Source organism: Strongylocentrotus purpuratus, unplaced genomic scaffold (genome assembly GCF_000002235.5).
Source record: "Strongylocentrotus purpuratus isolate Spur 01 unplaced genomic scaffold, Spur_5.0 spur5_scaffold_5, whole genome shotgun sequence".
Lineage (NCBI taxonomy): Eukaryota > Metazoa > Echinodermata > Echinoidea > Camarodonta > Strongylocentrotidae > Strongylocentrotus > Strongylocentrotus purpuratus.
Window position 1 is genome coordinate 1,671,756 of NW_022145611.1, and position 144,179 is coordinate 1,815,934.

The 144,179-nt window shown below is 37.8% G+C and overlaps 4 protein-coding genes and 2 long non-coding RNA genes across 17 annotated transcripts in view; 3 read left to right on the forward strand and 3 right to left on the reverse strand.

Annotated features, from left to right (window-relative positions):
* The first annotated feature begins 2,476 nt into the window (after positions 1–2,476).
* LOC105440173 (transmembrane protein 145-like) lies at positions 2,477–47,683 on the forward strand. The gene is made up of 11 exons (XM_030998419.1): positions 2,477–2,542; positions 40,975–41,052; positions 41,866–41,946; positions 42,476–42,580; positions 43,025–43,199; positions 44,528–44,606; positions 44,866–45,035; positions 45,742–45,898; positions 46,377–46,497; positions 47,114–47,380; positions 47,678–47,683. The coding sequence occupies exons 1-11, from the start codon at positions 2,477–2,479 to the stop codon at positions 47,681–47,683; spliced, it is 1,305 nt and encodes a 434-aa protein (XP_030854279.1).
* A 3,563-nt stretch (positions 47,684–51,246) lies between these two features.
* On the forward strand, positions 51,247–51,897 carry LOC105440170. Its single transcript, XR_004066627.1, has 3 exons — positions 51,247–51,341; positions 51,523–51,624; positions 51,805–51,897. It is a non-coding gene; the product is annotated as an uncharacterized LOC105440170 (long non-coding RNA).
* Positions 51,898–59,314: 7,417 nt separating this feature from the next.
* LOC115929560 lies at positions 59,315–59,991 on the reverse strand. Its single transcript, XR_004066545.1, has 2 exons — positions 59,786–59,991; positions 59,315–59,736 (listed from the first exon to the last, which is right to left on the reverse strand). It is a non-coding gene; the product is annotated as an uncharacterized LOC115929560 (long non-coding RNA).
* Positions 59,992–61,311: 1,320 nt separating this feature from the next.
* LOC574782 (pyruvate carboxylase, mitochondrial) lies at positions 61,312–106,337 on the reverse strand. Of its 11 annotated transcripts, none has more exons than XM_030998905.1 (20): positions 106,163–106,337; positions 103,511–103,749; positions 102,809–102,993; positions 97,801–97,966; positions 96,244–96,389; positions 92,091–92,208; positions 91,431–91,701; positions 90,143–90,305; positions 88,561–88,743; positions 87,359–87,596; positions 85,965–85,994; positions 79,404–79,628; positions 78,748–78,904; positions 77,846–78,086; positions 75,944–76,193; positions 75,128–75,372; positions 68,483–68,662; positions 67,685–67,933; positions 66,608–66,751; positions 61,312–66,076 (listed from the first exon to the last, which is right to left on the reverse strand). In XM_030998905.1, the coding sequence occupies exons 2-20, from the start codon at positions 103,716–103,718 to the stop codon at positions 65,828–65,830; spliced, it is 3,648 nt and encodes a 1,215-aa protein (XP_030854765.1). In that variant the 5' UTR covers positions 103,719–103,749; positions 106,163–106,337; the 3' UTR covers positions 61,312–65,827. The 11 variants fall into 11 exon arrangements, with proteins under 11 accessions (XP_030854765.1, XP_030854764.1, XP_030854766.1 ...); XM_030998904.1 differs by having other exon boundaries at positions 106,159–106,337; XM_030998906.1 differs by lacking the exon at positions 85,965–85,994 and having other exon boundaries at positions 106,159–106,336.
* A 4,839-nt stretch (positions 106,338–111,176) lies between these two features.
* LOC105444130 (proteoglycan 4-like) lies at positions 111,177–118,733 on the reverse strand. 2 transcript variants are annotated; one of them, XM_030998313.1, is made up of 5 exons: positions 118,658–118,733; positions 116,570–117,286; positions 116,226–116,327; positions 112,524–112,625; positions 111,177–111,976 (listed from the first exon to the last, which is right to left on the reverse strand). In XM_030998313.1, the coding sequence occupies exons 2-5, from the start codon at positions 116,786–116,788 to the stop codon at positions 111,875–111,877; spliced, it is 525 nt and encodes a 174-aa protein (XP_030854173.1). In that variant the 5' UTR covers positions 116,789–117,286; positions 118,658–118,733; the 3' UTR covers positions 111,177–111,874. The 2 variants fall into 2 exon arrangements, with proteins under 2 accessions (XP_030854173.1, XP_030854174.1); XM_030998314.1 differs by lacking the exon at positions 118,658–118,733 and having other exon boundaries at positions 116,570–117,829.
* A 21,684-nt stretch (positions 118,734–140,417) lies between these two features.
* LOC752302 overlaps positions 140,418–144,179 on the forward strand; it is a 10,211-nt gene continuing 6,449 nt past the window's right edge. Inside the window, exons 1-2 of the mRNA XM_001178205.4 lie at positions 140,418–140,762; positions 143,799–143,805. Of these exons, the coding sequence (XP_001178205.4) occupies positions 140,696–140,762; positions 143,799–143,805 (74 nt within the window). The 5' untranslated portion in view covers positions 140,418–140,695. The remainder of the gene's footprint in view (positions 140,763–143,798; positions 143,806–144,179) is intronic.

Genomic DNA, 144,179 nt, shown 5'->3' on the forward strand with positions numbered 1-144,179 from the left:
GCGTGACTGCTGAATCATGTGTATGCTGCTATGTTTATCAACTAGGGGACCTACGTCCTTAAGTCATAACTGAAAGTAATGAGGATTAATGCCTCACAAAAACTGTACGGTATCGTCTGCATATTCAATAATGCTGCACTCTCTTACGTTTGCATATGCAGTCGCTTGTTAACAGGGAGAAGAGCGCAGGAGAGATGACACCATGGGTGTCGATCCCGGGGGGGGGGGGGTGGGGGGATTTATCCCCCAATATTTCAGGTGGGGGGGGGGTGGCCTGTACAATCATCCCCCCCAATAATTCACCATCAGAAAAATAAAAAAAATTAAGAGAAAAATTAATGATGAGAGCCCGATGAGAGTAGTTAATATACACATTTTGCTATCTCATTATATACGAAGTAAATAAGACAACCGTATATGAGACAAGAATAAATTGAATTCTTGCTCGTACGGCTTCATCATGCATGCAGGAATTGATGAATTTATTCAATTTGTTTAATCAACAGCATCATAGAAATGCAGTGCGCCAAATGCAAAGACGAAGCGTCAAAAAGCAACGAGCTAAATGTTAAGCGCGAAGCGCAAAAGTAGCAATCTGCAATGCACATCAGGCAATCCTGGACAGTGTAAACATAAATGAACTCTGTGACGATTTCGTGATGAAATCGGAGACTAGGAGAAAGATTTTCGGACATTAGTATGACTTATAAAACAGTTCACTAGTTGTTATGTTGTTTCCGTTCACCCTTTTTAAAATTCACGTCATTGTATCTTTATTTTTATTTTTTTCACTCATTTTATTTCCTGATATTTCCTATTTTTGTTTTCATTTTTGGAGAAAGATTATTATGTCACAACTTATTTGTGACATAACTTATTTTCATTGGGAAACTAAATTCAGACAAGGATTAATATAGAGAACAGTACAACCAATCGTCTTCTTTCTCTAATAATTTGGTGAAAAGGGCAAAGCTGTTAGGGGGCAACTGAATTCAGACGTGGATTAAGAGTAATAATCAAATGAAACGTCAAAGTACACGATACAACTAATCGTCTTCTTTTAATAATAATTTAATGAACCGTGAAAGCTTCCGCGCTTCGCGCGGAATGGGCGAAAATGAATACAGACAAGGATTAAGAGTAATCATTTATTGAAACGTTAAAGCTTCCGGGGGTAAACTGAATTCATGAAGGACACGATACAACAATCGTCTTCTTTCTCTAATAATGTAATAAAATGTGAAAGCTTCCGCGCTTCGCGCAGGAATGGGCGAAAATGAATTCAGACAAGGATTAAGAGTCGAGAATGGTACATAGAATCGTCTTCTTTCTTTAATAATCTAATGAAACATCAGAGCTTCCGCGCTACGCGCAGGGGAAAGGGAAACTTGATTAAAACATTAATGATTAAGAGTCGAAAATGGTTCATCGAATCGTCTTCTTTCTTAAATAATCTAATGAAACGTCAGAGCTTCCACGCTACGCAGGGAGAAAGGGGAACTTGATTAAAACAAGGATTAAGAGTCGAGAACGGTCCAACGAATCGTCTTCTTTCTCTAATAATTTAGTGAAACGTCAAAGCTTCCGCGCTTCGCGGGGGACGGGGGACGGGACGGACTCCCCCTCCCTGCATCCAACCCCCTAGGGACCGCGCTTCGCGTGCTCACTACCGCCCCCTAAAATGAAATCCTGGCTACGCGCTTGGGAGGGGTACAACTTGCCACACGCTTCTACCTCTTGGTTGCTTTGATCCATTGCCGAAAATATTTTGGCACCTATCATCCCCCCAACCACGGATACAAATCGACACCCTTGGATGACACAGCCCTGGGGTGTCCTTGTATTCAAAACTCTGGCACAGGACAAAATGTGACCCAACACGACTCTTTGTGGTCCGTCACGTAAACAACTCTGGATCCACAGAATTATACAACGCAGGTCTAACCCTTGTCCAAATGAGCATATACTTTTTAATATGCAGGTATGATAACATTGCGTATCAACTCCTGTCTTTCATCTGCACATCGTCTTCAGAGATACAACTTACATTTCAGTTCCTCTACATACATGTAGTCCTGTGTAATGTCAGATCACAGAGTCTTTGTTTTGTGTTCATACACACGGATCACCTTCATTGCCTTCAAAGCAGCAACATGTTTGTCAGCTCAGAAGTTATTTTTGAGTTTTTTTTATAAGAGAGTTTACAAGAGCCAAATGAGCGATTAAATTTCCTTATACCTCTTTTGGACACGTTTTGTTATTGTCCGTAATCGTGTAAGTCTTTACCTTCAAGCACATTCTGATGAGATCCCTCATGTTTCTCACGTTGTGATCAAGGTCTGATACGTTTGTTCACGTTCTGTCAAGGCTTTCTACGGATGAAACGTGGACGCCGGGTAGCTTTAAAGCACGTTTGTGCCCACGGTATAAAAAAGGCCTCCCAAGCAATCGCAATCATTGAGTGATTTCAAGTACGATGTTAGGTGTTGTTGTTGGTGTTGAGAACGTGGAAAGGCTGCTGAACCGAGCTCTAACACCGAAGGTCAGTTTAGAAGGACGATACCAGCCTCAACACCGAGTGACATCCTACTCTACAGGCGAAAACTCAGAAGTTCCAATAAATTACATCATATTGAATATAAAATGTTAAGTCATATTAAAAATCAAATAGAAAAAGAAAAAGAAATTCTCTTGAAAAACAGATATAGTTCCCACGATTTAGTTGTTTTGACTGGAAAATTGATTTTACCTTGGCCTGATCATGAGATTTGTGACAGATGTCCGCATAGTTACCTGCAGTATACTGCAATGCCAACACCAAAACCGAACTTGAAATCATGAGTTTCCCAATCCCTAGGGGCTGGTGTTGGTGAATGGGAAAATTACACGTAAATCGTCAACACCAACCGCGATACTCGGTTCAGCAGACGACAATAAACACCATCCCTCAACACAGACTACCGGAAATGCATCATATTTTTCGACGTCAACCTCAACACCAGCATGACTTCAAGTTCGGTGTTGTAGCTGGTGTTGGTGTTCTCGCAACACCAACCAGGGGCGGCGATCCCGGGGGGGGGGGGCACGTTCCCCCTCAATATTTTTTGGGGATCATCCCCCGGAAAATTTGAAAAAGTGCAAAAAAATGTATAGCAAATACTGACTAAAGATTGCAACTCACTTTTAGGCCCAGGAGGGCCCAAGAGTACAGCGTTTAGACAAATCAAAAATGCAAAAATTTTCTCGCCCGAAAGCTACGCTCACTCGCATAATTATCCTTTAAAATGTACAAGTAAATATAGTAGAAATGTAAAGAGTGAAAAAAGTATATTGCTCGCTCTATACTATAGTTTTGTAATGTAATTTTTTATACAACAAAAGTTCAAAGACCTGTCAGGGGGTAGTCACTTCCGTCACCGTCACCCCTCTCGTTCACTATGCTCCCTCGCATTGGCGTACTGATATGGGGGGGGGGGGGTGTTGGGGGCAGCGATACCAGGGATTTACAAATGCTGCTGAAATGGCATGATTTTCCCACCAAGGGCCCTAAGGCTGTCCCTGGATGCTCATCTGACCGTAATTAAATGCCGAAAATCCCTGGACCCCACCAGGGGTCAAATCAGTGACTTGCATGACAGTGTCACAAATAAGGTATCAAAATATGCTCATCTAACGTTACCGTAATGAAATGCCTAAAACCCATGACCTCCATGGGGCTCTGCCTCTTGAACCCGCCGGGCCCTGGACCTCACGCCAATTTACGCTCATCTTACTTCGCTCGCTTTGCTCTACCTGATCGTAAACACTTTAGCCCCCCCCCCCACTTTGAAAAGCGTTGCGCAGGGCCTGCATGTAAAATGTAGAGTGGTGGTGATGCGGATTTTTTTCTACCCCCCCCCCCCCCCGAACGTTTTTTATCATTACGCCACTGCTCCCTCGTCCCTCGCATTTCTTCCCCCCCGGTCATGAAAAGAAATTGCCGCTCCTGACACCAACACCAGCTTTTAACACCGAACTTGAAATCACTCATTGTATCCTGAGACCAGCGCTTCGTGTCAGACCGTAGTGGAACGCAACGTGCCTAAGCGCGCCGGACCCGTAACCGTCTCACTACGGACTGTCCCCAAGTTGTGTTATGGCCTATTACGTACTGTCACGTTTTGTTGTGTTCACCCCGTTTCTCACCGCCGGGAACAAAGTGTAAACGTAGCATAAACGTAGCATAAATATCTGGCCCGGCATCATAGGCTATTACGGTATGTCTCGTTTGCCCATTCCGTCCCCCGCGTTGTCTCACGTCCATTCCGTTATGTCCACGGTGGCCTGAAACGTGATTACTGTGGTCGCCGGGAACACAATGTAACCTAGCGTTAGTTCCTTTGCACCCCATGGCTTATTGTTGGCTTATTGTTGACACAGTACTTGACAAAAATTGTAACAGCATCAGTAGCTTCTTCTAAAGAGTTCGAACGCTGAATGGAACAACAGATCCCAGTTCATGCAGTTAAAATCAATGTTCAGACGGGGGCTTGCTAGTTGGCGTAAGCTTATCCCTGCAGCAGTAAATATCTCATGTATATTTCACTTACACCATTAGTTGTCCACACCCTCTGACTCGGTCCAACTTGCCAGTAAGCGGTGGCGCCCGCACTAGTCGACCTCAACACACCTTCCGCTGCTTCCGCATCTAAACCGTGCGAAATTTAATTTTCATTTTCGATTGTAAACAAACAACCCTCGTGAAAGGTCACAGATACTCCCAAGTGCAAGTGAGAGTATCCACACGGTCAACTTACGCTACTCTCTAGTCGTGTTAGTGAGTTACTTCCCGATAAATCCAGGAGTTAATCGGTCGGGTAAAGGTAGGCGTAGCTTACACGACCATTGTTCAGACGGTCAGAGACCACTACTCCGACCTTTACACCGAATTCACTATATTTACCCCAACTAGCTCTTAAAACGACCTTTATCCAGGGGTAAATTGCCATCGTCTGAACAAGACTATTGGCGGGGTCGTCTGTCCACGTGTACCGTTACTATGGCAATAGAATTTCGACGATGCGTTGTGCTGGACTACACGGCTGCTAAAAATAATTGTGTTCAATTAAAAAAATTACAGTTCTGAAAATAAATAGTACTGATGGGTCCCAGACAAAATAAAATATGAACAAGTTGAACTCACGAGTCATTGTCAGGGGTAGTACTTCGTTTTATTTAAGAAATATTATTATCTCATGTACAAAGCATTGTTTGATTTAACGAAAATTGTAAAAAGTATGTATATATATATATATATATATATATATATATATATTTATTTTTTTGTATGTTGTTTTGGAAGAACAAAAAGGTATAAATTTGATTTTATTATTATTATTATCAGTATTATGAATATTATTATCATATTATGATATTATTGTAAATATCATTTTTATTATTATTACCATCATTAGGGTAATACCTGTTTGGTTTTATTGGTTATGGTGATATCCCAATAATTTAGATGAATTTGTAACTTATCAAGGGTCCTTAAGATATCGTTATCACTTTAGAAGAGACTTTGCCTTTATAGGAGCATCTCTGATTTAATCTTCGTACTCGAGAAAAAGATATAGAATGAAAGAAGAGAGAGAGAGAGAGAGAGAGAGAGAGCGAGAGAGAGAAAAAAAAAAGAGAGAGGGCGGAGAGCGAGTATTACAATGAAATAAAACATAGGCAATTTAAATACAAATGATTCTCTCATCCTATAAATCATTCCAAATTAACATTTTTACTCTCATTCAAAACTATTGGGTCTGAATAGTAATAATATTTGATTTCTACGAACTCGTTTAGATATTTGTAATGAGAATTCGGCAAACAATTATATTGTTTGCTTTAAAGATGAATCAAGTACCCATTATCAATTCTAGCATTAAAAAAAAACATTTTAAAGAGGATGCAATTAGCATATTCAAGAGCATATATTTAAGTGAAGAGGAAGAAGAAAAAACAACCGTATGAAATACAAAATATACGAATCTTTGGCTTTGAGCCTTTGTCAAGTAATGAGAAACAATGTATGTATTTATGTATTCAATTTGCTTTTAAATTTTATGAAATGTAGTGCATGTTCTATTTAAGTTAGATTACATTGAAATCAAAGAGAACTAGATGGACCTTCGACTGCGCGCAGTCAAAAATGATGCCTCCGCCATGGTATAACAAACCAAAACAGAAGTAAATTTTAAGATTCAAGTTTGATTGTAATCCATTAAAAGGTTCTCAGAATATCTTGATTACAAGCTATTTTTTATACACATTTGTTATCCTTTGATCTTTGACCTCATGTCTCTAAACTCTAATCACGTCATTGGCCTTACAAGATACATATATGTCTTGGGTTTGAAAGTAATCCATCCATCGGTTCTATCGATAATACGTTCAAAAGCTATTTCTGCACACATAATGAGCCCCATGACCTTTGAACTTTGAACTCATGGCCCTAAAATCTAAGCAGTTCGTAGGCTCTGCAAGTTACATACATATCTTGAGTTTGATGGTAATTCGTCTATTGGTTCTAATGATAGTGTAATCAAAAATTATTTTTGTAAACATAATGAGCCTTGTGACCTTTAACCTTGTGACCTCAAAATCTAATCAGTTCATTGGCTCTGCAAGATATATACATGACCCAAGTTTGGCGAAAATCCATCAATGGGTTCTTGAGATAACGCGATCACAAGCTATTTTTGCATACATCATGAGACCTGTGACCTTTGACCTTGGATCTCGTGAATTCAAAACCTAATCAGTTCATTTCCTCTGCGAGATACATACATAACCCACGTTTGGCGGGAATCCATCAATTGGTTCTTGAGATAACGCGATCACGAGAACGGGACGTACGGACGGACGGACAACCCGAAAACATAATGCCCCCGGCTACTTTGTAGCGGAGGTATAAAAATAGTGCGATGAAAGATAAAAAATGGGCCAAATCCTTGGAAAGAGTTAATTTTTAGACAACACACATGAGGGGAGTATGTTTTACTGTTACTGTTTTTTTTCGCTGCTACTTCTATTCAAAATTTAAACCTAAAAATAAATAGATACATACAAGTATATCAAGTGTGCTTCTAGTCCATTCGTACCACCATGAGGTAAAGACATTTTTTTTGTAAAGTTCATTTTGTAATTGTTTGCAGATTCCTAATTGTATTATCTTTTTCCTCTCACGTGTACGTGACTTTTCCTGTTATAATGAGGATTGTTTTTTCCGGCCCAATAACATCAGACTCCGTGACGATATGAAGCGCGGAATTATAATGAGAAATTTTTTGAATGACGTTATCAGAAAGTATGGGGATAATTAGCAAATGGATTGACGGGTAATAAAAGCTTTTGACTAGTTCGGACGATTAATTGTGTGATCAAAATTTGCAAAGGCAAGTCTATATAACCAACCGACTTCTAAACAGTTCCATTAACCTAATGACTGGTACCTCTAGGCAAAGGTCAATGATAATATGATAATCATTTATGTATGGTATAGGCTATCAACTGCAAATTGTCTCCCCACTGTAAAAGAAACCCTGACCTCGTTTCGCCTTTTGCTTGCTTAATGTTGTATTCAACAGTATACTATATTTATTAAAGACAGTTTAATTACAATTTGAAATTTGAAAATTTGCTAATTTTAAAAATGATAACTTTAATGATTATTTCAATTATCAAAATAATATAAAAACAGGAATGGAAAATGAATAGTCACCCTTGGAAAATATCCGAAAATTGCAAAGTGGTGAAATTGGGTAAAGGTGATGAGTGAGGCTAAAGGAAAGAGGATAAACCGACTTGCCATTCAAATAATTTAATATCCCCGATACAATAACGGCTGCAGTGATCGACCCACTAATATCTTGGTAGTGAGTGAGATGAAAGCTTGAAAATCTATCATAATTACCTACTTTTCATTATTGCTAAATTAAATATTAACGTGACCAAATGCACTCAAAGCATTCAAGAAATTTCTTGTTACCAGATAATCATTTACTACACCTGGATTGAGAGTGGCAAATGTAAATAAATGTCATGCCACAGAATATCAGGGACGTAGCGGGACTTGAACCTCGAACCATGTGATTCACGTTCCGTTGACTTATCCACGAAAAACACGACCCGTGGGCCTCCAAAATTGACACCCCCTATGTTCTAGGCGCCACAGTCTTCTGAGTCGTTTTATCGTCTAAGTCCTTTTTGGCCTAATAAAATGTGAGGCCGTTCATTCTGCTATTCACATTAACATTGTGAGTGTTGAAATTGTTCGATTTAAACATTTAAAAGCTTGCACGTAAAGGCTCTGTCATTCACACATTCCCTGTGTTTAGGCTACTCTCCCCACTGATCTGAAGACTACTGTCAAAGTCTCACCTCCCTGGTCAAATCTTAAAGAGCAAGTTCTCAGTGTAAGTTAAAACCTGTAGTCCTGTTTCTAATTGGCAATGCAGGATCATGACATATGTGTCTTTTTCATAATTTCATGATTTGTCATTATTAGGCTTATAGTCTCTGTATATCTCCAGTCAGCATTCTTTACTGTTATGAACATAAACCCTTATTGTTGTTTTTTCTTTTTCAACTCGATGAAATCTGATCAACATCCTAAAAGGGTCTAAACTACGGGTGGCCAACCTTTTAAAGCTCGCGGGCCACATCTAACGATTGACATAACTTGGCGGGCCGTACTAGGTAGTCTTCTCCCCCCCCCCCACACACACACTCTATATTTCTTACTTCAGGGATAAATTATGATTAGTATTTTGTGTAATGTCTTAAAACTCATTCGGGATGTCGGGGTTGCCCAAACCCCAAACTATGTGTGGCTGATCTCTTCGAATGGGCCATTTGAATAAAACATACCGAGCTTACCTACCGATCCAAAGATTGGTTTTACCCCTACATAGAGAAAACTAGTGGGTGTGTTAGGGTGTGGTTGTGTGTACATGTGGTGCATGCGTGTGTGCGTGGATGTGTGTTTGTGTGTTGTTGACGGGAGTGGATAAGACAATGCAATACGTTAATCAATTTCTCTATTTTACTTCGCATAGAAGTATTAATGTTCATGCATGCAGGTCATGCATGCAACAAAAAAGACATATCAAGCCTTTCAATAATTAATCCCATAACGTTCCATCTATTCTATTAGTGATGAGTTTTGATGATGAGGACCGGCGTCCTACGACGGTCCGTTACACATGCTAATGTACTAATGATGAAGTACACAATGAATCGGCCCTATCGAGTAATACGCACGAGTGATGACATTACACTTTTTAATAACTAGAAAAGCTCTCTTAAAAATTTTGAGTTTGAATAGCCAGTACAAGTTTCCTTTTGAATAATTAATGCTCATACAAATTTTTCGCAATAACATGGACAATGAAAATTCATCACAGTTTCCGAATTTGTTGCCAGCTTTTCAAACACTCCAACTGGTGTAGATGAAAACAACGACAATCCATATACAAATGCCTTGGCAAAGGATATTAGTGACGCGGCAGGACCCTGTTGAGGAGGCGCGATATCTCAGTTGGTAGAGCAGTGGTCTCGTAATCCGGTGACCCGGATTCGAAACCAAGTCGATGCGCTAGTGGCCTTTGGTAAGGCATTAATCCTCATTACCAGGTCTCTAACAAGCATTTATGCTTTCTTAGCAGCCAGGTAAAATAACCACCACCACCATGGTCATAAAATGAAATAATTCTATTCAAGGTCCCGCAAGGTATATCCGTTAATCTACGAAAACTCTACATAGCCTCATATGTACATTTCCCCCCTTTATTTTTCTGGAAGTTACAACACGATTATATTAAACAAGTTCCAAGATTCTAGCCTATTTCTAGCTGAAACGGGGATTTCCTGTTCTAAAGGAAGATGTTGTACCGAGTCTGGAGTAGAAAGACTAATCCTCATTATCATTGTCGTTTAAGGGATTACATGGCGCCTCAGTATTATTAATTTTAATTATAAATTTTAATTGTAAATAATGAAAGTCCATTAAGCATGACAGACAAACTATAGCTACGGCGCCCGTAATATACAATGTTGTTACATCGCGAAGAGTGACAAGTGAGATTAATAATGTCGGGAGTGGCATTTATTAAAACAAGTAATGCGTATGCAGAAAACTACCCCAAAGGCTCACATTAGAGCTTCCTAACCTCGTTTATCAAGATGATTTGGGCCCGCATGTTTGAGTTTTCTTTTAAATCAGCATATCTTAATAATCCGACTTAAGATTTGTAAAACGGGTAATGGCTCTGTGTGAGATATGAAAGAGGAATTATAAATTTGGTTTAATAGTTTGATTGCTCTTTATATTTGACTTGATGAACAGAAGAAGGGTGAAGTAAACCAGGATGAAGATTGTTCCAGAAAGATGGACCAGTATACACAATTGTTTTTGAGAACATGTTGTACGTAAACGGGGGATGTGAAAATCATTCGTTTTCCTGGTAGGGTATGAATAAATATTCCAGTTCTTTGTGAAAAGAGAAGCAATAGAATCCTTCTTCAATCACACACAAATTCAAAGTTTAAAAATTACCCAAAACCTGTTTTGCTCTCGATGTAAGGGGTTCCATTTCGATATATTGAATTTAAAATGTGATCTTCGAATATTACTCCATTCAAATAGGTTCTTATTGAATGTTGTAGACATGGAGGGATCACTAGACCTATTGAGTGGACGAATACACAAGGCATTTAATTCCCCGTACAATATTACTCAATTTACCAAGGCGGAGAGTTTATACATTTTCTGTTGTTTGATCTACATGGTATTCATTTGGTATTTAAGTAAAGGCATACATTCTTAGGAAACATGCAGGTAAGTCGAAACGCACTCCGTCAAAAGAAAAAGTAGGGAAAAAATATCCTCTGATATGATTTTTATATTCCCAAATTCACCTACAATATAAATATCAAATGCGACCAAAGCTTATCTCTTGATAATCCCTAATAATTAGCAAACATTTTGACTTGATGGTTCTAAAATTAAGTTGGAGCCACCAACATAAAGGCCCGAATTCACAAAGCAAGGTTTGAGCTCAGACCAAGGTTTGAGCTCAAACCTCCTTTTGTTTCGCCAAACCTCCTTTTGTTCTTTACAAACCAGGTTTGTAAAAAACGCGTAAAACGCGTCATATGACGTACGAAAACCAAGGTTTGTCGACAAACCTCCTTTGTGAATTCGGGCCAAAGTGTACAATCATTATTCATCAAACGCATCCTCTCAGAGAGGTTAATGGGCGAAAAGAAAAGACCTAATTAGTAAAAGTGACCATTACGGTCCGTGTTTACATCCATCGAAAGGTGCTTTCCTTGTTGCTGTGGGGATAACCGCTACTATGAAGTCCTGATGTGGTCTAATTGCCCTTAAAATTCTTTAGTCGGAGATGTAAGGCATATTATTGGTATAGATTTTTCTAAAAGCACCACACTTTTCCCATATAACGACCATAACATAGTATCTCGATTTTTGACGTTCGTCATACGGGGCGCCCCTGGGGCAGCCATTTTGGTCAAATGCAATCTTCGCCAGATGAGCTGGAGTTCAATAGTATTTTCAAATAAAAAGGGGCTAGAATAATTATATTTTCTACAGGTATCGGGTGTACAGGGATAGAGAATCTGATTCTGATTTCATTTTTTATCTTGTTGGTGATCCTCTTTGGTCGCCATTTTGGTAAATGCCAATGAGGTCACCGTCTGAGCTAAAAGTACTTTTGAATAAATAATAGGTGAAATCTTGTGTTTTAATAAGGTTTTCAGGGTCAATAAACCTGATTATGATGCTATCTAATTAAACAGATGTTTGGACCTTACCCAAAAGATAACTACAAGTGCCATTTAATGACCATAACTGGTATTTCTGAGATGTCCTACATCTTGCCTATTTCTGTACCTAATTTCATATAAATTGAGCGCCTTTAGAGGCCGCCGTGGATATTGTTGAAATTCATCTTGGTTATAAAGCAATGTAGTTAAAAATTTAAGACTAAAATAATATACTAAATGCTATGTCATGGATTTCGAGGTCAGATAATATAATGATAAATTTCTTTCACAAAATTGATGTCATCATCACTTCTGAGATGATATCCTAAAATATACATGTAGCTCCTTCTATGAAGGAGAGTCCCGTCCTATTCAGGTTCATAAAAAGCCCGAAGAAGCGAAGTATCCCTGCTGGAAAGAACACACTCATTCACACTCATTCACACTCATTCACAATCATTTAAATTGGGCGCGTTTTCACTTTGCGGTTCACAGTGTGGATAACCGGAAAAGGAAAGAACACACTCATTCACACTCATTCACAGTGTGAATCACACTGTGTTTCACACTGTGCATCACAGTGTGCTCCACAATGTTAAATTGGGCGCGTTTTCACATTGTGGTTCACAGTGTGGATAACCGGAAAAGGAAAGAACACACTCATTCACAATCATTCACAGTGTGAATCACAGTGTGCTCCACAATGTTAAATTGGGCGCGTTTTCACATTGTGGTTCACAGTGTGGATAACCGGAAAAGGAAAGAACACACTCATTGACAGTGTGAATCATACTGTGTTTCAACACTGTGTTCACAGTGTGAACTGTGATTTCACACTGTGATTCACACTGTGATTCACATTGTGAATGAGTGTGAATGAGTGTGTTCTTTCCAGCAGGGATCCTCCGTTTTCGCCTCCAATAATACCTTTAATTCAGACCTACTATATTTTGTTACTCAGTACGGGAGCCTATTCACATACAAGCTATGCTTTTTATTTAGGCTCCCCACATTTTGCATTGTATTACCTTGCCTTTCATATCTACATATTTCGAAACTTCGTACCTATTTTCCGTACAATATTCTTGATTTGAAATCTTTAAATTATTTTGTAATCTACGCTTATACGCTTGTAAAAGAAAAGAAAAGGTTTTTTTGATGTATATCAAATATACTTCAAACTTCAATTTAATCTAAATAAATACGAGACTTGTTGCTATGGCTCCGTTGCTGCTCAAATATGGTGCACACGTACTAATTCAATCCATAGCCGACACATTTGACCAGGCACCAACAAACCAGATTAGATATGGTATTGTCATACTGTTGCAGAAGCCAGAAAAGCCTCAAGATCCCTTGTTAAGGCCCATAATTGTTTTTTTTTAGTGACGACACTGAACAAAGCATCCTGTTTGTTGGTTATGAACCGCATATACAAAAAGGACCAGTTATTAGGGCCTGGCTTGACAAATTAGTTGCTACAGAGGCCAGGGAACGGCATATAATGCGTTCAGCTACCGCTGGGTGTGTGCCAACGGTGCAAACAGAGAACAGAAATCCTCGGACTGGATATGAATCAGGATTTTGACAGGCCTCCAATCAGAACAGACAGGTTACTAGACAAATGGGAACTTTAAGCAACACCTCCATTCTTTTAGCTGAAACATCTCTCGAACCAAAGGCGCAGAAAGGAATGAGTGACCCCTTGAACACCCTTATCGGCGCCCTACAAGGAGACAGTCTTAATCCTCCGGTACTACAGTACTCATCGAATCAGTGATTCGATCATTATCTCGGCATAAATTGCCAACTAGAAACATCAGAGATAATGGAATTCTTATGGATGTAAAGTACGGATGATGCCGGCTTTGTGAGCTTGTCTAGACAATGGAGGACACAGCCCGAAAAAAACTGTTCCCCAATGTCAACCCAATTAAAACTGAACTTACATTGGTGATACTACAACAAGGTCACAGAGAGGAGGGAGATTGGCAAAATGACGAAAATGTGGTTTGATACTTTGAGATGTTAAGATTGTTGCCCTCAGTTAGTTAACCAATAAGTATTTCATCAGATGAGGACGTTGTGGCTGCATCGTCAACACTGCAAGAACTCCATATTTGTCTCTTTAATGCGATTGTTTCTCATCCCCAATAAAACAGACGAATCGGAATATTTCAACCGAAAGCAATAACGGCATCTCCTTGGAATTAGATGGCCACATGGTATCCCCAACAAAGGTCATTTAGATCACTCAACTTCTGCATTATAGACACTGACGAGGAGAATCATTAGGAAGTAAAAATTTAATTGAACGTCAACAACGCGAAAAGTGATTCACACACACATATACACAAACAATAGGCGGAGTGTATAACATTTATATATCATTATTATTATTCAAATATCATACATCTGAAAGGAAGAAAGAGAAGATAACATAGAGAGAGAAACATATACATCAGGAAGAATAAGAGCAGATGAACACCATCAAATACACAGTAAAAACGCTGCTTAAAAAGTGATGTTCACTTATAGTTGTACACTATCTTAAACAACAGTTGAACAAATTGTAAACAATGTTGCTCGAAACGAAAGTAGTTTTGTTAAACATTCGCTGTTTGAAATTTAATGACTGCTAAATTAACTATACGAGAGCTTTTAGACAGTGTTGTTTACATGTGACGTCATGTGTAACATGCCAGTAAAGTGCACTTTGGCTAAAAGCTTTATTTCACATCATGGCCGACCAAGCTACCGATGCGTTTCTAAGTGACTGGGGATTGAATGGCTTAATTGAAATCACTTTTCTATTAACCAATTTTAAGTTTTTAACTTAAAGCGTAATATAAGTTCACAGTTAAAATATTCAGTATCTGTACGCAAATGTCAGAATAAAGGTAGACTTAAAATCATCGCGTCATGCAGTGCGGCACTGATCGCGCACTTGGTTATAACGTGTGCTAAATTCCTTGCCATAGAGATTGCATGTATCCCTATATATGAAGTTTATGCGTGGGTGCATGCGCGCTCATGCAAAATGGGCACTGTTTTGGCGCTAATTCATAAATTGCAGAATTACCCTACCATATTGTTAGTCTTCTTATACCTATATAGAGAACCAGAAGTAGTGGTGCACTTATTCAGAGTATCAAACCCAAATTGTACCCCATTATACAAACCTTTTGTTGTAAAAAAAAAACCCACTGAACAACAGTTCCTTTTTAAACAACTTTCTTTAAACAACCCAGTTGGTGTAACAACCCCCACTGAACAACAGCTCCTTTTTAAACAACCGTCTTCAAACAACACCGGTTGTTTAAATTATGATTTTAAACAAGTTGTTCAAAATGTTGATCAAAGTGTTTAAACCTTAAACAACTCGAGATGCTTAACATTTTAAACAACTCTCAGATCAGGTCACCCGTTAATCCGAGGTTGTTTAAACTTTTAAACAACTTGTTCACAAAAATTTTAACTGTGTAGAGAGTGAAAGAGGAAACGCTTAGAAGAAAATAGATAGAAACAATAAACACATGAAACAAAATGGTGCATGTCTTAGTGCACGTACAATGTAGCATGCCGATAAAAATGGAACATTCGTGGTACGTGCTACATAAATGGCCCTGATCAAAGTTTTTGAATACTTGTCCCAAAAAGATCTTCAATAATTATATAGACCACGATCGCAACTATTTTCGACTAATCAACTCAAAGATAATTCCAATACAAGTAACAAAATGGTAACCATAGAAACCATGTTCCGATTACGTAATACGTTGTAAACGTTTACTTAAAAAGTAGAACATACATAAGTAGGAGTTTTAATTAATGTTATGTAAAAGATGTTACATTCGTACGCCACATACAGTAGGCAAAGCAGACGTTACCGTATGCTGTATATAAAAAGCATGTGTGTCCTTTATATAAAACTGTCTTGGACTCATCGAAAAGACTTTTGAGAGTCAAAGAATACAAATATATAACGCGGTCGAAAGCGAGTTGTTGATTTGAACATGAGTTTACTCATAGAACATCCAACATATAACGTTACAGCGCTTTCATTCATATTGACAAGACACTGGCGGTACATGGTAAAAATGATTCCTCATTTGACATTCGAATGAATGCCTTTAATTCAAAGTGTAAACGACCACCATGTTAACGCTCATCAAAGGAGTTTACTACCCTTTGCATCCGATGTGATAATATCACCATTGCAGTTTGAACAAGCGAATATCATTATTCTAAAACTGCAAAAAGTATGAGATTGTTTTATTGGTTCTCTAAGTAAGTCAGCCTAACATAATATTAATATCTAAAAATCCTGATTATAAGTAAGCTCACACACACAATGTTTCGTTATCCATGATTCTATACTGAGATTTAAGTTTTAAAATAGATGATTGACACGTACTGGTGAAAGTCATGGGTTGTATTGAAATTAAATTAATGAATAACGTTGCATTACATTATCAAGCTTTGGCATTGCTGCTATCCCGCAACTATGTAAGCAGCTGAGGTTTAAGATAATAACTCACATTTTTATCCCCTCCTTTTATTAATACAATGCATCAATTTCTTCGAAAGCAAGTGACAGAAAGCCATGCCAATTAGAAGCAAACTATTTACATTTCTTAGGTCTATATTCATAATATGCAAGAGTCAAACGACCTCTTAAAGCATGAAACTTGGACCAAGTTTCAGGATAATCTGATCAACAGCAAATGCAAGAAATAAAAGAATGTAATATCGAAAAAAGTCCGTCCTTCATATATTTTAAAGAGGTTAGGAAATATTTCGTATCGACCCTTTGCCTAATGAAACCACGCAGTCTTTGTATCAATACCTGTGAAAAGGAGAGAATTTAGAATTCAAAGGGTTCATTTCACTAAATTATTAATTTTTCATTTCAACACAACTCTGGGGAAAGTTAATTACTGTTGCGCGTCAATCTATACAATACCGGTTTCAGCGGTCGAAACCGACCAATTCTTTTAAGGATTAAATTGTTAACATCACTGTGTGATGTTAAAAAAATATTACCTCAAGATAATAGTTAAAACATGAGGTTATCAATGTCAGTCAGAATTATTGATGGACATTATAACTGGTACCTCGTGACCAAGTGGAGAGTAGTGGGCTAGTTGCCTTTACTGAGGGAGAAATATCCTTATAATTTATCTGAACAGGCCAAAGTAGAAACTATTGAACGTCTTTCATCTCAGAAAACCTATTTAGAGTTGGTGTGATGTGTGCATTTCTAATTTTGAGAATGTTATATAGAATTAGTTATCTCATAACCAGGGCTCAAATTAATTTTTTGTCCACGGGGGCTCTATCCAAAAAAGAGCCCCCGTGAGCCTTCTTACGGGGGCTCTTTTAGTGCTGACGGTGGCTCTTATTTAAATACAAATGTCCATAGAATTGGTACCCATAAAACTCCTAAATTCCTTGTTTTTTATCATTATCATTTATCGTCCACGAGCCGCGTAGTGGCGAGGCGATTTTTGTTTTTGCTATTTTGAACCCTTGTAAGACAGTGATGTTTTCCTGACATCTATTAACATGCGGAGCCTCGTCCACGAGCCGCGAAGCGCCAAGGCGATTTTTTTAGGTGCCATTTTGAACCCCCGTAAGTGACGCTTTCCTGGCATCTACTGACATCTACTACTACATGATAGCATTTTTCTATGCACATCACATTTTCACTTGGCAACCCAAGGGGGAGGGTTAAACCCCCTAGATCCGCCCTGCAACATCTTTGGTCTTGTTCTTCTTCTCGATATTGATTTACTGGTCGAGGTACATAATTTGCTGGTCTTTTAGAATCACCAGATTTCAGGGGATTCACACTTTTCACAACGAAAAACATATTTCAGTCTTTGCGTGATCGTCTCCAGCTCCAGCAGATATTGGGCGTCAGCGTGCAAACCTGTAATACCGGCGCAGTTTAGCCACTGCTGACGGCCGCACAATATAGTACGAGCTTCCGTTTTTTTTGTATCGGTAATACTCATAGAGATGGGAGAGATAGCGCCATCTAAGTTCCATTTCATTGGTTTAAGGTTTGAAAATTGATACTCAATATTGTGTTAAAGTTATATCAGAAAAGAAAATCTTTATTTTATAATTCCACGGGGGCGATTTTTAATTTTGCAAACGCCCCCGTGAACAACCTGACGGGGGCGATTACGGAGCTCACGGGGCGAATCGCCCACCGCCCCCGTGTATTTTGAGCGTTGCTCATAACGTAACTACCACCCCCCCCCCCCGAAAGTTGATTTATGTATTCAATTTGGTGCCAAATGCCAGCGGACATAGACAAATAAAAAAAAAAATATTAAAAACAAATACCTTTTGACAGGGAACCACAAAGGATTATGACAATAACAGATCTTCATGAACAGGCCGAGCTCCACCACAAAGGTGGGAAATGCCTTCAGTTAACACACACAACACACGCTCTCACTCACCCACGCATGTTCCCCCACACGCACAGCAAAGTCATATGAATGTCTAATAATCAAAACACAATTGATGTTACACTCACACGAGGTCATATTGCGTAACATTGCGCTTTTGATATAAAAACAGTTTATAGACAAAACAGATTTTAAATTCATCGAGTAATTTGATTAGGTTATTATCTTTTGAGACCACTGGTAGAAGGTATAAGTGTTTCATGATATAGTAACAATGCCACTTTTGCATCATTGAAACTACACACACAACCAGGGTAATTAAGATTTCCATGGATTAAGGGATGGGGTAATAGTGTAAATGTAATAACCGCTATGAGAGGGATAGTTGTTTTATAATCTCAAGAAGACTTGTCATCCTGCTATCAACCCTCGGCACGCCTCGGGGTGAAAGCAGGATGTAACGTCCCCTTGAGCCTATAAAAACAACTATGCCTCGAATATTAAAGCAGTCTTTATATTTTTTATATACCGAATTCACAAACAAAACTACAAAGAATTCTTACATTATCTTTTTCTTGAGTAAAGAAGAATGGTTAAAGCATCACAGAAAATCTGAGACACTGTCTGTAAATCTTCGCTGGAAAGTTGCCTGAATGTTACAATCATTCGGGAATCGCGCACACACTGCACATCCGCGCTTGCACAAAGAAACTTTGAAATGTAAACCATTGGGGATCTCACCAAAAATTATTTATGTGGCCCGTCTACCGGGGCGCGTCTTATTTTTTCGTACCCTAGCGAGCCCAGATTGAGCTCGCGAAGGAAACATGCGCATGCGTACTCGCGAAGGAAACCAGCGCATGCGCACATGGAATCAGGTAGGGTTGTTAATAGGGTGATAATAATTATACAACTCAACCTTTCATTAACTCATCGTTAGCTTAATCGGTAAAGACGGTGTAATACTAATAATACTTTGGAATTAACTTGAGGGTTCGAATCTTAGTATTTATTCAGTTGTTTTGCCTTTATAAATAGTGGGGCAAACTAATAAGTAATCAAAGTCTAATTGTTTGTGACCTCTTTTCAAGCTTTCGTAGCTTGTTATGTATAAAAATGAGTTCATACTGGAAACTGGGCTCGTTGGGGTACGAACAAATAAGACGCAACCGGGGCATGCGGGCATCTTTTAAAAGACTCTTGACAGGTAGGCGGGCATGGCTAAAATCATGACTCCAATTTCGACCAATCAGATGGCTAGATTTCTAAAGAGAGGTATATAATAATTGATATTAGTTGGTAAGTAATTCAAATTTTGGTTTCAATTTCAAATTGGTCTAATTGTGTGTTTCAATTCAGTTACTTTTGTTAAAAACAATGCCCTGACCACTAACTTCAGCGAAATATCTCTTTATGAAGCATTAACCATTACACGACAATGTTTTTTAAATTATTTCCCATGATCTACTTCAAACACAATAGCAACTACTTTTGAAGAAAAAAAATCAACCTAACGCAATTTCAATAGGTTCGTGCGTCACATATTGAAATGTGGGAACATAACAATCACACATTATGTAATGATTTCTATGGGATGTACAATAGAGCCCTTGAGTTGATTTTTCGAAAACAGTTGCTATCATATTTCTAATACTTTTCATAGTATATAATAATAATAATAATATTTAATTTTTATATAACTTTTTATATAACGGTTAGAGTGGATGTTCAAATTGAAGTTTTGTATGTAATTCATTCTTCATGAAGGATTTTACATATTAGGACCACTACTTCCAGCCTAGGGGACAACTACCCCGGCCCGGACAACTTTTGATATTTTGCTTCGTGCAAATCGTAAAAGTCTGCGTGACTGCCATTATACCGTTTGAGGTTCAAGTTTCAAACTTTATATAATAGCGAAGTAACGGTTCAGGATTTTATTTTTGGATTGGGGGGGGGGGGGGGGGAGGAGGGGAGATGATATGTAGAAGATGCAGGCATAGCATGAATATGTAAAACCCTGCAGTACTCCCTCCACCATAAAAATCTTCCAGTCTCTTTGTTGAATGATACTTTCGTCTCTCTATAGGTGGTAAATCCGATCAAGCGGTTCCACTACTCTCTGTCTTTAATCTCCTCCATTATTTTTATCTTCTGGCCTTTTACTCCTCTCTCTTCAAGCCATTTCTTCATGCTATTCATCCAAAGTATTCTTTTTATTTCTCTACTTCCCCTTGATATTGCTCATCAGCCATTAATCTCACAAGACTGTGCCTGATCCTTATAAAACAAAAGGATGTCTGCAAACATCCTATTTCAAATCACATTTAAGCAAATTGCTAAAATGTCTTGTTAAACAACAGCTCCAAAACAGATCAAGACAAATTTCACAAAGTGGCTTCACACGAATGAAATGTGAGGCAAATATTTATATTAAATTGTAATAATAACATGCAAATTGTAATAAAAATGCTTACTAACAACTGCATTGGTTATTGTTATTGAAGTAGGATATGACGAAATCTTGTTAACCCGTCAAGCTCATTTCTTCACTTCTTGAGCCGTTAAATCGACCGCTGTTCTAGCTTGAAGGGCAAGAAAATCGTTGGGATATTTTCTCACTCCGAGCATCTGTTTTTTCCTCTTTCATTTGCTCGTTCATAACATGGGGAATAAATATTCATAATATTGATTGTTATTTTGCTCGACGAAAATATGGTGTATATATTATGTAAATCGAATTTTCAAGTCACATGTTATATATCTTTACGTATCATGTAAATCAGCCATTCCGCGTAAGGGTCATCATCTAACTCAAAATTTGGAATTGAGATATATGATATCTACATGTATATCAATTATTTAGCAAAAAGAATTGTTAATTTGAATACATCCACAACTCCATGCATATCCCCCTTCTCATTTTCTTTATTTACAGCCTGTACAAAATGATTCAATAAACATCATTCAAAAATAGGTCAGGAAAAGTCCAAAGAGACCCAAGGTTTGTCACAGGCAAGTGCCTTCTGGCACTGCCTACACTACCTTTGTATCCAAGTTAAAGCCTTTATTGTGGTTGGGTATTGAGCAGGTAATCAAATTTAGTTAACCTTTTCTGATTTTTACAAAACTCAAAAGTCTTCCAAGGAAATGTCTTGTTTGTGCGAGTCACGCAAAACATGCATTTTCAATTTTGCCAGAAATAAAGAACGTGTTTGAAATACTTCATAAGTATACACGACGGTTCAGAAAAGAAAAAAATATTTCCATCTGGCTTTTTAGATTTGAAAAAGATGGGCACTTCATGAGTATATTCACGCTATAATAGTCACATTGATAGTTGAGGTGAAGCTCACAATCTTATATTGGCATTATCATTAAAACATTATGGACCAACAAATCTGAAGTCTTTATGTGAATCCATAGATCATTACTGATTGATGTGATGGTTTAACAGCTTGAGACTGTAGTATATACTGTTGATATTCTAAAGAAAGGATTTTTACAACATTTTAAAATCAAATTAAATTTTGTAACATTACCCTTATCATGTTTTCTATATCTTACAGATTACCTGATACAAGTTATGCCTGTGAATTGAAAAGAAGAGGCTGATATTTGTTATTGGGTCAATATTATTCAAAGCCAATTAGGAAGCCAGAGGAGGCGCGATGGCTGAGAGGTAGAGCAGTGGCCTCGTAACTGGGAGATACTGGGTTCGTTACCAAGTCAATACGCCAGTTCCCCTTTGGTAAGGCATTAAACCTCATTACCAAGTCCCTCGGAGAGGACTTAAGCCGTCGATCCCTTGCTTTTTTAGTTAAAAGCATAAATATGCCTTCTTAGCATTCAGGTAAGATAATAATCATCAAACAAACAAACAAACAGTTTGCCAGTAAAATGCAGACAGATATCAACTTTACAATTCTAAAATATGATTTTGAACTCACTTTTACTTCAATATGAAAGGAGGTCAATATAGTGTTGTCGAGAAACATTATTTTCAACCGGCCACGGGAGTCACTACAATAAAATAATGTTTTCACTTAAAATATATTTGTCAAGACTTGTTTCTATGTTAAAATATTTTGTTTACTATAACCCTCCCAAATTAATGTATAGTAGACAATAAATTGATATGCTGTTGATATGCTTTTTCCGGAACAGTTTAGATGCATTTTTTTTCAAATATCACGCGAGTGACGCTTGAATGGCTGAAGTTGTAAATATATACTTAGTTAAAAATGGAAAATAGATATTCATAGTTTTTCATAATAAATGATTGCATCCAACTTATGTTTTGTGCTAATTATCTCTTCAGGTGAACATCTGAAGCTAACATATTTCAAAATTGAATTGCTCTTTTTCACTTTCCATGACTAGGCTTGAGAATGAATGAAAAGAATGTAAAGATTGCATCCAACTTATGTTTTGTGCTAATTATCTCTTCAGGTGAACATCTGAAGCTAACATATTTCAAAATTGAATTGCTCTTTTTCACTTTCCATGACTAGGCTTGAGAATGAATGAAAAGAATGTAAAGATTGCATCCAACTTATGTTTTGTGCTAATTATCTCTTCAGGTGAACATCTGAAGCTAACATATTTCAAAATTGAATTGCTCTTTTTCACTTTCCATGACTAGGCTTGAGAATGAATGAAAAGAATGTAAAGAGAATTACGAGAAACAAACTTTACTGGAAATAAGTTGTTTATTTTATTAAAAATAAAAAGACGCACCTATATACGCAATGTTTTCTACCGGATGCAAACGGATTTTGTGGAAAGGCATTGATAAGCTAAAAATAAGCAATTGTGGCATTACAGAAATAACGGTAATGCAAGCATATATTAAAAGGGTTTGAGTTAAGAATAGAGAGTCCCTTCATTTGACACTTGCAATGAGTCAGTTTGTTCAGCATCTCAAATTAGTTGCTTCGAAACATGATGATAATGATGATAATGTCAAATGTATCATTAGAATTTAACAAGTTGATTATCGTGATGTATTGTACTAACCATTTACGCCGTGTAAAATATTAAGTAGGTACAGCGCGTAATTAGCAAAACCCCGCAATCGAATATAAGTACCAACAAAATATTCAGAGAAAAAACCCAAAACAAACAACAAACAAACAAAAGATTAATGTACAAATAAAATTCGGTTGACTTACCCAGCAACACATGAATCAGGTAGAGTGTGAAGATCGTGTTCTTTTTCATTGTGAAGAACATTTTAACTTTCTTTCTCCATCAGCAAACAATAAACAAGACAAACAGCATACTTTGAGACGCTTATTTCCAAAATGCTTAACAAAAATAAAGTTGATGAATGGCGCCAAACTGTTTCCGAGTTCTTCTCCCCTCTCCTCACTACGTATCTGTAGAGAAAAATACCTAGTTCATCCGATGCTCGTGGCTAAATGATTGTCTGGAATGATTACATGGATTCTAATAAATGGCCATACAGGAGACAGTCATCTCGCAATGAACAATTACATACAAATACGACCGTGTTCTACCAGCTCCGCTCTTCGCTGATAGGCTGATAATGAATAGACGCACTAATTCTTTGCCGCGCCTCGCAGTGCACTTTTAATTACGGTATACCGCTAACGCTTGGATTACCATCATATTGAAGTTTTGTTTGCATCAAACCTGAACCCATTAAGCATCTTTATTAATGCATACAAATGTAAAATTATATGGCAAAGAAGGTCAATACATCTTTTGTTGTAGCAACATTTATTGGCGTCGAGACCCAGTCTTTATATTTAACTTCGAATCCTCACATAACACTTGATATAAACACATTCTGTAAAACCCGGCACAAGTGTGGAATTGATAGTAATGATGTTACGCCTAACATTAACATCATGAAAAGGAACAGTGGCACGTTCGTGGGAGGACACCTCGCGCATTGGTGTTTTGTTGAACAAAGAGTAGGCAAGCAATTTTTCGAATTGTAACCAAATCATAATGTATACGTCATTGTGAAGTACCTCGTTATGATTTATTGAATTCTTTCCTTAACGCGTTTACGAATAATTGTTTTTCATTATACCGAATTCAGATTGCACATTTTACGGTTTGTTGGGCAGGGCAAGCCATAATGACCCGTCGACAACCTAGCAACATCCTAGCAACAAATGTATGCAATTTCACATTCTCTATTGAGATACGATAATTCGTGATCGGTGATTGAAATGTTTCGTAGCGTGGCACTTCATAAAGGCGTCAAGCATTACATTAAACAAATAATAACGAAATTGGCCTATTGCTTGTAAGTTCAATTCCATGATAAGGCTCGTTCCGATATAACGCTATACATAAACACGACAAAAATGCAGCGTTCTTTGTTTGATGACGTAAAAATAAGCTTCATAACACAAAGCACATCAAATACGCGCAAGTTCCTTGTTGCGCGCAGTTGCCATTGATTTACACGTACAAAGCCGCTGCGGACAGGGAATGGCATTCAAGGACGAGGAGAGGATGGGCTGGGGGGGGGGGGGGGGGGGGCCGTACCCCGCTTTTATAAACATCATTTCACATAATGAACAAATGATTGACAGGTAAACGCAAGGTCTGTGGTTTTGATGCAATGGCGCACTGGGTACAGGTAAATAAATGGGAATCATATTTCGAATGAATGTATGATTGAAATTTTCTTAAAGGCACACTGTCCTACTTGTAGCTACTTGCTCCCTCTATATAGAAAACTTACCAAATCGGTGCCTGTTGGTCCCCCATGATCCTCTTTTTCTTATGTTAAATGATAGCTGAGTTAATGAGATGGCCACCTGTCACAGTGACCTCGCTGGCTCGCTGGGTGGTCTAATCCCTTCTGGCTGAAGTAGTAAAGCCTCCCTTTAAGGGAAAATATATTTTTGAATTTGTTTAGTACACGGCAAAACACATCACAGAGTTTCCAATTTGTGTTTGATTGATTGCACCTCCAATCATTTATGACTTTCTTATTTTTAATCGGTTTGTGCTCAAACTTCACTGACCTGTTTTTCTCATTTTCTGCTACCTTTAAAACAAACTTGATATCAGGGTGGAATTCCCCTTTGATGGATGCAATCTACAATGTACTTATAAAGTAGATTCAAAAGCAAATTCAAAATATTAGAAATCGCAATCAAAGGGGAAAATACCAAACCATTACACCCTATATGTGGTTTGTTTGTTCTTGTCCTAGATCGAGGCTCGGTGAAGCACTCAGGGATGAAATGCGAAGTGATATTTCGCTTTGATGCATTGTTAACTCTGTAAATATTGAACTCCCTAATGGCTGGAACCTCGGAGACATGATGCGGAAAATCATTATCGCAATAGATAAATATGTTTTTCTGATCATAACATTGGGCGGAAATTCGCAGGCGGCATTATCAGAAGTGCAAGAAATTTTATTCAAATTGATTTTTAGAATCATTTTCTACCATTCATTCAAAAGTATATTTACATGTTTCTTTATCCTTTTTTCTTTCCATTTTGCGTGAATCACAACAAAGCAATATGTTCTCATCAACTGTTGAATGAAATTAATTACGCCTGTAAAACATCCCGTGTGCATGATTTAGAAGTGAACAAGACTAGATCGATGTAGAGGGAAAGGGAACAAATGTCATTCATTTTAGGGGTATTAATACCCTCCTAAATAACTCCCAGACAATAATTATCGATCTAATAATTAAATTAAAGGGTAGTTCATCGGGGTAAATGCTTCAGAGTATTCTCGAGAAGGTACTGTCTTAATTATTGGGTAGTTCTCCACGGGTACTTCTGCCATGCAGTTCTTCTTGGTCGCTATCCTAGAGGTAGTCTCTAGGGATAATATGCATAGTGGTTTCCGTAGAACTGTATTATTTGCTGAATTGAAAAAAATATACATCACTACATCACACTATCAATTCAATTCAATTCTATAACTGCTTTGAATGATAATGCTTTGCAGCCAAATGCTGATTGCGCGTGTTTACAGCACTTCAATGATAATAAATGAATAATAATAATGATAACTACACAACAACACGAACCAGTGAAGATCAAAGATGAAAACATCGAAAATGTTCCAAAATACAAATATATGGGCACAACAATCGATAATAAACTTTTAAAAAAATGATGAGTGTACGTCCATTGTGGCGAGGGCTCAAACGATAATGTTCTATTTTAGGAAACTGAGCTCTCTACATGTTGATAGACCTATCTTAAGTCTTTTTATCAAATCCATTGTCGAGAGTATTTTTCTTTTCAATTGTGTTGTTTGGTTTGGGGCATGTAGGAAGGATGACTTTAGGAAAATGGAAAGTGTAGTTAAGAGGGCGAGTAAAATAACAGGAAAAAAAGAAACTTGGCAGAAGAATGCAACCCATGAATTCCCCAAAAGCTAAACAGATCATTGCAAATGAGAATCACAATCTAAATTACTTATATGAATTATTACGGTCAGGAAGAAGAATGCGCTCATTGAAATGTCGCACAGGTCGATATTTGGGCTCATAATTATGTTCCATATTCCGTTCGTTTGTACAGTCAAATGGAGTGAGGAGCATGTGGGCCCAAGAATCGGCTTGGCATGGTTTTCTTTCATTCCTTCCTTCACACTGCTGTTCTATCATTTTCATCATTTTCAATGTGTAATACTAGAATATAAGAATATTTCTATCTTGTCTATCTTTTATCTTGATGGTTCTTCTATGATTATAAACACAACGATATAGTTTCTCAAATATTTGTACAATGTGTGACTAAAACAAATTTCCATGTATTCTTTTGAATTTGGATGAATAAAAAGAATTGAATTGAATTGAACCGAATAATGATAATAACTGGGTGTTTTTTCCCAGTGTAACCACACGAGTTTTAATACTGCTTGTCATGCGAGCATCAGCATTTGCCAGGTACCTATTTACATCTGGTAGGAGAGTGATAACTGTGGATTAATTTCTTGCCAACATAAAATTACATTAGTAAGGGGCTGGAACACGTCCACGATTTAACTGGAGCCGTTTTTTTTCTCATTATTTTTGTATATTTTCATAATCTCATAAAATCGTTATTTTCGGATGTTAGAGGCGATCACACCTCCAGAAAAAAGGTGAGGTTTTATGTTACGTTGACACTATGTTCCCGGCGGCCACATATAGCTCCGTTTAGTCTCATTTCACAACGCCCCATATCGTCAGAGTCAGCAGCCATATTTGATTTCTGAGGATTTTGTACGAAGAGAATTGCACTCTATTCAGATTAATAAGGCAACTGGCCTAGAAGGGCTTAGTGTGCACACGTCCCCTGAAGTTGGCCACACCCGTTATTTGTACACCTATTACTCACCTGTTTAATCTTTCTCTGCAAACCAGCCAAATTCCAGCTGACTGGAAGCAGGCACGAGTTACCCCAATTCACAAGGGTGGGGATAGGGACGATGTTAGCAACTATCGTCCCATATCTGTTATATCGTTGATTATGAAAATATTAGAAAAGGCAGTTAACGTGCAACTTCGAGACTATCTATCAGATAATAATCTCCTAACGCCCCACCAATCTGGATTTAGGAAAGGTTATTCAACCAACACCGTTCTTGCATTTTTGAGCAATTATTTGTTGACTAACATGGATAAAGGTAGAATAACTGGAATAGTCTTTCTTGACATACGAAAGGCATTTGACTCTGTTAATCATAGATTATTACTAGATAAGTTAAAACTGTATGGCATTACGAGACAAGCATTGTCATGGTTCGAATCATATCTTGTACACCGAGCACAATGTACCTCCTTGCTAGGTAAAAAATCTGACGTGCTAAAGTTAAAGTCTGGAGTCCCCCAGGGATCCATATTGGGGCCCCTCCTTTTCACTCTTTTCATGAACGATCTTCCATCAGTCATCGAGCACGGTAAAGTGATTATGTATGCAGATGACACTGCCCTTATGTACAGTTCTTCAAATCCAAGGGAAATCGAAACATGTCTTAATCATGATTTGGATTGTGTGAAAAAGTGGTTGGAAAGAAACCAACTTACCCTGAATACGGACAAGACATGCTTCATGATTTTTGGAACACCGCAGAAATTGCTGAACTTGCAATACACATCAATCGCAATAAAAGTTTCTAATGTACCAATCACGCAAGTTCAAAGTGTAAAATATCTTGGAGTTTGTCTAGACCAGCACATGACGTGGCAGGATCATGTGAAATACATTTCAAATAAAATTGCATCTAGATTGGCCCTACTTCGTAGAGTCAGGAAATATCTCACAATTGATAGTGCCAAACTACTTGCCAATTCTCTTATCCTTCCTTACTATGAATATTGTAGTGTCTCATGGAGTACTTGTAATAAAAGAACAAAAGATATCTTGATTAAGCAACACAAGCAGATGGCAAGAATTATCCTGAAAATAAATACTTTGATTCCCACATCCGAAATGTTTACTACCCTAAGATGGATTGACAGGGAAAAAAGATGGGAGTTCAATAAAAGTAAATTAATGTATGATGTTATGAATAATAGTGCCCCATTATATTTATATGATATGTTTACCCTGTCCGCCAAAACTCATAGATACTCAACAAGGAATGCTGACAATTTGGGCGTCATTATTCCAAGAATTAAAACAGAATGTGGAAAACGTGCCTTCTCAGTTGATGGTGCTCTTCAGTGGAATAGCCTACCCCACTCAGTTCGAAATGCCCCGACCAAGAATACTTTTTGTTCTCTCTATTTTAAGCAGCGATGTTAAAGATAAATTTGCCTTCTTTACTTATTTCTTTCATGAATATTTACATAAATTTCTCAATATAATAATTTGTTCAAATCTAAACAGATCATTGATAATAATCAGAGTATATTGTTATCGATTTACAATTGCTCATTGAAATTTATCATTCTTACTACGGCTTTGTTTCATTATTCACTCTTATTCTTTACTCTTTTTTTCTATTATATGTTACTATGTATTGATGTTTCCGTGATGTTTATATTGTTCAAGTAGTTTGTTTCTTCATACATGTATATGTTGCATTTGTGTACAGGGCCACCTGGAAAACAGTACTGCGATTACTGACGGGGCCACCCTGTTTAAATAAAACGAAATAAATAAATAGATAATAAAAAAATAAATACATGTTAGCCTATGGACGTTTTTTTTTATAAATTGTTAAAAATTCATTTTTTGCTTAAACGAAAAGCACATCCACCCCGACGTACGTTATCACTAGCTCTTTCATTGGAGCCCTCATGTCTCATTGACTTTTGAAATTTTTGATTGAAAGTAACAAAACATGGAGGCGGTCCGTAGTTGGACGGGAAGCCTGTGTATTCCTGGCATATCACGGTCATTTCAAGTTTTGTCACGTTCTGTTACGTTTAGTCCCGGTTGCTTCACGGCTCATGAATATTAGGGCTGATGTTTTAATTGACTTGTGCAACTTTCTGGATGAGTGAGAAATGCTTTCAGTAAGAATCCTGGTGTGATCGTTTCATCAAACATATTAAAAGTATTAACAAGGTTAAACACAGCGTCTGATTGAAAACAAAAGTACACTACAGTATCAAGTATTGAAGGCCGCTCCAGGAGGGAATTAGAGGGTGTCAGATTATACATAATTTCATTTTTGTTAGACTTTCTGTCTCTTACATATTTGTTATCACAAATGAGTTTAGACGACAAGTTGAACAACTGAAATGGCTTTTGACAGTCAAGGCCAATTTACCAATTATACCAAGTGTGTAGCTTTCTGAAATCGAGTAATGTTTCATCGGTTTTAACAATCGAACCCATCAACTCGCAATCCATTCAAATAATATGAGCCTGAAAATGTTCAAATGTTGAGCATAATGATTGATAGACACGATCTTCGGATCATCGTGTCCGGTCGGATGAAAGCGTTACACGACCTTTTGTGAAACCAAAACGGAAGATCATGCCGCCTTTCGTAAATTTGCCGTAATGTTTTCACAAAGTGTCGGTTACATTTATGACGCTCAGTGTTATTTGATGCATACATTTCATTTAATCCATAGGCAAAAGGGATAGTTACATTTTCGATAAGCGTCGGGACCCCCCCCCCCATTATACTAATTAGCATTACATAACAAACAAATATAAAAATATAATGTTATTATATTGAAATATAATTTGTAGTGTGACTTTATGCAACTTTGATTGTTTCTTTTTATAAACATGTATGAATTTATCAATGTTTTGTTTTTAAAAGTGATTTTTGTATTGCTGAATAAGTTATTGTTATTCTTGTTTTTACTTTTACTTTTACAGGGGGGGGGGGGGGGGCTTACACCCTACAAGCTCTGCCTTTTAGTCGGCCTTCCTTCCCTTTCAATTTCACGTTTATTTTGTTAATGTATTGTATTGTGCAAATTGATTTATATGTATATGAATATGTGAAAATGTACCATCATTGTAAATATGAACAATTTAAGGAGGAAAAATAAATAAATTGAATTGAATTGAATTGAATTGAACAATACTTAGTCCATTCTTCCTATACACAAATTTCATATTTTCTTAACATCTCCCCATGTTTATACACATATACTGACTTTCTAACACAATCACATTTATTTCAACTAATATAATTTGTATACATCTTAATAGAATAACATATTAAACAAATAACAATTCAGAAATTATTCTCGCTTGTCTGAGCGATGACGAAAGTAGAGTGAAGGTCAGTGGTAATGAGGACTGCCACCAACGCTAAATATAAGCAAAACCTTGAACGTATATGTAACAAACAAAACTAGATGTACTCATAATTCTACCATCACTATCTAACTGGCATCATTAACTTGTAAACCTACTGTTATCAATATAGGGTAGGTGTAGGGAATTGGAGACCCTTAAGGACATTTGCATAATTTACATAAACATGGAAATTTTTACACATACAGAAAGTTTTGTATTCTCTTCAGTAACTTCTTCTCTTTATTTGGTAACAAAATTGTGGTCATGATGTAACTGATTAATAAGATAACAATGATTAATGACGTCATCACCAAAGGTCTCTCATTACCTACATGTGAAGGTAATAAGGTACAGTTACAAAATCAAGACATTTTAAATATACATTTTGAATGAAAATGGGATTGTTATAGTTAGTACAAACACTTTTTGAAAGAGATTCATGCAGCCAATGAACTTATAATGTACTGTAATTTTGAAACGATTTTAAAACTATGTGGCCCAAAATATCTCTGTACATGTTATTTTACAGTGCCATTGATTTCATCAATTTGCTTTCTCTTCTTCTTCTGCCTCTTCTTCTTCCAATTCTTTTTCGTCTTCCTCTTCTTCTTCTTTCTTCCCTTATTCACCTTCTCCTAATTATCATTGTTATATTATTTTCTCTATTATTTATTTTATTTTTCTTTTCTTCTCAAATTCACTCTCCTTGTACGTCTCTAGAATCTCATACTATACTACTCCTTTTTCGCCTCCTATAATACCTTTTAAATTCAGACCTACTATATTGTGTTACTCAGTTCGGGAGCCTATTCACATACAAGCTATGCTTTTTATTTAGGTTCCCCACATTTTAATTTTTTTTTTACCTTGCCTGTCTTATCTATATATTTCAAAATTTCGTATTTATTTTCCGTACATTATACTTGATTTGAATTATTTTTTTATATTTTTTTTTGTTTGTGTGAAATCTACTTTTATACGCCTGTATAAAAAAGAAAAAGAATTTAAACTTTTTTTTATGTAAAATGTGGAATAAATAAACTTCAATGAACCAACCAGCATCGGTTCATTGACTGTTCTCGGCATACTCGACATTCACAACCAACGACCCCATCTTGGACCTGGTTTCCCCTATTGCCTACACACATTTCTGATCAGACACCATTCATAATGTGCATTGCAACACCCATTCACAATGGCCATAAGTTTTCTGTGATGGTTGGCACACTTCATAAACTTACTTTTAGAACTAATTTTTAAGAGCCACCCCTAAATATCTACATTCTCAACAACATTCAGTGAAAATTGTGTTTTTATATCAGAGCCAAATTTTACGATCAAAATTGGTTATCTTGGTCAATTTTGCCAATTTTCTCGGAGAAAGAACGCATTGTAGTCTTCGAAATGAATTGGATATATGCAGTAGTGTTGTTACAGGCCACAAATGGCGCTATAGCAATATTGGAGCCAACACGGACAGACAGTGATGGGTTCAAGCTTGGTGGTCTCCAATTCCCTACGGATGTGATTAATGTTTTGTTGAGTAAAACGGCCTTTTTGTATTTTTTATTTTCCGTTTTTGCAGGTCACTCTCTTCTTATATTTTCAATTTTTTTAAACTGAAAGCTCCATGCGCAGATTTTCATATCATTATTTGGCTCAACAAACTGTAATATTAACATAATTTTGTAATATTAACATGATTTATTCGCATAACTACGACTAAATCAATATTTTCAAGTTGGCATTAGAGTAGAATTAGGTTAGTGATATATGATTATTTTACAAACAAGTATTCGGTTGTGCCACGTTTATTATTGATGTGTTATATCTTTCTAATTGTACCATGGAATTTTATTTTAACTGTTTTGTGTAAACGTTATGCTTTTTGATGCAAATAATGTTCATGTTTATTCAGGGCCCCATGGAAGACCACTACTCATTGGTGAGTGGGTCACCCTGACAAAAGATTAGAAATAAATTAATAAACTGAAACAACCACAAATTTGATAGGTATATGAGTAAACAATAGCCGGAAGAAAGAATAATTTTGTTTTTGTTCTCCCTTTCATTTTGATGCTGTAATTCATTATCACAATAATAAGGATGTCAAAAGCTCCTCAACTGCACTATCAACCTCACGTTCCGTTTAGGCCTAATAGCTTTCCATTTGTACTAAAAGCCTTTCCTACAGATGTGATTTTCGATAATGATTATCCATTTTCGCATAGATAACATAATAATCTATATTAAGCGCACACGTCAGTGGCAACACTAATGCATACATGGGACATAATGACAAGCTACATGGAGTCCGCGTTGATATTATTAAAGAAAGATCGTCAGGATAACTATCATTGATATTATCTCATTTTGTGGAATGAAACGAAGGTTTGGATTTTAATTTCCCGTAGAGTTCGTGACAGATCATGATGAGCCAAGTGTAAATAACAATTGTTTTTCATGGTACAGTGCTAATTAATCATCTATTTTAAAGATAGAGGGGAAGGATGTTTCCTGCCTTCATCAGGGTGGTTTTGTCCTCAACGTTAGACATTTACTAATCAAAAAAAATTAAAAATGGGGCTCTCAAAATGCGTTTTAAAGGTGCTATGTCCCATTTGCAGGCAAATAAATGACAAGGTTAAATTCCAAAGGCATTGGAAATATAATACTTATTTAGAACTCCCCTCTAAACGAAAGGGCTTAAAAATGTCTTAAAAATGGAAAATAACGAGCATTAGTTGTCGAATAGACTTTAGTGAATGCAATTAATTTAATAATAGTCAGATTTTCAGACCCTTGTACCGAATGGTCGCACGTTTTGTGGTGCGCAAAGATTCAACCAGTTTAATTTTGGCCAGTGAGATATTGATGTTGACCAATGCTAATGTACCCTTTTCAGCTATGTTATTACCAAAGAAAACAAAAGAAGTCAGTCAGTCAGTCAGTCAATAGTGTCTGACAGTGAAATATATCAAGTAAACGGGTTTCCTTGCATAATTTGAATAATAGGACACAGCTAACGTTTACATTTCGCAGATGGGACATACGTGAGATATTAATAATTCCTGCAAAGTTCTACAGAATTTGATGTTGGTTGCAAATGGGACATAGTACCTTTAACATAAAACTCTGCATCAGATAAGGATTTATTATTTTATGAATATCTCTTGGAAGTCAAGGAATGGCACTGTTCTTTTTCTAACCAACCTGTAGACTATAATTTGGTTCCAAATGGGTGGCTTTCATTACAAATATAAGTATCGTGTCATTCCTTATTTATTATAGTTGATTTGATTAATATTATGCATGACTGCTTTAGTTTGACCTTTCATAAACGTAGTAGTTAATTGAGATAATGACGTCATCTGATAATGAATTGAGAGGTTAACTAGATGCATTATAGTACAGCCTTTTTGATGGGGGGGGGGGGGGATTTGCCCCCTCATAAACAAGAATAGGTATACAACTTTAATAACAAATTGTGACTTTTTGAAAGTGCATGTTGCAAGTTAGAAATCATCAAATTGCTTTTTAGAAACTCTTAATTTGTCTCAAAATAGTACTTTTCTTATCAAAATAGGGCTTACTTCGAGTCATAGGGCCACCGCGTCCGGTCGGGTGGTCGCGTTACACGACCTTTCAGGAAACGAAACCGGAAATTCATGCGACCTTTCGTAGATTTGCCGTATGGTTTCACAAAGTATCTGGTAAATTGGACGAGACAAATAGATGTAAGGGGTTTATTTCAGAAACATTACCTCCGATATTTTGTGAATATGTTTTCACAAAAGGTCAGGTAGTGCGACCACCAGATGATTTGAAGTAAGTCAACAAAACACTGAGGCCACGAAACCAAACTTCAAATTCGAACAGAAGGGAAAAATTAGTCATATAAAATCATCTCCTAACAGTCTAATGAGTAAACGCCAAATACAAAATTAAACGTTGCCATGGTCGCTGTGTTTTGAGCTGAAATCTAATATCCTTAAGCAAACAATATATTAGGCATCCATTATCAGCTAACACATTTCAGAATACTGTGAAATTAAGAGTGAAGTGGCCTGGATTTTCTCGTCGGTATTGCCCACTCTCAAACAGCTATACAAATTGATTGAATAGGGCCTAATGCTATTATTTATGATACTCTAATACTCGGTTCACTAATGACCCAAAAGAGGTAGATGAGGAACATCATTCAAATGCCCGTCCATGAAAATGAGGGCACAGGAATACATTTTTCATGCTCCCGTACATAGGGTAGTATCGAATTCTAATGCAATTATTTGTCAGTGCTTGTATACCAAAATACATGCAGGATTGATAAAAACTAGCTTATTTTGCTGAAAAAAATAATATACTCGATTTCAAATTATATTTTGAAGTTCTGTAAAGGCATTGTTGATTAGAGTACGTTTTGTGTCTAAGTGTATGATATTTTCATATGAAAAGAAGCAGTCTACACAGTACTTTAAACTATGGTCATTATTATTTTGAATCTACAAAATAAAGTGTTCAAAGACACGTCCATTATGTACTTCAGCTCATAAGATTAGTGTTAACACTGTTCCTTATGTTTTTTTTTCTTCAGATTAAATACATAACAAATAAAAAAATGATGATCATTAACTCGCGAACTTATAGACCAATTATACGCCCTCTGCAATAAACATAAGCATCTGTCTCGTTATAATATTATTTTTAGCATGATTTCAGGCTTGACCAACCAATCAGATGAATTTACTCAGGTTTCTTTCCCTAACTGTTGCGAATGAGGAGTCCTTTGTTTGACGTAAGACTGCGTCGATGGTTTATGTGGCCTTTCATCTGAGAGTGTTTTCGCACGTGAAGTGAATCAAGAGTGAACGGTGCAAACTGTTGATTAATTGATTGATTAATTAACCTTACAGGCTTGACTAGCGGTCGAAATGATGCCTCGTGTGCATGGAGCTCAACAACCAGGTATAGCATACACAAGGTAAATGACCTAGCCCATCTATGTGTACACTCTCTGCTATATCTCAAGGAAATTGTAACAAAATGGTTGCTCCGGTTTTTTTCTCGAAAGTCTCTCTTTTGCTGGCAAACTCGTTTTCAACCCCAAAACAAGGAAAAGATGAATTAAAAATAACCCTTTATAAAGTATTTCCGAGATAACTTCTTGATAAGATTATTTAAAAGAAAACAAATTAGGCCTATACGGACCTCATTGAAGAACGGCCTTTTGTTTTTAAGAAAAGAGTGATATAAACTATACGTTTACAAAGAATTTGCGCCTGTTTGGTAAACTCGTTTTGAACGAAAAAAAGTTACAATTTAGATTGTGTTCGGGGCTAGCATTGAAAAGCACGTTAAGCACACACAAGGAAGATACAATTTCACTGTATCAATTATAAATAGCAAGCTTTATAAATTGTTATTTATTCACAAGGTCATTTATGCCACGGTAGCAGCGTTATGACATGCATATAATTATTTTGTAATTGACAAGGCTTGATGTACATAAAGGCAACATATAGCAGTAGTGGTAGAAGAGGTATAAACAGTATTGGTATGGTAGTAGAAGTACTGCCACTCTACAACTACTTATACTACTAATTATACCTCTGCTGCTGCTGCTACTACTACTACTACTACTACAGTACAGGCGCGTAGCCAGAGTTTGATGTTTGGGGGGGCACATACATGTAATCGATCGAGGTCAAAAAAAGGGGTCTACAAAATTTCAACCGATCCTGGAAATTTTAGGGGGGGCACGTGCCCCCCCGTGCCCCCCGTGGCTACGCGCCTGCTACAGTAGTACTACTACTACTACTACTACTTCTACTATTATTATTATTATTAGGCTATTATTATTATTATTATTAAGCCCTTCTACTAGGTCTACTACTACCAGTATCATCTTCATCACCCCCAGTATCGTCTTGCATCCCAAAGAGGAAAAAGGAGAGATGGAAATGCAACGTGAGAAGAATCATAAGATCCCTTCCTACACATTTCTTTCTTATGGGTAGGTTACTCTCTAGCATTTAAAGGTAATACAAAGTTTTGGGAAATTTGGGATGGGATGGATAGTAATTCTTTAAAATTTTGATATATTTGGATGCCTCTGTGGATGTATTATAAGCACTAGAAAATTAGCCCCTAAAACACTTCTGCTTTCGAGAAATTGAATAATAAAAATTTACCGGTGCTCCCGGTAAATTTCAAATAGCGCCTAAGGCCATATTAGCTGCGACCATAAAAATCTGATAAATAATTTCCAAACGGGAATAGCAAATCGGTCGATTGTAGTCAATAAACATTTTTTAAAGTTAAAGTAATATCAGTCTTGAGAGGGGGCTATACAACATAACAGAGTTGATTAGACTCGATTTCACCTCGATAATGACGATTGAATATTTTAAAATCGCATATGCTTCCAATATGTTCATTTGGACCAAATTCAAGACCCCATACCAAAACTTTGTACTACCTTTAATCCATCAATTAAAACCAGCCCCGACGAGTCGCTCATGCGCACTTCTCACAAACAAAATCAGTAAGAGCAATTTTCTGTTGTTCCTACTATTTAAAGATAATCCTGCGTTTCAGTAAAATACCCTAATTATAGATTGCCTTTAAGGCAACAAAAACAAAAATACATGTAAAAATAATTCTGTTCTCGCTCTAAATACCCACATACTTTGAAAATGAGGGCTATTATATACTTTTAATTACCTTTAATTTACTTTCAACCAAGTACCAGATATTCTATTCATTAAATATGTCATCACAGTCAACAAATTCGCATGTATCGTTGCGGAGTTTTTTTCATGACAAGATACTGCCCCATGCATATCAAAACGTTTGGAGCTAAATGGACCCTATTGGAATTGAAGAAAATGCATCAGTCATGCTCGGTGCACACAAGAGATAACATATCCGGTATCTCTGTGCAGCCGGTATCCGTACCCACTGTGCGTGGACCGTGACAGGGACTGTAGACGTCCTAAAACTGAATCATCTCAACAAAAACTGTCGCTCGGCAAAGATGTGATGGTCTTACATCTCGGATACGCGGAGGATAACATTGATCAATCTAAACGAGTCTTATATGGTTTGAAACAAAAAAATAAAAAAATTGACAAAACCGCTTTCTCAAACTAGAAATTAGAAGTAGGTGGTATGCCAAATTGTGACATGGTAATAAATCTCTGTCGCCCGACCCAATGATTTTACAAAGAAAACGAGCTGAAAATAACATTAAATTGACTACTTTAACAAATAAAATGCGATAGTAAATCAAAATGAAATTCTAATTTGTTTGCTTTACCCAAAGAACATAGTCTGTGTCGTATTATGTTTTTTTTCACCTTATTCTCCCAGTGGCGGATCCGGGAATTTCTTACCGGGGGGGGGGGGGGGGGCACAAAATTGCATGGGGTGAAATATATGAAAAACGATGGAGCGAGGCGTCAGCGGCGAGGGAGCGGAGCGACTAAGCGGGGGTGGGTCTGGGAGGGGGTCAGAACCCCCTCTGTGAGTAAGAAGCATTTGCAATTTTAGAACCACATTAGGTGCATTTTCAGGCACTTCCTGGAGTAATATGGCGTAAAATTGCTTTTTCCTACCCCCTCAAAGAGTAGGGATCCAGGGGCGGATGATGGGATCTGGCTTTCTGCTAAGGGGGGGGGGGGGGGGTGACCCAATGACGACACGGAGCATCGTCCACGAGCCGCGTAGCGGCGAGGCTATTTTTTTGTTGTTGCTATTTTGAACCCCCGTAAGTGATGTTTTCCTGGCATCTACTGACACAAAAGAGACCATAAAAAGCAGTGCATGATAATTACGACTTTTTAAATCAAATAACAGTTTAAGGGGGATCGACCCAAAGACGATGCAGAGCATTGTCCACGAGCCGCGTAGCGGCGAGGCGATTTTTTGGGGTGCTATTTTGAACCCCCGTAAGTGATGTTTTCCTGGCATCTACTAACACAATGGTGACCATAAACGCATTTCATGATAACGTCTTTTTAAATAAAGTAACAGTTTGAGGTGGGTTTGATCCAATGACGATGCAGAGCATGGTCCACGAGCCTCAAAGTCCGAGCCGCGTAGCGGCGAGGCGATTTTTGTTGTTGCTATTTTGAACCCCCGTAAGGGATGTTTTCCTGGCATCTACTGACACAATGGAGACCATAAAAAGCAGTGCATGATAATTACGTCTTTTTAAATCAAGTAACAGTTTAAGGGGGGTCGACCCAAAGACGAAGCAGAGCATTGTCCACGAGCCGCGTAGCGGCGAGGCGATTTTTTGGGGTGCTATTTTGAACCCCCGTAAGTGATGTTTTCCTGGCATCTATATACTAACACAATGGAGACCATAAAAGCAGTGCATGATAACGTCTTTTTAAATCAAGTAACAGTTTAAGGGGGGTTTGACCCATGACGGTGCGGAGCATCGTCCACGAGCCGCGTAGCGACGAGGCGATTTTTGGGGGGCTTTTTTTAACCCCAGTAAGTGATATTTTCCTGGCATCTACTAACACAATGGAGACCATAAACAGCATTTCATGATAACGTCTTTTTAAATCAAGTAACAGTTTGAGGGGGGTTCGACCCAAAAACGATGCAGAGCATTGTCCAAGAGCCGCGTAGCGGCGAGGCGATTATAGGTTATAAGTTAGAAGTTATAAAGGAGATAAAAATCTTTGGTATTAGTCATGTTCGACTTAAAATTGCATCCCCCCCGCCCCTTACCCGGTAAAAAAAAAAAACACCTTCTTATAGTAATATCATACCCCTTTCTTTCTTTTCCCTTCTCATTATTCTCCTTTTTCCCCTTTTCTCTCCTCCGTCTTTCCGCCTTTCTTCTTTTTCCACCTTTTCTCTCCTCTCTCTTTCCCTTTCCCCTCCTTTTTCTCCTCTCCCCTTTTATTTCCTCCCTCTTTTCTTCTTCTTTCTCTCTTCCCTTTTTTTCTTTTTCCTCTCCTTTTCTTTCCCCCTCCTTTTTCTCCTTTTCTTTTTTTTATGGCCGGGGGGGGGGGGCACGTGCCCCCTGTGCCCCCCTGGATCCGCCACTGTCTCCATAGAACATTATTTTGATAATAAAACAAGCACTTCATAATTCAGTGACCAAAACGTTTTCATACGCCCCTTACGTCATTAAGGTTTCCTGATGCGCATGTATTGTTGCGTCACAACCTGCGCGCACCCATCGTCACAGCTGAATCATTAGTGGTAGCGCGTTACTATCAACTAATCATAATATTGTCAAGCTTCTCATTGATCGGAACAAACTTTGATAACAGCATGTAATTCACTTGGAAATCAAGTGAATACAGCTGATTAACCCAAAAATCGACTATGGAACTTGGAAACTCTTTCGTGCTAGTTTTGGCCTGCATTTTGCTTGTTTCAGGCAATGCAGATGCCAAATTCAAGCGCGGGGAAATCAATACGGAACAGGTGAGCTTTCAAGGCATTAAGATAGAGAGAGAGAGGGAGAGAGAGAGAGAGAGAGAGAGAGAGAAAGAGAGAAAGAAAAAAAAGGGGGAGGGGTGGGGATGGCGGTTGTTTAATGAGAAACAGAAAAAGAAAATGGTTTGCGAGACATACTTTTAAAAAGCCTAGAGGCTTGTGGGCATGTAAGAATAGCGCACTTTATTAAACACATAATATTACTCTTTAGCCTAATAGGTTGTGATATTAAATTCCAAATATTTCGCAGACTGTATTTCCCGATTGCAAGACAGTGTTCCCAAGCCGGAGTAAAAGTTGAATAATTGCGACAACGGTTGTTAAGTTTAGATTTATTTATTTATTTATTTTTTATTTTTTATTATTTTTTTGGGGGGGGGGGATTTAAAAAAAATGTTGGTTTCTTATTTTTCTTTTGTTTTGTTGGTTTGCATATTGGTTTGAGTTTGTCTGTTTGTTTGTTGTTTCTTTTATAGATATGCAGTTAGCCGTTTGTCGCTGTTTTTGTTCTTAATTCTACATTATTTGATTCCTCTCTATCTCCCAGGATATGGCATTCATGGACACCTTCTACTTTACCAACACGGAGGATAATGTCCTTGAGTACAATATCAGATACCCTTCTGTAAGTTGAAGTTTCCTATAATCGTAGACCAACATGTATTTCGTTCGGCGATTACGTTCCGCTGAGACTCCGTCTGGCTTCACCGAATGGGGGCGCGCGTCAAAAGAATAAATATGTTTGTTTTTTAAACCTCCTTAAAGCAGACGGATTTTTCCATCTTATCTTCACGATGATATAAGTAGTTGTCTTGGCTTTTCCAAAATGCTCTTGCTAGTAGAAAAAAAAAAACGCTGAGGAAGTCTGTGGTTTGTTATTTTTGATGCTGCTCTTGTCGTATGGGCAGCAGTGGAGCTGAAGTGGTAAAAACTTTTCAATGATATTTCACATTATTCTCAAGGCATTTGCAGTCGTATCATAAGAAAAGAAATTCGAAGTAGTAATATTTTTAATAATTGCAGTAGTTATAGTAGTATTAGTAGAAGTAATAGTACTATCACTAGTAGTAGCAGTAGTAGTAGTAGTAGTAGTAGTAGTAGTAGTAGTAGTAGTAGTAGTAATACTAGTATAGTAGTAGTAGTAGTAGTAGTAGAAGTAGTAGTAGTAGTAATAGTAGTGATAGTAGTATAGAAGTAGTAGTAGAAGTAGTAGTAGTAGTAGTAGTAGTAATAGTAGTAGTAGTAGTAGTAGTAGTAGTAGTAGTAGTAGAAGTAGTAGTAGTAGAAGTAGTAGTAGTAGTAATAGTAGTATAGTAGTAGTAGTAGTAGTAGTAGTAGTAGTAGTAGTAGTAGTAGTAGTAGTAGCAACATCAGTATAGAAGTGACAGTGACAGTATAAATGTCATTTTGTAACAGTATTATATTATTTTTCTTTCAGGACCAGTGTTGCTATCGTCTTGTTATCTTTGACGAAAGCTATGGGCAGTGGGGAGGCATACGACCGAATGAAGATAGACTGGTAATATATTGAATAATATTCACTTGGTCTGTAGAAAAATTGCTATTATGTTAAGTAAACTTGTTTTTAATGTAAATCATCTCACTTTTCAATTAACGTTATGAATATTTGGTTTATTATTACATTAAGATACTAAGCTTTGTAACTAAGATTATGTGCAAAGATCATTATGGAATATTTGGACGGTCAGACACGTAATTCGTTTATTCGTTTCGAATTACAACATTTATTTTAACGGCACCTTGACATTTTTAATGGTGAAGCCGTTTATACACAAAATAAGGGAGAAAAATGAAAAGCGAAAAAAGAACAACATAGAAGTTTTATTTTATCTTCAAAGTTCATGAAATAAATTATATGCTCGGCGAGGATTAATGTAAAATAGCAAAGAAATACATAAAATACTGTTTTTAGCTGAACAGGATACCTTTATGTTCCATAGCATGATTGTGTTTATTTGTCTAAGCCGTATGGGGATGTTGTTTTTAATGACATTACAAAAAATGAAATATATAACCTTTCACGATAGACCTGTCGGGATAAGATAGATCGTGTATATAACCCGGACTACAGAATCATACTGACTGATCTTGATCCGGTTTGTCACGTGAAGACCGATGCTGCTGGCTTTAAAGTGAGTATGAAGTCAACAAGGCATGAGGATGGAAGTGATGGATGTTAGAGGTGATAAAAGAGCGATTATAGTTTCAGCTGTCAATAAGATTATTCTTTCTAAGAGTAAGTAAAACAAGAGAATATATATCTAGGATGTGACATAATGTGCTCATTTCGTGCCTATTAACCCAATCAATTGAATAAACTCAGGAACAAAATATAGGAAAATGAGAAAGACAGAAAAGAGAGAGAGAGAGAGAGAGAGAGAGAGAGAGAGATGGGGGGGGGGGGGAGGGGAGAAAACAGAAAACAGGAAAAGAAATTTCTTGTTTGATGACTGTTGTCGTTATATAAGTGCTGAGGAAATAAAGCAGTCTTGAAACCCTCTTCATAGAAATATATAACATTAATTTGGGATACTAACTTAAAATTAATGTTTTCTAAATTGTAACCACATTTTCAGTGGCTGGTTTGTCATGGTCGCTTCAACTTCGCATCCCGACAGCGCCCACAGTCTTACTTCGTTCATCTTACTAACTGCCGAAGCAACCGAAAAGGACTAAGGAACGTCACGTATTCACTTCATATGACTAATGGAAACAACGGTCTCATGAAAGAATTTGCCGAGAATCAGAAGTGTATGAATGAGTCATCATGATTTTAGATTTTTACATTATTCATTGATTGATTGTAAACATTAAACTTATTGATGATTGATGATCGGTTCACTTGTTCTGTGGGATAACTGATTGATTTATTGGCTACTTTCTCCATCTGTATCTATTATTTTATTATATGCTTGATTTCTTCATTGTATTCTACAGTTAAATGGTTCGTTTGATTGCTTGTTTTCTTAAAAAAGAATATTCTAAAAATTAGAAAAAGTAATGTATCTGTAATTTTTTTTTTTACATATAATCATTCAAGGGGCGGCGTGATCGAAAACTTTCTTGACACTAGTTTATAATAATCTAATTTATTTTCATTAATCATATAGTCATGATGGAAACTGACTTGGCTTTCTTTCTTGGATACCTGGCGATGATAATTGTTGCTACCCGATTCAGATGTAAGTATTTCTAATGGCATTATATAAATTTATAATAATATTCATAGTCGTTATTTACTCATAAAATTGTATATATTTTGTTGTAATAATCATCCATTCATTTCATCATCCATGCCTTGTATTTTTCATTCTTTGTGGTTGAGTCGAAGTTTAAGATCATGTAGTCACGTGTTAATATATTGTCTGTGATTTCAATATTTGTTTCTAAGACATTTGCATTTCATTTTATTATTTAGGTTAATTACATTATTCATAATATACAGTAGGCTTGCAGGTGCACCATGTGAGAGAGAGGGAGGATTGAGGAGTCCTAAGAAGGACTCTCGGTAATATTTCTTCATAATATTATAACAATTGATATCAGATACGTACAATGATTGATTAAACAAACAAAATAAAGCTCCATATTGATCACTTTCATTTAATGGTCTGTTCTTTTTTCATTACTTTATTTGTTAATACCAATGTATATTTCTCTTTTATTATTATTCTAGACGTCTTGTCTAAGAAGAAAATGCTCCACCTAACCTATCGGTTGTTCTACAGCAGTCTCTTCTTTAAGACAGTGTGTCTCCTACTCCTAAACATCGAGTTATCGAGGTTTGCAAGAACTGGACTTGAAATGACTAAGATGCAAGACACGGGTAGGTTATAGCTTATCTTAAACTTAAGATTTGCTCCCAAATCGCCTTAAACGGTTTTGTTTTGCTGGTTTGTTTATTGATGTTGTGTTCTGTTTAGGGTTGCAGTATTGGAACCAGTATTGTAGTGTAAATGGGTAAATCTAAAAGGTAATTAATTATACAGAGGAGAAACGAAAATGTACAGACAGAGCTAGAGCCGTATATTATTTTAACGTTGACTTGTATTATTAGAATGTTTTATTTCTCCCTATAGCTGAGATTTTCTCGTGCCTGTCTACGATTCTCTTTGTGTCTGTTCTGCTGCTTGTATCGAAGGGGTTCACAATCACCCGGTAAGTACCTAATATCAATACATGTCTGTAATCATCTCTTTTGCCCAATCGACGTAATACAATGACAATGGAGATGAGATGATGATGATAATGATGATGATGATGATGATGATGATGATGATGATGACGATGATGATGATGATGGAGATGATGATGATGATGAACATGACGTTGTTAATGTAGGCGATGATGATGACGTTGATGGTGATGATGATGCTGGTGGAGATTGTTCATAATGATATTTCCTTCCTCTCTACAGAGCTCAGGTGAGTCTTTTTGGAACATTGAAGATGATAGTGTTTGGTTTGGTATACGGAGCATCCTACACTGTAGTCTTCTTTGATCAACGAGTGCTGCTTGACCCCCAAGACATCATCGCTAGTGTGACGTCAATGTCTGCAGGTGGCTTGATCGGTATTAAGTTCGGCGGTAAGGGAAAGGAAATAAATGATAAAATGAAAGAAGATCGGGGGCGTTGTCTGAACAATTATCAGCAAACGAAACATAAGCATAAAGATAAGCAAATGTAAACACAAATATAAACAAAACAAACGGTTTTCGAATTCTGGCGATTACCGAAAGGCTTTGAATTTTTTTAATTTGTCCATAGTTTTTTTTAATGGGAGCATATTTCACACTACACTCTATGGCGACGCCCCTGTATAAGACAAAGATTGTACTGATCATACTGTTTTGTATGTGGAAATCGCCCCCAAGCTGGCTGTATAATTATGTCACTTATACCACAATAGATGCATTTCAAAAATCTTGATTGATATCATTTTTTTTAAACAATCTATTACAATCCATTTAATACAAAAGAGTTCAAAGGTATTTTGCTTTCAAAAATGGATTTGCACAGATAGGATCTTTTGTTTCCGTCTAAGTAGATTAATTATTATGCTTGTTCAACAGGCTATAATAGGGACAATACTAAATTAAGAATTTATATTGAGATAAATTTTATCCATAGAAACATAGATCTTTATCTTAGCACGGTCGTATCTGTTCTTAATTAATGGCATGATAAAAGGTGACGAAAGACAAATAGGATTATTCTAATTAATCATTGTTTCTTTTAAAATGACAAACACAAAATTTGTGACTACTTATTATCTCCTTTCTCTCTCCGCAGGCTGCATTGTGTTCGTGTACGGATGCTTCTTTACGATTAAGAACTACCCGAAAAAGGCGCTCTTCTATTTACCATTCACTTTATTCTTTAGTGTTTGGTTTATGACTGAGCCCACCTATCGACTGCTGTCCATCTACGTCTACCCAGTTCTGCAAAGGTATTTTATATTTATGAATTAATCCCTTTCATTTGTTAACCCTTTCATATTTATAACCTGGAATATGCGTCAGGTAAAAGCCAGAAGGGCGATAACACTGTGTTAAGGTTGAGTTAACGTCCTTTTAGTTCTAATTAGAAAACAGTGAAGCATGGGTTAAACAAAAAGACCTTGATCTTTTTATCCAACACGATTGCGAATTCTTGAATTAACAGGTACAGGGTTCCTCCTTTTTCTCACGCGAATATACATTGAACTGAACCATCAAGTAAAAAACTATCCTATTCCTGGCTGTATATACATTTGTCATTTTGCCGAAGTGTTGAAAGTATAATGATTACCAAAGAGGTACATTTTTAAGCTCGAACTCTAAATCACTCAAATTACTTGACATAATTCATATCTATTGCAGTATGATATTTTATAGTTCGTTTCTTATGAATAATATCTGCACAACACTTCTATTCTTTCTTCACAGTCCGAATATCTGGAACGGAATCGACCTGGTGTTGTCTTTTGCTGGACACGCCTATTTCTTGTGCATAACGCGACCTGACCTTCTTAATAAACGGTTCCCTTTCCATCTACAAGCAGGCAAGGTAATAATCATGGGCATTATTTCTCTTCATTTTCCTTTCCTTATTTAGTTTTCATCCAAATGTCTATGAATGGTAAACATGATAGAGACATAAATATCATGCTCTCTTGATACGATTTTAAACAGAGGAACAGAGATTTGTTTCGATAACTAATTTACCTTGAGATTATTTTTTTTTCGAGGCCGACATCATAGTCAAGCTTCGCTTATGATTGCGGTCTCCTGCACTTTTTCAACTGATAGTTTGGATCATACTTTAAATTTATAATAATATATTATAGAAATATCAAGTTCCGTCATCATATGTACATATGTAAAAAAGAAAAAAACTACATGAAGTTATCATTGTTTGCTTGTTTTGTATTATACCTTACGTAACGTTTATATGTTCTTTGTTAATCTGTTATTATATTTGGAAAATGCAGAAATCAAATTTAAAAAAAAAAAAAAAACTAATTTAATTGTAAAAATGAATCCTAATTAGATTACGAACAAAAAGATAAGAATGCTGAAAATATTGAACAAAATAATAAAAGGGGAACAAATTAAAAGATAGGTACAAAATACAAAATATAATAACCAGCGAGTATTCATTCTTACTCTGATCTCTGTTTTAGATTTCGTTCCGGGATATCGATGATGACGTGGAGAATATCTACCAGGCCTCTCCTGATTACTCGGTCTTCCAGACTGGAAAGAATCCTACTGGAACTGGCACGACTTTGAGCATTCACGATGCACCTGACACGGCTTTGACCATTCACGATGCACCTGACACGGCTTTGACCATTCACGATGCACCTGATACGGCTTTGAGCATTCCCGGTGCACCTGACACGACTTTGAGCATTCACAATGAACCTGAGCACTTCTTTACTCCGGTGGTATGTTCTGTTTTCATTATCATTATTTTCAATGATTCTTTAGAAAATAAAAGTCATACCTATAAAGAGAGAAAAAAGAACCCTGAGAAAATGAATTGAAATTATTAAATAGATAGATACATTGACTCAATTAAATAAATTACTTAGAACATCGATCTTGGGAATAATTTAATAAAACAGATACAGATATTATAAGAAGATCTTTAACAAGAAAACTAAGAAGAAATAAGGTGAGCGGTACTTAGAAATGTCATAAAAATTATGGATGAAAAAGAAAAATAATTTTTTCTAGAGCAGATCTAAAATAATTTCATTTATTTTATTGAAATTTATGAAGTATAAATCTGTCATTTTCATAGTTGCCTTTCAACGCAAACTCGGACGAATCCTTGGTTATCCCTCGGCCAACCTTACCAATATCAACGGTGTCTGCATCTGTAGCTGATCAGAACTACAGTGTACCACCAACAGATTGGCAATTATCACCCTCTTTGACCGAGATGATGGAACTCGAAGACGACGAATGTCGCGTGCCTCCAACCAGGCGTCAACGAAAAGCACTCCCTCTTTTCTCTGCTGCCGCCATGCAAGAGACACAGCCAATTTTTACACCTAAAGGATTTGTTGCCATGCCCCGTGTTGTTCCTCATGATTCCATGAAGATAAAACCACTACTATACATGGATGACATCCCGAAAACAAACCGATCTACGGTACGTCAAAAAGTAGTTGCTGAAATATACACCATGGCGCCAAATATCTGCATGACCTGTTGATTAATCCTATCATCTAAAACATTTTCTTTCAATCTCATTAATATAGATGTGATGATATGGACAATCTATACTGATCAATTAAATCATTAAATACTTTGTACAGATAGTTTTTATTTAAAAAAAACCCACATCAACGACAAAGAAGTAATGATGGTAGAGAGGTTTCAATGCTAGCAGACATTCTAAAATTATTGTTCTAATGGTTGCATCTTTTTTCTCGCTCCCCCGGAATCCTGCGTTCTTTATCTTCTAAAGGTTGCTATTCCAAAAGGAGGTTTTTCCATCTTCTCTGTGCAGAAACAACCGGTATGTTCTTTCAGTATATATGAATAGTATGACAGAAAACATTCGGAATATACGTAATGGAACGTGTTATCACAGTATAATAATCAAATTAATTGGTGCTCGTACTACTTATGTTGGTACATTAGTTTATTCTTGTTTGTTGTCTTTTTAGAAGAAGAAAAAGGAAAAGACAAAGACATAAAAGAAGAAGAAGCAGGAGAAGAAAAAGATGGAGCTGAAGATGAAGAAGAAGACGACAACAATGACGAAGAAAAAGAACAAGAAAACTAAATTTGAATGTGCAAAATCGTGTCATACATTTCATGTCACATTCACTTCTGGCAATTGCATCATGTGAAAACAACTATCAATGATATTTTGACATTATATTTACATTGTATACTTTTAACAGGACGCTGTGACTTCTCCAAAGTGTCCTGATTCCATACCAGAACAAATGGAGAAATGTTACTCCGGCGAAAAGGTATAACTTTGCAATTATCTTTAAAGATATCCGTTTGTAAAATTTAGTACTGTATAATTATCTATTCATAATAAACATAATCCTAATGGTGTTCAGTGAAAAACTCGACGATTTGATAACACTTGTTTTAGTGCTCTGGCTTTAAGGGCAAAGAAACATTGCTATCTTTAAAATAATGGTTTTATGGTTTTAAAGGACAGATGAAAAGAAAATATATTATAGCTCAATTGGCCTGTACTAATTCAGGGATTATGTACAGTTTATAACCAGACATTTATTAAAAGTTTCTTCGCCTCTTAACTAACATTCTATCTTCTAGATGTACACATTGAGAAAAAGATCTGGATTTTCTTAAGATTTAAAAAGTTTTAATTTTGTAATAATATGTTCCATCATTCTCCAAAGAGTGCATCACATGACATTACAGCCAATTACAATTCTGGTACTGATAATGATGTTGTTTCAAACTTCACACTCTCGACTTGCACCTCATCTTATTTTCAATCAAATCGATTTTTTCAATATCATGGTTTCAATACTGGTTAAGCGAATCAATAAACAACGAAGTAGTAATGGTGTTAGAGAGGTTTTAATGCTAGCAGACATTCTAAGAGTACTTTACTAATGTTTGCATCTTTTTTCTCGCTCCTTCGGAATCCTGCGTTCTTTATCTTCTAAAGGTTGCTGATCCAAAGGGAGGTTTGTCCATCTTCTCTGTGCAGAAACAACCGGTATGTACTTTCAGGATGTATGAATAGCATTACTGAAAAAAAATCGGAATTTAAATAATGGAATCGCTTATCATACTTTGAATTTTATCTGTGTTCTTTTAAATCATGATACAAATTGTTTGTAAGTAAACAGATATGACTAGATTTGTCGAAATAAAACTGAAACCACAACAACAATCCTTTCCTGTATAAATGTCTGTACATTGATTAATGCAATAATATTTTATGTATTTAATTTCATTACATAAGGACGTCCCGACTTCCCCTAAGGTCTCTGATACGGATGTGACAGATCATAAGCAGAAGAAGACTAACCCTGTGCACCAGGTCCTTTAATATAAATCTAATATTATATTTCAAATGAAGCAAAATCTATTTATTTCATGTTTCTTGAGTACTTATATATAAGATAATTATTTTTTGATTAAATACTTTAGCTTTATATTCTCTTTTGCTGTTCTTGCTTTGAAATTCATAATTTAAATTAAACTTCTGTATACCTTCAACACATTCGTGTGATTCTTAGCTAGCCTACTAAAAATCGATGTGACAATGTGAGAGAAAGGAGAGAGATTAATGACTTGAACATTGCCTAATAAAATCTACAACTTTTTCATTCTTGTTATAGGAACGACCGAATGGTTACAGCTTCCTGCCATCGATCACACCATCGAGCGAATCTAGTGAGCCGTCTCTGATCAAGAGCATCGAAAGACCCGAACCTGCTTTTCTGCTGGCCAAGTCCGCTTCGTCTGTCGGATCTGATGCTATGATACCTGAAAGCAAGGGCTTCGGGAATCTGGGGCAAATAACTGTCCGACCAGCTGATGATTCTTATATGCAAATCAAGGCCGCTGGGGAATCTGGATCAGATATAGTGGTGCATGATCGCAAATGCCTGAATCATGGTATCCCAAAAGTGCGACTCATTAACATTCAACCAGCTAATGATCCGTATTTGAAGATGAAGACCACTGGGGCATCAGGATCTGATGCAGCGGTGCCTGACCACAAAAGCATGAACACCGGCACTCCGAACGTTCGAGTCATCAACGTTCGACCGGCTGATGATCCGTTCGAGACCAAGACCATTGGGGAATCCCGGTTTCCTACCCAGGACTTCAAGAGCGAGGGTCTGGCCAAACCATCCGACCATGACGAGCCTTTGCAAACCAAGGGTAACAAGGGGTCTGGATCTGATGCACAACTCCCCCAAAACCTCCAGGTTCTAGGATCACATGGACCACCAACTGCTCCAACTGACCAGACCATTGGTCCAAGATCTGAAGACGAGGATTGGCTACCTGCCACTGATGGAGGGGACTTTGCAAAGGTGAATTTCTACCAAATGTTTTTAAAATACTTATCATTGTTCCATGGCTGAATTGTGGAAATGGAATACCTACTTTTATATTCTATATACTCTCTTCTAATAAAATATAATTAAGACATAATATTTTAATTCTTTGACATTGATTATTTTGAAAACGTAGGCCTATGTGACGTGTTCGGATGCATTAACAGATTTCAAGATTCTTGAATATATTCATTTAATTGATATTCTTCTTGCCATACTTCTATAGCGTGCTAGAAAGACCCAGAAAGAGCCATCATCTAGGAGGTTCTCCAAACCGACCAACCCGGCATTGAACCCTGATACCACTGCTCCTGATGAGCCTCAAAAGGTAAGCCTGCTCTATCTATCTATCTTCTAATATTAAATGAATAATTGAGACATGATATTTTATTTCTTTGACATTGATTATTTTGAAAACGTAGGCCTATGCAACGTGTATAAATGCATTTGCAGATTTCAAGATTGTTTAATTGATTTTAATTGATATTCTTCTTGCCATACTTCTATAGCGTGCTAGAAAGACCCAGAAGGAACCATCATCTAGGAGGTTCTCCAAACCGACCAACCCGGCATTGAACCCTGATACCACTGCTCCTGATGAGCCTCAAAAGGTAAGCCTGCTCTATCTATCTATCTACTAATAATAAATAATTAAGAAATTATATGTTATTTCTTTGACATTGATTATTTTGAAAACGTAGGACTATGCATCGTGTTTGGATGCATTTGCAGATTTTAAGATTCTTGAATATATTTATTTAATTGATATTATTCTTGCCTTACTTCTATAGCGTGCTAGCAAGACCCAGAAGGAGCCATCATCTAGGAGGTTCTCCAAACCGACCAACCCGGCATTGAACCATGATACCACTGCTCCTGATGAGCCTCAAAAGGTAAACCTGCTCTATCTGACAGTGTTATTTCATCCTTACTATTTTTCAGTAAATGTTTTTTTCTTCAAATTGTTATTTTGAAGTTACTTTTTTTCTTCACATGATTTTGTGGCTGAATCATTACAGAAAGAGCTAGTTTGTTTCAGAAACAAAAATACAAGACTAACGATACTGATCGCTATTGGACCGCTTTTGCAACGGTTAAAAAAAACTGTACGTTTACCATGGGAATTTACCACGTTCATGTAAAAAATATTAATAATTACCTTCATGGCTGAGATCCTAACATAAATCACAAATTACAAATGTTTGAACATTTCAAAGGTATATACACACATTGTAATAATCGATAACAATGTTGAGGTTATCATGCCAGACAGATAAAACGTAAAGGTGAATATCTTCGCCTTCAATTTTTATCATTCAATCTTTAACTACCTTTTATCATTGTCTTCTTTCCTTCATTATATTATGGTTCTTTCATCATTTTTTCCAACAATCCTTTTTTTGTTAAATTCCATCTTCATTTCTTTCTCCCCTTCTCCCTCTCTCTCTCCCTGACTTTAGGCTATGGATCCCAAGACCAAGAAGAAGCGCCTGAGAAAGTTCCTCAAGCGTGCTAGAAAGCTCAAGCCTAAGCACAAGCCTGCTAAGGCTGACGAGGAATAAACAGATCGATTCAACTAAGATAAACTTAAAAACAACCGGATACTTTTGGATCATAAACAAACCTTCAACTAAGATTATCATTTCAATGCTTAGAAAAAACACAAATTATATATATATATATATATTTAACAACAAAAAAAAATTATTATAAAATTTACCTGAAATATGAATGTCTATGTATACTACAAATATGTATTTGTTTGGTATGTCACATCAGTGATATATTCAAATTGATCATATATTTATTGCTGTATCGAAATACAGGGCATTGTATTAAGTTTATGTAATTTTTTTCGAAGAGCGATCTTTGCCAAAACAATCATTAGATAGGATGAACGTTTACTGTAATGGTAGACACAAGTATGGAATATTATCATCATGCACTGAAACAAGATATGATGTCTCTATCGTAAAATGTGCATACTGCAAATTACACATAACCTACATTGTGGTAGAATATCACAATCAGTCAATCAAAACGACTTAAAAATGATTGAAATAGGAAATAACTGAAATTAGGAAAACAAATTATGAAATGTATACTCATGAAAACTATCAAATATACATGAGTAAACTGAAGACTTAAGACTCTTGCATTGTGTTTAAGATGCAAGTGAACTAGATAAGAAATTGTAACTATAAAAATCATATAAGTACTTCATCCTTATGTGACTCTCAATAAATTATTACAAATAATCTCACGTTTCAATCGTTCTTATTGATGTGTGTTTGTGTGTTTTGGGTAGGTGCTTTCAATCTAGATTCATTCAGTATGATAAATCTTGATATCATATCTAAAAAACAACTTTTTCCTAAGTGTGCTTATGAAGCAATGTTCTTTTCCTTGCTAACGTCAGATGCCCCATTGTCATTTTGTATTTGCAGAGCCAACTATACACAGAGTATGGACAACTTGGTTTCAGTTGGTCACATATTTAGTGACAGTGCCTGCCGAAGAAGGCAGTATCCACCATTATAGCGTGCCAAACTCCTATCAAATCATTGGGACTGTGTATTCATATAAACTTACTTCAATACATTAAAAGGTTATGAACATGCACATGGATGGTGTTACATTAGGGCTAGTCTTACAAACTCTCTAAAGTTATCAGAGGGTTCATAGACAAATAGCCTATAGATCAACATAATGTTCTTGAATGCATTCAGACAACTTTTTCTGTTCATTGTCAGGATGACAATGTAGAATTTTTCTTAAATGATAACTCGGACTGATTGGTCTTGCGTCACCGATTGTGCTGATGCTAATTCGATGGCTGAGCAATTGCAACGACTACTGACCTGTCAACATGAACTTTTCTTTGAACTTGTCACGACTAAGCGTCGTCCAAGCGACAAAACTTGGATTACGAACAATCTCCGCAGATTAATTTTGCGACGTGACAAAGCGTTCAAGACTAACTGCGTCTCCTATAAACGATTACGTAACGCCGTGCAAAGGGAGATCAAAGTTGCCAATTGAGTCTTTCTACGAACGGAAAAGAAAGAAACGCTGAACCAGGCAAATGGCATCAGCAAATTCGACACATGGCTGGCCTTCGTAAGCAATCACTGCGTCTCCCTGAAGACGAGAAATCTACTGTAAAAATTGCCAACGAACTGAATCAACATTTCGCCCAGATCTGCACTACACTCCCTCCTTTGAACACACATCAACTTCCTGCTTATCTGCCAGCCGCTTCTTGCCCGCCAATCATCGACCGTCGGCAGGTATTTGAGCGGCTTCGTCGGTTGAATGTGTCGAAGGCATGTCATCCTAGGGATCTACCGCCTCGGTTGATTAAGGAGTTCGCTTATGAGATTTCAGAACCCCTTACATTCTTTTCAACTTATGTCTGAGATCTTGATGCTTTCCTGATGCCTGGAAAGATTCTTCTGTCTGTCCTATTCCAAAGGGCAGTCGTGTTACCGGATATGACCAATTGCGACCAATATCCATCACACCCATTCTGGCTCGCCTCTTCGAGGGATTTCTTGCTGACTGGGTATTATGGAGGACATTAAGCCCTTTGTGGATTCTCACCAATTTGGAAACATGAAGGGTTCTTCGGTCGATCACTACCTTGTTGGAATGCTTGATCATATTCACAAAGGCCTTGACCGGCCAGGCTTTGTCACCAATGTCTGTGCCATCGACTTTTGTAAAGCTTTCGACAAGATCAATCACACTATTGCCATCAAGAAAATGATCAATCTCGGTGTTGATAGGTCCATTCTGCCAACCATCTGCAGTTTTCTTTCGCGGAGAACGCAGTCTGTTCGCTTCAAGGGTGTATCGTCTGAATCTCGACAGCTCTCTTGCGGTGTTCCACAAGGGACGAAACTTGGCCCTATCACATTCCTTGTTATGATCAACGATGCTGCTGAAAATTGTGACTACTGGAAGTATGTCGATGATTTGTCACTTGTGGAAGTTGTTCATCACTCGCGGCCGTCAGAAATGCAGTCGAATCTCGATTCCTTAAGTCGCTGGTGTGATGACAACGATATGGCTCCTAAACCGGAAAAGTGTCAAGTGTTGCAAGTGTCTTTTGTTCGTCATGCTCCTCTCCCTGTTCATTTGTCCATTCGTGATGTACCCTTGCAATCCTGCTCATCTTTTAAACTTCTTGGTGTTATCGTTCAGGATGATCTTAAATGGAAAGAGCAGGTGAAACGCATGGTTGGCCTCTTCATTCTATGTAAACTCAAGAAGTTTGGTGTCAAACCGGAGGATCTCGTGTTCATATACTCTGTGTACATACGACCAATACTATAGTATGCAGTACCTGTTTGGGGAACAAGTTTAACCCTGCGCCAGTCTGCTGAAATTGAACGAGTACAGAAGAGAGCTCTTCACATGATTTTTTACCCGACTGACTCTCACTATGATGACCTTCTTCCAGGCGCGGATCCAGGGGGGCCGAGCGGGCCTTGCCCCCCCCCCCGCCAAAAAAAAAAGAAAAAAAAAGGAGAGAGAGAGAGAAGGAAAAGAAGGGAAAAGGAAAGAGGAGAGAAAGGGAAAAAAAGAGGGAAGAGGGAGAACGGGGGGGGGGGAAAGGACTTGCCTCCCAAGCTGTTGCCTCCCCCCCCCCCCCCCCCATCAAAACATAAAAGAGAAGGAAGGAAAGGGAAAGAAAAAAGGAAAAAAGGAGATAAAGGGAAGGAAAAAAGAGGAAGAAGAAAAGAAAAGAAGGGGGATATCAGTTGCAATTTTCCGCCAACAAGTTGTGGATCGGGGGGGGGGGCAAAAGGCCCTTGCTCTCCCCCCCCCCCCCCCGTCCCCGCTAAAAAAAAGAGAAGGAATGAAAAGGAAAAGAGGAGAGCTAAAAGGGAACAAAAAAGAGGAAGAAGAAAAGAAAAGGGAGAAAAGAAGGGGAGATCAGTTGCGGTTAATCCCGCCAACAATGTGTGGAGCAGGGTGGGAGGTCAAAATTACCTTCCCCCCCCCCCAACAAACCTAAAAGAGAGAGAGAGAGAAGGAAGAGAAGGGAAAGGGAAAGAGGAGAGAAAGGGAAAGAAGAAAACAAAAGAGAATGAAGAAAGGTAAGGGATATCAGTTGCAATTTTCCCGCCAACAAGGTGTAGATCGGGGGGGGGGGGGGGCTTTGGGGAAATAAAATTCAAACGTGGTTTATTTCTAATTCCATAACGGTGGTTTACAAATAATGCTGAAATGACATAATTTTCCGAGATTTTTCCTCACTTTTAAGTAATTATACTTTTTTATGCGTTTGTTGGAAAATTCCTAAATTTACAGTCAGGCAAGAAAATGCTTCTTGAGATGCCTACATGTCAGGGCCCGCGGAACGGCGGGGATCGGGATCCTCGAGGCCCCCCTCCCCACTTTTTTGAAAAACATATAAGAGAAATAGAAAGAAAGAGAGCAAGAAAGAAAAAAATAATTAACTGCCAGTGTCACATTATAATGAGGTATCAAAATATGCTCATCTGACCATGATTAAATACCTAAAACCCCGAGGGCTCTGCCCCCTGGATTCCACATAGGGCCCTAAGGCGGGCCCTTAGATGCTCATCTGACGGTAATTTAATGCCTAAAACCCCTGATTTCTCGGGGCTCTGCCCCCTGGACCCCACGACAAATATTGTCCTGCCAGTGTCACAAAATAATAAGGTATCAAAAAATGCTCATCTGACTGTGATTAAACGCCTAAAACCCGTGAGCTTCCGGGGGCTTTGCCCCTGGACCCAACCAAGAGCCCTAAGACGGCCCCTTGATACTCATCTGACCGTAATTGAGTGCCTAAAACCCTTGAGCTTCCGGGGGCTCTGCCCCCTGAACCCCACGCCAATTAGTGACCTGCCAGTGTCACAATTAGGTATCAAAATAATGGTCATCTGACCGTAATTAAATACCTAAAATTCCTAAACTTCCGGGCCTCTGCCCCCTGGACCCCACCTAGGGCCCTGAGGTGGACCCCTGAATGCTAATATTACCGTAAATTATTGCCTTAAACCCCTGAGCTTCCGAGGGCGGACAAGGTATCAACATATGTTCATCTGACCGCAGCCGCGTAGCCGGGGGGGGGGGGGGGTGAGGTGGTCCCCCCAAAAAAGAGAGGAGTGAAAAGGAAGAGGACCTAGGAAGAAAAGGGAGTAGACAAAGAACATTTTTGAAATTCAGACAGAATTAAGAGTCGAGAACGGTACAATGAATCGTCTTCTTTCTCTAATAATTTAATAAAACGTCAAAGCTTCCGCGCTTCACGCAGGAGGTGGGGGGAGGAACTGAGTTTCGACGAGGATTAAAAGTCATAACGGTACAACGAATTGTCTTCTTTCTCTAATAATTTATTAAAACGTAAAAGTTTCGCGCGGGAGGGGGAAACTGAATTTAGACGAGGATTTAAAATCATAACGGTACAACGAATCGTCTTCTTTCGTTAATGTTTTAATAAAACGTAAAAGCTTCCGCGCTTTGCGCGGGGGGGGGGGGGATAAATTCAGACGGGATTATTTTCGTGAGCCCTACAATGAATCGTCTTCTTTCTCTAATAATTTAATGAGACGTGGAAGCTTTCGCGCTTCGCGTGGGAGGGGAGGGAATTGAATTTAGACAAGGATTAAGAGTCGAGAACGGTACACCGAATCGTCTTCTTTCTCTAATGATTTAATGAAACGTAAAAGCTTCCGCGCTTCGCGCGGGAGGGGGGAAACTGAAGTTAGACGGAGATTAAGAGACGATAACGACACAACGAATCGTCTTCTTTCTCTAATGATTTAATGAAAGGTAAAAGCTTTCGCGCTTCGCACGGGAGGGGGGGGGCATTATTCAGACGAGGGTTATTTGGGGGGAACGGTACAACGAATCGCCTTCTTTCTTTAATAATTTATTGAAATGTCGAAGCTTCCGTGCTTCGCGGAGGAGGTAGGGCAAAATCTCGCCCCTCCCTGCACCCACCCCCCCCCCATTACGTCACTGCTGGTCACCATTACGTACCAATATTTGGCTCGCATAATTTCAAATTTGGGCCTCCCCCTAAGAAATCCTGGATCCGCGCCTGCCTTCTTCACCAATTTGACATTTCATCTCTTGATAGCCGACGTGTTGAGATCCTCACGCGATTTGCGAAATCACTTCTGGGTTCTCTAAGACACCGCCATCTCCTGCCACAACCGCGCCATATGACTACTTGCCGCAGTTTAAGAAACTCCGATCATTTGTCCCTACCACGTTGCAGAACCCAGCGCTACAAACAATCGACAGTTCCCTCTCTTGTTCGTTTGCTAAATTCAGTCAACTGAAATTTTGTTAGATCTTTTTTTATGTATTTGTCATTTTTCGAACCCTCTCCCTCTCTCCGTCTCTCTCTCTCTCTCTCTCTCTTCCTCCCTTTCTCTAGCTCTTTCTCTCTCCTTCTCCTTTCCCTCCTCCCCTCTCCCACTGTTTCTCTATTTCTGTCTTGTATTTCCTCTTTTCAATTTTCTGACGATGTGATAATTACTCATTAATAATGTTCACCAATATGTATACGTCATTGACATTCACCAATTTTAAACAGTATAATAACAATTCCATAATGGCATTCGTATTAATGTATCATTGACATTTCCGTATTATGTGCATTTTACTTTTACAATGCTTCATTAAGCTGAATCAACTCAATTCTCGTTTATCTGCTTACTTTTTGTTGTTGTCATGAATTGAACTCTCTTTTTTCTCATTATCCTTTCCCTCTCCCTCTCTTCCACTTTTCACTCTTTATTTCTTCTTTCTTCTCAATTCACTGACAAACTGATTATCACCATTTTGTAACTTACAATTTTTTTTTTCTTTTTCTTCATACTTTAAGTTATTACTGAATTTTTAATTCAACTGTTTTTAATGCATTTTTATATAATACAATGAGAGCAATGTACTTTTTAACTTATTACTGAATTTTTAAATCTACTGTTTTTAATGCATTTTTATATGATACATTGTAAGCCAATTATTGTTAGTCTTTGGACTTTTTATTTGGTATATTTGTAATAAAACCGAAATTGAAGTGAATTGAATTGAATTGAAATTGAAATGCTAAGTTGAAAAATATTGATAGTTTTAAAAAGGGGCATTTGTCATTTGACTTTAACTGTTTGATGTCAAGAGTTTCATGATTTTCATCATCTTTATTAACATTCAAGCTTCATACTAACTGCAATTTTTAATGAATGTTATCAAGAAAATAGAGAATTTAGTTGTACTGTATTCATGTACAAATAATACAAAAGGGCAATGTCAAATCGCTGAAATATTCAATTCATTTATTGCTCACAAGAATATCACCAACAAAAATATACTGTCAAATAATCTCCGACAGATTTTTAACATAGCAACATTATGCTTACCATACTGTAATAGTTACTCCATCATACGTTTACCATAGCAACATTATATCACACTGTAGTCACTCCATCACATGTTTAACATTGCAGCAACATTATGCTTGCAATACTGTAATAGTTATAGTAATAGTCACTCCATTTGAAATAGTCATATTATACTTGGCAAATGGTTAACGATAGAACATTACAATTCCAAGAACATATCTACGACATAGTAAATAGCGTTACTCAAAATATACATACATCAAATCTCATTTTTAATTTGAACATAATCTAGTACATGTATTTTTTCATTTATGGAGTGGGAGTGCTAATTACCTCTGTATATGAAGTACAGGGGCAACATCAACCCATGTAATATTATTACCTCTGTATATGAAGTACAGGGGCAACATGAACCCATGTAATATTATTTTTGGGGAGGGGGAAACATTCCAACTCTCTTTACCATCAATTTGAGTTGCTTGAGTTTTTTTACTTTGGAAATAAATACTTCTGACTTTCATCCATTTTGCAATCATAAGTTGATATTGTAACCTATTTACAATATTGTATGATCGTTTGGAAAACTTACCCCCCCCCCCCCCCCCCCCCCCCCCCCCCCCCCCGGAGTACTGACAGTCTTACATTTAAGTCCACATGTATATTCCATTACCTACAGAGGTTGAATAATTATATAATATTGACTGGCCTTGAGGGGTATATCAGAAATATTGACCAAGCTCAGATCATATTGCCCCGAGTCGAAAGACGAGGGCAATATGGTCTTAGCGCGGTCAATATTTCTGATATCCCCCGAAAGTAAAGCCAGTCAATATTTTTATTGTTATCCAAATCAGACATCTAGAGCAAATACAGACATCCACCATGACAATCTCAAGAACTGAAGAAACTTTGTCAAACCAACACTGTGCATCCAGTGCTTGACAAAATTTTCGATACACTGCAAACAGTGTGTATTTGGTGTGATTATTACGTCACAATAGAGTGCGCGCAAAGTGCGCAGGTTCTCGTACGCATAATAGATGCGCAATGAAAATGCGACGCGGTCATTACAAGATGCCGGGATGCGAGACCGTGGAAAATACCAAGGTATATTTTCACTCGTCTCTACACGCAAAGTCAATACGCGCAGGGAGACCAAGGAAAATACAAAGAATATACCCCTCCGTTCCCACTGCTAGTGAAAACTAGGGCAATACGGTTTTGTAAATGACCAGCTCAGATGTCTGATACGGGTAATAATATACAATATTTAAAGGAACATTTTCAGCTGGGAAGACATAACATATACCAAAACATTTGGCAAATTTTATCCACAGAAAATAATTTATGGTGATAATGTGTCAAATAGGCATCACAAACACTGAACATACAAAGTTGATTGAACAGGATATTTTCTTTATCTTTCTCAAAACAATACCAATGAATTGATCAATGAAATACTGTTGTATTGTTCAATATACCTCTCAATGCATATATGTGATCACGAGAATAAGCATGTTCTCATATTTCAGGGAAGATGGCCCCTACAGCCTAAGGCCCAAAATCTGAATCTCCATTAGTAAAACAGTAAGAGAGTTCAAGTACGGTGTTTGGTGTTGGTGTTGGTGTTGAGAGCGTGGAAAGGCTGCTGAACCGAGCTCCAACACCGAAGCTCAGTTTAGAAGGACGATACCAGCCTCAACACCGAGTGACATCCTACTCTACAGCCGAAAACTCAGAAATTCCAATAAATTACATCATATTGAATATCAAATGTTAAGTCATATTAAAAATGAATAGAGAAAACATAATTTCTCTTGAAAAACAGATATAGTTCCCATGATTTAGTTGTTTTGACTTGAAAATTGATTTTACCTTGGCTTGATCATGAGATTTGTGACAGATGCATGCATAGTTACCTGCGGTATACTGCAATGCCAACACCAACACCAAACTCGAAATCATGAATTTTTTAATCCCAAGGGGCTGGTGTTGGTGAATGGGAAAATAACACGTAAATCGTCAACACCAACCTCCCTACTCGGTTCAGCAGCGACATTCAACACCAGCCCTCAACACAGACTACAGAAAATACGTCATATTTCCCAAGGTCAATCCCGACACCAGCCTGATTTCAAGTTCGGTGTTGTGGCTGGTGTTGGTGCACAACACCAACACCAGCTTTCAACACCAAACTTGAAATCCCTCAATGCAGTTGGATAAAATAGTATGTTATACTGTCAAAATCCCTTCTTTTAAATAAACCCCTTGGAAATATCCTTCAACTGTAGGTACTGTTCATCTGGAAAAGACATAATTCATTATCTCATAAGACATAATACTGGTACATTTTGATAGAATACTCTCATATATAATTAATATTGTTTACTTCTTTGTTTTCGCAGTATCCCTAAAAACAATATATCCATTTATTACTCATTATAGGCTGCTCTACTAGTAAATAATGCTCAATCATAAATATATCCACCTCATTTAATATATCAATGCTATTCAAACCTACCACACAACCTTACACCTTACAGGTCTTACACAAAAAAAATTCTATTAGCTATGCAATATATCTCTGGAGCTTGTGTCTTCTTTTAATATACTTCCATGCTATATTAAATCATTCAAATTGAAAACTAAAAATGCTTATTTATTCTCTGAATTTGAATTGACAACGTTAAAATATATTGCAAATATTGTTATCATAAGTAAAATCTAGAATGGCAAACTACATCCCACAAGAATAATCATGGAGTACAGTTCAGTCCAAGTAAGGGAAAATATTTCAAATGAAATAGTACTACATTCAACTAGAACCTCTTCAGCCAACTGACTACCTACAAAATTGTACAAAAATTATAAAAAATATTGAAATGAGAGAGATGTCAAAAAACCTAGAGAGACTTAGCAAAGTAAAATAATCAGTGTCCTGTTGAAAGGGACTGTCATACATTGACATCCAATTGAAATGTGTATTAATGATTAGCAAACATTTCAGCTGGTTGTCCAAGAAAGTATTATGGTTTGTATCAATAGCCCACAGCTGTCTCACAGATTAGTTTGATATCTTCAACATTTCATTCAGAATGCATTTCCAAGGTTATCATGAACACACACATGTAACTATTTGATTAGTTTGAAATTACAAGAATGTCGGAACAAATGACAGTTATCTAATTTAAGAATAAAGATAGAAAATCCTGAAAAATAATATTACAATCAATATCAAAGTATTTCCCTTCCTACATAATATGTAGTCACACACCAATTTCAATGATTCATAATTATAACAACAATCTTGGAGTAATACTGAAGTAAGCACACATTGCCACTGCCTTCCTTTAGATAAATGTACATCAGTAGATTTGTTAATGATTTGTAAGTCACAATAGATTGAGCACCATAATCCAGTTATCAAAATAAAGATAAATAGTTGAATTTGTGCGCATCAAGCCCTCATTAAAACATGATGCAACCTGCACTGTATACCTCATGGCTAAATATCAATATTAAAGGTAATACAAAGTTTTGGTATGGGGTCATGAATTTGGTTCAAATGAACATATTGGAAGCATATGCGATCCTACAATAATTCGGTGATCGTTGTTGTGGTTGAAATCGAGTCTAAAGTGATGAAATTGTAAATAATAAACTGTTTAAATTGTATGGCCGTAGGCGCTATTTTAGATTCATCAAGATTTACCCGGAGCATCAGTAAATTTTTTTTAATCCATTTTTTTTCAAAACCAGAAGTGTTTTAGGGGCTAAATTTTCTAGCGCTTACAATACATCCACAGGGGCATCCAAATATATCAATGTTGTAAAGAATGACTATCCAGCCAATTTTCAAAATTTCCCAAAACTTTGTAATACCTTTAAACACAAGACCAATGTAGGTCCACATAATTGATGTTAAATGGCAAATGGTAGTACCATGTACCACTATATATTGCTATGAAGGTACATAACTGCTATTACTATGGTTAATGCAATGAAACAATACAAAACAAAGACGCCTGGCTAGAATGCTCCCCAGGGAGTGGAGAATGTGCATACATTGTGTGCGGGTAAGCCTGAATCCTATGACCGGGGCAATAATATAACTATCTGTAAAGCGCTTTGAGAGGGCCTTCGGTCCTGAAAAGCGCTATATAAGAACTAGCTATTATTATTATTATTAAAATCCAAGGATTACTTTTTAAACTATTCTCATCTCACATAAATGGTACTACAGTTTTTCATGGAAGGTAAAAAAAGGTTCACAAAAAAAAAAGTAGTTTCATAAAGTGCCCACAATGCACAACACAAAGAGCCCCCACAACTTATCAATGCAACGAGGTTCATACCAAATCAATACTGATAATAAATTCAAATCATCACACAATTCCACCAAACAAATAAGATATCAACAACCTACAAACCTTACATATTGCATAACATCTTTTCTAAACGTTTCTGCATTCCATAAGCAATACAATGGGTACTTTTTTTACAATAAGTGAAATGCATGGATGTTGCACACATTGATTACTTGGGTAGCTCTCATGTATGACTGCCCATTGCATGCCTGACATAGCAACATCTGTTTCAATGTATGCAAGTAGAGCATGTACTATAAATGGCCAAGTCCAAGGCATTTGATTTCATCTCCCATAAGTTTTCAAATAGTGTGTAATTCTGACGATAAAGTGGCATCAAATATGTTATTTCAATTCCGATCTGGTCTGATCGAAACCTTAGAAGCCATGAATACAATGATCATATTTACAGGTGTACTGAACTCTTTGACATGCCCAGTAACATATGGGACAAAATAGCTTGGACCTGTCTACATACAATGTTATTGATACATACACACAATACTAATGTTTTTCAATCTGTAAAAGATAAGCATGCATGGATTATAAAGTACAAATAGCTTAGGCATCTATATGATTTAACAACATATAGGGCTAATGACAATAAGACAGGTAAAAGGTCAATTCTTCATTGACTGTTTAAACGAGCGTAAATACCCAGCTTAAGCCAAGGTTTCCATCTTACACTAACATCAAAGGATAACACAATATATCTAGTACTTCAATTACATTGATTCAATCACAATTTTATCTTTCATGATAAAGAAAACCCTGATATCGATATGTACTTTCATTACACATATTTGTTGAATTGAGTGTTGGGTTGGACAAGCCCACACCTAACCCTGCAATGTAAGATTGTAACTATGTGTTTGTTACACAACAAATCAGTTACACCTAAAATGAACAATGACCATCAATGAAAAGATACAATGCATTGACATTGACTGCATTCAAGAAGTATACAAATATTAGGATTGACATATATTTATACACCCAACACCAAATCGTTTATGGAAAGAATGTTATTGTGCATTAAGCACAGATGATACACCTACAACTAATCATCAACACTGTAATCAAATGGAATGGAACATGCACAAATACTTGCCCTGAAGAACTGAATGTAATGCAAATGAATGTCATGCTTGAGATAATAAACCTGGACCATGTATTTAAAGTGTAATGGTACAACATACAAGTATGCTCTGATGACCTTTCCTCTGTGCTCAATATCCTATACTAAACAATTTCTTAACTTAAATTAATCATTACCTTATCAAGTCTTGTAATTTGTAGTATGAGAAAAATTGATTTTCCTGATTCATGTTTCCTCCAGAATGTGACAAAACAAAGCCCGGAGCAAATGTTGGAGAACCAATATGACATAACAAACTGGCCCAGACACTAGTATGAGAAACAAAGGACAACTTCTTGCAGGATAGCAAACAAGGTAAAATATATCCTTTCATTTAGAATTAGGAGAGACAAAACATTGTTCGACCGACAAATCTTTTCAGACCCCTAATTGTCACATCCGAAGTACATTACTATTCATCACACATTGATATCATATGAAAAAATTGTGCACAAAATAAACACTCAATTATTACAATCCATTTGGCATGATGAGTTCTTGTTCTATGATACTACTGCTTAAAAAATACATTCAGTTTATCAAACATGAATAAAGAATTATGCTATTTTGGGTTCGATGATGGTACTGTGCATGATTTAGCTTTGATTGTTTCCTCTTAATATAAACTACAAGAGCTTTAACATGATTATTATGTAGTTCAAAACAAACCAAAGTACATTACACTCTTTCTGTAACGCAGTTTAACAGACTGCAGAGTAGTAAATCATTTATAATGCCACACAATCTAACCAATACCAGTTAATATAGTCTGAACATCCTGGGTTAGGTGTAAGTACTTCCTGTACAAGCCCAATCACTTCCTGTTCTCAAAGCAAGGTTCACTTTGACCAATCACCATTACTATTGGGAGATTTGAAAGAAAACTATGACCACTATGATCCATTTCATGTGTCTGTCATTACTCAATGTCCACTAGAAGGTCTGCTCCTTCCACCGGTGACCCTTTCTTGACCGATACAGATTTGACCACTCCTGACATGGGTGCACTGACCACCATCTCCATCTTCATGGCACTCAAGACAACCAATGGTGCACCCTTCTCAACCTTGTCACCGACCTGGACACGGACATCGATGACCTCGCCTGGCATGGGGGCACCTACAGAACCCTTCACTGACTTCTGGGCTTTTGGATGTACATGCATTTCCTGTGTGTCAAAATAAGGAGGAGATTGAATAGTTGACAGTTTAGCTCTTATATTTCACTAATAATACCACTGCACATACACTTATATTTTGTGACTTGATAGTCATAAGTATGAAACTGTTGACAAAAAAAAAAAATACAATTCAAAATGTATTCTGTAACAGCACAAGTAGCTTCGGAATGCCAGAATATCTTAAAATACAAATTCACTCATATTACTAGAAATGATTGGAAACCAGATGGGCAACTTAATGGCTCTGAATAACAAGTGAAACAAAGTTATTCCAATAATGTTGTTACTTATTATTCTTTTAATGCATCAGCTAACTCATCTTCACAACAAATGTGTGCTCACTGTTAATACAAAGCAGTACGATACATGTGCCTTATTCAAATAGAGTCAAACTTGTATATTGATGCCACCCAAGGGAAACAGAGAAAGTGGCCACTTTACCGAAATCAATCATATTCAACTGGTTAAAAGATTGATTAAGATCTCTAATAATTGGTTGGATCATAGTGTCTTGATTACCTTCATGGCAGCATTATCTTTGATGAGAACTGATCTGAGTTGACCATTGAGCTCAAAGAAGACCTCCCTTTCTCCGGTCTTTTTGTTGAGGTCACCCATGGCTAGGAGTGTGATGTGAAGCGTCTTGCCTTTCTCAATCTCAACCTATAGACACGAGAACGAGAATGAGATACTATCCTCACAAATGTTTTATGCTAACTAACTTATATCATGATCATAACCATAATGAAATGAAATGAGAACTATGTTACATTAATATGTATCATTAGTCTATTAGTATTAAACATTAAACAGTCTATTACATACATTAAAGATAAGCTTGAGTTCTGGTAATGATAGAAAATATATTCTGACATAATCCAACATAACTTTCACTGAATGTTCAAGATTACAAAAAAATGACTTGCGCCAAACGATTTTGGTAAGAAACTTATAGGGGCTGAGTATAGAAGGATGAGGAAATCAAGGTAAGTAGGCCTGACACCATGTGCTTATACATGGGTCACTATGTGCAAATGAGAGTTATGGTTTTTATTGAAGAGGATTTTCAGCAAATTTTTGTGAGGTTCTTTTTATTTTACTGGTTCAAACAATTAATCTACTGCAGGATAAACAATCCAGAATGAATTATAGTCATGTTCTCTTGACATACGAATTCCATGCCAGAGCTGAAAATTAGCTTTAAAGATGTTCCTGTTTGTATTGTTAATGGAATGAAAATAGATAAAAGATGTTCATATTCGTACTGATAATGGAATGTAAATAGATTAAAGATGTTCATGTTTGTACTGATAATGGAATGTAAACTGATTAAAGATGTTCACGTTTGTACTGATAATGGAATGTAAATAGATTAAAGATGTTCATGTTTGTATAGATAATGAAATGGAAATGCTAGTAGTATGACACTTGAATGTGATGGTAATAATGATGATTGATGATGATGAGGAGGTTGGTTGAGGTGGTTGATGATGGTGATGATGATGATGATGATGATGATGATGATGAAGATGATAATGATGATGATGATGATGATGCTTATAATGACAATGCTATTAATATCTCACACATCCTTACATTGAATTCCTCTGCAATGTTTGGCCCAACCAAGAATATCTTGGTATCAAGCGTGTTCACAGGTCCAAAATCCTTCTTAAAGTTTGCAAAGTCTTCAAAGACCTTTGGATAGAGGGCTGAGCTAACGACGTCACTGTCTCGTATCCATTTGCCATGCTGTGCCACGAGTTCAGTCTTCAAAGCATCAAAGTCAAGAGGTGCTAGAGATTCACCTGGTCTGCCGTCAACAATGGATAGTCCTTTTGTAACCTAGGAGGAGATAAAAAAAAGAGAATTTTATACAATGCTTCTATAATCTCAACAAACTCCAACATTTGCAGTTCAAGATGCCCAAATTAGTATACCGTATCTCCTATATTAATTTTGTCCAAATAAAAGGTTGTCATTCTATGTAGCTGTCATTCTATGCAAACCTCAAAGAGGTTTATATATTGTAAGGTTGAATAATATGAAACAATGCATTTTTCAAAGTTAATTAAAAAAAGCAAGAATGTATGTAAAATGAACTTAGAAAACAGAAAATGTATGAAAGGATAATATGCACAAAATAAAAAATACTCCAACAAAATGAATGTACTGCCTCCCATATCCATAGCTCTATCTCAGGTACCGTTTATGGAATCCACAGCTGCAAGGAATATTTATATCAAATACACGTTCATAGAAAAGGCAACTCTGCATATAAATGAAAGGAGGAACTGAATAATTTCCTGATCTGGGGTATCTGCTGACAAAAAGAAATTGCAAAGTACTTATGAAGACTGTATGAAGTCTAAAACCTTCACATCAAACTCTTACCTTTGACCGGAGAGGTTCGGGGAATCCCCCATATGGTTGTCCAATATGGCCTTGCAGGAACTCCACTACAGACTTGGGGAAGGAGAGTTCATCAGCCTTCTCCTCAATCTGCTCTGGGGTGAGTTTGTTCTGAACCATGAACTGAGCAAGGTCTCCAACTACCTTAGATGATGGTGTCACCTGAAGCAAAAATATAACATTAGTGAGTGCATGGTTTGTACTAAGAAAATCTTTTAATTCACTATTGTATTGCAAAAAGATTGGTTTTACTATTTTCAAAAAGAAAAAAAAAATGGATTTGCTTTCTTATAGCTAAATGACTGACATGTTTATGCATGATAGCATCTTACAGAGGAAATCCACCTTGCATGCAATACACTACATGTTGCTATAATCGACAAGCCTCAACAATCTTTATATTGATCACAAGTCATTTTGCTCTGACTGATCTTCAGCAAATTTGTACACATTATCAGTTAGGGGAGCCTTCCAAAGTTGCGACTGTGCCGCGACGCGTCGGGGCGCAGAGCAGGATATGAGAACAAAGGAGGCGTCTTTTTGCGCCCTTTTGCGCGTTTGGCGTCGGATACGAGAGGACTCCAGTTGGTTCCTAGCTCATTAAAATCTGGCTATTGTTTGGAGTCTCATTGTTACGAAATTACCCCGCCGGGGCGCGCCCCAGCGAAGCACTTGACATTTGTGAATGGGAGCTCAAACTTTGAATAGCTTTCGCGCTCTTTCGCGCCCAGTCCGGCGCATTAGTTATTCATGTCGTCTTGCGATTTGACTCTGAAAAGCATTACTTTGGCTACTGATTTGTTTTAATATTATTTTACGTACATGACATTGGTTACAATGTTTGTTCTGATTGTTTATTTCCCTCTCAACATCGGAGTTCTGTAGGCGTTAACGTTGGCATGATTGTTCATTATTTCATCTCCTCCTGTTCTGTTCATGATTGTGTTCAATATACACATGTATCAATTTTAATACAAATTGATTTGTTTACGAAAAAACAACTTTATTTATTCTTACCCCACTCTCTCTGGCATTGTTTTCCTCTTGCATGTTTTGACACTTTATTTGTTTCATATTACATTAAATTTGTGTATATTTCCTTATACTTAGCGATGTTATCGCGCGTTTCGGTTTTCTTGTTTTGTTTTCTTTAATTTTCCTTGTATCTTGTAAAAAGTTCTGTCGTATGATCATTATAAATCATATAATTATATCATCAGTCTGTTATTTCAATACAAAGGTCCTTCAAATCTTCTTAAAATTAGAGAATGTATTTTTAAATCCGTGATGTTGAAAATGATACTTGATCAAGAACGTCGTAGTTTCTCCTTGAAATGGATTTAAAAAGCGTTTATCTGTCTTACGATTTTTTGTTAATGCAAATGATATCCGTATTGTCGGGAACATCATCAATATGTTTCATTAGAATGAAGACGCTCATTTTCGGAATCTTCTTTCTTTGCAAAACACTAATGTTACGAACAAAATTAAATACACTGTACCCGTATCATCGGGGATATCGCATAACTCCCAGGGAGATTATCAATTGCAAATCAACATAGTAAATTATGCCTAAATCGTAAGAATAGAGCATGCATTAAAAAATAAGAGCATTACCAGGAAATAATGTTTAAAATTTCACCTTGAACATATCTCAAGAAGAAATTAGTTTATCATTCTGTTCCAAAGAATTTTATCGAATATTTCTTTGCGAAGAAGGGGGGGGGGGGGGGGTTACAGCCGCGGCCAGTTTTAGATCTAGGTCATTGTTGAGAAGAACTAAAATACGTATATATTGTGCTGCCACGTGGTATCGAAAGAGCGTAGTGCGTTCTAGAACAAATACAAGCCATGGCAATTCGTTAGAATTACTTCTCGTAACAGAACTGTCTCACTAGCTGTCTAATTAAGGATCCATCCAGGAGATCCATCATGCACGTGTTCGTATCGAGTAGTAGACGGAATTCATAATGATTGCGTTGTTTTGGGCCATTTTTTTTAAATTTTTTTTAGGGGGGGGGGGGGGGGGGCTAGCACTTATTCTTCTTCTACTGGGTCATCAAGAAACACAAATAGTGTTGAAATTTTCTGCAATCCCTGTATTAGCGCCGAGGGTAGAAAATCCAATAGAAAAGTCAGCTGGACAATAGCAATTTAATGTTTGTCGAACAATCAGGGAGAAATACTGGGCACACAGGTACACGATATTGGCCCACATCTTCAATAATCCCGATATGACTATTTAAGCACATGCTCACAATATGAATATCAAATCTGGTTATTGTTTGGAGACTCATTGTTATAAAGGGGTACTTTTCACACACCAAAGTCCGCCTCGTCGAGTACACAAGAGTCTGGCCCGTATTGACTTTACACACCGGACTTAGGGGGTTGTTTTCAAATGGAAGGAACATGCATATGCGTACCCTACATAACACTCAGTGGGGAGGGGGGGGGGCGGTGCGCTTAACGGCGAAGCACTTTTTGTGAATTGTGAATTTGTGAATGGGAGTTTAAATTTTGAAAAGCTTTCGCGCCCGTTCCGACGCATTAGTTATTCATGTAATCCCCGCGTGTGTGTCCGCTCTCGTCTTGAAAGATTTGACTCTAAAATTTTCACTTTGGCTACTGATTGTTTATTTCCCTCCCAACATCGAAGTTTTGTAGGCATTGACGTTGGCATGATTGTTCATTTCTGTTTATTAATGTGTTCAATACTTGCATTATATTAATTTGTTCACGAACAAAACAGAAACGATATGTATAATTATATTCCTTCTGTATGTTTTGACTCATTATTGTTTCATATTACATTATTTTGTTCTGTCATCCGATCAAAATAGCCTATATCTATATCATCAATCTGTTCTTTCTCATGCAAGATCGATTTAAAGAATAGAAACGTAAGGTTCTCTAAATCTTCGCAAAATCAGCTATTGTATTTCAAAACCGTGATTTAAAAATGAAACTTATAATCAAAGACATTGTAAGATTCTGCTTGAAATTAGATTATAGGGCGTTTATAAATATGTCATACGAAATGAACAAACATCTGCAAATTAAAGATATTACAAAAATTATAAAACTAATTTTACGAAAAAAGGAATATCTGCATCATTGGGGAAATCGATATACTCCCAGAGAGATTATTATTTGCAAATCAACATTGTAAATTATGTTTAAATCGTATGGGACCTTGAATGAACACAGAATACTGATTTAAGAAGAAAGAAGGAGTGTTTATCGGACACGATGTTCGTTATTTTCACCTCGAACTATTCAAAATCGCTTATCTGTTCCAAACATGAAATTCGATCGAATATTTCTTCGCGAAGAAACTGTATTGGTGGTGGCATTTGACGTATAACAATTTGTTGTCATCAATTGCTCGTGAGGTTTTGACGTTTCATATTTGTTAGCTAGCGCTAGTAAATTATTTTGTTTTAACGTTCACTGTGTAAGGCCTGAACACGTCATGTTCACATTGGGTGTTATATAGCATACGGATATTACAGTACATGTAACTTTTACAAGCACATTGTTATTGCAACGCAATGACAAAAGACAGCTCTTTGAGCAGCTAATAGTTGTTGCGCCCATTGTTCCGCTCATAGGCGGCCATTACCAATTACCGGGCAATATTTGTTATTGTATCATTAGTTTAGTTTATTAATCTATTCATGTTTTCTATTTATTTATTTAGTTTTGGGGAGGGGGAATGTGGTATTACGAATTCATGACCCTTATACATAATGACCATGTTCTCAAATTACGAATAGTGGTCTTCATGAATAGTTGTCCAATGAATAGCGGTCCTTATAACTAGCGAGCGGAGCCCTCCTGATGGGCCTCTGCCATTTTTGTCCGGCCGTTCACTTCGCAACCACCCCCCCCCCCTCCCTCACACACACACACATAATACGCAGCTTTAATGTGTACCTAAACAAGAATCTATAGCAAGTCAGACAATTATAGCGATCAAACAATAGCCTTGCTCGGCCGCGTGAAATCCTGCCACGGCATTCTATGTTTTTTCCTTTAGAGCTAACTTTTCTTTTGTATTCGCTCCATGGAACTCTACTTTATCTTACAGCGAGGTGAAATGAAAAGAGCGTCATCATGAGTTTGATGTTATCCTTCTTCTCCCTAGTTAAGTCAAACCTTCAATTTAGGCCTATCCATAAAAGGTAGCTTCCTGTACCATTTGCTTTTTTTTTTTTTTTTTTTTTTTTTTTTACCCGACTGCTATATGAAGCATGACTGTGTATGCTCTGAATTAGGCAAACAGGGGACCGGCGGCTTTAGGACCTCTCCGAACGAAATGTAATGTTGAGTTATGCCTTACCAAAGGGCACTAGCATATCGACTTGGTTTGTAACCAGGGAGCTCCCGGGTTACGAGCTGCTCTGCTCTACCACTGGGCTAAAGCGCCTCCCTCCTTTTAAAAAGATCTTTTAAAATTTGCCGTTTTTTTTTAGAATAAGAATCGAAACATGTTTGGTATGTTTTTGTATCTGTGCATTATGATTTCAAAATTTCACTTTCGCCACTTAATTAAACAAATCTACGAATAAATGATTCGAAAGTTAGAGCAGAAATCGATGTTTGTATTTGTGTTCCTGCCCGTTTTGCGATCATTTAGTACATATAGCGCAAAGTAGAAGTCGAATGATAAATTATCACCATGAACTGATTAATGTTTTGTATTGCATTTCGAATTGCTGCTCAACTTTATCCCCATCAGGCTACGCTTTTTTTTTACATCTTCATGACACACATGTTTTATAATCTCGATATAGTTCCAAGACTCTTTTTTCTATTTATTCCACTTTTAAAAAGAGCTATGGAATTATTATGATTTAAAACGCCTTTTGGACGGGCAATTTTCGAAGGCAAATCTCGGGCGTGAAATCCTGCCACGGCATTTTATGTTTTTTTCCTTTAGAGCGAACTTTTCTTTTGTATTCGCCCCATAGAACTCTACTTTATCAAACAGCTAGATGAAATGAAAAGAGCGTCATCTTGAGTAGATCTTTTGTTTGATGTTATCCTTCTTATCCCTAATAAGCAAACCTTCAATTTATTGGAACCAAGTCAAGGGAGGAAAAGAAAAAAGAAGAAGAGGATTTTACTGACAAAATATAAATTCTTCCTAGCTCAGGCTGTGACGATGTGCAACGCGTAGCTTGAATATGAATGATGAGAGAGAAAGATAATTCCTTTGTCCATTATTACGACACTAGAATAATATCGTGTTGTGGGAATTATACAAATATGTTGATAATCATTCAAATTACAAACATACACAAGCGTCCTAAACAGTAATCAATTTGCCGACTATAACCGCATTCATGTATTCATTCACATCATTCGTCTTTTATTTTTTTGTTGTTGGGGACAATCAAGCTCACAATTAAACAGCCATTAATCGTACATAGTCATCTTTATTTCACATTTCATACAGTCGTCACAAAAATTAAAAGGAGGCGTATTAAACCCAACAAAAATAAATCATAATTTATTCTGATCAAGATGAACGAGTGTGTTGATTGCCCCCCAAAACAGATACGCTCCTACCAGAAAGTTCATGCTGTGCTGTAGCAATGTACATCGCAAAGCTTCGACAATGATTGGAAAGATAATACCCCGCCTGTTACGACGCAAAACGGCGCGAGAAGAATAGATCGCGACGCGAGAAGAATACATCAAGTTTTTACAAACAATGGAATGTTTATCAGAACGAGAACCGGAGGGGAAGACAGGCTTCGGCCGACAAATACTTTCTGTATATCAAGTTTAAGCTGTACCGCACATCACGAGCGAGAACAATAACGGGAGAGATAATCTTCCATCGCCTGGTAGGGCGCAAAGGGGCACAAGAAGAATAGAGCGGGTTTATACCAACAATAGACAGTTTCTTTTCATATGCAAAAATCAGGTGAGGGTGACTATGGCGCCCCTTCGCGCCCCTTTGCGCCTCAATGCGTCTCTTGAGACGCGACTGTTCTATTCATCGCGCCCCGACGTGTCCGGGCACAGTCGCAACTTTGGAAGGCTCCCCTTATTATAAAACACATACATATCCATATACATATATATCCATGATCTTACATACAGAGATGCCTTAATGCTTTACCATATAAAGAGGCAATACTTTAACTATATCTCACTGTCATACTGATAGGGGGAGAGAGGGTGGGGGGGGGGGCAGTGTGGGCAGCTGCCCCCCCCCCCTCCAATAAAAATCAAAACATGGTTTATTTCTAATTTGATATCAGTGATTTACAAATGTTGCTGAAAAGACATGATTTTCCAGGTTTTTTTTCTCACTTTCGCCCATTATGCCACCTGGTGGTGATGCAGATATTTTTTCTGCCCCCATAAGTTTTTGCTCATTACACTACTGCTATTTCTACCCCATATTGTAGGTAAAAATTGCTCCACCAATTGTAGGTAAATATTTTACTAGACTGCTAGGGACACCGTTAGTCCTACAAGTATGTTCAAGATCTTACAGCCGGTTGAGAATCAATACCTTAACTGAGGATTCTAGGACATTGACCTTTTACAAGGACAATGTCTCTTATCTACACCACCTTCTTTGATTTTGACCTCTGACCTACTCACCTTGATCAGGTCCCCGAGGAGTTGATTGGCTTGTACATAGGCCTTCTTCACCTCATCAAACTGACTTCCTAGACCAAGACTGAAAGCCTGAAACTGAAGATTGGTGTACTGTCCGCCTGGGATCTCATTACGATAGATGTCAGCATTGCCACTCTTCATGGTGACTGTGCATTCAAAGGGAGCGTAGAGTTGACGAGTCACCTCCCAGTATGAGCTGTATTTGAAGACCTCTTCCAACGCCACACCTGATACGTGTTATAAAGTAAATAAACAATTACTTGCCTACATGATTACAACAGATTAAGCTAGGATTTGTTTCCTAGATATTAAATATCAAACAAGTGATAACATTGAAATCTTACAGTTCCTAGATAAATTTTCCCCATGGTAAATTTTGATAAATTTCAAATGGCGCTTACGGCCGTACAATGGTAGCTGCAACCATGAAAATCTCAGAATATTTAGTTGTGATATATCATTTCCAAGCAGGAATAGCTAATTGGTCGGTTTTAGTCAAGAAACATTGTTTTATAGCTTAATTAATATCTCGACCTTGAGAGGGAGCTTTACAACATAAAGAGTGTATTATTTACAATTTCATAACTTTAGACTCGATTTCAACCGCGACAACGATCACTGAATATTGTAGGATCGCATATGCTTCCAATATATTCATTTGAACCAAATTCATGACCCCATACCAAAACTTTGTATTACCTGTAACAGGTTCCAATTTACAAGTGTGAAAACTGAATTCCATCCTATTCCTCCAATATCTCTACTCAATGCAAATAATAAAAGGCATTTCTTTCTAACCCGTGTCCATGCCGGTGTTCTCTAATGCTGCTACAATGGCTCCCATGCTAGGTTGTGATGTCATCCCTGATACAGAGTCTGCCGCCACATCCACAACATCCGCTCCTGCCTCTGCAGCGGCCAACATGGCAGCCACGCCCGCACCAGAGGTATCATGAGTATGGATGTGGATTGGCATGTCAGGGAACCGATCTCGTAGCTCAGACACAAGAATGGTAGCAGCCCTCGGCTTCAGTAGACCAGCCATGTCCTGTGAAATACAATTGTACATTTAAGATGCTGTTTATTTTAAACTCAGTCTTGATTTATTCAAAATAATAGTACATTTTCATTTCATGCCATGTATCTAGAAGTCTATTCAAAGATGTATTAAAATCAAACATTCATGGTTCTCAACCTAGCTTTACCTTAATGATGTTCATGCGTGGGTATATAGTCGTTCACGAAGTAGGCAACTTGACGATCACTACATAACACTGAACCAATGGGTATTATGCTCCCTTGCATAAGTTCATATGCTGCCCTCTATATACCCATGCTTGAGCAACTTTAAAAGAGCACTCACAGAATTTCTTCTTACGAATGATTTGTTCTGAAGTCCATACTTATCCAAAAAACCTTCATAGGTTTGTTTGTTCGTAGTTTGAACAACCTATTTTCTCAATATCTTACTCCAATACCTGCTGACAAAGAAAAATATGTTTTTCTTTTGTAATATTGACAGGGGCTTATGGATTGTATATTCTTATATGATGGAAAAGTGTTTCTTACATAATTAAATATAGAAAAATCAAACCATGAACAAATATTTGTCTGTTGAAGCCATACTTCACAAAGTGCACTTTTTAAATAACCTATACAGGTCCCTCATTTTGGAATAGCTTGGACATAAAAATAACTGAATCAACCTCGCTATATTCCCTCAGGCATAATCTCGAAGATTCCTACTTAAATGCATTTGTTAAACAATTTTTCATTCCTCTCTCTCTCTCTCTCTCTCTTTTATCAGACTTACAAGTTATAGACTTAAATTGTTTCCTTTGGGTAATCACGGCTACATGCATATATTCTTTATTTACTAATTCTTTGTTTACATGTTATTCATAATGCTGTGTCAGTGACTCTAACTTTGTTTTTCTTTAATGCAATCAAATTCAGTTACATATTTTGTATTTCATTTGGGAGCCTACAATTTACAAGCTTTGCTTCTTAAAGGTACAATGTCCCATTTGCAGGCCCAACTAATGAAAAGGGTAAATTCCAATGGCATTTGAAAGACAATACTAAGGGCTTGAAAATGGATTTTTGTGGGAAAATAACGACCATTAGTTGTCGAATCGACCTAAGTGATTGCAATCACCTAAGCAATAGTCTGATTTTCAGAGCCTTTTACCAAATGGTTGTATGTTTTGTGCTGTACAAAGATTCAATCAGTTTAATTTGGCCATTACAAGTAGTGGGTTATTGATGTAGACAAATGCTCATGTACCTGTTACAGCTCACTTTATGTATGTTATAACCAAAGAAAAAAAGGTTGTCAGTCAATCACTCAATAGTGTCTGACAATGAAGTCTAGAAGGTAAAAAAGTTTTCTTGCATAATTTGAATACTAGGACACTGCTTATGTTTAAATTTCACAGATATGACATATTCATTATTCCTGCAAAGTTCTACAAAATTTGATGTTGGCTGCAAAAGGGACATAGTACCTTTAGTAGGTTCCCTATATTTCACATTATTATTTCTCTATGTTACATGTTTATCATTGTTTTATCACGTGTTTTCTTGTCAAATCTTCTGTATCAGACAAATTTGTTAGATGGAATGTGGAACAATAAAACTAGCAAGTTCTGAAAAATACTTCTATAATGGGTAACATGTTTGAAATAATCCGATGCTCACCTTAATGCACAGGATGTGAGTACCTGCTTTCACAAGCTCTGTTGCTAGGTCAGTATAATAGTCCATGGTATATTTAGTCTTTGATGGATCTGATACATCTCCACTGTAAGAGATAGCAGCTTCCACTACACCACCTGATGCTCCTGCGGCTTCCATGCCAAGGATCAGGTTCGGCAGGTAGTTCAGACAGTCAAACACACGGAAGATATCCATTCCACTCTTATGAGCCTGTTCACAGAACCTTACGAGAAATCAGGAAAACAGTTAGAATCTGTAAAGGATGTGTCAAAAACATGGGAAATATCCATTCCACTCTTATGAGCAATTTTAAGAAGCCTTACAAGAGTTCCTTAAGACAGTGAGTATCAAACGTTGAAAAGAACAGGTTGAAAGGTATTGTAGTTGAGAAAGTCAAAGATAAATAAAAAAGACTTGGAAGAAATTAATTCAACTCTTAAAAGAGGATTGATCAAAACAGGAGATCATGAGGAGAGTAACGAGCGTCAATGGTTGTTCCATACTATGTCAATTACAACTTGCAAATGAATGTCTATAATGCCGGTAACAGTGCAAACAAAAAACAGAAGAACTTCAATACCATAGTCTTCATTGAACACAAAAAGCTGATGCATTGAACTAATATAACCCTCTCCCCCCCCCCCCCCTGAGTTTAGAAAATATGATGAATTTGTTGTGTGAGTAAGACTAATTGAACAGTTGAACAGTTGTTTGTTTTTCTAATAAGTCCCCTCAAAGTATGTTATAAATAGCTTATGCTAATGTTTCAATGATTCAGCTCATGCTGATGTTTCAGTGACAGATTAGACATTACATATAATTATATTATACAATATGCTTCAAGGTTAGGGTTATACTGGAATATACATAAAATGTATGCTTACTTGTACACTACATTATCAGGATATGAAGTATATCCCACAGCGTTAGCCCCTCTGAGAAGCATTTGGAACGGAATATTGGGGATGATTTCTCTAAGCGTCTCCAGCCTCTCCCAAGGACATTCATGCAGGAAGCGCAAAGCAACATCAAATGTAGCACCTATCAGAAGAGCACATGAAGCACATCGATTATCAGAGTGACAAATATCAAGGTGTGTTGTTCATTTAAAGTCACTTAAATGTAATAATCTATGAAGTTCCTTCCTGGAAATATTTACACGATTTGATAAATAAGGACCATCAACAACAATGAAAGACGACATACTTTGTTGAAAGCACATGAAATATTATCCCCTTAGGCATATTTGCCATACTATGCATTATGCTCCTGTCTTTGATTTTGATAAAATGTTATATACATTGTTATAAGTTCTGTAGTCTCAAATTTTGATGTTATTACAAGAAACTCTGCAATAGACCATGATCTTCATACAAAGTAAGAATTTATCTTGATATTTTATAACGAAAGTAGGCTTAGGATTTATCAAAGGAATTTGCAACAAAATGGCTCTGCTTTATGTATACAAAAAAACGCTTTAAACATAATTGAGTTAAATTGAGCCACGCTTGAAAGATGAGAAGAATGATTAATTGATTACCTCCCCAGTTTTCTAAACTGAACAAGTTCTGGAAGTTGTGAGCTACAAACGGTGAGATGTTCTTGAGATCATAGGTCCTAACACGGGTTGCAAGCAGCGACTGATGTGCATCCCTGTACGTGGTGTCGGTCAGCATGAGACCAGGGTTGTTCCGAACTGCTTTAGCAAACGCTTCAGGTCCTTCCCGTAGCAAGATATCTCTCTTACCCAAAGGAATGGCCTTGTCTGTTGGGATTCAAGCATGGAGAATCAAGGTCGGTTAGTGCTTGTAAGTGCTCTTGGCAGTATGTGTAGCAGTATGTGTAGCAGTTATACAGACAAATATTTGATTTCTACACCTGGGCGAGTTTAAGATAATTTATTCAATACATTACAGATATTATCAATTATGGTATACCTGATGATTGTATCAAGTGACTTGAATCAGAAATAAAATGACAAATTTTTATGCTAATCTTGTTAAAAAAAAAAAAATCAGTCTTGGTGATGTGCGGGACAGATACGACCAAGTACTTGTAAAAGGTTAGTGTTTGACTTGCCTAAATTGAAGCTTTGATTGTTTCCATTTTAAAATTACAGAATAGATGCATAAAAGTGCAATATAAACATAACTACTTTCTTAAAATGCAAACTCTGTGTTAACTGTTTTCAAAGTAAACGGGATAAAGACATACATGTATGTATGCAGTTACTAAGACACACCACATATATTAAGAATGAAAATGGACTTTGGTTTGAATTTCATTTTTTTGAAAACCACACAAAAAATGCCATCAAAAAAATTATCTTAGTCTGAGGGTTATTGATCTGTAATATAATATTTACTTGTATTCTACATTCAAAATTTTCCAATGAAGATCATATTATTTCTGAACTCAATCTTTGGTACAAGAAGATAACAGAAAAGAAACATGAGAAGGTTTTCACATGAATACACTCACCCGTCCATTCAATGGCAATGAATGGACAGTAAGCCTGGTATTGTGCTACTCTAATTAAGTATTGGATATCACACTACTTTATTATTTAGGTTTATAAGGTGGGTTCAAGAATGCAGCCTATGGCAAACCAATATTCCATTCACATGTTTATGCTTTAATATTATCCATCGCACTTGGCTAACAATTATTGTGCAGCAGCTATGCAAGCTCCATGCAACACTCTTGATCAACGCATCTTGATGAGTTCAAAGTTAAGACGCAATGTATAATCAATTTCATATGACATCGAGACGCGCATTGTGCATGTGTTTGGCTGGGCAAGCACTGCATGATGTGACATCACCCAATAAAGCAAATAGCAACCTCCACGATCGTGCAACTCTTGGCTTCTTGATCAGGTTTATAGTCAATTTTATGACTTTATACTCATCTTGTAGACTCATCTTATAACAAAATTCAGTTTGTCAACATTCTTGATATAAAAGACATGGAAATATATGAACTGCAATGACTTTACAAGAGGGTCAAACTACCTGCACCAATATCTACAGATAAATATTTAAATGAGAACATATTATTCACAAGTGAACTATAGATGTCACATACAGAATTAATTTGAAAGAGTTCTTGAAACCTGATATGTAGTTGGTTTTAAGAAAAAAATATATTAAGTACAGAAATGAGAAATAATGGGTTTCTATTTTTAGTATTTAGTGATGTACATGTAAGTACATGTATATCTAGACAAGATTGAGAGAATAGTAACACAGAGACAAAATATTAATAGTAGAGAAAGATATTATTGATTGCATTAAAATGGCTCGGTATATACAGTACACGCCGAAAATCTCCGCAACACGATTACACGATTTATTTTTAGGATTACACGGTTTACACGATTCACCTGAATCGTGTAACTGTGTAATCGTGTAAATTTACACGATTGAAGAATGTCGCTCTGAATCGTGTAATCGTGTAAATAGTTAAGTGCATTGGTCGGATGATTCGACCAGATGTAACAATCGTGTAACTGTGTAATCGTGTAAACTTACACGATTGAAGAATGTCGCTCTGAATCGTGTAATCGTGTAAATAGTTATTAGGGTTATAAGGGCATTGGTAGAACGATGCGACAAGCTGCAGCAATCGTTAAATCTTATCCTGCTTACACCAATTGCTTTATACACAACTTACCTTCAGTGTACATCAGTTAATTACTGTACTTTATATTCGTGTATAAACCTCAGCACTTTCCACTAACATGTATCGTATACTAATCCGTGAGACAAGGTAGGAAAACGTCAGAAACAGGAAGACATGATAGATGAAATAGTAAAGGAAAAAAGATAGCTACGAGGAGAAGGGAACATATAAAAGGAAAATGAGGGTTGAAAGGCACGATAAAGATAAACAGAAAAAAAAGAGAGAAAAAAGGGAAAACTAAAAAGTTGACCGGAAGAAAAGAAAGAGTGAAATAGAGTGATAAAAAAAAGAAGGGCGAAACCTAGTAAAATTAACAGAAATGAGAAGGCTATGAAACGGAGAGGAAAAGAGACAAATTAATAAGGTAAGAGGGGAACAAAATGAGGGAAAGAGAGGCGAGAAAGATATGGGGGGAATGGAAAGATATTGAAAGAAAGAGAGAGAGTGAGAGAGAGAGAGAGAGAGAGAGAGATAAAAAAAAAAAGCTTTAGTTGAAAGAAAAGGGGCACCGATCAGATTTTAATAGGGGCATTTATCGGAGTTGATGGGGGCATTTATCAAAAGTGAAGAGGGGCACTTCTCGTACTTAAAGAGGGATACTTACTAGAGATTAAAAGGACACTAATGAGAATGGAAAATGGACACTTATTGTAAAGGAAAATAGGAACTCGTCGAAGGAAAAGGGGTGTGTGTCAAAAGAAAAGGAGCACTTATCAGAGTTGAAAAGGGGAAGGGGCACTTTTACAAATTAATAGGGACACTTGTCAAAGTCAAAATAGGTACTTTTCCTATATACAAAGGGGCACTTTGGGGGAACTTGAAAAAGTGGGGGGACACTGTGCCGCTAGCTAAACGTAACTCAAAGACAGTTGGCCATTCACTTATTCTATTCATTCTCGGCTTGCAACTGTTCCCTACACTCTGTAGCCAGTGGCTTACATACTTACGTACATGTAATACCTATTGTTCAGGGGGATCCTATGTTCAAGGGGAACCCCCTGAACAATAGGTATTATGTAAGGATCTCTGCCTGTAGCTAGGGCAACGGCCTTTGTCCCCGGCGAGGGTCAATGGCAGGCCACATTCAGAGTAAGCTTCTTTTGTATGTGACAGGAAGTGTGCCCTTAAGCCTTGACCGTAGCTCTTTATACATATAGCTGAATAATGCAATGTTGTAAAAGGTAATTTACGAAAATGAGGAACGCTAAAAAAGCAATAAGTGATCAAAGTCTAAGGCCCGAATTCACAAAGGAGGTTTGTCGACAAACCTTGGTTTTCGTGCGTCATATGACGCGTTTTTACAAACCAGGTTTGTAAAATGGATAATGATTGAATAAAAAAAAGTATAACGATATTCATAGCAACGAATGAGCTGGTGAACCGTAATTCTAATTTGTACAGCCTTGTAATGTAAGAGTATCACAACATACTTAATTATGTTAGCCCTCCTTTACATTTTGTAATCATTTTTACTTATTTACAACTTAGGAATAACAAAATTCCCCCCTTCCTTCGTCGTTCATCGCTTTTTTCTTTTTTCTCACCGAGGGTTAAATCCGAGAGTGCTTTTCGGGAAGTGGACTAATTTTTTTAACTTTCAAACATTCTATAATAAAACTAGAGACAAGACACTGCAATTAAAAATATATACAAGAGAAAGAAAGCGTAATCTTCGCTATCCCCTCATATCGTCCACGTTGTCCTCGTTCAACCAAGAAGTAACTTCTTGCTTTTACTGAACTAGACGTCCTTAACCTGCTCACCATCACCACTGAAAATAAATTGTAACACAATTCCAGCGAGCAATCGAATCGTGTAAATTTTGAATCGTGTAATCGTGTTGCGGAGATTTTCGGCGGGCAGATTACACGATTACACGATTCGACCTGAATTGAGGAATCGTGTAATTTTACACGATTACACGTTTACACGATTCAAATTTCGCTTCATTGGCAAAAAACGAATCGTGTAAAAATAAATGGTTACACGATTCCCGCGAGCAGTCGAATCGTGTAAATTTTGAATCGTGTAAATCGTGTTGCGGAGATTTTCGGCGTGTACTGTAATCAGACATTTTCATAAATTGCAACTTCCTACTACTATCATCTGCCATCATTCATTATAAAATGGGTTCAAGAATGTAAGAATGAGAAGCGTCAAAATGGACCACATGTGTGTGCATTATAATTAACCATACGCGCATGGGAGTGCATTTTTGTGATAACAGCCGTGCAAAAAAGGTGCAAAAAAAAAGGCATAATGCACGCTGCGTGTAATTCAATGCATGTTTACGAGAAGTCGCACCATGCACTGCACAGTCTGTTTACAAGGCCACTGCTGCCGCAATCGTCTGTGTGCACACGTTATTTTTTTTATGAAGGTTGCAGTTTTACAATGTTATCACCTTGCTAAGTAAAATTGTTGACCCATTTTATAAAACAAATAATACAAAGGTTTTCGTTCGTGACGTTATGGCGATGCAGCGCTATTCGGGGATTCATAATGGCACAAAATCCACTCGGCTACGCCTCATGAATTTTATTACACCATAGTGAAAACCCTCATGCGCTGCATTGACCATAATGACTCACACCTGTGTATTATTTGTATAATAACAATAATACTTGAAAGACAACACATTTGAAGGAAGAAAAAAAAAATTCATGACATGTATTACTGTATTGACTTGCATTGAAATATATTTTGCACGATAGAAATATATGCAATCAAAACAATTATACTTGTTTCAATTAATTAAACAAATGTGCTAAATCCCCATACATGTAACGTACCCGTTTCTTTTAACAGAGATTTGGATTTGTTCAAAATGAATATCAATTAATAATAAAATGAACATCAATTAATGATAATAAAATGAACATCAATTAATAATAATAAAAAAATTATCCAAGAGAAATATGGCAAAAATATGAAGAATAATTTATGAGAGCACAAAAAATTTCTAGTTATATTTTAACAGAGTATTTTATTACAAGTTCATGTGATAGAAGCATGAGACACAGAGGAAACCATTCACCAGTGTGCAGCTAAAGAGGAAATGAGCCCACCCTTGCAACCCGCCATTGATACACAAGTCATAAGCACCGCCACCATTACTGTGTGCCCTGTTAACCTATAGCTGCTCTTCAAGGCCTCTGGTATTTTGATCTTTTGATCAAGAATGCTAGGACTTACAAATTATACAAATAGTACATGAGCAGAAAGTGCAAATATCACCAGAAAATATGAGTTTAGTTCTGTATGCAATCATCACTAAAGTCTCTTAATTGGCAATGCAGGGTGAAATTTAAAATCATTATTTTGTGTGTACAAATTGGAAATTCATTATCATTACTTGTTGTTGTTCTTATAATTTTCATTACATTCGTTCATTTAAATTATGAAAGAGTTAATTTTAAAGGTAGTGTATCTCTTTTGCAGCCAACATCAAATTCTGAAGAACTTTGCAGGAATTATGAATATGTCACGTATGTCCTATCTGTGAAATTTAAACGTTAGCAGTGTCCTAGTATTCAAATTATGCAAGGAAACCCAACTTTTTTCTGGACTTCACTGTCAGACACTATTGGGTGACTGACTGACTTCTTTTTTCTTTGTTAATAACACACATGTACATATAATATGAGCTGTAAAGGGTACATGAGCATTTGTCTACATCAATAACCCACTTCTTGTAATTGCCAAAATTAAACTGATTGAATCTTCGGTACCAGGGTCTGAAAATCAGACTATTTAATAAAAATTACTGCAATATCTAAATTTGATTCGGCAACTAAAGTTCGTTATTTTCCCTAAAAAGACATTTTTCAAGCCCTTTTGTTTAGAGGGAAGTTCTTAATTAGTATTAGCTTTCAAATGCCATGAGTTTAACCTTTTCATTTTTTTTGGCCTGCAAATGGGACATAGTACCTATAAACTATGAAAGAGTGGAAAATACAAATAACTGGTGCTAATTTGTAGAGAAACTTGTGGAGAAAACTGTGGGTTTAAAAAGCCACAATGATGCACTGCTCAAGGCTGTCTCCTGCTCTCAAAAACATCACTGGAACATTTTGTTAGCTCCCTACAAGAATTGTCAATGGCAGTAGGGGCCTTCTTGCTGGCATTGGTAATAAATACACATATATATATATATACATATAACACAAAGGATATGTCAATTGAAATCACCAATATTGATGAATGAAAATATTGATAATATAAAGATATTAGAATGTCAAAGGTTACAGCTATATTCTTTAACATGGTTAGAATTATAGACACATAGAAAAGCATGCTTTCAACACTGTTAGTAGGATCCAATTCTGCAGACTATTTCATGCATTTGTACGGAAAGAATGCAATCCCAAAAAGATTTGGAATGCAGGTCCCTGAGTTTGCACATGTTTGAACTTACCATTGGAATGATAGCTTCCATTTGCTCCTCCTATAATAAGCCCAGAGCATTACATTTAACATCAACTCAATTTGGAAACAATCTTTACAACAATATTCTTGAAACAGTTATCTTACTTTAGCAAGACCATCAACTTTCAATTCCCCTGATGGAGTCTTGAAGAAATTGTAGATTATTGCATCAAGACAGTTTTCCTCAGGAACTCATTATCTAAACTCTTCAAATTTGCAACTCATAAACATCTATTCCACAGTTACATTAAGGTAATACAAAGTTTTGATGTGGGGTCATGAATTTGGTTAAAATGAACATCTTGGAAGCATATATGCAATCCTTTAACATTCAGTGGTCGTTGTCGAGGTTGAAATCGAGTCTAATGTGATGAAATTGTAAATAATAAAGTCTTTATGTTGTATAGTTCCCTCTCAAGGTCAAGATATTAATTTAGTTTTGAAACAATGTTTCTTGACTACAATCGACCATTTTGCTATTCCCGTTTGGAAATTATATATCACAACTACATATTCTGAGATTTTCAGGGTCGCAGCTACCATTGTACGGCCGTAAGCGCCATTTGAAATATATCAAAATTTACCATGGGGAAAATTTATCTAGGAACTGTAAGATTTCAATGTTATCACTTGTTTGATATTTAATATCTAGGAAACAAATCCTAGCTCAATCTGTTGTAATCATGTAGGCAAGTAATTGTTTATTTACTTTATAACACGTATCAGGTGTGGCATTGGAAGAGGTCTTCAAATACAGCTCATACTGGGAGGTGACTCGTCAACTCTACGCTCCCTTTGAATGCACAGTCACCATGAAGAGTGGCAATGCTGACATCTATCGTAATGAGATCCCAGGCGGACAGTACACCAAGTGCTTATAATACATCCTCAGGGGCATCCAAATATATTAACATTTTAAAGAATCGCTATCAAGCCATTTTCAAAATTTCCCAAAACTTTGTATTACTGTTAAGTACATCTTGACAATGAACATATTCACGAGACAGGGATGAGAACACTAAACTATATATACATAGGGCTTGAGACAAACAGGTGCCAGGGACACAAGCCCCCCCCCCCCCCCCCCCCTCCCCATCACATGTTGACACTTTTACACAGGGCTCATGCAGACAGACTGTAAAAAGCTCAATCTGGACCCATTCTAATAAAGTTAGTGTGACGCCCTGTTATACAAATCATAATTTGCATGAGAGGTTGTAAGCTCTTTCTGGGGCAAAATTTCCTAGATGACCATGCCATGCAGTTATACATATATATGTGGGTTTTTACGTGCAAAAAAGTAAGTTCAGTTTGTGTGTAATGCCTTAGCAATATTTATGATATCTGCTAGTAACTCTTTTCAAAGCAATGTGCTCTACTTACCATAGGGTACTTCTGGGATGGGCGGGGTGACGTTAGCTGGCCTTAGTCCGGTAGCAAGGGGCGTGGCAGGACCATTGACGAGTAGATTACTGAAGTAGTAGAGTAGCTTCTGCGCTCTGTTCTGACTGGGTTTGAATTCTCTTGTTAGATATGGGTTCTCATCAATAAACGATGTATTCACCTGACCGGATACAAACTCCTCGTGTCGTAACACATTCTCAAGAAATGGTATATTGGTCTGTAAAGAGATAAGGTATTGATTGTATATCTCAGTATTAAAACAGATCATGTCAGTTGATGCTTCCCCACCCTACTCCCCCAATCTAATTTTGATTGTCTTCAGTATAAAAGAAAAAGATAATAGAGATAAAGAACAGAACAAAAAGGACAAGGAAACAAGGAGGTACAAATCCAATTTACAAAGCTAGAAACAAGCACAATTCAGACAAGTGTAAAATAGTTGTTACCAAAAAATAATGCAGGACATCACTTTAGAAAAAGAAGAATAAAGAGAGAGAGAGAAAGAACTGACAAAGCAAAATTACATGAGATAATATTTTATAGTGAGCTTTAATATTCTTTTTGTTTTGCTTACAACACCTAGATTATTGAGAATGAATACTGGTCACTTATGCACGCAGGTGTGTGCTTACCCTCCCCCCTCCATATTTTCTCTTGCCATTTCTTTAAACACAAATTATACTAGGCAGTTTTATTTAAAGGCATCGTTTAACAATGTTAAATCTGAGATACACGGCCCTATGTGTTATCAGTGTCTGTCATATGGTGTTATATTGAAGCCCTAAAGAAATTGCGCTTGAAAATGATCAAGAAGTGCCTCATAAAAGTAAAAACCTTTGAGTGACCGGTTTTACCATACTCGTGTTTCCCAATAGACTGCAGTGTTATTTCCAATCATAAATATCTTGATAATCAGACAGGCGATCGCCTTGTAAAAGTCATGGTTTTCCTGACTGACCTAAAGGTTTATAATTATCATTGCAGCATGGGCTAAATCAGGATTTTGTTTCAGAATCAGAGACAAATCAGAGCCAATCCCTTTAAGGTGAATTACTGTACATTTATAAACATGCTATAAAATGAAAACAACTGGCATAGCATCAAACCCTATTCACCATACATTTTAATATATTTCCACTACCAAACCTCATAATTAGTTTGAAGTCTAAGTTGTGTTTTACCTTGACTCCTCTTATCCTGAACTCAGCCAAGGCTCTGAGCATCTTCCTGACGGAGCTTTCATGGTCTCTAGATCGAGAGATGAGCTTCACTAGTAACGAGTCATAGTGAGGAGACACAATAGCACCTGCAAAGGCTAGGGCACTGTCAATACGGATACCCATTCCTTCTCCACTCCGGAATACCTGTAAAGGATCAACCCCAAACAGATATTCATAGTTTGAACTATTTTGGTAATGACTCCCAACCAACTCTATATGAGACCAATTCTTCAAAGTGCCATTGGGTTTTGTTTGTTCATTTGAAGGTTTGGGTCAGTCTCGTTGGTGTGGCTAAGTGTTACATCTGATTAAAGGGACTTGGTAACATTGTTCCGATGAGAAAAAGTGGTGCTAAAGTAGTAAATTCAATGCTACAAATTCGGAAAAACTGATCCGATCGATTCCTTAATTCTCCCAACCATAATGTTACAATTTAATTATTTTTTAGGTGAATGTAAATCGTCACAAAGCAATAAATTGGCTCTATATACCATTCCAGACATTTAAGTGTTGACAGATTTTTAATAGCTTGTCTTATGTCTTTTTTTCAGGGAAAATTCAAAATTTACTGTTAATCACTGTTAGAGGGTGTTGCACAGTGACGCCTTCAAAGAAAACCATAGATATCTTTGTGGTTTGAGAAATTTTCCCATATTTTTCGCATGTCAGAGGGTTAGTACAGTAAATGGAATATAATAAGTAACATTTCATACAAAAATTAGGCAATATTTTCATCAACCCTCAACAATTTTACCGAGTCACTTTAAAATCAAGTCAGTGAACTAGTACCTTCGGGGTCAATTAATTAGTTCATAAGAATTATTTATACTATATTCTTGTTTTCCATCACATACAGTGTACATGCAATTAAGAATGTGTGTCTCCATGAGCCACCTTCCCTATAAATGTTCATATTCAATTTGGATACATTTGAGCAGTGGCATAATGCAATAAAAATGAACTAGAAGTATTTTCTACAGATCTTGTATGACCTGAATTACTAGGTTTCAATTTCATGCTAGTTTTGTCTCCTTACAAACTCTCCTTAAAGGGACTTTGTAACATTGTTCAGATGAGAGAAAATGGTGCTAAGGTAGTGACTTCAATGCTTGATGTACAATTAAAGATAATCTGAAAGTTTGAGTGAAAATGGACCATTATTAATGATAAAAATTGGGAAAACTGATCTGATTCTTTAATTCTCCGAACAATATTATTACAATTGACATGTAATTACATTTTAAGTGAATGTAAATTGTCACAAAGCTATGCATTGGCTCTGTATACCATCCCAGACATTTAAGTGTTGAAAGATGTGTTAAAGCCTGTCAGCCCTGTCTTTGGTCTTATTTTCATGGAAAAACGGTTGGAATGATTAAAAAATGGTTGGGAGAATTTACTGTTAGAGGGTGTTGACCAGTGACGCCTTCAAAGAAAACCATAAATACCTTTGTGGTTTGAGAATTTTTTGCCTGCTTTTTTCATCAACCATCAAAATATTACCGAGTCACTTTAAGCGGAAGGAGAGTTTGTGATATCTTACCTCAATTCTGCCTGTATCAGGTTGGAAGTTCTTTGCAGGGTCTTCTGTAGTGATCCTACATTGCATGGCACTCCCTTGTATGTGAATGTCATCCTGTGAGAGATTAAGCTCCGGGAGACTATAACCCTCAGCAACCTTGATCTGAGACTGAACAAGGTCAACCCTACCGGTAGCAAAGAGCAAAAGCATTAACTAGTTGACTACTGAATGTTCTCATTCCCATAGGCTTTAATACAGGAGCCAACCGGTTCCAGTAGGCAATGGGTTTACATCAAAATACATGCAGTAAATCTCAAGCAAATTTTATCCACCAAAACAGATTGTACAATTACGCAATTATATATTTGTATAACCCATCCAGAACCAAGACTTTTTTCTTTATGGATCGAATTTGGGTGAAGCTTTTTAGCATATGAACAACTGCATCTAATGATAGTTAATGACCGTACATAAGTGGCTATGTACATTCAACGCATCTGAACAAACCCCATTGACAAGTTGGAATTGAACATTTGATGTGACAAAAACAAAAATCATGATCTATTCTCTACGACAGAGGTAAACATTTTTTTAGAATATCACATCACCCAAGATATCTATCACTACACAAAAGAGAAGCCATGTAATATTTATATAAAATTTGCACAAAAGAAATAAAGTACATGCCCGACATATCATGATCAATTTAACGTAGCTTAGCAAAATGTAGTGGCACAGAAAGACGTGTCCAAAATGCAAAAGCCGTAACAGTTGGTGAGGGTTGTGAATTAAAAGTTCCTCTTTGACATATCTCAATTAAAGTTTAGGTAAACATTAAGCCTATATCGAGATGGCAAATGTATTTACCAGCTCCATAGCTTGATAACATGCTTCTACCTCTGCGTGATATTATGATTTCCAACAAATAAGCATTTTGCCTTTTATACAGATGCATCTTTTCATGCCACTAAGCAACCCAAATCAGAGATCTAGTGAGTGTTTCACAAAAACTAATATCAACTTTAAGTTGGACTTAAATATGGCAGGTCGTTCATGCCAGTGTTTGCTCTCACTGTTAAGATCTTTAATAGATACTTCCTTCAATAATGAATTATCACAAAATATAAATTTGGTAGATTTGTGACCTTGATTTTTACGTCCCTTGAGAAACCAATGCCAGTAAATGGTGAAAGCAAACAGTGGCATGAACGACTGGCCATATTTAACTTTAATACTTTAATAAAGTCGATCTTAGTCTTTGTGAAACATTCCTCTGATGTGTCACTTAAAAACACCTTCGCATACATACCCTGTAATTTCTTCTGTGACTGTGTGTTCCACCTGTAATCTTGCATTGACCTCTATAAAGTAATGATTGCCTTGTTTATCCAGAAGGAATTCCACTGTCCCGGCATTCTCATAGTTGACTGATTTACAGAGTTTGACCGCATCGGATGTCATCTTATTCCTCAAGACAGGGTCAAGCATAGGGGCAGGGGCAAGCTCAATCAGCTTCTGGTGTCGACGTTGCACGGAGCAGTCACGCTCATAAAGATGGATGACATTACCAAACTTGTCACCTGTGATTTAAGGGGGACATTGAAATGGTGGATTTAAGATAGGACATTGATGGAGATCGATTACCAAGTTCAACATAACTTGGTTCATACCTACAGTAGCTTTTCAATTTTGTATATGTTTTTTTTTACTGTATATGTAACTAATATAAAATTGTTGTGATGTCATTGCATAGTGAATCCTGAAATAAACATAATTTTGAATGATGAAATAGAGTGGAAGTGCAACACACTGCATACATTTTCAAACCACAGTTCATTTCATTGATTTGCATGAACACACTATGAAATACATTTTTTTCCTTGGAACCCTAAAACAATGCTCAGTAATGATATGTGTTTTGACACATAAAAATCAAGTCACAAATACATTGTCTGCATAGAGAACTTACCTAATACTTGCACTTCAATATGTCTGGGTTCTTCAATATATCTTTCAATAAACATGGATCCATCGCCAAATGCTGCTAACGCTTCAGACGATGCTCTTTCAAAGTTCTCTTGCACTTCCTGTTCGTACATTGAGATTGGATACGAATAAATGGAATGAGAATATCTGATTCTGTGCCAGATATAAGATGAATTTAAAAGTCTATATAGAATGCTGTTTAAGTGAAATGGCATTAAAAAAATCAAGCAACTGTTCTACAATTACTTAAAATAAAAAATTCCTTCCCCTTGCCTTATTCCCACCCACTTACATACACAGAGCGGACAACTCTCATGCCTCTTCCTCCCCCTTGCCTTATTCCCACCCACTTACATCCATAGAGCAGACGACCCTCATGCCCCTTCCTCCCCCTTGCTTTATTCCCACCCACTTACATCCATAGAGCAGACGACCCTCATGCCCCTTCCTCCCCCTTGCTTTATTCCCACCCACTTACATCCATAGAGCGGACGACCCTCATGCCCCTTCCTCCCCCTTGCCTTATTCCCACCCACTTACATCCATAGAGCGGACGACCCTCATGCCCCTTCCTCCCCCTTGCTTTATTCCCACCCACTTACATCCATAGAGCGGACAACTCTCATGCCCCTTCCTCCCCCTTGCTTTATTCCCACCCACTTACATCCATAGAGCGGACAACTCTCATGCCCCTTCCTCCCCCTTGCTTTATTCCCACCCACTTACATCCATAGAGCAGACGACCCTCATGCCTCTTCCTCCCCCTTGCTTTATTCCCACCCACTTACATCCATAGAGCAGACGACCCTCATGCCCCTTCCTCCCCCTTGCTTTATTCCCACCCACTTACATCCATAGAGCAGACGACCCTCATGCCCCTTCCTCCCCCTTGCTTTATTCCCACCCACTTACATCCATAGAGCGGACAACTCTCATGCCTCTTCCTCCCCCTTGCCTTATTCCCACCCACTTACATCCATAGAGCGGACAACTCTCATGCCTCTTCCTCCCCCTTGCCTTATTCCCACCCACTTACATCCATAGAGCAGACGACCCTCATGCCCCTTCCTCCCCCTTGCTTTATTCCCACCCACTTACATCCATAGAGCGGACAACTCTCATGCCTCTTCCTCCCCCTTGCCTTATTCCCACCCACTTACATCCATAGAGCAGACGACCCTCATGCCCCTTCCTCCCCCTTGCCTTATTCCCACCCACTTACATCCATAGAGCAGACGACCCTCATGCCCCTTCCTCCCCCTTGCTTTATTCCCACCCACTTACATCCATAGAGCGGACAACTCTCATGCCTCTTCCTCCCCCTTGCTTTATTCCCACCCACTTACATCCATAGAGCAGACGACCCTCATGCCCCTTCCTCCCCCTTGCCTTATTCCCACCCACTTACATCCATAGAGCGGACGACTCTCATGCCTCTTCCTCCCCCTTGCCTTATTCCCACCCACTTACATCCATAGAGCGGACGACCCTCATGCCCCTTCCTCCCCCTTGCTTTATTCCCACCCACTTACATCCATAGAGCAGACGACCCTCATGCCCCTTCCTCCCCCTTGCCTTATTCCCACCCACTTACATCCATAGAGCGGACGACTCTCATGCCTCTTCCTCCCCCTTGCCTTATTCCCACCCACTTACATCCATAGAGCGGACAACTCTCATGCCTCTTCCTCCCCCTTGCCTTATTCCCACCCACTTACATCCATAGAGCGGACAACTCTCATGCCTCTTCCTCCCCCTTGCCTTATTCCCACCCACTTACATCCATAGAGCGGACAACTCTCATGCCTCTTCCTCCCCCTTGCCTTATTCCCACCCACTTACATCCATAGAGCGGACTACTCTCATGCCTCTTCCTCCCCCTTGCCTTATTCCCACCCACTTACATCCATAGAGCGGACGACTCTCATGCCTCTTCCTCCCCCTTGCCTTATTCCCACCCACTTACATCCATAGAGCAGACGACCCTCATGCCCCTTCCTCCCCCTTGCTTTATTCCCACCCACTTACATCCATAGAGCAGACGACCCTCATGCCTCTTCCTCCCCCTTGCCTTATTCCCACCCACTTACATCCATAGAGCAGACGACCCTCATGCCTCTTCCTCCCCCTTGCCTTATTCCCACCCACTTACATCCATAGAGCAGACGACCCTCATGCCCCTTCCTCCCCCTTGCTTTATTCTCACCCACTTACATCCATAGAGCGGACGACCCTCATGCCCCTTCCTCCCCCTTGCTTTATTCCCACCCACTTACATCCATAGAGCGGACGACCCTCATGCCTCTTCCTCCCCCTTGCCTTATTCCCACCCACTTACATCCATAGAGCGGACGACTCTCATGCCTCTTCCTCCCCCTTGCCTTATTCCCACCCACTTACATCCATAGAGCAGACGACCCTCATGCCCCTTCCTCCCCCTTGCTTTATTCCCACCCACTTACATCCATAGAGAGGACGACCCTCATGCCCCTTCCTCCCCCTTGCTTTATTCCCACCCACTTACATCCATAGAGCGGACGACCCTCATGCCTCTTCCTCCCCCTTGCCTTATTCCCACCCACTTACATCCATAGAGCAGACGACCCTCATGCCCCTTCCTCCCCCTTGCTTTATTCCCACCCACTTACATCCATAGAGCGGACGACCCTCATGCCCCTTCCTCCCCCTTGCTTTATTCCCACCCACTTACATCCATAGAGCGGACGACCCTCATGCCTCTTCCTCCCCCTTGCCTTATTCCCACCCACTTACATCCATAGAGCAGACGACCCTCATGCCCCTTCCTCCCCCTTGCCTTATTCCCACCCACTTACATCCATAGAGCAGACGACCCTCATGCCTCTTCCTCCCCCTTGCTTTATTCCCACCCACTTACATCCATAGAGCGGACAACTCTCATGCCTCTTCCTCCCCCTTGCCTTATTCCCACCCACTTACATCCATAGAGCAGACGACCCTCATGCCCCTTCCTCCCCCTTGCTTTATTCCCACCCACTTACATCCATAGAGCAGACGACCCTCATGCCCCTTCCTCCCCCTTGCTTTATTCCCACCCACTTACATCCATAGAGCGGACGACCCTCATGCCTCTTCCTCCCCCTTGCCTTATTCCCACCCACTTACATCCATAGAGCGGACGACTCTCATGCCTCTTCCTCCCCCTTGCCTTATTCCCACCCACTTACATCCATAGAGCAGACGACCCTCATGCCCCTTCCTCCCCCTTGCTTTATTCCCACCCACTTACATCCATAGAGCGGACGACCCTCATGCCTCTTCCTCCCCCTTGCCTTATTCCCACCCACTTACATCCATAGAGCGGACGACTCTCATGCCTCTTCCTCCCCCTTGCCTTATTCCCACCCACTTACATCCATAGAGCAGACGACCCTCATGCCTCTTCCTCCCCCTTGCCTTATTCCCACCCACTTACATCCATAGAGCGGACAACTCTCATGCCTCTTCCTCCCCCTTGCCTTATTCCCACCCACTTACATCCATAGAGCGGACGACTCTCATGCCTCTTCCTCCCCCTTGCCTTATTCCCACCCACTTACATCCATAGAGCAGACGACCCTCATGCCTCTTCCTCCCCCTTGCCTTATTCCCACCCACTTACATCCATAGAGCGGACAACTCTCATGCCTCTTCCTCCCCCTTGCCTTATTCCCACCCACTTACATCCATAGAGCGGACAACTCTCATGCCTCTTCCTCCCCCTTGCCTTATTCCCACCCACTTACATCCATAGAGCAGACGACCCTCATGCCCCTTCCTCCCCCTTGCTTTATTCCCACCCACTTACATCCATAGAGCGGACGACCCTCATGCCCCTTCCTCCCCCTTGCTTTATTCCCACCCACTTACATCCATAGAGCAGACAACTCTCATGCCTCTTCCTCCCCCTTGCTTTATTCCCACCCACTTACATCCATAGAGCGGACAACTCTCATGCCTCTTCCTCCCCCTTGCCTTATTCCCACCCACTTACATCCATAGAGCGGACGACCCTCATGCCTCTTCCTCCCCCTTGCCTTATTCCCACCCACTTACATCCATAGAGCGGACAACTCTCATGCCTCTTCCTCCCCCTTGCCTTATTCCCACCCACTTACATCCATAGAGCGGACGACCCTCATGCCTCTTCCTCCCCCTCCATATGCTGCTTTGAGGATGATTGGAAAGCCGTGTTGTTCACAGAACACTTCTACTTCTTGTGTGGTAGTGACTGGTCCATCAGTTCCTGGTACCACCGGCACACCTGTTTGGCAAGACAGAACAATCAGAAGATGAAGGCCAATCTCATACAGTCCTTTTCCAATGAGGACCTGATATAAACTGTAAATGTTATATGCCATATTTCTATGATTTTCAATACTTCAATTCTGGTCATAATTTACCTTATTGAAAATGGTTTAATAAGGGTCGCAGAGCATTTATTACTCCTACCCCACTCAATCTGAATCTCATCCACTCTCAAATCGTTACAAAGAAACTTGAAACTCATCAAAATCTTTCAGTTAATGTCCATGATTATATTTTATATTGTTATCCATTGTTATATCAATTTTCTCAAACCCGTCATCAACAAGTACCCGGTCACGCCCCCACCACCACCTACACCTCCGCCGCATGCACCTGTACATCAACCACCGCCACCAGCCGAACTCACAAAGCAGCCGCCAGCCTCACAGCTACAAGGCACATTAGAAGACAGCAGACTACAACGCCGCCTACATCAGGAACACACACAACGTCTCGCCGACACCACACCCCACTCATGGATTCGAAGCATCTCCAAGTCCGCAACCCGGAGACTCCAGCCCAGACGGACAAGCAGACCACCCAAGTCCACACCACGGTGACTGAAGCCCACACGATCATGTATAGTACCCCCACGTCTGCACCCCAGTGACTTAAAGGGATATGGTAACTTTGTCTCAGATTCTGAAACAAAGTACTGGATTTAGCTCATGCTGCAATGATAATTATAATTATAAACCTTTAGGTCAGTCAGAAACCCCATGACTTTTACAAGCCGATCGCCTGTCTGATTGTCAAGATATTTATGATTGGAATTACAAATTATGAAAACCGTTTGCCAAACAGTTTACATAACAGTACAGTCTATTCGGGGAAAACGAGTATGGTAAAACCGGTCACTCTAAGATTTTTACTTTTTTGAGGCACTTCTTGATCATTTTGAAGCGCAATTTTTTTAGGGCTTCAATATTACACCATATCACAGGCACTGAGAACATGTAGGGCCGTGCATCTCAGATTTAACATTGTTAAACGATGCCTTTAAGGTCACGCACGCCAGTTATTCCCCATCTGACGACGGATAGTCAACTTGTTCGAAACGTCGAGCCACTCCCGCCACCTATCCTCTCCAACCGGTGCTATAGTTCTCCTTAGAACTATAAGCCAAGAAAGATAACCAACAGTCCTTTTCAGGACTTCCCAATCCTCCCTCTCTCTCACATGGTGCAACAGCAAGCCTACTGTATAATTTTCTCATTGTTTTCCACATATTTTGTTTGCTTATAAATGAGTAATTTTCTTAACTGTTTCTTATATATCTGAATTTGGTTAGGCACCTTGAACATCCCTGGGATGGATAGGAGCGTATAAGGAATGTTTGCTATGATTATTCATATCATTATATTTACCTGCTGCTATAGCGATCTGTCTGGCTTCCACCTTATCACCCATCTGATGTACCACTGTAGGAGAAGGACCAATGAACCTAATGTTTGCATCTGTGCAAGCCTTGGCAAAGTCTGCTCTCTCAGATAGGAAGCCATACCCAGGATGAATGGCATCCACTTTGTGTTCCTATACAATCAACAAATAAAAAATGAGATACAGTGTACAGGCATTTTGTGAACAACATGAAATAATAAATCGGGGCCCATACTCGTTAAACCTTAACTAAGCTACAGTAGTTGCCAATTAAATACATAGGTTTAGCACATAGTTTGTGGACAACTAGGTTAAGAAGGTTTTACGTTCAAAGATAACCGCTGGTATACAAATACAGTATAGCGCTTGATAGGCAATAGGCAATAATACGCTCTTGATAGAGAACATACCAAGTCATGCACACAATGTGCACACCATCTCCATTCCTTGGGGAATATTTCTACCATATATCCACCGCGAGGGCATATAGCAATAGTTTCCGTCATCATAACAGGTCCCCATTTCTCTTGTCGTCATGGAGTGGCGAATGTCAGTACCATGAAGGGGCTTGAACCAATGACCCTCACATTCTAAGTTAAGTCTTCTAACCACTTGACTAGTATTACTTCTTACTTTCTTTCTTACTGTAATTGTGCTAACTGTGTGGCGTCCGCTAAGAACCAGAAGGGTATTAACTCTAAGGCAAATGCAAATCTCTCTTCTGGCTTTCAGCAAAAGACATGTGTGTAATCAAAATAAAGAGTACAAGAATATTGACCAGACTGCAGATTATTTAAGTACATGTATGTGTATGTTGTACATGTACATGTCCCTTCAGAGACTGCACAAGACCCCTAGTTTAAGATCTAAAAGGAAACAAAATGCAAAGAAACAATTTGTGTTATTTACAAGAATCAATGACATCAAGATCTTTCAGAAGGCAGGCGTCATCTTTTAGTATAAGTATGTATTAGCTCACACACACACATGTTATAGATGGTTTGGCTTGGTTGGTATGAAAATCATCACTTTAAAAAAAAAGAAAAACTATTTGTTCTTGAATTGTCTCTCTAATCTTTAGCATGTCTTCTTATTGATGTACCATATAGGGAATGAATAACAATGAAAATTCTCTTTCATAATAACTGATAAGTGCACTTTTTCAGTTTACTATTACCCTGGTAAATAACAAAATCTTATTATGAATTCACACTGCAAGGCTGGACTTTGCACATCTTTCACTGACAAACAGGAAAACAATTTTGTTAACCTTTTTGACATACTGCAAGGTTTTGAAATCATCAAAATGATAAGAAATCTGCTTAGGCTTCCTAAAAGCCACATGCACTTTACACAGAAATGAGTACATGAGTAAATGAGTATGTTTGATTAGAGATAAGTCAACTAAGAAAACATTTCAAGCAGACTTGGTTTCATGTTCATAGCAACAAAGAAAATTGTCTGTTACTGAATCTCAATATTTGAAGGTTGCATGTACATGTAAGAAGAAATTCCACTACATACGGTATAGAATAATTTTTTTATTCAATAAATGCACTCTTCATTTATTTACATTTGAATGTAACAGATGGGTTAGCATTTTAGGAATATGTTGTCTGTCCAAGAAGCAGTAGCTTTCCAGTGCAGAAATACTACACTCTAGCTTTTTATAGTTGATATTGATTTGAGTACATTTAATTCATGCTTGCCTATAATATAAAGTCACTGCAAGCCAATTTATGCAGTAGCTAAAGCTTTTGTTTGCAGTGTAACTTTAGAACTGTTGTCCCAGCTGTTTACTGTATATACATTGTATTACAGACCACTTATGCATTGAAAAAGACTTCAAAGAAATACTGGTAAGGAACTGCTCAATTCACTTGCCATGTATATAAAACACCATATCTATCATGTATATTGCAGGTACAGGTAGTCAGTCAAGCTATTTGGGTTATCAAGATAATCTTTTTCTTTAAACAAATGTGTACAAAATGTTCACATGCTGATCAGCATTAAACTTTCAAGCAATGCAGAAAATAGCCAAACACAATCATAAAAATGAAACCTTTATAAATACTGTTCAAAGATCTATATGATAGGCGCATCTTAAAGGTAATACAAAGTTTTGGTATGGGATCTTGAAATTGGTTCAAATGAACATATTGGAAGCATATGTGATCCTACAATATTCAGTGATCGTTGTCGCGGTTGGAATCTAGTCGTAAGTTATGAATTGTAAATAATAAACTCTTTATGTTGTATAGCTCCCTCTCAAGGTCAAGATATTAATTAAGCTATAAAACAATGTTTCTTGACTATAATCGACCGATTAGCTATTCCCATTTGGAAATTTCATGTCACAACTACATATTCTGAGATTTTCATGGTCGCAGCTACATGTACCATTCTACGGCCGTAGGCGCTATTTGAAATTTATCAAAATTTACCGGGAGCACCGGTAAATTTTTATATTAAATTTTTCTCGAAAGTAGAAGTGTTTTAGGGGCTAAATTTTGTAGTGCTTACAATACATCCACAGGGGCATCAAAATATATCAAACTTGTAAAGAATCACTATCCACCCAATTTTCAAAATTTCCCAAAACTTTGTATTACCTTTAATGAGCTACCTTTTTTATGGGAAATATTAAGTCGACCTCTATGGTCTTTATGGAAGATAGATAGTTGCTAAAGCAGGTTCCACTGTATTATGATAAGATATTTCCAGTAATGTTTGAAAAGTCCTTCAAATGAGTGGAATCTACAACAAAGTTCCAACCTTACTTTACTAATGAAATCAAAATATAAAATTAATATTACTTGGAAGCTGCGAGTAAAAGTCTAATACCGGTACTTCCCTTGGAAAGATTTCAACAAACACAAATATTTTTCACTCTTTGACCTTGTCTTATCTTGCACTATCATGAACTTAAAAATTACACTGAAGTAAGATACACTGTGGCATAACAAAAGACATTCGGAATAGTTACCAGCAACAATTTCTTATATAAATCAAACATGACGGGATCTACCTTGATAACAACTAACCATAATCTGTTGTTCTCAGTCTATCACATGTATTTTACTTGATAGCGAAAATAACATGAAAACAATCTTGATGAATTTCCTGAATTATGTCTCTTTTTAAGTACTGGCTGCCATCTAAGACACCATTTTGAAAATAACCACTTCCCGGAGGTGCAATTTTCTGAGACTTTTAGTATGTTATTTCTGATGTCAAACACAACTAAAAACCTGTTGACAAACCTTTTGTTGCAATTTGTTAGGGATCAAACCATATATTGACGTGACTAGAAAATCATGTGGCAAAAGTTTCTGGCTTTAAAAGAACCATAATATATCTTTTCATTCTAACCATATAAACATATAGGTATTGTAAGTGTATGTGTTCTGATCACAGAAACATGTTTTTTGTCTTGATGTAAGGGATTCCATGTAGCTGTCCTCATTCAAACTATGAGCTTCAAATAAAAGTTTAAAAAAGAGATATTGCAGTTTAAATACACTGTCAATGAGCTAAGGCTGTGTATAACCATGTACTGAGGTACTTGAGTAAATGCCCAGACTTACAGGCAGATACTTGACGGCCATGTTTTTAAAAAAAAAAAAAAAAAAAAAAAAAAAAAATTATTCCTATTTTTTTAAACAGACCCTTATTTTTCTAGACACGGCAGGGAAATAAAAATTGTTAAAAAATTAATACCATAAAAACCTAACCTTCATTTGTGGTGATTTAACACCAAACTGCACAGTACTCGTAGTAAATTCCCTGCTATGATTTTAATCATATTGAGGCCAACAGCCGCCAAGAGATGGCGCAGCTCAGATTTGTTATTTTTTTTGCTGACGTTGTAGGAAGCACCTCAGGTCCGTCTTTGAAAACCTTCGCAAATATACTTTAAGTTGCAGTTGAAGGCGTCGATTTGTGCTTGTGAACTTGTGACAAATAATAGTAGCAATGTTGTTTTTAAAACTAAAGATGACAAATAAATTATTCTTCCAAGTTCAAAACGAAATCCGGACATTGGCAGCTTGTTTGGTCCTACATAGTTTTTGAGAGGTGAGTTGACAGTGACACCCCGTGTATGATTGAGCTGGGAAACATTTTTACTAACGGTACCATGCCGGTACTTTTTCGGATACGGGTGAGCGTCAGCCGCCCGGCACAGTGCCAGGTGGAGGGGCATAAATCGGCACCAAGAAATAGTACTCGAGTAGTTGTCAACAGTGCGAGTACTCGAGTATTCAAGTACTCGTCGCAGCCTTAGTGTGTACGAGTAAGAAAAATCATACTCGAGTAGTTTGTAACAGTGCAAGTACTGAAGTATCAGAGTACTCGTCGCAGCCTTACAATGAACTACAAAACGCTTTGTTGAGTAGACTACTTTTAAAACATGCACATACATGTACGTACTTGCATGGAATAGGGCGCAAACCCAAGTCCAACTTTGGTTCCATGCGCATCCTTTAATGTTACCCTTTCTTTTCTTCATACCCCTTAACCGTTTATGCTAGGTTTACATTATGTTCCTGGCGGCCAAGACAATCACGTTTCAGGCCACTGTGGACAAAACGGTATGGACGTGAGGCAACATAGGGAGAAGGAATGAGCAAACGTGACAAGCCACATTTTAGTCAGTTTCCATATTTGCATCATAATTTGCTAACACTTTATTTGGTTGAATTACCAATTAATGTGTTTGTGTGTGTAAAGGTCTCTGAAGCGGCGAACCCTGAAGTCCCACCAACTTGCCTATGTCTTGACGTTGAGGGAAATTTGATATAAATGCTGATAATTCCCTTAGGTGGTAGGCTAGGGCACAATGCATTACACAAGATCTGTTTGTTGTAAAAGTGAAGTCCACTCTTGGTTACTGACAACACCTGCTAGTGGGTTAACACCAGAATGGTGTCAAATTCCCATGAAAACCCTTTACTATAACGGCTTGAACTCTTGTGGTAAGACCTTTAATACCTTGGCTATTTGTATGATTTCTGGTACAGAGAGGTATGCAGCTACGGGTGGTAATCCCTGTCCAATGAGGTATGCTTCATCTGCCTTGCCCCTGTGCATGTTACCCTTATCTTGCTCAGAGTAGATAGCCACTGTTCTGATGCCTAACTCCGTACATGCTCGGAATACTCGAATCGCTATCTCACCTAATAACGGGAAGGAATAGAAAGAAACTCCTTAGTAAGCTGGAGTTTCATACATGCAGTTAATAGAGAGAGAGAGAGAGAGAGAGAGAGAGAGAGAGAGAAAGCCCTCATTCCTTGTATCATTTTGTTTGATTTTCTATCTACAGATATTTCAATTTAATTCCATTAAATTCAATTCCATATTCATTTCCATTCAACAAAAATACTTTGTTATGGAGCATGCACAATAACATTCATATTTATAGGCATTATTTGTTCAATATTTTGAACAAGAATAGAGAACCTTAGAACCAACTATAAATATGAAACTGCCATAGGTAAAAAATACTTTGATGCGATATATAGAAATCAATCCTAACATGTACAGTAAATAAGTTTCTCAACAGATTAATGAATAATTGTAAAATAATGTATTTTAAAATCAATTTTCAAGAAAAATTTGTACATGTAATGATGTGTGAGGTTAGAATAGAAATTGGTAAAATGATGTCACGTACATGTATACATATTTTCTTACCTCGATTGGCAACCATCAGTTTCTCAATCTTTTTCTTCTCTGTTGCCTGCTCCTGTGCAATGTTAGACCTGTATCTGTTTCCATGGAAACTGTTGGTGGATAGCACCGCACAGGAAGGAGTGGCCGTCTTCTGTAGCTGCCTGAATTGCCATGCCTCCCGTATACGAGGTAGGATGGTGCCCGCACGGGACGCCTGCACCTTAAACATGATGGCCACTGGGTTCAACTAGACCCCTTCCCTATGAAATTAAATTAAATATACACCAATAATTATGTGATCAAATCTGTGAACAGTTTAAATGAGTATAGTAATGCATGATCATCTTGGACTTGAAATCATGTGCAATGCCGTCATTTCTTTAAACTTTAGAGCTACACTTCCTTTAGTTAACCCCAACACAGCTGTAGTCATTATTGCTGGTACATGTAGGATACCTTCATGTATTATTTATCATGGCCATTCAATGTACTTTCAAATATTGGGTACCAGTAATACTGTGGAAAGGAAAAACTATAATTTTAATGTCATCCACATGACTGGTACAAAAAAGAAAGAAAAAAAAGGGGGGGGGGATTACAAGCTGACAAGTAGAAATTATTATCCCCCCTCCCCCCCTCACAAAAAAAAAGGAGTCAACCTTAAAGAGTCCCTCCATGAAATTGCAGGTATATTACACATTCTCTTCAAATGCTAATAATTCTACAGGTCAGCAATATACAAGGAACAAGACCAAGAACAGAGCAAATTAAGATACAGAAGATTAATGATATTTCATGATTGAAAAAAATATGCTGTCATTCTGATCTTTGCCACTCCCCCGCTATCAGACTCGTATTAAATCAAGTGTCATGTTAACCAACATATACCTATTTAAAATGACTGTACAGTACCATTTGAAGCAGAATTTATGAAAAATTAAAGTTCACACTTCCACTGTAGTCACAACAGTCTCTGATGTATTCTAAATTCTTGGCTTTTGTTTCATTTCTGTCTATCTTTCTTTCTCTCTTTACATCTGTTCTTTCTTTTTTTTTCCTCCATCTTCCTCTCTCCTGTTTCTCTCTTTCTCCTATGCTAGTGGCACAATCTTTTTCTCCACCTAGTACTACATTTGTAGTACTATTTTTAAAATGTAATTTATTTGCTTTCATCAGAGGGCAACCCTGCAAGCTATTGCTCAAAACTGTCGATGTACAGGTGTTTTTTGTGTAAGTTGGACTACATGTACATCGATCAAGACTTAAATTTATACACACATGTATTTCTCATAAAAGTAATGTAAACATACATGTAACAAAAAATGTGACCAATAGTAACACCAGCTTTTTGTCTCTTATCAAATTTGTTGCACTGCAGCAATACTAGTTCATCTAAAAAATGAGTAAAACTAATATGTTGGGAAATGGTCTACCGTATAGATTAATTTTGTTCATGAGCCTCAAAATGTTACCTTTTATGTAAATTGAATGAGTGAGCATACAGAATGATATTGTCAAAATTTGATGGGATTCGACACAACCAGTGGCAGTGCTAGGGGCGCTGGTCCGAGAGTGAGGATTGTTCACATTAAATGAACGAGGATATCCTCGGACAAATTAAATCCTAAAAAATAAGGATTGTCCACATTTTTTTATGCCTTTTTTTTTCATCGTCGCTCTACAGGTTTCGGGTCTGCGAAAAAAGGCTTTGACGTAAGAAAACAACCCCAGTTTAGTCACCGTCTACTTTCATGGGTTGTCCATCTTCCCAAGGATTTATCGCTCATATTACATGAAAGTCCCTGTAAAAAGTCAACATAAAATGCATCAAGAGAATCATTGCGGAATCCGTTTTCTGCATTGCCAACGCGCGGATCGGAAATATGAAACGTCTGCGGAAATCCTTATTTTTGCGGACGCATCTGTCTGCATTTACGAAGACAAACCTCATTTATGCGGAGTGCGATCCTTTTTTTAATTCAGTTCAGTTCAGTTCAGTTTATTAAAAAACACATGGCATAGTAATCATGACGAACAAACATGATCCAAATTGAGACCCCAAAAAGCAATGCTTGTGAGTGGGGCCCCTGTAGAGGATGGACATCTCGATCCCAGTGGATTGGCAAAGAGACCAACGTGTTTCCCAAAGTCAAAGAGAATTAGATCTAGACCTAATACAAGAATCAAAGAAAATACTTGTTCAATCGATATCAAATGAAATCTTAGACATGCAGACCTAGACCTCCCATCCCATCCCATCAATCGCATCATAGTTCAAGTTCAAGGCTCAAGCCACTAACTTAGCTAGCCAAAGTCATAGACCGAATTTTTCTGTCTCTTTCGTTCGTTAGCCTCTGATTTGTGTAAGGTCGGCTCTTACCCAACCTTACCCAAATCAGAGGCTAACGAACGAAACGAACGAAAGAGACAGAAAAATTCGGTCTAAGCTAGCCAGTAGATCTACTCAGTAGATCGTGGCTGGGCGGATGGGCCGGGCGCGGCCGGGCATGGCACTGGTCTTGTCCGGTAGAGCACTCAGGGGGAGAAGATCATGCCACGCACAACACCAGCTACGGCACGAGCACGAGCACCATCACATTGAAACCATTGCTTTGGCCAAAAAACTATAAATAAAAAGGGAAATAATCATAGCAATGATAAATTCTCACCTACCGAAATCTTTCAAAAATGTCCGATCTGTCCAGAATAACTCAGAAAGGACCAAATTGATGTGATCAAAGTCACTTTCACCAGACGTCCATTCATTAACAATACAGTCAGCTAGCTAGCTACATACAGAGCTTAATTACAAAGATGGTGAAGTCAGCTCCGCTCCACAGTGGTACATTTTCACACGCGCGAGACATGAATGCGAAGCGTAGAAAGTACTAGACCGAATTTTCCGTCTCTTTCGTTCGTTAGCCTCTTATTGGGGTAGGGTCGGCTCTCTCTTTAGAGACGGAAGCCGTTTATACACATGTCCTTGCTAACGCCACGGCCAGTTCTGGTCGTAGCGTTTTGCCCCCAAAATCCCCCAAAATGTCATTTTACCTCGAGCATGTTATATTGTAAATTAGGCCTAGGCTATAATAAATCAGTTCCACTTACCAACTTGACTGAAATAATCAGTTTAATAGTCCCTTTTTAGGAAATTATGGGTCAAAATCGAAATCCATTTTGAAAATCTTTTTCAAAATGGATTCCGATTTTGACCCATAATTTCCTAAAAAGGGACTATTAAACTGATTATTTCAGTCAAGTTGGTAAGTGGAACTGATTTATTATAGCCTAGGCCTAATTTACAATATAACATGCTCGAGGTAAAATGACATTTTGGGGGATTTTGGGGGCAAAACGCTACGACCAGAACTGGCCGTGGCGTTAGCAAGGACATGTGTATAAACGGCTTCCGTCTCTAAAGAGAGAGCCGACCCTACCCCAATAAGAGGCTAACGAACGAAAGAGACGGAAAATTCGGTCTAAGAAAGTACGGGTAGTCCCGACCCTGAAATCATTCTAATTCCCTGCTGATATGACAATGAGAGAAACAAATTAGTGACAGTCACAGGCGCGTAGCCAGGGGGGGGGGGGGGGGCGGTGGGGGCGGTCGCCCCCCCAAAAACGCCGGCCAAAAAAAAAAAAAGAGAGAGAAAGAGAAGAAAAAAAAGAAAGAGGACGTAGGAAGAAAAAGGGAAAAGGAGTCGAGAACGGTACAATGAATCGTCAAAGCTTCCGCGCTTCGCGCGGGAAGGGGAAAACTGAGTTCAAATTAAGAAATATGAGTCGGGAAAGGTACAACGAATCGTCTTCTTTCTCTAATAATTTAATGAAACGTCAAAGCTTCGCGCGAGAGGGGGGGGGGGGGAAACAGAATTCAGACAAGGATTAAGAGTCGAGAAAGGTACAACGAATCGTCTTCTTTCTCTAATAATTTAATGAAATGTCAAAGCTTCGCGCGAGAGGGGGGGGGGGGAACAGAATTCAGACAAGGATTAAGAGTCGAGAAAGGTACAACGAATCGTCTTCTTTCTCTAATAATTTAATGAAACGTCAAAGCTTCGCTTGAGAGAGGGGAGGGACTGAATACAGATAAGGATTAAGAGTCGAGAGAGGTACAACGAATCGTCTTCTTTCTCTAATAATTTAATGAAACGTCAAAGCTTCGCGCGAGAGAGGGTAGGGACTGAATTCAGACAAGGATTATGAGTCGAGAAAGGTACAACGAATCGTCTTCTTTCAAAGCTTCCGCGCTTCGCGCGGGAGGGGGGAAACTCCCCCCTCCCTGCACCCACCCCCCTAGGGAGCGCGCTTCGCGCGCTCTTTAAGTGATTCGCACGCTTCGCGTGCTCACTACCGCCCCCCCCCCTAAAATGAAATCCTGGCTACGCGCTTGTCTGGTGACAGTTTGAGCAATATCACGATTGAAAATAGGAAAGTTATGAATTTTGGAGTTATCATCAGCGTTTGGCAACACTTTGCATAATGTATCTTGCGAGCTCTGCCGCTCTTTACAGAAAATGTCATCATGCCATATAATTATGTAGTTATTGATGACGGAACAGATTTGTGTCATACATGATATACAGGGCTTGTATGAAAACATAATTGCAACAATTATGTTTATTTGAATGTATGACTGAACATTTTCTTATGGAAAAATATATATATATTTTTAATGATTTTGTTTGTACAGCTAGGGCCAATTTGTGTTTGATTTGATAGCACCTTCAAAAATGCAAAACTTTCTTATTTTTCATCAGTTTTTTTCTCAAATTTGAACTGACCAGTTTCTTTCATTTTTCTGCTTCTAATAAAATCATTTCAATACCAGGGTGGACTTACATTTTAATTTAGGGGAGGTTAGTGCGCGGCTCGCAAAGATCCAGCAAAGATCGACAACAAAAAAATGGCTATATATACCCCTATAGGACCCTACTCCGTGATGCTTTAGGTGAACCCAGGTTCAATATTATCATTATGACATTGTTATCACTATGTTGTGTTCACATGGGAAAGAATTTGTTAGTAAATATGAGCTGCATATGGCTGTTCAGGAGGTCGCACACACGGTGACACCGATGACATGAAAAGCTGGCTTCCCCTATGTTGAGGGGGGGGGGGGACCCGAGCATAGTTCTGGTTATGCTAAGTTTTGTAAAGTTTTTTTTATCCACCTGTATCAAAGATTTATCATGTCAAATGAATACAGCATCAGAATCATTATTTTCAATTGTAAAAAGCAGGCAAACTTTCGATGGACAGTCGTAGTTTGTTGAAAATTAAGGCTTTAATTTTTGTTCTTCTTTGAAGCACTGGCGTAGCGAGCCGGGGGGAGGTGTTCGAACACCCCCTTGGTAAATTAGGGGTGTTTTAGAATTTTAAAGACACTCTCTATGGCCCCTACTCCTAGGGGGTAAGCACTATTTTGTTTTGCTCGAGGGGGGGGGGGGGGGTAAGCAGTTGAGGGGGAAAAGGGATTTTTCACTCCCCCTCCCACCGTTGAGCCCCCCAAACAAATTAGAGCCCCCCCCCCCCCCCGCTTATTCTCCGGCTGGATAATTCGCCGCCAAATAACACCTCCCTTAAAAAAATCCTGGCTACGCCCTTGCTTTGAAGTTCGTTCGTTCGTGTCTCCTTAGATCAAGATAGTTATGTAAAGTTCCTTAATTAAAAGTAAATTAAATTAAATTAAGTTCTTCCATCGCTCGATTACTGCAATGGCCGTTTCATTAACAAGGGACAGGTCTTCATCTTCTGTGCAATCCGTTCCGCCGCACTGCAAGAGGTGGTCCGATCGTCTAGTCTCTCCGCAGTCGCAGAGAGTATCTCCTTCATGGGCATAGCCCCACCTTGCCATATTGACCTTACACCGTCCAACCATCTGTTATGTTAAAATGTCATTCAAAAGAGTGAGCTAGAAAAGGGGACAAGTTGAGGGACCATATCCCTTTTTCTTTCCGATCGTCTGCCTGCTTGCATATTTGCGTACTACGGAAGTATGGTTTATTAGGTTCTCTCTATATATGATTCAGATTAATCTCCATCGCGGCGGCCACGCACCACGTTTTGTAATGTTTACGTACATTCTTTACACAGAGTGGCAAGCGCATGGTGGGCGTGGTTATAATAGGCGATTCTCTCTCCCCCTCTCTCTCTCTCTCTCTCTGTGTCTCTCTGTCTGTCCGTCTCTCTCTCTCTCTCTACCCCCTTCCCCTTCTCCTCCCCTCCTCACTCCCTCTCATTTCTTAACAGTTATCAGCAGGTGGGGGCGGCAGTTTGGGGGCCCTACCGCTCGTCGGACTACTGGTGGTAGTTTGTGCCATTCTCCCCGGCTCATATTTCCCCAAATTCCCATCGACATGGACCGAAGAACTTACGAAGAAAGAAAGACAGACAGAAATAATGAAAGAACCTCACTTCGGATCCGTTATAAAACTGACTTATATCTAGTTGCCTTTGATCTTGACCAGTCTTTAACGTTTTGTTTTTCACTTTTGATTTACACAGGCCTAAATATTAATTTGCTTAGAACCAGACGGGTGTAAAACCATATACGCGAACAAAAAGTCGCGCCCTTCGTTAGTGATAAATTTATTGATTATTATTAATTCGATTTGAATTGTATACTGTATAGTGTTAAATTGAAAAATGCAAACTGATCATAACTTCTACAAAACCCCAATGTGGGTGACATGAGAATAAATTGTCATTGTCATTGTCAGGTAGACGAAAGACATATTTTATTTTTATGTAGTATAGGTTATAGCAGCGTTTGTCCACCCTTTTTTAGTCACGGCACCTTTTTAAGAAAAGAAATGGTTTGCGTCATCTCAATCCCAAATTTATCACAAAAGATACATTTTGCATCACTCTGGCACTCGTCAATATAAATGTTGGCACATTTGTTTTTACATTTTGCGAGTGAGCAAAAAAAAAAATGGTAAAAATGTAATAAAAACAAACTAGATACATGAACAATATAAAATTATGTTTGCGGGCCTCTTGCTGCCGAATACACGAATACAAAATTCATATATTCAATCACCTTGATCCACGAATAATTATGATGATATTTGGGGGTGATTCATCAAGCTTATATCACTTAAGCTAGAGTGTGATCCATATCAGCAATTTTAAGACTATCACTGGGCTGTCACTATAGTACTACAGACAGTGTCAGTATTTCAAGATGGCAGCACTTGTCTTATAGTTACCAACAATAGTGCAGAGTGTGGACAGAACCAGGGTGACAAGCGGCGGATTTTTAGAGACAGTTTGATCTACTAGATACATATATAAACGTAATATATACTAGCTGATCAGGAAATGCACAAGCGCTAATTCGCTATAGGTCTCTTTTTGATCGACCTAAATGAGGAGCTTCAAAATGCAATCACGCCTGTTTTGATGGTTTTTATAGCCTTGAACTATAATATACTATGCAACACGCTCTGTCCTCGCAAGTACCGCAACCACAATGTACACAGATTTATTTATTGCTATACTGCCTCTCGGATAACTCGAGAAGTCACTGAACATTGCCATCTGCCGCCACAGAAATGAGATCAGATTTGTTAGTTTAACTTTTTCTATCACCATTCATATCTGTATCTTGCAGAGTCAGACTTTCTGATTTTATTTTACCAAACTACCCAATTAATCATTGAATATCATGAGTAAACAGTTTAGAGTCTTGATCTTTTTTTTATTTGCTTGTCATAGTATACATAGACATTCATATTTCAGGTAAATTTCATGATAAAAAAAAGATAATAGTAACTTTTTTTTTTAAATATAGGTGTTTTTTTCGGGGGGGGGGGTGGTATTTTCTTTTATATTTTTGTTTTCATTTCATATTTTGTATTGAACAATTCATACTGCATTTTCTAGCAATACCATTTTTGAAAATAATTATAACTATTTGCTGCAAAATAATACAGCCGGTAATATAAAAAAATCTGTTTGCATTAGTTATCAACATAATAGTTGATGGTGATTCTTTCATATGAAATATGATCTCAGATTTGTTCGTGACTTGTTCAGAACCTTTTGGTAAAGGATTTAGATTCTTGGTATTATCACTTAACCGTGTAATAATTACTAAGTAATATGCATATAAAATACTGGTAAGTGGCAATTTACAAAGCCTTCCATATGCATACAATAATTGTTTGATTTCCGGAGCATTTTTAATAGTTTTGATTTCTATGTGGTCCAATATTGATTCCAAACAGAGCCTATAAAGTTTGCAGGTTTTTATTTTTGATCTACAAGTAGCTTGTTGTTTCTAAGCATTGAAATGATAATCTTAGTTGAAGCGAAGGTTTGTTTATGATCCAAAAGTATCCGGTTGTTTTTAAGTTTATCTTTGTTGAATCGATCTTTTTATTCCTCGTCAGCCTTAGCAGGCTTGTGCTTAGGCCTGAGCTTTCTAGCACGCTTGAGGAACTTTCTCAGGCGCTTCTTCTTGGTCTTGGGATCCATAGCCTAAAGTCAGGGAGAGAGAGAGAGGGAGAAGGGGAGAAAGAAATGAAGATGGAATTTAAAAAAAAAGGATTGTTGAAGAAAATGATAATGAAGGAAAGAAGCCAATGGTAAAAGGTAGTTAAAGATTGAATGATACAAATTGGAGGCGAAGATATTCACCTTTACGTTTTATCTGTCTGGCATGATAACCTTAACATTGTTATCGATCTTTACAATGTGTGTATATCCCTTTGAAATGTTCTAACTTTTGTCATTTGTTATTTATGTTAGTATCTCAGCCATGTAGGTAATTATTACTATTTTTACATGAACATGGTAAATTCCCATGGTAAACATACAGTTCTTTGAAACCGTTGCAAAGCGCTCCAATAACGATCAGTATCGTTAGTCTTGTATTTTTGTTTCTGAAACAAACTAGCTCTTTCTGTAATGATCCAGCCACAAAATCATTTGAAGACAAAATAGTAACTTCAAAATAACAGTTTGAAAAAAAAAATACTACAAAATAGTAAGGATGGAATAACACTGTCAGATAGAGCAGGCTTACATTTTGAGGCTCATCAGGAGCAGTGGTATCAGGGTTCAATGCCGGGTTGGTCGGTTTGGGGAACCTCCTAGATGATGGTTCCTTCTGGGTCTTGCTAGCACGCTATAGAAGTATGGCAAGAAGAATATCAATTAAAATCAATTCATCAATCTTGAAATCTGCAAATGCATTTATACACGTTGCATAGGCCTACGTTTTCAATATAATCCATGTCAAACAAATAAAATATCATATCTTAATTATCTATTATTAGAAGATAGATGTGTTAGTGTCAGTAGACACATGATGTAGTGAAGCATCTAGTGCAGTAGTGTGTAGTTTTAGCAAGATGCTTGCAATTTCTGCTTTCAGCTGCTGCCGCTGGCTAACCGCAAGGTGAAAAGGGAGCCGAGTGCGTAAGCCTCCCCCCTGCCAGTACATAGCCTCTCCTCCATCAAGACTCTTACAGTGCCTCCTCGCGGCAACACACGGTACCTGTGGAACCTCACGGTCCCAGGCAAAACTGTAAGGGATCTCGGAGTAGCTTTGGGGCCCCAGAGATGCGGCGTGCAGGCCCACCGGCGTGTGGACATGCCCTGGCGCCCATCAACCAAGCTCCATCTATGGGTTAAATAGCCCCACCTAGATGGGAAAATAGGCGGAGAGGTTGACTTCGTAGCCCAGTAAGGCCATCAACCTAGGAGTCGGAGCTCTGATGTAAAATCCCCCGTTCAACCCGCACTGGGCCAGCGTGGATGGGTATAGGCCCACACAAACCAGCATGGCAGACACAAATAAGCAAAGGCCCCCAGTCCCCAGCAGCTCATTTGTTCCGAGGACCAAGGTGGCAGCCCGATAAAGCAAGGAGCAGGGGGTGCTAAGAATCGCTGGGTAAGGACTGGCCACCAATGGAAACTGAACATTGCAAACATATAATGTGAGATCACTACTTCAAGAAGAGAGACTACTGGAACTCGAGGAAGAAATAAAGTGGGACATCGTTGGACTGGGTGGAGTCCGCCGACGAGGAGAAGAACTCACAGTACTGAAAATTAGTGGGCACCATTTCTACCATATAGGAAAGAAAAATAAGAGTGAAGCAGGAGTAGGATTCCTGGTACACAAAAGCGTCGCCGGTAACATTTCTGAAATAAAAGGAATAAATGAACGTCTGGCACAAATAACAATAAAAATCAATAAGAGATACATAATAAAGATTATCCAAGTCTATGCTCCAACTTCAACAAACGACTATAAAGAGGTAGAGAAACTCTGCGAGGAATTAACAGACGTGATGCAATACAGTAAAACACAGTTTACAATAGTGATGGGTGACTTTAATGCGAAGATCGGGAAAAGAGAGGAAGGAGAAGAGAGCACAATCGGCCCCTTCGGAAGTGGGCAAAGAAACGACAGGGGTGACCGACTTCTTGAATTTGCCATTAGCAACAAAATGAAAATGATGAACACTTTCTTCAAGAAAGGAGCATCCAGGAAATTGACATGGAAAAGCCCAGGCGACAACACAAAGAATGAAATTGACTTCATACTAACTGATAATCCTCACATCATCCAAGACGTGAAAACAATCAGCAAGGTGAACGTGGGAAGTGACCACAGGATGGTATTGTGCAACCAAACCAAAACAAAGTAACATCAACCTAGAGAAACTAAAAGAGAAGAGAACAGAATTTCAACTAGAGTTAAAAAAAACAATTTCAAATTCTGACGGACAAATGCACAGATGAGGAAGGAAACAGATCTCTTGAAACATGGACTGATCTGCTAGTGGAAAAAACCCAATAAACCGCCTTAAGATCGCAGGGAAAAAACCAGTGAAACGAAATATCACAATCTACCAGAAAACTCATGGAAAAAAGAAGGAACATGAAAGCAGAAGGCATAGGCATCCAATAATGTTGCATATGTAGAAACCTGCAAAACAGTAAGGAAAAAGCTACGTGAAAACATCCGTAGTTACAACACAACAATGATCAAATCCACAATTGAGGAAAACAGAAGCCTGAAGAAAACTTACAAGAAACTAGCACATGGAAAACAGAAAATCACAAGCGTCCTCGACAGCAATGGACAAGAAATCACAGATCAGGACCAGATACTTTGAAGAATTGAAGAGTTTTATGAACAACAGCAATAAAGAGGCAGAAGATCCAGGAGAACCACAAGAAGAGATCCCAGTTGTAACTGATTGGGAAGTTCAACATGCAATAAATCAAATGAAGAGAGGGAAGTCACCAGGCCCAGACGACATACTCATAGACACAATCAAAGAAGGAGGTGACACAATAACCGAGGAACTAGCCAAACTTTACAATGCATGTATGCAAACAGGGAGGATACCACATCAATGGAAAGAAGCCACAATGATAATTCTGCACAAAAAGGGGGACAAGCGAGACAGCCTCCTCTCAAACCTGTATAAGCTATATAAAAAATCATCAACAACCGGCTAGAGAAAAATCCTTGATTACAACCAACCAAGGGAGCAGGCAGGCTTCAGAAGGGGTTTCTATGGACCACATCCACACCATTAATCAACTGAAAGAAAAATGCCAAGAGTACAACATCCCTCTATGCGTAGCATTCGTAGACTACGAAAAGGCATTTGATTCCGTCGAAACCTATGCAGTACTGAAGGCACTTCAAGACCAAGGAATCAACAATGCATACATCAAAATCCTTAAAGACATTTATTCAGACTGCTACAACACTGTCAGAATGCACAAGGTCAGCAACAAAATCATGATAAGAAAGGGAGTTAGACAGGGAGACACCGGCTCACCAAAATTCTTCACTGCTTGCCTAGAGAGCATCTTCAAAATATTAGACTGGTCATCAAAGGGAATCAACATAAACGGGAAAACATAAGCCACTTAAGATTTGCAGACGATATTGTCATCGTATCTGACAACTTAAACGACCTCGAAATAATGCTGCAAGAGCTGGACGATGCAAGCCGACTAACAGGTCTCAAAATGAATATGAAGAAGACTAAAGTCATGGCAGGATCAGCCAAAGATCCAAAACAAATCCAAGTGAACGGTACCAAAATGGAGCAAGTAGAGGAGTATACGTTTTGTATTTACTTAGGGCAACGTTTCTCTCTACAAGACAAAAATCAAGATAACGAAATAAGAAGAAGGATCAAAGCTGGATGGCAAGCCTTCAGTAGATACAACACTATTAGTGAAGGCAAACTTCCATTATGCCTGAAAAACATGAAGAAAGGATATAACCAGTGTATCATCCCAGCAATCTCATACGCTGCAGAAACATGGACACTAACATAAAAAATGGAAAGAAAGCTAGCATCTCAACACAACATGGAAAGAAGTATTCTAAGCATCACATACAAAGACAGAAAAACGAACAAATGAATCAGGGAACAGACAAAAGTCCTGGACATCCTTAAAACAGTAAAAAGAAGGAAATGGAATTGGGCGGGCCACATCAGCCGTAGGAATGACAATCGCTGGAGCTCAACAATCACTCACTGGACACCATATGAGGGAAAACGAAACAGGGGACGTCAAAGAAAAAGATGGCGAGACGAGCTGCAACAGTTCTGGGGACAGACAAATTGGCATCAACAGACGCTGACCAGAGGCATTTGAAAACATCATGCTGAGGCCTTCATCTTGCAGTGGATTAAAAATGGCTGAAAAAAGTAAAAGTACAAAGTAAAAGATAGGGCAGGCTTACCTTTTGAGGCTCATCAGGAGCAGTGGTATCAGGGTTCAATGCCGGGTTGGTCGGTTTGGGGAACCTCCTAGATGATGGTTCCTTCTGGGTCTTGCTAGCACGCTATAGAAGTATGGCAAGAAGAATATCAATTAAAATCAATTCATCAATCTTGAAATCTGCAAATGCATTTATACACGTTGCATAGGCCTACGTTTTCAATATAATCCATGTCAAACAAATAAAATATTATATTTTAATTATTTGTTATTAGAAGAGAGTATATAAAATATAAAAGTAGGTATTCCATTTCCACAATTCAGCAATGGAACAATGATAGTTTAAAACGTTCGGTAGAAATTCACCTTTGCAAAGTCCCCTCCATCAGTGGCAGGTAGCCTATCCTCTTCTTCAGATCTTGGACCAATGGTCTGGTCAGTTAGGGCAGTTGGTGGTCCATGTGATCCTAGAATCTGTCCTGGTGATGGCTTAGAGCGCTCAATTTCCACAGGCTTGATAGTCCAGTTCAAGATCTTTGGCGCTGGAAGCTGTAATGGCCTCTTCAGTGGATCGGCATAATCCATGGTCCAGGCTAAAGGCTTGGTCTCAGAGACCCATTCCTTGATATTTATTGGGTCAGAAGGGATTCCTACGATTTGAGGTTGAGCAGCAGATCCAGATCCCTGCAAAGGCTCATCAGCTGCTCGAACGTGGATGACTCGAACTTTCTGAGTGCCGTTGGTCTGACAATTGCTCTCAGGCACCGCTGTATCAGAACCCGATTTCCTAATGGCCTTGGACTTGAAAGGCTCATCAGCTTCTCGAACGTTGATGACTCGAACTTAAGTGTCGTTAGTCTGGCAATTGCTCTCAGGTATCTTAGCATCAGATCCGACAGACCAAGTGGACCTGGTCTGTAAAGGCTCTTCATACAGTTTGCCGGTCACCAGAGACACATTCTGCGAAGACTTAGTCAGGTGAAAAGCAGGTCCGGGTCTTTCGATGCTCTTAATCAGAGACGGCTTACTAGATTCGCCCGATGGTGTGATCGGTGGCAGGATGCTGTAACCATTTGGTCGTTCCTAAAACAAGAATGAATACTTGTTCGACTTTATAAGCCAACATTCAAGTCTTTAATCTCTTTCCTTTCTCTCATATTTTCTTTCTTATTAATGTATTGATTTTTTTATTATGCTAGCTGAGAATCACACAAAAGTATTTAAGACCCCACCAGGGCCCTTAGGCGGGCCCCTAGATGCTCACATGACGGTAATTAATTGCCTAAAATCTGAGCTTCCGGGGGACTTTGCCCCCAGGACCCTACAAAGGCCCGTAAGGCGGGCCCCTAGATACTCATCTGATCGTAATTTAATACCTAAAACCCCTGAGCTCCTGGGGGCTCCGCTTCCTGGCCCCCACTCCAATTAGTGACCTACCAGTGTCACAAATAAGGTATCAAAATATGCTCATCTAAGTGATATGACCGTAAATAAATATGCCTAAAAGCCTTGAGCTTCCGGAGGCTCCGCCCGCTGGACCCCACTGCTCATCTGACTGTAATTAAATGCCTAAAAAAAACCTGAGCTTCATGGGGCTCCGCCCCTTGACCCCCCGCAGGGCTTTTCCCCTGGATCCCACACCGATTTATGCTCCACCTGCATCGCTCTACATGGTCGTAAATACTTAAGCCCCCCCCCCCCACACTTTGAAAACAGTTCCGCGGGGACTGCATGTAACATGTAAGAGTGGTGGTGATGCGAATTTTTGTAATGCCCCCAAAAAACGTTTTTGTTCATTACGCCACTGATGTCTGCTAGCATTAAAACCTCTCTAACATCATTACTACTTTGTTGTTGTTGTTTTTTAATACTAACTAGGCCTATTTGTACAAAGTGTTCATTAATTTGCTTAACCAGTATTGATAGTCCATATCATCACATCTCAATTAATGATATTGAAAAGAAAAAAAAACATGATCGATTTGAATGAGAATAAGATGAAGTGCAAGTGTAAAGTGTGTAGTTTGAAACAACATCATTATCAGTACCAGAATTGTAATTGGCTGAACATATTACAACAAATTAAAACTTTGTAAATCTTAAGAAAATCCAGATCTTATTCTCAATTGGTACATCTAGAAGATAGAATGTTAGTTAAGAGGCGAAGAAACTTCCAATAACTGTTTGGTTATGTACTGCACATGATCCCTGAATAAGTACAGGCCAATTGAGCTATAATATATTTCTTTTCATCTGTCCTTAAAAACCATAAAACAATTATTTTAAGATTGCGTGGTTACTTTACGCGTCAAGACAGAGCACCAAAAATATGTTGTTTTCAAATCGTCGAGGTTTTCACTGAAAACCAGGAGGATTATGTTCATTATGAATAGATAATTATACAGTACTAAATTTTACAAACGGATATTTTTAAAGATAATTGTCAAATTACACCTTTTCTCCAGAGTGACATTTCTCCATTTGTTCTGGTAAGATGGAATCAGGACACTTGGGAGAAGTCACAGCGTCCTGTTAGAAGTATACAATGTAAATATAATGTCAAAATAACATCGATATCTGTTTTCACATGATGCAATTGCCAGAAGTGAATGTGACATGAAATGTATGACACGATTTTGCACATTCAAATTTAGTTTTCTCATTTTTTTTTCCTCCTTGTTCTTCTTATTCGTCATTGTCGTCATCTCCTTTTCATCTTCTCCTCCTTCTTTGTTATGGTCTTCTTCTTCTTTTTATTTGTCTTTGTCTTCTTCTAAAAAGACAACAAACAGAATAAATGTTCCAAAATAAGTAATAGGAGCACCAATTAATTTGATTTATATTGTGATATGAGGTTCCATTACGTACATTCCCAACAATTTCTGTCATACAATAATTCATACATCCTGAAATAACGTACCAGTTGTTTCTGCACAGAGAAGATGGAAAAACCTCCTTTTGGAACAGCAACCTTTAGAAGATAAAGAACGCAGGTTTAAGAAGGAGCGAGAAAAAAGATGCAAACATTAGTAACATCATTTTAGAATGTCTGCTAGCATTGAAATCTCTCTAACATCATTACTTCTTTGTCGTTGATGTGTTTTTTTAAAATAAGAACTATCTGTATAAAGTATTTAATGATTTACTTGATCAGTATAGATTGTCCATATCATCACATCTATATTAATGAGATTGAAAGAAAATGTTTTAGATGATAGGATTAATCAACAGGTCATGCAGATATTTGGCGCCATGGTGTATATTTCAGCAACTACTTTTTGACGTACCGTAGATCCATGTATAGTAGTGGTTTTATCTTCATGGAATCATGAGGAACAACACAGGGCATGGCAACAAATCCTTTAGGTGTAGAAATTGGGTGTGTCTTTTGCATGGCGGCAGCAGAGAAAAGAGGGAGTGCTTTTCGTTGACGCCTGGTTGCAGGCACGCGACATTCGTCGTCTTCGAGTTCCATCATCTCGGTCAAAGAGGGTGATAATTGCCAATCTGTTGGTGGTACACTGTAGTTCTGATCAGCTACAGATGCAGACACCGTTGGTATTGGTAAGATTGGCCGAGGGATAACCAAGGATTCGTCCGAGTTTGCGTTGAAAGGCAACTACATGTATGAAAATGACAGATTTATACTTCATAAATTTCAATAAAATAAATGAAATTATTTTAGATCTGCTCTAGAAAAAAATTATTTTTCTTTTTCATCCATAATTTTTATGACATTTCTAATTACCGCTCGCCTTATTTCGTCTTAGTTTTCTTGTTAAAGATCTTCTTATAATATCTGTATCTGTTTTATTAAATTATTCCTAAGATGGATTTTCTAAGTAATTTATTTAATTGAGTTAATGTATCTTATCTATTTAATAATTTCAATTCATTTTCTCAGGGTTCTTTTTTTCTCTCTTTATAGGTATGACTTTTATTTTCTATAGAATCATTGCAAATAATGATGAAAAATGATGAAAACGGAACATACCACCGGAGTAAAGAAGTGCTCAGGTTCATTGTGAATGCTCAAAGTCGTGTCAGGTGCATCGTGAATGGTCAAAGCCGTATCAGGTGCATCGTGAATGCTCAAAGTCGTATCAGGTGCATCGTGAATGCTCAAAGTCGTATCAGGTGCATCGTGAATGCTCAAAGTCGTGCCAGGTGCATCGTGAATGCTCAAAGTCGTATCAGGTGCATCGTGAATGCTCAAAGTCGTATCAGGTGCATCGTGAATGCTCAAAGTCGTGCCAGGTGCATCGTGAATGCTGAAAGTCGTGTCAGGTGCATCGTAAAAGCTCAAAGTCGTATCAGGTGCATCGTGAATGGTCAAAGTCGTATCTGGTGCATCGTGAATGCTCAAAGTCGTGCCAGTTCCAGTAGGATTCTTTCCAGTCTGGAAGACCGAGTAATCAGGAGAGGCCTGGTAGATATTCTTCACGTCATCATCGATATCCCGGAACGAAATCTAAAACAGAGATCAGAGTAAGAATGAATACTCGCTGGTTATTATATTTTGTATTTTGTACCTATCTTTTAATTTGTTCCCCTTTTATTATTTTGTTCAATATTTTCAGGATTCTTATCTTTTTGTTCGTAATCTAATTAGGATTCATTTTTACAATTAAATTAGTTATTTTTTGTATTTTTTAAAATTTGATTTCTGCATTTTTCCAAATATAATAACAGATTAACAAAGAACATATAAACGTTACGTAAGGTACAACTGTATAATACAAAACAAGCAAACAATGATAACTTCATGTAGTTTTTTTCTTCTTTTACATATGTACATATGATAACGGAACTTGATATTTCTATAATATGTTATTATAAATTTAAAGTATGATCCAAACTATCAGTTGAAAAAAGTGCAGGAGACCGCAATTATAAGCGAAGCTTGACTATGATGTCGGCCTCGAAAAAAAATAATCTCAAGGTAAATTAGTTATCGAAACAAATCTCTGTTCCTCTGTTTAAAATCGTATCAAGAGAGCATGATATTTATGTCTCTATCATGTTTACCATTCATAGCCATGTGGATGAAAACTAAATAAGGAAAGGAAAATGAAGAGAAATAATACCCATGGTTATTACCTTGCCTGCTTGTAGATGGAAAGGGAACCGTTTATTAAGAAGGTCAGGTCGCGTTATGCACAAGAAATAGGCGTGTCCAGCAAAAGACAACACCAGGTCGATTCCGTTCCAGATATTCGGACTGTGAAGAAAGAATAGAAGTGCTGTGCAGATATTATTCATAAGAAACGAACTATAAAATATCATACTGCAATAGATATGAATTATGTCAAGTAATTTGAGTGATTTAGAGTTCGAGCTTTAAAATGTACCTCTTTGGTAATCATTATACTTTCAACACTTCGGCAAAATGACAAATGTATATACAGCCAGGAATATGATAGTTTTTTACTTGATGGTTCAGTTCAACTATATTTGCGTGAGAAAAAGGAGGAACCCTGTACCTGTTAATTCAAGAATTCGCAATCGTGTTGGATAAAAAGATCAAGGTCTTTTTGTTTAACCCATGCTTTACTGTTTTCTAATTAGAACTAAAAGGACGTTAACTCAACCTTAACACAGTGTTATCGCCCTTCTGGCTTTTACCTGAGGCATATTCTAGGTTATAAATATGAAAGGGTTAACAAATGTAAGGGATTAATTCATAAATATAAAATACCTTTGCAGAACTGGGTAGACGTAGATGGACAGCAGTCGATAGGTGGGCTCAGTCATAAACCAAACACTAAAGAATAAAGTGAATGGTAAATAGAAGAGCGCCTTTCCCGGGTAGTTCTTAATCGTAAAGAAGCATCCGTACACGAACACAATGCAGCCTGAGGAGAGAGAAAGGAGATAATAAGTAGTCACAAATTTTGTGTTTGTCATTTTAAAAGAAACAATGATTAATTAGAATAATCCTATTTGTCTTTCGTCACCTTTTATCATGCCATTAATTAAGAACAGATACGACCGTGCTAAGATAAAGATCTATGTTTCTATGGATAAAATTTATCTCAATATAAATTCTTAATTTAGTATTATCCCTATTATAGCCTGTTGAACAAGCATAATAATTAAGCTACTTAGACGGAAACAAAAGATCCTATCTGTGCAAATCCATTTTTGAAAGCAAAATACCTTTGAACTCTTTTGTATTAAATGGATTGTAATAGATTGTTAAAAAAATGATATCAATCAAGATTTTTGAAATGCATCTATTGTGGTATAAGTGACATAATTATTCAGCCAGCTTGGGGGCGATTTCCACATACAAAACAGTATGATCAATATAATCTTTGTCTTATACAGGGGCGTCGCCATAGAGTGTAGTGTGAAATATGCTCCCATTAAAAAAAACTATGGACAAATTAAAAAAATTCAAAGCCATTCGGTAATCGCCAGAATTCGAAAACCGTTTGTTTTGTTTATATTTGTGTTTACATTTGCTTATCTTTATGCTTATGTTTCGTTTGCTGATAATTGTTCAGACAACGCCCCCGATCTTCTTTCATTTTATCATGTATTTCCTTTCCCTTACCGCCGAACTTAATACCGATCAAGCCACCTGCAGACATTGACGTCACACTAGCGATGATGTCTTGGGGGTCAAGCAGCACTCGTTGATCAAAGAAGACTACAGTGTAGGATGCTCCGTATACCAAACCAAACAATATCATCTTCAATTTCCTAAAAGACTCACCTGAGCTCTGTAGAGAGGAAGGAAATATCATTATGAACAATCTCCACCACCATCATCATCACCATCAACGTCATCATCATCGCCTACATTAACAACGTCATGTTCATCATCATCATCATCTCCATCATCATCATCATCATTATCATCATCATCTCATCTCCATTGTCATTGTATTACGTCGATTGGGCAAAAAAGATGATTACAGACATGTATTGATATTAGGTACTTACCGGGTGATGGTGAACCCCTTCGATACAAGCAGCAGAACAGACACAAAGAGAATCGTAGACAGGCACGAGAAAATCTCAGCTATAGGGAGAGATAAAACATTCTAATAATACAAGTCAACGTTAAAATAATATACGGCTCTAGCTCTGTCTGTACAATTTCGTTTCTCCTCTGTATAATTAATTACCTTTTAGATTTACCCATTTACACTACAATACTGGTTCCAATACTGCAACCCTAAACAGAACACAACATCAATAAACAAACCAACAAAACAAAACCGTTTAAGGCGATTTGGGAGCAAATCTTAAGTTTAAGATAAGCTATAACCTACCCGTGTCTTGCATCTTAGTCATTTCAAGTCCAGTTCTTGCAAACCTCGATAACTCGATGTTTAGGAGTAGGAGACACACTGTCTTAAAGAAGAGACTGCTGTAGAACAACCGATAGGTTAGGTGGAGCATTTTCTTCTTAGACAAGACGCCTAGAATAATAATAACAGAGAAATATACATTGGTACTAACAAATAAAGTAATGAAAAAAGAACAGACCATTAAATGAAAGTGATCAATATGGAGCTTTATTTTGTTTGTTTAATCAATCATTGTACGTATCTGATATCAATTGTTATAATATTATGAAGAAATATTACCGAGAGTCCTTCTTAGGACTCCTCAATCCTCCCTCTCTCTCACATGGTGCACCCGCAAGCCTACTGTATATTATGAATAATGTAATTAACCTAAAAAATAAAATGAAATGCACATGTCTTAGAAACAAATATTGAAATCACAGACAATATATTAACACGTGACTACATGATCTTAAACTTCGACTCAACCACAAAGAATGAAAAATACAAGGCATGGATGATGAAATGAATGGATGATTATTACAACAAAATATATACAATTTTATGAGTAAATAACGACTATGAATATTATTATAAATTCATATAATGCCATTAGAAATACTTACATCTGAATCGGGTAGCAACAATTATCATCGCCAGGTATCCAAGAAAGAAAGCCAAGTCAGTTTCCATCATGACTATATGATTAATGAAAATAAATTAGATTATTATACATTATAAGCTAGTGTCAAGAAAGTTTTTGATCACACCGCCCCTTGAATGATCATATGTACATGTATTATACAGATACATTACTTTTTCTAATTTTTAGAATTTTTTTTTAAAGAAAACAAGTGAGCAAACGAAACATTTAACTGTAGAATGCAATAAAGAAATCAAGCATAATTTGTTATAATAAAATAAAAGAAACAGATGGAGAAAGCAGCCAATTAATCAATCAGTTATCCCACAGAACAAGTGAACCGATCATCAATCATCAATAAGTTTAATGTTTACAATCAATCAATGAATAAATGTAAAAATCTTAAATCATGAAGACTCATTCATACACTTCTGATTCTCGGCAAATTCTTTCATGAGACCGTTGTTTCCATTAGTCATATGAAGTGAATACGTGACGTTCCTTAGTCCTTTTCGGTTGCTTCGGCAGTTAGTAAGATGAACGAAGTAAGACTGTGGGCGCTGTCGGGATGCGAAGTTGAAGCGACCATGACAAACCAGCCACTGAAAATGTGGTAACAATTTAGAAAACATTAATTTTAAGTTAGTATCCCAAATTAATGTTATATATTTCTATGAAGAGGGTTTCAAGACTGCTTTATTTCCTCAGCACTTAAATAACGACAACGGCCATCAAACAAGAAATTTCTTTTCCTGTTTTCTGTTTCCCCTTCCCCCCTCCCCCTCTTTCTCTCTCTCTCTCTCTCTCTCTCTCTTTTCTGTCTTTCTCATTTTCCTATATTTTGTTCCTGAGTTTATTCAATTGAATTTATTTATTTATTTATTTATTTATTTCTGATCTTTTGACAGGGTAGCCCATTCACCAGCAAGTAGTGGTCTTCCATGGGGCCCTGAATGAACATATTTACATCGTTTATAACATTTATACAGAACAGTTACAAAAATAATACTCGTTTGCAAAATTAACATATATCATTAACCTAGTAAGCAGTAATGTCAATAGGAAAATATTAATTAAGTCGCAATTATGTGAATAAGACATGTAAATATTACAGAACATGCACGTAGTGTATGTACGGCTGAGCCATTCACAAATTACAACTTTGTTTAAACAATCTCTTAAATGAATTGACAGAGGAAGCCGTTCTCAACGAATTATCTAGCTTATTCCATTCAAATATGGAAGAAACAATTGGGCTACACTTATAACAATCAGTGTGAAATCTAGGCACACGTAAACATCCACTGTCTATTTGCCTTGTATGATGCTCATGTACATCATTAGGATTGATTAAGCCTACCTGAAGGTAAGAGGGTGCTAAGTTATGAACGCATTTATATATCATCATAACGCGACTTAACTCAAACCGCTTGTCTAGTGTCATCCATTTAAGACTTGTGAACAAATCAGCCGACGGTGTGTCATATGTCTTGTTCAATATTATTCTTGCGGCCCTCTTTTGAATTTTTTGCAGCTTAGTTGTATGAGAATGAAATCGGTTCGACCATACAACAGAGCAGTAATCTAATCGTGGCAACACTAGACTGTTATAAAGTAACTTTAAGGATTTTTGAGGCAAAAAACTCTTTGCTCTCTTTATCATGCTAATGTTTTTCTGGGTAAGTTTACTTACGTTTTCGATTTGTTTAGACCATTTCAATTCTTCATCTATCAAAAGTCCTAGGCATTTGGTGAATTGAACTCTTTTGATCAAATTGCCGTTTAATGAAATGGTGAAAGATTCAATTTTCTTGAGATTAGCAGGAGAGCCTATTAACATGACACAAGTTTTTTCAGTGTTAAGAACAAGACGATTTTCCTTAATCCATGCCATGACTCTGTTTAACGCAACAGTTAATTTTTCTTCCACAACAGTTGCATCATTTGCACTGACGGTAAGTGTCGTATCGTCAGCATACATATCTATGATACCTTCAGGAGTACATTCAGGTAGACTATTAACATATATTGAAAATAAAAGGGGACCAAGAATTGAACCTTGTGGCACACCTAATTTGATGGTTGATGGATGCGACTTGGCTCCTTTGAATTGGGTCACTTGTTGTCGATCCCCTAAATATGATTTGAACCAATAAATAGTCCTATTACTACAACCTATACAAGCTAGTTTATGTAGAAGTAGCTCATGGTCAACAGTATCAAAAGCCTTACGAAGATCTATGAAGGCAACTCCAGAAATTTCTTTGTTATCAATATTCAACGACCATTGATTTACAAGTTTTGCAAGGGCAGTAGCTGTTGAATGTTTAGGTCTAAAACCAGACTGATTAGGGTGTAATAATTTATTCACGTCCAAGAATTCACTGAGTTGTTGGTGGACGGCCCTTTCTATAATTTTACTCACGATAGGTAATATCGAAATGGGACGGTAATTATTCAAAGAAGAAATATCTCCAGATTTGAATATTGGTACTACCCGAGCCTTTTTCCATTCACGTGGAACAACTCCTGTAGACAGGGATTTGTTAATGATATCACAAAGAGACTCTGCGATAACATTCTTCGTCATCTTTAAAAGTTTACAGCTGATGTGATCTTCACCAGTTGCTTTATCTATACTCAGATTATCAATCTGTTTCAATACAAAATCCTCAGTAATCAAATTCAAATTAAATTGCGAATGAGTTGGACCAATATTATTGTCCTGGGTTAATAGACACGAAATGAGCACATTATGTTTACTTACTCTTAGAAAGAATAATCTTATTGACAGCTGAAACTATAATCGCTCTTTTATCACCTCTAACATCCATCACTTCCATCCTCATGCCTTGTTGACTTCATACTCACATTAAAGCCAGCAGCATCGGTCTCCACGTGACAAACCGGATCAAGACCAGTCAGTATGATTTTGTAGTCCGGGTTATATACACGATCTATCTTATCCCGACAGGTCTATCGTGAAAGGTTATATATTTCATTTTTTGTTAATGGCATTAAAAACAACATCCCCATACGGCTTAGACAAATAAACAAAATAATGCTATGGCACATAAAGGTATCCTGTTCAGCTAAAAACAGTATTGTATGTATTTCTTTGCTATTTTACATTAATCCTCGCCGAGCATATAATTTATTTCATGCACTTTGAAGATAAAAATAAAACTTCTATGTTGTTCTTTTTTCGCTTTCCATTTTTCTCCCTTATTTTGTGTATAAACGGCTTCACCATTAAAAATGTCAAGGTGCCGTTAAAATAAATGTTGTAATTCGAAACGAATAAACGAATTACGTGTCTGACTTTCCAAATATTCCATAATGATCTTTGCACATAATCTTAGTTACAAAGCTTAGCATCTTAATGTAATGATAAACCAAATATTCATAACGTTAATTGAAAAGTGAGATGATTTACATTAAAAACAAGTGTACTTAACATAATAGCAATTTTCCTACAGACCAAGTGAATATTATTCAATATATTACCAGTCTATCTTTGTTCGGTCGTATGCCTCCCCACTGCCTATAGCTTTCGTCAAAGATTACAAGACGATAGCAACACTGGTCCTGAAAGAAAAATAATATGATACTGTTACAAAATGACATTTATACTGTCACCGTCACTTCTATACTGATGTTGCTACTACTACTACTACTATTACTACTTCTACTACTACTAATATACTACTATCAATACTATTACTGCTATTACTACTACAACTACTACTAGCCTACTACTACTACTACTACTACTACTATACTACTATCACTCCTATTACTACTACTACTACTACTACTACTACTACTACTACTACTACTAGTACTATTACTACTACTAATACTATTATAACTACTGCAACTATTAAAAATATTACTACTTCGAATTTCTTTTCTTATGATACGACAGCAAATGCCTTGAGAATAATGTGAGATATCATTGAAAAGTTTTTACCACTTCAGCTCCACTGCTGCCCATACGACAAGAGCAGCAACAAAAATAACTAACCACAGACTTCCTCAGCGTTTTTTTTTCTACTAGCAAGAGCATTTTGGAAGAACCAAGACAACTACTTATATCATCGTAAAGATAAGATGGAAAAACCCGTCTGCTTAAAGGTACTATGTCCCTTTTGCAGCCAACCTCAAATGCTAAAGAACTTTGCAGGAATTATGAATATGTCATGTATGTCCTATCTGTGAAATTTAAACGTTAGCAGTGTCCTCATATTCAAATTATGCAAGGAAACCCGTTTACTTGCTAGACTTCACTGTCAGACACTATTGAGTGACTGACTGGCTTTTTTTCTTCTTTGGTAATAACATATATGAAAAGAGTCATAAAGGGTACATGAGCATTTGTCTACATCAATAACCCACTTCTTGTGATGGCCAAGATTAAACTGATTGAATCTTTGCGCAGCATAAAACGTATGACCATTCGGTACAATTGTCTGAAACTCAAGACTATTACTTTGGGGCTCTATAGCCCTAAAGTCGATTTGACAACTAATAGTCGTTATTTTCCCACTTAAAGACATTTTCAAGCCCCACCTTTTTTAGGGAAGTTCTAAATTAGTATCATCTTTCAAATGTAGTTGGAATTTAACTTTTTCATTTTTTGGCCTGCAAATGGGACATAGTACCTTTAAAGGAGGTTTAAAAAAACAAACATATTTATTCTTTTGACGCGCGCCCCCATTCGGTGAAGCCAGACAGAGTCTCAGCGGAACGTAATCGTTGAACGAAATACATGTTGGTCTATGTATAGATATGATAGGAAACTTCAACTTACAGAAGGGTATCTGATATTGTACTCAAGGACATTATCCTCCTTGTTGGTAAAGTAGAAGGTGTCCATGAATGTCATATCCTGGGAGATAGAGAGGAATCAAATAATGTAGAATTAAGAACAAAAACAGAGACAAACGGCTAAATGCATATCTATAAAAGAAACAAAAAACACATAAACTCAAACAAACATGCAATCCAACAAAACAAAAGAAAAATAAGAAACCAACATCTTTGAAATCTCCCCCCCCCCCCCCCCACAATCTAAACTTAACAACCGTTGTCGCAATTGTTCAATCTTTTACTCCGGCTGGGAACACTGTCTTGCAATCTAATCGGTAAATAATACATTCTAAGACAAATTTGGAATTTGATATCACAACCTATAATAAGGCTGAAGTTTGATATTAAACGTGTAGCTGATAAAGTGCGCTATTCTTACACGGGCTACCTTGCCCATAGGTCTTGGCCTTTCTTAATGTATGCCTCGCAAACCATTTTCTTTTTTCTTTTTCTCATGGAACCACCGCCTCTCTCTCTCTAATACCCTAGCTCTCTATCTGTACATTATTTTTCATGCCTTCTGTATCTGTACGATTTGGTCAGCAAAATGTCCTTTCCAGACACATCCACGCTAACGTATTTGTAGACAGAGCACGCTGTGTGTGGGTTGACTCTAATCAAATTATTGGGAATGTTTAAGTAAATTGTTCTTAAAAGTGGTTAATGATGGGCTGTTTACTATGGAGGTTGGGAGGTTATTCCAGTCCTTGATGGTTGACACAAAAAAGGAGTCCTGGTAGGCTCTAGCTTTGTGGCGAAGTTGTAGGAACTTCTGGTTGTTCCCCCTGGTTTCTCTGGGATTCAGTTGTACATAGTCATACAAAGGAATGTCGACCAGTCCATTCTTCATTTTGTATAACATGCTGAGTCTCTGGTTTCTCCTTCTAGTTTGAAGCGATTCCCATCCTAGGTCTTTTAGCGCCTTGGTGACTGTGCCTTCTTCTCTACTGTAGTTGCTAGTACAGAATCTGGCTGCTTGTCGTTGGACACGTTCTAGGGACTTGATATTCTGCTTGGTAGAGGGATCCCAAGCTGACGATGCATACTCGAGAATCGGTCTTACTAACGCCAGGTACGCAGTTGATTTCACCTTCTTGTTGCAACTCCACAAGTTCCTGCGGACTACATTCTGTATTCTCTGGGCTTTCTTGGTAGCTGCCTGAGTATGAGTATTCCAGCTCAATGTATTCGATATGTGAACACCCAGGTATGGATGAGAAGACACACTCTCGAGACTATGGTTACAAAAGTTATACTTGTGATGAGGGGGGTTTCTCTTACCAATGGTCATGGTACAGCACTTGGTTGGGTTGAAGTTCATCAGCCATGTGTCTTGCCAGCTTTCCAGTTGTCTAAGATCTTTCTGCAGTACGCTGGTATCTTGATCAGCTGATACGGCTGTATACAGCAAACAGTCGTCTGCGAACAATCTGGTTGTGCAGGCCATGTTGTTTGGTAGATCGTTAATGTACAACAAGAACCATAGTGGGCCGGTCACTGTACCCTGCGGTACGCCAGATGTAACAGATGCAGGTAGAGATGAATGACCATTGATGACAACTCGTTGTGTGCGGCCCATCAGAAAACTTCTCACCCAAGAAGTGATTTCTCCCTCAAGACCATAATATTGTAGTTTAGAGATTAGGCGACGATGAAGGACCTTGTCGAAAGCTTTTGTAAAATCAAGCACTGCCATGTCGACTAACTTATTTCTATCCAGTTCTTGGCTAATATCATTGATTGTGAGAATTAGCTGCGTTTCAGTAGATCTTTTAGCACGAAACCCATGTTGGAAGTCTGATAGGATATGTTGATTTTCTAGGTGTTTCATTACGTGGCTATGTATGATGTGTTCCATGACTTTACTCAATACTGATGTCAACGAGACAGGTCTGTAGTTTGCAGCACTCTTCCTGCTCCCCTTCTTGAAGATGGCGGCTACGTTGGCGTCTCTCCATTCTTGCGGTACTATTCCAGTGTTGATGGAAGATTGGAACAGGTCTTGCAAAGGTGCAGATAGCTGCTCAGCTCCGATCTTCAGGAACCACGGTGGAATGCCGTCCGGCCCTTGTGCTTTGTTGGTCTTCAGCGTGCTGAGCAGCTTTTCGACCCCTTTCCTAGTAATGTTGAGATGTCCAATCTTCTGGTAAGGGCTGTTGCCAAGGGACTGTGCTAAACCAGGAGGCTCGTTGGTGAAAACGCTCCGGAATTGTTCATTCAAAACGTTTGCCTTGTCTGTGTCGTTGCTTACAGTCTTCTCCCCTTGCTGGAGATCTGCTACTCCCGAGTTTTCTTGTTTCAGTTGCTTAATGTAAGACCAAAACCTTTTTGGCTCTTCTAGAATTGCCGATTCAAGAGTGTCCCTAACATATAAAGAACGGGCTTCTTTAATGAGCTTGTGGGTGCTTTTCCTAAAGGCCTTGAACGATTCCCAGTCATCCGGCTTTCCTGTCCTAACTGCCTTGTTGTATAATCTCTGTTTCTTCTTAATCGTACGACGTAGTGATCTATTGAACCATGGTAAGTTAAATCGGCTAGTGGAAAACTTGTGCGGGACATGTTTTTCCATTGTGTGTAGTATTGCACTTCTAATTTGTTCCCATTTGTCCTCTACACTTTTGTCTTGGTTCGTTTGGAAATAAGTATCTGAAAAGTCTTGAAGTGTCTCCTTGATACCCTGAGTATCTGCTTTACCCCTGAGGTAGATTTTCCTTCTTATCGGACGCTTCCTAGTAGGAGCTACTCTTAAGTCCACTATCACTGAGCTGTGGTCAGCAATGCCATCTGTAACAGATATCTTGTCCACTATTTCAGGGTTATTGGAGAAGATCAAGTCCAAGATGTTTTCTGTGTTTCCCTGAATTCTTGTAGGTTGGGTGACATGCTGAGTAAGTCCCAATTCTTCCACTAGAGTGACAAGCTTATCAGCTGCTCTGGTGCTGTATCCACTCCTGCTGGAGACAACATGATCATCCCACGAGATGTTGGGTAGATTAAAATCCCCTGTGAGGATGACATTGTGAGAATTGATCTTATTTCCTAACCTTGTAAAGGATTGCGCCAGGTGGTCGATTGCTTCACCATTGCTGTCATTCGGTGGACGGTAGAAGACTCCCACAAGCAAGGGTCTACACCCCTTTATTTTTGTTTCAGTCCATAATATTTCACAATCAGAGTTAAGTTCACTGCAGTGCGTTGTAATCAAATCCCCCTTCACTGCTTGGAAGACTCCACCTCCAGTCTTTAGCTGTTCACGATCTTTCCTGAAGATAGAGTGGTTGTCTGGGAAGATTTCACTGCTATTAACCTCTGGGTCAAGCCACGATTCTGTTCCACAGATGAAGTCTGGTTTAACGGAGTCGATGAGCACTTCGATATCACCAGCTTTGGATCTTACACTCTGGCAATTAGTCAATATCAATTTAACTTTGTCTCTCTTCTTGGCATTACACTTTCTATTCTCTTTATTATGTCTCTTATTTCTTTTACTGTTGGGCTTGGGCTGCGATGCACCCACATCCTTCTGGCTTGCCGGCTGGGAGCAGACATCAGCATCAGCATCAGTATCAAGAGCATCAAAAGGGTTTTCAGTTGAGATTTCACCTTCGCTGAAGAATGAGTCTGAAAAGTTTAGTTCACTGCAGAGTGGGCAAACCCACGTACAATTGTTGGTCATAAGTGATATGTACAACTGGTAATCTATATCACAGCAGGCTGTGTGTAACCATTTATCGCAGCTATCGCACTGGACTGCGTGGTGATCCCTTAATACATTTCCATCGCACATACTACACGGGGCGCAACAATCAGAGCAATACCACTGTGCAGAGTTGGCTCTCAAGTTCGATAATTGCTTTTGTTTGACTCCAACACAACTAGGATGGAATAATAGTTGGCAATCAGAGCATGTAAGTTTGTTCTTGCCGATCACAAGTTTACTGCAAGAGCTGCAAGCCTTCGCTGAGCTCTTCTTTCTGTTGGAAGGTCGAGCTGGTCCAGGGTTAGGTTGTACATCCCCAGCACACATGATTAACCCCAAAATAATAGTTCTAGGTTGGGAACAGCTTAGATCTCTTTGACTAGTCTGGTTATACATGGTAACAACATGATCCAGGAATTTATTTCTGTTTGATAATCTCGAGTTCCAAATAGGATCAAATACATATCTTGCTGCTAATGCAGTGGTATCCCTTCTCAGCATGCAGAAGGCATAATTGCATACAGCATGGTGGCTAATGATTGTCAATTTAGGTCTACTTACAGTCTGTAATCCCTTCTCCCCAGCATGAATATCTGTCAGACCTATCAATAACTTGGCAGTCACAAAGATGAGCACGGCCTTGTTGAGGTTGAAGCGGCGTCGTTCGGTCCCCATGACGTACACGTAAGCAATACAAAATGGCGGCAGAAATCCAAGATGGCGGAGTCCGCGAAAATTTAAAAAGTTAAAACTACAATAAACTCAAGCGAATACGATTACAAAACTGCAGATAATCAGTCTAAACGATTTATTGCACTCCAGATAAAAAACGCTATCATAAAATCCATATCATTGAAGCTTGCACATGTAGATATAATGTCGAAATGTCTCGTAGAAAAGGTTGCGGTGGTAGAGTAGATCTCCGTAGTATACGCTATTGTACCGTAGTATCGCGTAGGTGATCCACTGTGACTCGCGAGCGCGATGCTGGCTACAAATTGCAGGTAAAAATCCTTCCAAAATATAAGTCTAAAATTCGAAATAATCACACAACTTAGGTTTTTAATATTAAAAGAGCATATATTGCTCGGTTAAAAAGCAGGATGGCAGTTTAAAAAGGCAAAATTTTAGCGATTTTGTTGAAAAGCTACGAGCGAAAGTTTTTTTTAGCGTCTATCCACACACAGCGCCCTCTATTGTAGCTTACCTTTTCCGTATTGATTTCCCCGCGCTTGAATTTGGCATCTGCATTGCCTGAAACAAGCAAAATGCAGGCCAAAACTAGCACGAAAGAGTATCCAAGTTCCATAGTCGATCTTTGGGTTAATCAGCTCTATTCACTTGATTTCCAAGTGAATTACTATACATGCTGTTATCAAAGTTTGTTCGGATCAATGAAAAGCTTGACAATAATTATGATTAGTTGATAGTAACGCGCTGCCACTAATGATTCAGCTGTGCATGTGATGATGGGTGCGCGCAGGTTGTGACGCACAATACATGCGCGTTTGAAAACATTAATGACGTAATGGGGGGGGGGGGGGGGGGGCGGCAGTATCTTTTCTTTCAACCGGGAAAGTGACGCGACAAAACATGCGCAGTTGATGATGACAAAATGATGGTTTGGGGCGGGGTGTATACTTATTACCGTGTTTACACAATGACTCGGGGTTGAACACGCAAGCCGTGCTCAACCCGGCAATGCAGTGCGGTCTTCGTAAGCACTTCTCCACACAAATGGGCGTGTTTAATTTATTAAGTAATATCATAAAAGCTATTGATGGAGACAAGTATTGCCCGGGAATATTATTAGATCTATCTAAGGCGTTTGATACCATTGACCATGGTATCCTCCTCAGGAAACTAGAGCATTATGGAATACGTGGTGTGGCATTGTCTTGGTTCCAAAGCTATTTGTTTGACAGAACTCAATTTGTTGTGGTGGATGGTACTAGTTCCCAACTTGCTTCTATTAAATATGGTGTACCTCAGGGTTCTGTTCTTGGTCCCCTGTTGTTTTTAATCTATATAAATGATATAATACACTCGTCAACATTATTATCATACTCCCTGTTTGCTGATGATACCAGCTTGCTGCTGGTTGATAAGAAGGCTGAAGATTTATTACTAATTGCAAATCAAGAGATTCAGAAACTGTATGCATGGTATTATTGTAATAAGTTATTGTTGAATGTTCAAAAGACCAAATGTGTTATTTTTCGCTCAAAGGGTAAAAAGCTTCCAGATGGTATTAGTTTTCTTAATGTTGGAGGCCATGATGTTGCGCTTAGTAAAAAATGTTCAGTTCTTAGGGTTAACTATGGATGAGCACTTATCTTGGAAGAATCATTTAGATGTTGTATGCACTAAGTTGTCCCGAAGTGTAGGTGTCATTTTTAGATTGAAATTTATTTTACCTGAAAGAGTGCTGATAACATTATATAATAGTATTATTCTTCCTTATTTGACATATTGTAAAGTTGCTTGGGGAAACACTTTTAAGTCATATCTTGATAAGTTGAGAGTATTGCAGAAGAAGGCAATAAGGCTTATTACTAATTCTAATTATAGACATCCAAGTTCTCCATTGTTTCTTCGACTAAGAATGTTACCACTAAAGCGGACTTGTGTCGTTCAATTGCGTGTTGTTTATGTACAAACTTCAGTCTATGCCTCATGAATGTACGTTAAAAGATTTATTCCGTAAAAACTCACAAATTCATAATTATAATACACGTCAAAGGGGTCTTATTCATCAGCCTTTTGCAAGAACAAATATCACTCTGACCTCTTTCCATATCTCTTGCATAAAAGAATGGAACAGTTTGCCTGATGATATAAAAAATAGTACAACTCTTTCTAGGTTTAGAAGGTTATCTAAAACGTACCTACTTGGAAGACTGTCATAATTCTAATTTGTATCTTAATAATTTCTCATTCTCAAATGCCTGTAGACCACTAAGGACTGTGTGTGTGTGTGTGTGTGTGTGTGTGTGTGTGTGTGTGTGCGTGTGTGCGTGCGCGCGCGTGTGTGTGTGAATATTTTTTTTGTGTTTTATATTCTGTAGCTAAGTTTGTTTCCATCCCTTGTATAAACATTACATTCTTTTTAGTCACCTTGCCAAATCGTTAATGTATGTATTTTGTTGACTATAGGGCCCCGCTCACAAGCTTAGCTTCTACAGGGGTCCTAAAACCATTCACTTAATGATGTAATCAAGTTATTGTATGTTAATTATTGTACTATTACCAGTCTCTTTTTCATGTAAAAGATTATATCATGTTTTTGTGTGGTTTTGAATAAACGAACTTGAACTTGAACTTGAATTATATGTCATTTAAACAGGATCTCAGTGTTCTCAGTGATCCGCGAGCCGTGTCGAACCCGCCTTTTTGGATCCTTTTTGAATGTTTTGAATCTTGAATTTTAAAACCATGGCCCAGTGACGCAACGATATAAGCGCGTTTGGTAACATTGGTGATGTGATAATAGATGGAGGAGGGTTGTATTTTCTTTAGTGGTCGTATATAGGGGGACTGGTTTTACTTGGTGGATTGAGGAACGGTGTAGGGAGGGATCTTATTATTCTCATTCTCAAATGCATTTCCATCTCTCCTTTTTCCTCTGATGGATGCAAGACTATGTTGGTGGTGATAAAGATGATACTCAATTCAATTCAATTTATTTTGCCAAGCAATACAAAACATACAGGGTAAAACAAAAGCAGTATACAAAGTTTCACACATTTACAATTACTAACAAAGATAAACACAGAAATACACAGAATCAATTTACAAACATGAATAATACAAAGGAAATTGCTAGTGCTAGTAGCAGCCAGAAAGGAGGTGGTCCTTGTATGCGGCTGACCAATTAATCAAATATAAAAAGTGAAACAAACAACAATTACATGTAAAATATAATGAATTTAACAACCGTTAAAATATGTAGCTAATATTAATATACGTCCATCCAGTATTTTTTATATTTGCGTTTGAAAGTGTTAACAAATTTCAATTCACGTATTTTACGAAGTATATTACTCCATAAGCAAGGTCCATTAAATATTACTGTACGTTTATATGAAGGTGTATGTACAAGTGACAAGTGAAAATTCTCAGCATTTCTAGCACTATAGTGGTGTATATTACAATTTAGTATAAACAAAATTGAAAGTGATTTAGGAAGGATTTGTAAATAGCACTGGAACATAAATATTGCACATTGATAATTATACATATCAGTAAAATTCAATATTTTCATTTCTTTAAAAAGTGGATGTGAATGGGCAAGATAAAACGTATGACAAATAGTACTGGTAGTAGTAGACCTATAGTACACCTAGTAGAATGGCTAAGTAATATAACTAGAAATATCGCAATCTGTATTGCCGCGCAATGCGAATGTATCCCCCGGCAGTGGCAGCGATTTTGGGTCATCCTTATGTGGAAGGAGGGACAAAGATTCCCTCTCCTCTTTGTGAAACAAAAGGATATAGAGCGCACACAAACAAAAATATGGCCTTGTACCCTATAGAAGGCGGAACACTGGGGGCAGCATCACCAAAAGTTATAGGTATGTAGATTATACCAGGATACACCTCCATACAAAATTTGAAAGAAATCCGTCAATAAATGTGGCAGTTAGAGCGCACACTAGAGTGCACACAAGACATCTATCAAAATATGACCTTTGACCCTATAAAAGACGGAACATTGGAGGCAGCATCACTAAAATCTATAGGCTTGTAGATTATACCAGGATACACCTCCATACAAAATTTGAAAGAAATCCATCAAGAAATGTGGCATTGAGAGCGCACACAAGAATATGACGCGGCGGCGGCGGACGCGGCGGCGGACGCGGCGGCGGCGGCGGCGTAACGCTGCTGAATCCAAAGTACCCCACCGGCATACTGCCGGGGGATACAATTAGTAGTAGTAGTAGTAGTAGTAGTAGTAGTAGTAGCAGTAGCAGTAGTAGTAGTAGTAGTAGTAGTAGTAGTAGTAGTGGTGGTGGTAGTAGTAGTAGTAGTAGTAGTAGTAGTAGTAGTAGTAGTAGCAGTAGTGGTAGTAGTAGTAGTAGTAGTAGTAGTAGTAGTAGCAGTAGTGGTAGTAGTAGTAGTAGTAGTAGTAGTAGTAGTAGCAGAGGTAGTAGTAGTAGTAGTAGTAGTACACTGTGAAAAGGTTGGGCAATATTTTCCCAACACTTTGCCCAACGTTGTGCCAATAGTCAACCCAACCATCTTTTGGGCAATATTTTGCCCAGTGGTATTGGTAAACGTAAGTACCCTACTTCACACGTGCATAATTGTTTCGTATTATGACCAAATTTTGTGCAAGCATATGACCCTTCAACTTCCCGACTACGGTAGCCCACTTGTTTGGAAAATCTTGACCAGCTGTTGGGCAAATTACGTCTCTAATGACCTAATTAAAAATGATGTTTATAGTTATGTATGGAAAGTAATAAGAATCTTACGCTTATAGATTGTCATTGGGGGAAAAAAAAATGTCTTACACTAACATTTGAAACCCATGCACCCCTTTCAAACTGGCCAGATTTTCATTGGTTTGATCAACAACAAAGAGGCGGCGTTCCGGGGGGGGGGCACAGTGTCCAAAACATTTTCGAGTATCCCAAAAGGTCCCCTTTTTACACGTTCCCCTTTCCTTTCTAAAAAATGACTCTCAATCCAGGGCTTGAGGGTACCAATCCGAGCCCCTGCATTGACGTCCTTTCAAACATTAGTAATCCACTTTATTTTGCCAGTCTCGATCCACCCAGTCCTAGGAGTACATAGCAGCACAATGCCATCATGAAGTACAGCATTGAAGCTGATGGCTTCCATGGGTAAACAAAAATATTGTTCATAATAATAATAATAAATACTATTTTCATCATTAATTTAATTATATAATTAGTTTTATCATTATTATCATTAATATTTGTCATCATTATTATTATTATCATTTTTATTTTCATGATAATTACATATTGTCGATCCTCCAAGGAGGCTCGGGGGTCTATTTTTTTTTTTTTACCATGATAGCACCTCTTAAAATATAACATTTTCTTTAAAACCTTTTTTCCCCCAAACTCCAAAGCAACCCAGTTACAGCACAGATTGTCGCCGTCGACAGTTGAAGAGTTTTGCAGAACCACGCTTCACAAATTGTCGACTGCCCGTTGAGCTCTTAATTGACCAGTTACAGGTGATTTCATTTCAATAGTCAACATTGAAGTCAAAGAGATATTTACCATGACCTACACCAAACGCAGACGATTATTTGAAAGCTGGTATTTGTGTACATCCGTGTACCAGACTGAAATTTGATTTTCAAGAATTGTCAAAAAGACCAGTCAAGTGAAGAGACGGATAAACAATCAAAGTAGCTCAAGGTCTTGATCCAACATACTTGTCGCACGTTTCAGTTTCTAATTGTATGACGTCCATTACCATGGATTTCGTAGTCTAGAGAGGCGTTACTGGGACATTTGAAACGGCCGGGGGATGGTCCAAAATTGTCGACAGACATTTTGAATGGAGAGGAGGGGTGGGGGGGGGGGGTGCAGTGATACCCCTGTACTGAGTTCCGGTGTCTTGAAATTGCATCTCTCTCTCTCTCTCTCTATTTTCTCACTCTCTCTCTCTCTCTCTCACTCTCTACCCCCCTCTCTCTCTCTCTCTCTTCCTCCCTCTCACTTACTCTTACCCCATATACCTATTTCTCCCCCTCAACCGTTAAGTGATGGTAAGAGTTCCATCAGTTGACAGCATTCGTATATGATATTATCCATGATAAATTATAACAGTCAAATTTAAATGAGATTATAGGAATGACGCCTTTTACCCTTTAAAACGGAATTATAAATTCTTTTTTCTTCATTTATTTGTTCACCCTACACCTTCATAGGTGTGTAGTAAGTCACTGAGAATATTATAACACAAAACCAAACGCGATTTTCAACTAATTTCTCTAACAATCGTTGATGTATTGTTCGGCATTCACAATCTAGGTCTTCATAAAGTTTATGAGAAGAAAACTAACTTGAATCGCACATTAATTTTTAACGCAAATGAAACTAGCCTCTCCAATTAGACCAAAATCAAACACGAGGGTCGTTTCCATTGAGTTATTTGCTCATACTCCGTAATTATGTGAATGAAGTATATACATTTCAAGTTTGTTTTCCTCTCACAAAATAATTATGTACATCAAGTTGCACATAAAGTCCAAACAATTTAATGTGAGTGTAATTCAAAGTCACATTTGACATTTTTGTTTGAATCTTGTTATTAAGAGGAATTCAAAGTTTGATGTTGAAAGGCTACATGACGTACTGTTCGAAAATTGTATACGAATACTTTAAATCGTTTTTAATTCTTGTTCGTTCGTTTGTTTGATTTTTCGTGGGGGGGGGGTGGGTAAAAATGAAAAATACAACGCTTTCAAGTAGTTTAGATGCTATTATTTTAGCGCACGATATAGAAGGGAGGGGGTGCATTTCTTTTGAATAGTCCTAGATGGCGCTGCTTGAAATATATTCAACAATTATGATCAGTGGGTACAGACCTTCAGACGATGATATGCAGCTGCATATGGCTGACTGCTTTCTGGGCCATGATTTCTTTTCACCTCCCACTTGATTGGTGTAGGATACGGCGCCTGGTATTATATTAGCTGGGTGCGGGCATACACGACTTATTCATTATCTCGGACGTTAGAGCACAAAGACCGGTTTACGGGCGGTGAACCTCGAAAGTTACAAATAAGCAGGAATGTCAGTTTAGTAACGAAACTAACGTGGCCTCTCTTTTGAGACACTGGTACATCAGAATACAGATGAAATGTACCATGGGAATGCCCGGATATATTTCAGAATACATGTACAAAGCTAGATACGTGCTACCAATACTCACTAGACACCACTCACGGGTTTGGACTATTAATAACATTGCACTCGCTACACTATGGCGCCCTTGAGGTTTCTGACGATATGGCTCTTCTTATTCTTACACCCCTCTGTAAGATGCATAGGTAAGAACACATGCATTATGATTCATATATTTGGCAAAGGGTTCAGCTTTGTTCTACGAATCAATTTCATATGTTGGCGGATTAGATCAACTTATACAAGTGAAATAGTTTTTACATCTTCACAATGTGAGCATCTGCGAACACGTGAAGTTGAATTTATTTGTTTGATCCACATTTAGCATGTTTGCAAGGCGAGAAATGTTCTAGGATTCGATATTTTTTTGGTAATACATTCTTATTAATGGATGTATCTTCTCTTTGAGGGACGTGATACTTCATCTAAATGTTCCACGGTGGTATTTTTTGCTTGCTTGCTTGTTTTTATTTTATCTCAAGTTACTTGCACGCTTGGTTGCGAGGTCAGAAACTATACTATAAACTGAGAAGCATTTGTATCATTAATCGAAAGAAATGACTTGATGAAAGAAGTCAAGTAGTATGGAGTATAAAGAAGTATGTAGTCTGGAATATCCTGTTGTTAGCAATTACCATGTGCCTTAACTTAAAAAAATTAGTATGTACGTCAATCCAAGTAGTTTATTCATATCAACCAAAGTGTATGTTTTGACAGAGACATCTAGTTTTAAATCATATATATTGCAGTTATACTGTATAAGGCTACACAAGTTTACAAAGAGCAAAACGTCATAATTGCCTTTATACTGGGTAGGCTTTTGTTTTCTTTGTCAAAACTGGATTCATAGATGTATTGTATTAAAATGCACGTTTATATCCTACAGAGTTTTGTGAATTATAGTTTTAATACTCAAAATTTTGCAAAACATTCCGAAGTGAGATATTAAAAAAGAATTAGCTTTAGAATGTGTACTATGCTATCAGAGCAGGTGCAAGATCGTTCTATTGTATTGAAAACTATCGCATCTCTAGAATTCTCCAAATAATTATAAGCTGCGCCTTGACATGAACTCATAAAATCTTCGCCGTGCTTTATAACTTGAAAGGGATCCTGTTTTTCTATTGAGATCTGAAGATGACGTGGTATATGAACAACTGATGATCGGCATTCACTTTAAGGCATTGCAATGTGGTGATGAAAAATGTACATCTTTTGTTTGCGATTCTTGTATTCTAAACCTATAAATAGCCAGAGGCAGCAGGAGAAAAATTGCAATGTCATTTTATCATTCTATTTCTTCACTCGAGCATGGTCATGATTTTGAACACAAAAATATGGTAGACTTTTTAAGCCGCCTATATTGTTATGTTTACATTGAAGTCGAATGAAAAGTCAATGTTTTACAAACGGAAAAAATGTACCATGGCTTTGGGATGTATGCGTTGCCTATTAATAACGAAGGCGTGCATCGCTGACTTAATTGACGTCACGGGACCCACGGGCTGAACCACAATCTTTTTGTAAAGTGAAATCGGGTGATTATACTTATCCTTCTAAGGTTTTCGTCTCTGTCACAACCAAACGGGTTTTTTAATTTTTTTACAAAGACCAAAGGGTCTTAGTGATCTGTTACTTCATGTTGAGATTACCAAATCATAAGAGCTACAAATAAAGAGCTGGAGAAAGGGACCAAATTATCTGCTTTAGTTTTAGACGTAACAGTATTACTTACCTTTTGGGTCATTCTTATATCATTGGATTGTTCCCGAAGGTGGTTATTTTCTTCTTTATTTTAGAAAGGGGAACAGGAGCATATTGGGTTTAATTTGCTTAAAGGTACTAATACCAGTTCTGGTCATGCGATTGTATTGTGAAAGAAACATTGTGAAATCGATCAGAACAGGTTGATCATCTAACATATAAGTATTGGTGTGTACTGCAAGGTTCTGGAATCATCAAAATGATAAGAAATTTGGCCCAGTCTTGGTAAAGTTACAAGCACGTACTGTACACAGAAAGATGTATATGGGACTACGCGACACGTGCGCGATATCTATCCGTATTAGTATATTGGTAGGCGGTTTGCCGGCAAAATGTGTATCGTCACGTATAAGTCAAAACATATTCTTTCACATGATTGGTAATAAGAGCTTCCATTTCCTTTTTGAGAGGGGGCGTTTTAAAAACTGGTCTATACATTTTAACCATAGAGTGATTTTTTTTAAAGAAGACGAACTGCCCTTTTGTTGGAGTATGGAGGGGTACGGGAAATCGAAACACGTACTGAATAACTATTTCACCAAAATCATTTACAAGGGCGTTTGACTTGATGCACAACGAGTTTTCTATGCGCGCATGAATGCATACCTTCCTCTTCAAAACATAATACTGTGCCAATAATGAAACCACAAATTGGGTCTTCAATTGACAAAGTGTACCGGATTTATTGGCAATGAATACCAAGATTCCTACAATATACTTTATGAGAAGTCGGAATAAGCATGTGAAGTATGCGGTCTGTCTGTCCTTTTTTATTATTCAATGTGTAACTTTATACTAAGAAGAAACTAAGTATGGTTTTCGACTATGGGGAGGAAACAGTAACTTGGCCTCCGATTGAGAGTCACAGGAATTGGTGCATTCTTCCGATCTAAGATCAGAGTCCCTGCCCGGGCCTATCAGCAAATCACCCTATACTACCAAACTTTAAATAGGATCTTTTGAAACATATCTATCCACTTTCTTTCTTTCTTACGAAAACAAAATATTCAGAATAAACTTTGCTAACTAAAGTGTCCATCAGTGGAAATTTCACGCTGATTTAATATTGAAATTCGAACAGGTATATATAGGAATTGTTTTGATTTGTTTAATATAGTGAATATCCATGGTCTCATCAATCATCTAAGTAGGTAATCCTTTAAGACGTCGTGGGACTGGGGAGGGGAGGGGGGGGGGGTAATATATTTTCAGTTGCTTTCTAGATATTACCTGTGTAATTATTTGTAATCATTCCGCCTACCCTATAAGGTTGATCGAAGCATCTATAAATGATATTATGTCAATCTTTAAAGAAAATCTATCATAATCACTCCATTTTCTGATTTGTTCTCTCTTTCTTTGTCTCCATTATTCTTGTTGGATTGGATGTTCCTGTTTACCTTATAAACACATTGCAGAGGCCACGTAAGTAAAATCAGAACCACTGATCTTTAACAACAGACCATTAGGAAGTAAAACAAAAATGAATATAACAAATCATGCAGATAATACATGCTGTTAATAGGTATTTTGTGTAATAATACGAAAGCTTTGTTAAAGACGCTTTAAACAATGTTTACAGTGAGAAAATAATAGCGTGAATTGATTACACAAGCTATCGTTCGTATATCTGTTTTTTCTGCATCAATTATTATGAATTAATCCCAAATACCATTTGTGAGAACATCCTTTTACTTACAAATTACGAATTCATTGTGCGCTACGAAGCATGCACGCATGGTATTCCATACACAGCTTGATATAGTTGATTTTGGAACCATGTTTACCAGGTCGCTTCT

Coding starts and splice junctions, on each gene's coding strand:
- LOC105444130 (XM_030998313.1), bottom strand. CDS start 116,788: ATGGATTATGCCGATCCACTGAAGAGGCCATTACAGCTTCCAGCGCCA. Junction 116,328..116,569: donor ATGGAGGGGACTTTGCAAAG/GTGAATTTCTAC, acceptor ATACTTCTATAG/CGTGCTAGCAAGACCCAGAA. Junction 112,626..116,225: donor CTCCTGATGAGCCTCAAAAG/GTAAGCCTGCCC, acceptor ATACTTCTATAG/CGTGCTAGCAAGACCCAGAA.
- LOC105440173 (XM_030998419.1), top strand. CDS start 2,477: ATGTTAGGTGTTGTTGTTGGTGTTGAGAACGTGGAAAGGCTGCTGAAC. Junction 41,947..42,475: donor GACCGAATGAAGATAGACTG/GTAATATATTGA, acceptor CTTTCACGATAG/ACCTGTCGGGATAAGATAGA. Junction 45,899..46,376: donor GTCTACCCAGTTCTGCAAAG/GTATTTTATATT, acceptor CTTTCTTCACAG/TCCGAATATCTGGAACGGAA.
- LOC574782 (XM_030998905.1), bottom strand. CDS start 103,718: ATGTTTAAGGTGCAGGCGTCCCGTGCGGGCACCATCCTACCTCGTATA. Junction 102,994..103,510: donor ACTGATGGTTGCCAATCGAG/GTAAGAAAATAT, acceptor TCCCGTTATTAG/GTGAGATAGCGATTCGAGTA. Junction 97,967..102,808: donor AAATCATACAAATAGCCAAG/GTATTAAAGGTC, acceptor TTGATTGTATAG/GAACACAAAGTGGATGCCAT.